At 38.0% G+C, this 135,137-nt stretch overlaps 2 protein-coding genes across 3 annotated transcripts; both read right to left on the minus strand.

The window, feature by feature from the left end:
• Window positions 1-3,995: 3,995 nt before the first annotated feature.
• si:ch211-286o17.1 (uncharacterized) lies at window positions 3,996-25,838 on the minus strand. 2 transcript variants are annotated; one of them, XM_004068838.5, is made up of 8 exons: window positions 25,499-25,838; window positions 10,247-10,336; window positions 9,862-10,073; window positions 9,255-9,344; window positions 7,609-7,729; window positions 7,286-7,338; window positions 5,713-5,862; window positions 3,996-4,907 (listed from the first exon to the last, which is right to left on the minus strand). In XM_004068838.5, the coding sequence occupies exons 1-8, from the start codon at window positions 25,578-25,580 to the stop codon at window positions 4,719-4,721; spliced, it is 987 nt and encodes a 328-aa protein (XP_004068886.1). In that variant the 5' UTR covers window positions 25,581-25,838; the 3' UTR covers window positions 3,996-4,718. The 2 variants fall into 2 exon arrangements, with proteins under 2 accessions (XP_004068886.1, XP_020558926.1); XM_020703267.3 differs by having other exon boundaries at window positions 10,247-10,333; window positions 25,499-25,808.
• A 9,646-nt stretch (window positions 25,839-35,484) lies between these two features.
• Window positions 35,485-110,406, minus strand: LOC101160644 (plexin-A2). The gene is made up of 32 exons (XM_023954980.2): window positions 110,018-110,406; window positions 98,537-99,878; window positions 96,378-96,560; window positions 84,597-84,731; window positions 76,851-76,951; window positions 72,750-72,873; window positions 71,194-71,347; window positions 70,156-70,252; window positions 65,860-65,974; window positions 64,267-64,467; window positions 63,569-63,665; window positions 62,258-62,457; window positions 60,577-60,728; window positions 58,908-59,025; window positions 58,437-58,573; window positions 57,805-57,972; window positions 56,478-56,571; window positions 53,848-54,087; window positions 53,402-53,545; window positions 52,813-53,047; window positions 52,336-52,478; window positions 50,394-50,662; window positions 49,061-49,127; window positions 48,547-48,693; window positions 47,297-47,456; window positions 46,535-46,638; window positions 44,710-44,806; window positions 43,933-44,132; window positions 43,507-43,676; window positions 42,240-42,452; window positions 39,944-40,094; window positions 35,485-37,614 (listed from the first exon to the last, which is right to left on the minus strand). Exons 2-32 carry the CDS (start codon window positions 99,758-99,760, stop codon window positions 37,519-37,521), a joined length of 5,736 nt encoding a protein of 1,911 aa, XP_023810748.1. The 5' UTR covers window positions 99,761-99,878; window positions 110,018-110,406; the 3' UTR covers window positions 35,485-37,518.
• Between the last annotated feature and the right edge of the window lie 24,731 nt (window positions 110,407-135,137).

A 135,137-nucleotide genomic window follows, 5' to 3' on the forward strand; every position in this document is an offset into this window, starting at 1 on the left:
TTTCATGTAATCCATGGACACCAGTGAAGATCACAAATCATTGAAGAAAAAAGGTTCAGAGCACTGTCTAGTGCAGGGGTCGGGAACCTTTTTGGCCAAGAGAGCCATAAATGCCACATATTTTGAAATGTAATTTCGAAAGAGCCATACAATAATGTAGTGTCCCTTTCCCACACTGAAGCACGGAGACTTAACCTCTTTTAAAGTTCTTTATTCTGGTTACTGCAGACCGCAACAAACGCCGTTCAATTAATTCAGCAACTCCTGAATCTCTCCCGCCGAGACGAGAGCGCTTCTCCCAACTTTATATTCACCTGCTCCCGCTCCAGCCCCTCCCATTTCCCTTATTCGGCCCATAGCTGAACCCCATTGGTCCAAACTACCTAACAACAGGCTGAGCGACAGAACTGAGAGCCAATCAGATCTCTGCTTGACGCGTTCAATGAACTCCAGAACTTTCAACGCGGCCCAACAGCCATCCAACTCAGTCCGTGACAATATGTTTAAAACTAAATATACAAATGAATGTGTGCATTTGATTTAATTTCAACATTTTTAAAGTACAATAAGTCTGTGGATTCTTTTTAATAACATTGTTATTCTGTTGCTAATAAATGATGAGTATTTCTCGTGGTAGTTTTGCTGATGGTCTAGTCTGGTTGATACGTGGTGAGTTTCTGCTTCATGCAGGCGTTGAGACTTTAAACGTGATCATAGGTCTGAATGTTCTGTAGATGTGACAAAGACTGATCACATGCAGACCTGGAGCCAAACACACACTCACACGCTGCAGTGAGTGACGGGCAGCGGGTTTTACGTTTTTACAATCCCTGCGCGATTCACCTGCTGCCTGTCCCCACAACACCTCAGCCCCACCCTCTGCTTTCTCCCTCACACATCCCGTCCTCGCATCTGCGCGCTCTTTCTCAGAGACGGGAGCGCGTAGTTTTAGGCACGTCAATTCACAGGTTTCCAGCTGTTACAAACTCTGTGAAATAATAGATAATAGTAACTGATAGCGCTGGCGCAGATTTCTCTCTCTAAGCACCGCTACTACTGCGCGCCTCTGACATCGCATCGCGCCCGAGAAGGACTGGTCTAATGAAAAAAAAAAAATCTATAATTAAAGATTTGTCTGCGAGCCACATGTGATCATTAAAAGAGCCATATATGGCTCGCGAGCCATAGGTTCCCGACCCCTGGTCTAGTGGGTCTAGATCAGTGTTTTTCAACCAGTGTGCCGCGGCACACTAGTGTGCCGTGGGAGATGGTCAAGTGCGCCGTGGAGAAATTGCCCTCATTAACTGATCTAAAAACATTTTCCATCTCCAGGAAATCAGCTCTTTGTTCATCCAAACAGGCCCTGATAAAACACTGAGTAATTAGGAATATAAAAGATCTTAAAATTACTTTTTCTTTGTGTTTATTTAATTCTATTAAAGACATTTTGATAAGAATCACGGTACCGCGATTCAGCTGCAGCTATAACTGTGTAAGGAAAAGTCCCGCCCCTTTAACTGTCTCCGCCAATCATTCTTGAAGACTTAATCACATGTCATCAGTCTGACCAATCAGAAGTGGTTAAAGTCTTCACTTCCTTGTTCTTAATTCTGCTGATAAAGTCGCTCAGTTCTAACAGAAATACCAGCTAGAGCTCGTCTTAAGCTGGTGGTTCATCTCTTAGAAAAAACAGCCGCAACTTCCTGCTTTTTCTGCCACAATTATCACAAAAATCCACGTGAGACTGCGCGGGGGGGGGGGGGGCTGTCGATCAATACAGACCATGAATTTCTGCTTTTTTTTTTTTGGATGCTGGTGTGCCGCGGGATTTTTGTCAGGGTTAAAGTGTGCCGTGGCTCAAAAAAGGTTGAAAAACACTGGTCTAGATGACCCAACTCCCAACGTTAAAGTGTCTAGGATAGCACAAGGGTTAACATGCTCTTGTAGCAATTTGAGAGACATATAAGAAGAAAATTAAGATTAAAACTGCATTTCAGTTTATGTCTTTTTTCTAATCATTGTAAATCAGAAGCAGATGCAAGAAGATCATTGGAATAATCAGATATTCGAGATAAGATATTGGAATAACTTGTCCTGTCTAACAGCTGAGCAGACAGATGAGAGCTGAAAGCCTCTTGTGTTGGACATATTTTACTGTTGCAATAGGGGTTATGAAACATTTGACACACTAGGTGTATATTTAAATAAACCCCTTTTGTAATTTAGCCAAAGCTTTATTCATCTTACTCATATCTGTAACAGTCTTTTTTTGGGCCGGACGGAAAAGAAAAGAAGGGAAGAAGAGAGAAGGATGACTGGGGGGGTAGGAGGGTGAATAAAGAGAAAGGGGGGGAGGGGTAGAACCGTAAAGCAGCATGAGGCCCGTACACACCGGGACGAATATTCGCCAGGCGTTATTCGCCAGCGTTTTTCGCCACGTCTTTTGTGTTCACACCCAGGCGATTTTCGCTGCCGATGAGGCGAGCGAACATGCAATTTCATTCCCTGACATTAGATGGCGCTTAATGTAAACATACTCCTGTACACAAGGTGGCGCTGCGCAACTTTACGATTCTTAAAGTCGCTTTTCACTCAGAAGAAGAGAGCAAGTATTTACGCGCTTGTCAGAATCATACAAAGAAAACATGAATATTTCAAGCATCAGTAGCTCCAACTGGTACTTGGTTCGGGGATATTTAAGAATGTCCGTCATTATTTCTTCGCGGCAGTGTAGACGCTACTTGGCGTCTAACTTCTTCGCTGGTATGTGTGCTCAGCAAGGCAGTTTTGTGTTTGAGCGCCCCCAAGTTGTGTTTTACTGTAACTTCAGAAGCTCCAGACATGTGTGCAAAAGCGCCATTCTCATTGGTCGAATAGATTTCGACGCGACGCGTCGAAAAAAAAAACGAACCCGAGGCGTTGTTTTTTTTCGACGCTTTGGCGCCTGGCGTTTTTTCGCGTCGGTGTGCACACTCTCATTGGTGCCCTTTGTTTAGTCACGAGGCGTTAAACGTCGGCGAAAATCGCCGGCGAAATTCGTCCCGGTGTGAACAGGCCTTGAGGCAACAAGTTGCCGGATGTTTATAATCGTTAGTCAGGTTTAAAAGTAATATAAATCCAAAGGGGGCGGGGCCTGTCCAGTTCAGAGGTGAATTTCAAATGAACTACTGATGCTCTGCAGTAACTTTGTTCTAAAAAGTGTTTTTTTATTACATTTTGGCTAAAAAAGAAATAAATCATAATTAAAAATGGAAGCATTTTTAAAATAGATTTAAAAAAATGGTGGGAGTGAGAATTTAATGATTTTTATCCCATTGGAAATTAAGTTGATACGTATTATTTCACATGAGTACAGTGAATTAAATAAATATAATAAGAAGGTCTTCATAAATGTGTTTTGTTGAGTAGTATTTCCTTAAAGAAGTTTTATTTTATGTCTGTATGGTAGTATATTTTTTAACAATAAAATTGAGTATTTTGTACAGTGTAAATTGAATTTTTTAATTAATTATGCCTCATTATTTTAAGTTACTCCTAACTCAGGGAAATAACAAATCGTTTAATACTATTTCAATGACATATTTTACCTAAGAATGGCATTGGATCCTTGTGTGTATAATTACTGGGATTTGACATAAAAACAGCTACATGACTTGCAGATTGTGAATTTGTTGAACGTGTTGAGCCAAATAGAAAAGAAGAAGAATCTCCACTGATGACATCAACAGTTTATAAATGAGGATTGCAAACATATTTGCTCACAAATGCATAAGGAACAAGTAAGAAAAAAGGAATCACTGGATTTATCTGGTTTAACACATCAACAAGGAAAATGTGTCAGATCTGGGATTGCTGAGCCTGCTATCTGCTACAAAGGAATTTGCTGCAAGTCACATCGTTTTTAACAACTTAAACGTCTTCATATTTTTATTTGTTATTTTGAAGCATCCGAAAGATTGAAGTTCATGATTAAATTGAAGCAGTGGTGAGAAAAGGAAAGTTTGCATGTTTTTATTACAAAAGACAAAAAAAAACAAATACAAACAGTAATCAAAACTAAAAAAGTACTGTAAAGTCTGGCCCAAATAGTTTTTGAGAAACAGTCTAGTTTAAGAAAAAAAACAACAGAGAGATGTATAGTGACCTTTTCATGCTTTAACATATTGACAGCAATAGACCAAAGACAATTCTTTAGCTCATTTTTGAAAATACCAATTCTGCTACGTGAAATTAAATTCCTATAAAATAATACCAGCAGTAAAAGTGAGCACTTTTTTCTTTTTTTCTTTTAGTTCAACAGCTACCCTTGAAAAACATTTACGTTTATTTTCCTAATTATTTCTTTGCGATGCAAACAATGTCACCATGAGCATTTGTCCCTCGGGCAACAGCCCAAAACCCTTACATTTGAATGGCTTCACTAGTTTTATTGCTGCATAGTTGAAAGATAAATTCTGCAACTTGTGCACCATCCAGAATCAACAACACACAATGCTCTTTACTGAGAGATTCCCCAAATATTGTAACATCAAGAGAAAAGTTAGAACTGATCAAATCCTAGACAGTCAAACTAAGCAGCCTCTTCTTGTCACCAAGAAAGGTGAGTGTTCCCAAAATTTTCACATTACAGGCACTTTTTTTCGTTATTGCTCCTCTTCTCATCCTACAGATCAGTGAAAGCCGAAGACAAAAGAAGGACTGGTAAAATGGTGGGGTGTTCACATCTCAGTGTCTGCCACTTGGGTTTGGTTAGCAGAGTGTCCATTTGTGGTGGGGGGAAGGTTGTTTCCATTTTCTGGCGGGGACTCCCCGTTTGCAGTAGGCTTATCGACGGGCTCTTGGGGCAGTGGAGCCACAGACACCAGAGTGTTGGCCTGATTCTCCTCGTCCACCTGGAAAGACTCGGCCTTAGGAAAGAGCAGAGCACCGACTTCAGATAAAAACTTTTTCAGACTGTAAGATGTTAAATTAAAATATGATTTGCAAATTAAAAAACACACAAAGACTTTTTTTTGTTTTTAACAGCAGCATTTACATAATAGATTTACAAGTAATCTTAAATTGTAGGCATTTTATGGAAAACTGGTAGGATAAAGCGAAAAAAATCACCAAGCTTGTTTTTGACATTGGCTTTCTGCCATCTAAAAGATGATGCCACAATAACAATGCACTAAAACCAGATATTACCCCATGGCTATTGGTTTAAGTAGAACCAATAGCAGCTGCTGCTTTGAGTTTGTATGAGCAGTCTTTCCAATATGAAAGACCTGGTGTCATACTGTATAATTTCAGCCGGGCACAAATTGCAATCATTGATTTCTCCTCCATGACCAATTTTCAAACAGTTTGCACTTCCCTGAATGAAAAGGGACGCCATCCATACAGTGCTACCAAACCCGAGTCCCTGATTGGTCAAAGTTTCACCTGGTTTACCATTCAATGCGCGATTTTTATAAGTAACGCTGCAAAACAGACCTAAAATGTGCTTAGCTACAAGTGAATGTGAAGACCTTAAAAGCAAGAACCCAATTTGTGCATTTAGGTATGTTTATATAGACTTTTCATTGAAGTGGCCGCTTGAACACACATTGTCGAAAGTGACATGAACACAGCTTGACACTGAAATGTCCATTTGGATAACAAGTGAGTACTACTTTGCATGTTGAAATATACATTTTTGGTTCATCAATGTCAAACCGCCAAAGTACTCACTAGTCTGACCCCTTTAGAAGTCTTGCGGTGCATCTTGAGGTAATAACCAGCTACCAGCAGTGCAGCCAGCAGCAGTCCAGCCAGCAATAAGGACACTAGAACCAACTTGGAGTTCTTCCCCCAGCGATTAGTCGCTTCTTCAACGTTAGTCTAAACAGAGGTAAAAAAAGATTCAGAAATTAGTTTATTTGTTCACTCTTAGAACACTTGGGTTATTTCTTCAACTCAATTTTGGGGTTTTCATATTGGGATATATTTTTGGGTTACTTTTGGGAGGAAACCAATTTTTTGGAGTTATAGTGGGTATATTTTAACCCAAATTGCGTTCTTTTTCCTATTTTTTTTCTCTTAGAATAACCCAGAAACTCTTTTTAACCATGGAGTTGGATTAAAAACAACCCTACTTGGGTGATTTTTCATTTTAGTGTGTATTTTTTGTCTTTTTTTAAATTGAACAATTTTCAAAATGTGCTTGCGCAACACCCAGACAATTTGTTTAGTCAAAAGACATTTGATGAACAGTTTCTGTAGGAAAAATAATAGTCTAGGTTCTCTGCTTTAGTTAATATCAGGCAAAAAATTACAAGTTGTTTAACAATTAGAGCAAGATGAAGATTGGGAAAATGTATATAGTTAAATTAAAAATGTGTGCAGTAAATCTTTACAATAAATGTGTGCAGTAAATCTTTACAATAAATGAGAAAGATCAGCATGTTGAATAAAAATAACGCTTGCAGGTTATAATTGATCTATTTCTAAATCTATTTTCTATTTTTATAATGTACAAAAACATTGGTCATTGAAATACTTTTAATTTTCTTTTTTTCTTAGCTTATAAATGCAATTAACATCATTTTACTAAAATAATGTTATTCACCTTTTATATTTAGATCCATAGTGGAACTTTAGATACATTAGTTGAAAAACTGTGTTTTTGGACACAACTGGTTCTTAAACTATGGTATATTCCAGTTCCATGCAATGTGTTTAAAAAGAGGATGCTAAGTATGTGGAGTCTGCACTAGCAGGAGAAAATGAACAAAGCCAGTAAACCATAACCTAACAATGTATTGCATCATCTTTATTCTTGTGAGTCTTCCAAAAAAATGTAAGTGAGTGAGCTGTAGATGGAATCATGAAGAGACTTTATCAGAAAATTGGTTAATGGCTGATGAGTTCATTCAGTTTGTGATGGATTTGTGGGAGCTGTTGGACAGATGGTTCAAATCTGTACACCCACAAACAGAACATTGGTCCCTAGGTAGTAGACGTTTTTTTTCTCCCTGTGGGCTGTTTGTTTGTAATGCTGCCATCTTGAAGCCTTTTAGAGGCCACATACTGATGATGGAGTATTTTTCTTCCCTCTAGTGTATTTCAAGTTTGATCATGAGTCCGCCCCATGGTTGCATTGGGAGGTCAGTTTTGCAGGAAATCATTTAACAATTAAGGTTTTTTTTTCCCCCACAATGTTCTGGTAATATTTATAAAAAAAATGTTTTACTAAATTGCAGTTATCCTGCTTAATTCTGATGAACTAAATACATTTAAAATTCCCCACATCCACCATAGTTACCTTATCCTTTATGTTGTCATTGTTGAACTTGTTTGTCATGCCAGTGACATCATCTGCAAGTGAACGATATTTCAGGTGTAAATAAAAGGTAAAATTATAGTTTCAGTAACATTGTTGTGGCATTCTAAAGACATTACCATGGTTCTTGTTAAAAGAATTAGAAAAAAGTAGAAAACTAGAATTTGACATCTAAAAAGTCTATAACATTATTATACGTTTTCTGGTATGTAGCAAATAAATAATAATTGATCTCAGTTTCATTATATTGTAATATGTCTGTAAATGTATTTTTTTTTTCAATTTTTCTTTTGTTTTTTACTGACCTTCAATTTTCTTCCCAGAGACTATGGCTTCATTTGTGCCAGCTTCTTGGTAAATCTCCAGTTTGCAGTCTTCTCCACACAAATCTTCCAAAACACTCACAATTTTATTTTGTGTATCTTCCTGTAAACAGAGAAATAAGACAAAAATGCGAACACATATAAAACACATGGACAGAAATCTTGAAATTATCTCGATAACAATTTTATTTTAATAAGCCACTAATCCTCTCATTGTTGGCACAAAATAAGTTGTTCTATTATACCAAATCCCTAGTTTTTTCTTAGTTTCTTGAGAAAAGCAAGATAGTAAAACCCGATCCTACCTCACATTTTATATTCAATCTAAAAAAGCTTTATGAACATCCTTTTAAAATATTCAGGATTTGGATTTTAATGTTTTGAGCAGCTAAAATCACTTAACAGTTAAAAACAAAGACATACAAACTTAAAAAAGGGGTAGCCACCAAAATTTTAATAAAAAACAACCTTCTACATTCAATCAGAAATTGCATTTTTTTTTTCCTTTGATGTGCTATTTAGGTATGATCACATGTTTCTTATCCTTAGCGTAAAAATGTAAATAATTATATATGTCAATAAAAAACTTAATTATTAACTTGAAGAGTTGCTCTTGTGCATTAAAAATTATAGGCTACACGTTCTGCTTCATAGTAGTCAGTCGGTCTCAGTTTAGACCCTTAATTTTTGGACATGTTTTAGTTGATTTCTGCATTTTCCTTTATGTTTGAGTCTGTAGTTCTAGAGACTAGTTGTCCATATTTTTCTTTACGTAAATCAACCTTAAACATTGTTTTATTCAGCAAATGCATTTTCTTTTGGGTATAATGACTACTTTTGGAAAATTATAGCCTACTCTATTGTTTTTCATCAAACAGGAAACCCCCTTGTGTTGTCTGGCCACAGTTGTTTATGTCCTGTTTAAAGTAAACACACTTGTTCCTTACAGACTACATGGAAGCTGCAGTAATCAAAATCATATGTAGAGTAGTATAGCTTAGACCTCCACAGTAAAAGCTGTTGACCTCAGTGCTGTCATGCTGAGACTGGGAAGAATTTTCTTTCCAAACACAAATGTGAAAACATGCACAGTCTGACACTACAGCCACAGGCTGCTGTTTGTTAGTTACTTTTTCTACAGAAGCCTTGTGCCCACCCATAGTGGTGCTCTCCCACAGACTTCCAATTGCTAACTATTCCTTGCTTCTTGTGCAACAAAAATCTCCTGGAATTTTAAAAAGGTAAGATGCACACAGCTTCAGCGATTCACTTGCTTTTGGATCAATGGTTTTTGGCTCTGAAATGAAAATTTCCCTCGGAGGTCAAGTTTACAGGACACCTAGGCAACTCAAAAAGAAGAACAAAGTTATTTTTAACTCTTCCTTTGAAATTTCTCCTACTGTTTTCATGTAAGAATAAATTAAAGAAGAGCACTGCAGGACTATTTTTGAAACTCTTGCAGCCCTGTACTGGCTCACATGATTCTCTCTACTCACACCACTCTTTCATCAAAACATTTTTTTGTTTGATCTTTGTGGATATGCCTTCCTCTTTTGCCATAAAAAAAACGGCACTGCACACTAGCTGTGCGCATTTCAGTCAAAGAAAGAGGCAATTTGGAGACTTACACAGTTGGAGACAGCCTTGAGTTTGAGGTGGACAGCATTTTTTCCTTCCACAGTTTCTTTGATGACACAGACAACATCGTCCTGTACTGGCTGCAGAGATAAAAACAAAACTTTTTGCATTTGTTTTTATTTTTTATGTCTTTCTACATATAAAGCACACTGATATATTTTAAATAAGCATATATGTAATTACCAGTCATCATTAATTATTTTATTAGTACTGCACACTACACAGCCTACGTGACTGAACAATATATTATTCCACTGCAGCATTATGATGACACCCCTTATTTACTTTATTTTATTTTTACAACCTTAATTCTTTTGCTAATAAGGCTCGAAACTGAGACTTGAGAGTGTCAATCGCGTCAGTAAATGATCAAACAAAAATAATTCTAATAAATTTATGTTCATCTAAGCTACTATGGACTGAACCAGATTAACAATGTTTCATGCTTTCTTTTATTATATCACAAGATTCATTTCACAACAGGGTATGTACATAAGCCAGAATGTGAAGAATAATATTTAATATAAAGACTAAGGTTAGGATGACCACAGTTCAGAAAATTCTTTGATGCATATTTTTGTAATTATTTATTTGTACCTTTGGTTTGTTATCGTGACCATCTCCTCTGTGAGGAATCGGTGGTGGAGTCCCTGGTATGGTTGTTGTCTTCTCTGTGGGTTTGGTTCCCTCACTTGCTGCTTTCTTTGGAGTTGTGGGGTCATTGCCGTTATGATTTCCTTCTTTCTCTGTGGTCAAAGTCTTTGTAGGTTCAGAAGTATTTTGCAAAGTAAGCTGGACCGGGTATTGTCCTGTAACAATAAAACAGTCAAGCTAAAAGTACTAAGATTCAATTTAATGTTGTTCGGCTCAACAATCCTTAGATGGATTCAAACTATCCATTGACTGTAAGGGAATAAAGACCTATGTACTTAGTGGGCTCATAATTAACAAGTGCAGTTATTTTTAGAGCTTTTCATCTTACCATCAGGTCGCGCTTTTGGAATATCATCTCCTCTTATTGTCTCCGATGGCACTTTTGTTGCAACAATCAGTTCTTCTGCCAGTATTCCTGCTGTAAAAATCAAAATATTTCATTAAATGTAGTAAAAAATAGGGCACACATTTGCTGTTTAAAAATATTTTAAATCCCTTTGAAAACCTGTATTCCCAGTAACTGTGTTACCAGAGTTCAGGTAATCAGATAAGTGGTCTGTCTGATTTTTTAAATAAAGTTCTTACTAGATGCATCTTAAGTCGATAGATATCTTTTTATACTTTTGCATGTCTTTTAAAGGATACATGATGTATTCTCAAATAGTGCTTTACTACCTTCCTTTAAGACCCAAAGGGTGCCGCATTCACAGATCTATTCACCCACACATTCACACACTGATGGCGGCTTACACTGCATTGTAAACCTATAACCACCAGGAGCAATGTGGGGCTGAGTGACTTGCTCAAGGAGACACATGGTCAAGCAAGGTGGGAACTGAACCTACAGTATTCTGATCAGAGTTCAACTACTTTACCTCTGCACCACAGCTGCCCTCTACAGTATTTGTCTTATTATCCATCAATAAATCTCTCCTGAGGTCAAACTCTATGGAGTCCTATACTGTTCATAATTAAATAAATAAATATTTAATTAAATAAATAAACATGGCCTCATGCAAATACACAATCAACAAATAATTCTCTCATAAATATATAAAAAGATCGTGAAATTGTGAAAAACCTGCACACAGATTTTAAATTAGCCATTTTATTATTCAATATATTTCATTTTGCTTTAAAAACCTGTTCATTATTTTAAAACAGAATTTTAAAATATTCATTTTATTCATATGGAATATTATTATAATTCTACGTCTTTTTTCAGAACCTTGGATTTCAAAATCAATATTTTCCAAAGTAGCTTTGTTTTTATTTCATGTTGGTGTTTTTCACAATGGCGTATTTATATCATGAATAGCTTTTTCAGGAGAATGTCTCTGTCTGTCAATCAAACTAGACAAGGCGGAGACACTTTTGTGATTGGCTACTCCTTTACTCAGACATGAGCAGCAGCACCCTAACTACATCGATCGAAGATGTTTCAGCGAACGTGACGGCGCAATGCACTCACCTCAACACTAGGGGGAGTATGCACCTCAACACATCCACAGTGTTACACGAAATTGGGCAGTTTTTGTTCTAAATTTGCAGATAAAAGTGGCTTTGGGCGAGTGTGCATAATTCGGGTGATTTTGTGGTCGGTTCGGCAATTTTCATCTTCTCATTAACATCTAGTGGCCTAAGTTAGGCTGGGTGGTTGTTGGAGTTCCACAAAACTTCTATGAACTGGAGTTCCATGTAAGCAACATGCCACGTGTGGGAGGGGCTACCAGCTAATGTTTTTAGCCTGATAGCCACATGGAGCGGTTGCCTGCGCGTATCTCAGTAACAATGCATGGATGCACAATGCACATGGAGTGTTAAAAGATCAGGTTTATTTATTTTGAATAGTTTCACATGATAACAATGTTTCCATGTTTGAGTTCATGAGATCATCCCAGAGAGAGTCTCTGCTTCAGGTCCTGCAGTCAAACTACGTCTTAAATTACGTGTAAATCAGAGCGCCCAGGCAGCGCGAGAGTGTGTGTGTGAGCGCAAGTTAAGGGTCTTTGCCCTGTTCCCCGGAAAAGTAATAATAAAAAAATGTTTGCTCCAAAGTACAGAGCCTGATTCTTGGAGTAAGCCCTGGCTGGAGAATTGCTCAATCAATCCCGGATCTCCGCTGCGGTTTCCGACCACGGTCAGAAACGTCATCGCAGGAAAGGTTCAACATATTCCCGGGAGCGAAAAATAAAATCAGAGGACCTGATTATAATCATTGTCTCAATGAAAATAGAAAAATATAAGGTTCAGGAGGCCCGAGCAGGCTTTTTCCGCTTTGCGCAGCTGCCTCGTCTGACTGTCGGTCCGCCAGCTCACCTCCTGCGAGCCGACATAAGGCACGATGTGAGCTATGAGTGAATGGCGTAAGAATGAGGAGTGTTTCAACGGGGGACTTAGGCTACGTTCACACTGCAGGCTGAAACGACCCAATTCCGAATTTTTTGCCCCTAAGCGGCCCAATTCCGATCTTTTCATGACAGTCTGAATGACACAGATCCGATCTTTTCAAATGCGACCCAGGCCCCGTGGATTTGCCGTCCTGATTCCGAATTGTAGCCGTTCTTTTCAATTGCGACCGCCGTCTGACCGGCCAGGCGACTTGATTCCGAACTGTACGTCATCGACACGCAACAAACGTCATCATTCTGCGTTGAAGTAGGCGGGAACGAGAACGTAAACATCAACCATGGTGGACGATGCTGCTGAGACCAGTCAGTGGAAGAGAAGGGAGGTCACGGATTGGATTAATATTTGGGGTGATCGCTCTTTTCAAGCCAAACTCCAGGGCTCTTATCGCAACTGGGCGGTTTTTGAAAAAATTTCCAGATAAATGGCCGAGCGTGGTGTTGAACCTTTCCCGCGATAACTTTTTTTTCTTTCTCCCCTTTGACCGTGCTCAAGCGCGGGGGACCCGAGGCGATCCTCCTCCTCATCCCTGTTCTGATCCTTAGATTCTCCAGAACGGGTTAATAAAGAGTCCATAGCATTTATTCTGGGGGAAACCTTCTTTTATTACCGCCCTCCGTAACACACACCATGAATGCGCGCCCACACTGCCCCCCCCTATTCTCTATCGCGGCACGCGCTTGCACACACACACACACACGCGGGCGAGCGGCTCCAACACATACACATTTCCATTCCACAACAGTGGGTACAGACGATCCCGACTCCATTGCCTTCTTAAAATGAGAAGATTGTAATTGTGCTGATAAAATAAATAAATTTAATATTACAAAAAGAGCTCCGCTTTTGACAACACTGTTGTTGACATCCATTGTTAACGTTTGCTCCGCAAACAACAAGTGACGTCGTTCACCGTTGAGTATTCTTCTGGCTTCTGCGCATGCGGGTCTCGTTTGGGTCGTGTCACGGTCACACTGGAGATCACAAAAGTTCGGATTTACTTGGAAATGTGAACGGTCTAGCAAACAATTCGTATTTTTTCAAAAAATCCGAATTGGGCATTAAGCCCTGCAGTGTGAACGTAGCCTTATAGACGTGGACGATCGGAGCTCCTTTGTGGTTTGGTCCACACAAACCCTCAAACTACAAAAACAGAGTCGTTCATGTTTGCATCTTCTACAGCAGACAGATAGTTTGTCTCTATTTGATCTATAATGTCAGCAAAGCAGCGCGGATATCACTGAAATATGTCACCTCTCTGACTGGCACACCGCTGAGCGGGTATCCAGGAATAAGAGTTGTTTTCAATGGATGAGCCAATGAGCGTTTAGATCCCGCCCACTTTCACTGATTGACAGATAGACCCATTCTCCTGAAAAAGCTCTTCATGAAATAAATCAGGCATTGTGAAATAAAGCAACATGAAATAAAAACAAAGCTACTTTGGAAAATATTGTTTTTGAAATACGAGCTTCTGAAAAAAGACAGAATTATAATAATATTCCACATGATTAAAAATGAATATTTTAAAATGCTGTTTTAAAATAATGAACATGTTTTTAAAGCAAAATGAAATATATTGAATAATATAATGGCTAATTTAAAATCAGTGTGCAGGTTTTTCACAATTTCACGATCTTTTTATATATTTATGAGAGATTTATTTGTTGATTGTGTATTTGCATGAGGCCATATTTATTTATTTAATTAAATATTTATTTATTTAATTATGAACAGTATAGGACTCCATAAAACTCTTGCTTTTCACATGAAAACATGTAACAAAGTCAAACAGTTGAGACCATGAGATCTTGACCAAATTATTATTCATATTACAATCAAAAGCTAATAGAATTAAACAGTTATGTAGCTTTGGCATTGAGAAGTATTTATTTAGCCTCCCTCATCAGCTTTTATCATTTGGTAACATATTTCACTACTTTAATTTATTACTGACGCTCCTTGACTGCTTGATTGCATTCTTGGACAGTTTATTTTGAAATCTAGTCTTTTGCAAGATATTTTTATGCAAGATGTTTTCTGATTTGTGTGTAGAGAAAAGTTCTTTCAAAATGCGGATGCAATCCTGAATGACTCGAAATTATGCCCCTGAAGCGAGCTTTTGAAAATGAAGCAGTGATGGGTCATCTAACCAGTGATCAAACACTTGGCACATTTTTTTTCTTTTGTGTTCTTTCAGTAATGAAACCACAAAAATGCAATAACCTTGATATCTTTCTAGACTGAGATGATTTTCTTGGCTAACTGATAAAACGTGCTGCCACGCCCTGCAGTCACCAAGTTAATGAGCCCGACGTTTAGACTGCGGTGATCTGAGCTATAAATGAAACCAGATTATCCAGCACCCATTGTTTTCTTTCTTTCTGTGAAACAGCACATTATTACCTCACTTTCAAAATATCCCCATAACCTCTTTCCCCTGAATCTCTCCTTACACAGTCTCACCCACCTGGTTATTTCTTTTCTAAGCAGATGGTTTCAGGGAAAACATGTTTTTCTTTCCAGTTATTTTCAGTAGGTACATGGCTAATCAGCAAGCACACAAATGAACACCAAAGAGAGTTTATTTTGTGGTAAAATTACAAAGGATGCTCTTTTCACCTGATTTCACCTGTTAGTGTCACTGAAACACCAAGTTTGGGACAGTGACAAGTCTATTATAAGCTGTTTGTCCATCTTTCCCATTTCATGACAAACATCAACTCACTACACTACGACACCACAGCACCCTTTTAAGAAATGATTGTTGACTTTATCTCATATCTCCTTTTGTCCGAAGCATCTTGGAAACTCTTTCTTGTAAAGTCCAGAAACTAAAGGTTGTCAAAATAAAAATTTAAATTAAATACAAAACAGATGTGCAAAAACAAAACTAAAGACATTTAGTTGGGGGTAATGGTTTTCTTACACGTTTTCTTGTTATGACAGAATCTCTGACAATGTTATTTTTGCACTCATTGACTGATTTATTTTTTTGTGTGACATGGTGATAAGACAACTATTAGAGTGTGTGTGTGTGTGTGTGTGTGTGTGCACACAATTCAAAAATGTTGCATCAGTCTCAAGAGAGGTCCTCCGGCATGTTAAGTGTTAGCAACTGTACAATCCAGCTGTATGACAAACAGTATCTGTTCCACACTTTATCACCTAACTAACATTGGAAAATAGTCTTTACTGACAGTAGATTCATGTTTTTTTTAATTATGTCAAATATGCCCTTGATTAAAAAAAGAAACTGTGTATGATTGATCCTTATGCAACTAACTACTTTTCTATATCAGTAGAAGAATAGCTTTGTGAATACTTGGAGATCTGATTCAGTCTTAAAATGAGGATGACAGAAGGGATGGTATTATTTAGCATTATTCTTATTCAACTACAATAGACTGCTGAAATCATTTTTTTTTTTGCATAACTGCCATCTGGAACTGATGCTAATCAAGTTTTTATTGAGAAAATACATCCATTAGCACTGAATGCTTACTGTGATTTTGGAGGTCAGATGCCAGAAGAGGGTGTTGGCTTACTTGATGTCTCTCGTTATCTAAAATGACCATAGGGAAATGGACCAGTGACTTTGAGGAGGCCACATTGTTTTATTATGTTCATCTTTTATATGGCTCTGTCAGCCTTGACTGTGCAGCTGTCCCTCCTTTACTACTGGGTGGTCCTTCTGAATCTCAACAGAAACAATGTGGTTGAGATGGTCAAGCACCAAGCATAAATGAGCTTTTCCCACGCAAATGTGGGATCCTGAGTGTTGTTTTAGCTCCGTAGCTTTGTCATTTTTGTCCAGAAGGTTTTTGTGTTTGTGGCTTTGTGAATATATATATATATATATATATATATATATATATATATATATATATATATATATATATATATATATATATATATATATATATATATATATATATATATATATATATAATTTATAAAGATGTAATCTTTATACACACTATGTTATAAGTGCTAGAAATGTTTGTTTTTCAACAACAACACAGGCAGTGTTCTGTAAATTGTTATTTTACATGCAGTATTTTATATGCAGTAAATTGTTATTTTACTGCAGAAAGACTCTATTCTGTAAAAAACAAGAAAAGAAAAAAAACATCCTCTCACATTTAATGATGTCATTCACTCCAGTGCATTCGTCCAGCTGAGCTGCTACATTTTCATAAAGCAAAACACACTTGTGCCACGGGCACTGTAAAAGCACTAGGTTTGCTTTTGCAGCTCGGCCAACACAACCAATAAACTTTTTCCTGCTCTGAACACCTTATTAGAGCAGGAATCATTTCCAGTTACTAATTCCAGAAATTTTCTTTTGGCCTCGTTAGAGTCTAACCCTGGTTGCTATCTGATGGTATTAGTCAAGCATTTATGAAGGCAAATAGGGCTCATGTTAGATGATAGCCAAGAAGGTTGGGTAATAATATCTGGCTTTGTGTCGTAAAGACACAATGGCTTTCCTGGTTGCAAGTCTCTGTACTTTGTCAGAGTGACTTCAAAGATTGTCATCATCTCATCTTACACCAAAATCTTGCAGTGATTCTTTTCTGGCCCTGTTTTGTGCCTTTGCGTTTAAGGCGCAGACTTTCATATGTTTATGATGTTCTAAACTCCTGGGCCTTAAATCACAGAGGATGTTGCAAGAAGCATTTCTGTTGTTCCTTTTTTGGGCCGTGTTTAAACATACCCGTCATCAGTGAAAGTGAAAACTTTAAAAGCTGAGTCGTTTTGAGCCAAGACTCCACATGTTATTTTGCGCGAGCCTTGACTTCATTGCTCTCTGGAATATTTTCCCACCAGAATTCTGACTGACGACTGTGGTCTGGATATGCTCCACCCTGAACAACCCCCCCCCTATCTCTTGGGATTTTGGATGGAGGAATCTGGCAGGCTTTGGAGGAGGACAAGCCTTCAGTTCCACGCCCTTCTCCGTCTTAGTTTCTCCTCTCCATTTACCCTGTCCCAGTCACGCACAGCCAATCTGGAGCACATATTGAGGTGAGATTTAGGCCTCAACCTTCACACCTCTCGAACATTAATGTAACATAAAGCTGCATCTGAAAGCTATACTACCGTAGAACAAAAACTTTTCCTGCACATTTCTAGAAGGCTTTGCTTGTCTTCGATGTCTCAGAATTGCCTCATCATAAATTTGATGGCTCACCGTGTACCACCTCCGCATAAACATCTTTACATATATTTACATAATAACTGTGCGTCTTATGTCTCTCAAAGATGACTGTGTGCTGCTTTTTTGTTTTTTTCTCTCAAGGACTTATTTCACTGTCTACCGTCAAGGGAGCTCTTTATGCAAATGTATGAAAAATAGCAATGTAAAGTCATCTGTGCAGGTGTTTTTTTGCCTCGTCGTCAGTGAGCCTCTGAGCATGAAGCAAGTTATTGAATATATTCTAATCAACAGACGCACACACTGCTTTGGTTTCCTTTTCCTGTACACCACTACGCGCAGATAATGTTTATCCGCCAACATTTCTAATATGAAATCCACGGACAATTTACATAATTCAATACAATATTAAAAAACATTATTTTATTACTGAATTAAATTCTAAAAAAATAAACAGAGAAAATATAAAGTCATTACCTCTTATACGTTTGTCTCATTACAATTTACTCTTTTTCATTTTCTGATTTTACATGTGATTTTTTCTTTCAATCCTCAAGGATTAAATTATTAACGAAATATATATTATGTCTTAAAAATTAATTTGATATGAATTTATTTTTTTCATGCTATATAAGTCTATAGTCTATACTTGTGCTTCCTTACGAAAACAAAAAGAACAACCTTTAAATAAAATCTGCTGGTTCGAAATCTATGTTGGTGCCTATCTGTGTCTATCTGTGTGGATTTTACTTGCTGGGTTTTTCCAGGGTTCCTTCGACAATCCAAAAACATAAAAGTTTGCCTGAATGATGATTCTAAATTGTCAGTGGATGTGAGAATGCATGGTCAGATGATAAACTGTTCGGGGTGTACCTTCCTTGCCTCAGTAAAAACTGGAATAAGTCATTTCACTTTATTTTTAATGGGTTGCATATAAACAATGGTGTGTAGTCCACAAAAAACGAAAATGCTAAATTCATGTCTTCTAGCAATAGATGGGTATTAGACATTTTTGTATGACCTTATTTAAGCAAAGTAAATAGGTAACTCCAGCAGCAAATATACAGGTTTAAAGTAACTCAACATGTCACACTGTTGTGCTGAAAGAAAGAAAAACATGACAGTTTCATTAATATTTTAAAAACCCAAATAAGTAAATGAAGTTAGGACAAAACTAAATGACAAACACTACAAATGCCATTTGTAGTGTAAAACAATTCAGAGCCTTCACTTTTTGATATAAGATTGTCTTGTTTTAACTGCACGCAAACCTTAATTTTAAGTTTTTCTTGAAACTACTAAAAGCTGTCTTTAGGATTAACAAAGAGAGCCTTTCGTACCACATTTATGTTATAGAATATTTATTTTAAAAATTGGGTTGTTTTGGTTCTTCATAAGAGCAATCTTTAGAGCAAACATTAGACATGCATGGTGGTTAGATTCCTGTCATGCCTGCTCTGATATTATACAAACCTAGACAGATAAACATGTGGGTTGCATGCAGTCTTACCCATACAAGGATTTGACATTTCCTTAACTCTCCCACAATCCTTTTCAATTTTATTTTGTATTTTATCTTAAACAACCTTTTCATACTAAGATGGAGAAGTGCTTTTTGTTTTCCAGTCAGCCTTATTTACCTATCCAAACATACAAAATACATGTTCATATAAAACACTTAAATGAAAATGAAAATATTTCTCTAAAGCAAAATTGAATTGTTTGAGTGGACAAAGCATCCATTCACAGATTTGGTGCACGTGTTTAGGAGGTACAAACTATTAAATCATGGCACTGGGTCCCTGTGGGCCTACCTTTCTTTTGCTGTGAGGAAACCTGGTTGTGTAATTGGTCATGCTGAGGTGATAATGGTCTGCACTCGTTACTAGACAACCGTGTCAGAACCCTTCTGGTCACATGCAGCAGGAACTTTTCAAAGTAAAATACTCTTGTAAACAAGTATTTCTTGTGCTCAATGCATCCACTTGCAAAAATAAAATGCAAGTAAATAGATCTAACAAACTGCAGCTAAAGCAAAAGTATACATTGGCTAGATTGTGCAGGACAGCAAATGAAAAACTGTTTCCAGGAACAGCTCTGTATCATATCTGTTAAAAAGTTCTTTCCTCAGGATTTGGAATGTCTTAAGATTGTGGTAAAACATGCAATACTAAAGCATAGCTTCATAAAGTCAAACATGCCCTGCAACCTTACCCTTTTTGAAACAACAAGCTGGTGACCCCACTATCTTGACCCTTCAGTGGTCACCCATCCCCCACACACCCCCACAACCTCCTGTGGCCCCTCCCTTATCACTCCTGTCACAGCGATTAATAGCAGTATCCTGTCCATTTTTCTCTCCTGGCAGAAAAGTAACAGAAGCTTATGGTTTCAATCAGACCAGAAAGGGGGCGTTTACTTCACACAGGGCTGCCCAGCTACAAAACTCACCCATCCGAGCCTTGGGCCACTGCAGCTGCTTATCCAGAACATGATGTCTGCTTCTAAGGTCCCCAATCAGGGAACATGACATCTGCTTTCAATATAGAGCAAAAAAAAAAAAAAAGGAAAAGAAAAGAAACTACCCTTCCACCCCTCCCTTGTCCAAACACTTAACACTCTCCTCCCACACCCATGCACGTTTGGGCAGCTATTCTTATTTGGACATTCCATACACTCCATTGCTTTTGTATACCCAAACCCGATCCCTAACCCTAATTTTAACCATCACCAGTTCATGCCTAACATTAACCTTTAGCTAACCTTCATTCACACTTAAGCTCTAAACTTAACCAAGAATCTGACTACGGCATTCCTCTGCCTCAGGGCTTACCAAGTGTTCTCATGAAACCCATCGAGGCTGTGATGTCAGTGATTACACTAAATGGTCCTAGCAAGGTATCAAACACACATTTACACACATGTACAAACAAAGATTTGTCTTCTGAAGTTACACTGGGCAGTAGTGTAAGAGTTTAAATGAGATTGACTGGTTTAAGTAGACTGAATAGGATTTTTTTAAGTGTGGCAGATAAAAGCAGCTCCAGAGGGAATTGTACAGAGAAACGTGTGTCTACTAGAAAAAAAGAAAAAACTCATCAGTAACAAAACTCGGCAGCTCATTTCCTTCAACAACCTCGAAATGTACTTTTTTGGCACTTCTATTTATTTATTTTTACAGTAAGTGTTGCGATCTTACCCCTAATGGCATTGATATCTAATGTGTGAATCAAAGTGCATTTTAGATTAAATTAAAAAAAATTGACTCATTAATAGTTTGCCGCATAAATGCTTATGATTAAATATACATAGAAAGATGAATCAATGTGTACTAAGAGGCTGTAGAGTTCAGAGTCAATAGTATTTTAGTGCTTTGTTTTCGTCAGATGAGGATTAACAGCAACCTTAAAGCAAATGTGGACGTTTGTGTGTCCCAAAGTCAGAAACAGACACTGGGGAAGGAACAATCCTAAAGATTTAGATTTGATTTTAGAATTTAAATGTTGCTCAAAACAGGAATAAACGGGATTTTTTTGGTGCATCTCTTACTACAGTGAGTACTATAAAACCAATGATTCACGCAATTGCATACTTTGCATACTCTGGCTTGACAGCAGGGTTGTGTATAGTTCATTGCTTTACTCAAGAGCCCCCTTAAACCACTTCTTAGACCAGTCACAGCTTCAACTGCACAGAAAATGTGGTTTTAAGTATAATCTTGAAACATATAATCTTAAATTTAACAAACACAAAGGTCTCCAAAAATATCACTGACAACACATTAGACATTAGCCTCTCTCTTCCTGTCTTTGAGCTTTTCTCATTCTTACGCATTTGTCTTTTCGCCACTTTTACGGAAAACCCTGTCATCAAGATTTTTTGTCTCCTGTGGTTCAAGGATTATGGCATTTAAAGGTTAGGATTTTGGTAAGAGAAAGAAACATTTACATGAGCACCTTTCAAAGCCAACAGCTGTGTTTTCTTTAAAGTGATTTAAATCACTTCTTCCAAACATGTGGGCGAACAAAAATGTGTTCAGTTTTGTTGTCCTGGTTTGGCACAAATATGGTGTGATATTTTGTTACATAGTAACACAAACAGCAATTGCATGAATGTATTTAATGTTTTTTGACTGTTTAGGCTAACAATTATTTACCTTTTTCTAGTGTTGTTCACACAGAAATCTAATGATCCTTCATGAAAAAGTATTTTTACATCAATAAAGATTTTCCTTTTGCTTTCTTTTACACAAAACTGATAATTTTTGGCCATTTCACATTACAACTTAGAATATAATGTATTTGTCAATGTATACATTGCATCAAAGTATGTAAAGTGGGGTCATCTAGACCAAGTAGACAGTGCTCTGAACCTTTTTCCTCAATTATTTGTGATCTTCACTGGTGTCCATGAATTACATGAAATCCTCATCACCTTTTTCCACCTTTGTCATGGTAGGGAGAACACGTCAACAGCCGCGTTTACAAGTGCAAAATATCTTGATCGGATCAATGGTCGGATTAGAATTCAACCGTGTACCTAGGCCCAGAAAAACTTTTTCCAATTAGAACAAACGTTTACATGCGCAGCACTTTTGGAACTTGTCCGAATAAATCAGTTGCACATGCGCAGTTCTGTTTAAAAAAGCGGAAGAGGCAACGAGTCCCGCTGTAAAAAAAAAAGGTGCCACATGCATATATGTAGCAGCTCTGTTATATACGAGATGATCTTCTAAACGTGCTTTTGTTAATGTTACAGTTATTATAAAAGCGCCTGTTCGCACACGCACAACATTTAGCCTGGATGAACACAAAATCCATGCGGAAATGCATCTTGGCTGCATGTAAATATCTGGGAATAACATCAGCCTTTATTTTGTCGGGAAACGACTGGAAATACAAATCCACGTGATTGTTTGAACGGTTTCTAAGGTAAGGACTTAGCGGGATTTCTGCTTTGAAAAGCTCACACACCGCCCCAAAGCCGGTGCGTGAGCTGGTAGGCCCGAGCTCTGCTCGAAGACTGGAGAAATGGTTTTCCTGAATTTTACTGCTCGTTCACCTAGAGCTGCGGGACTGATGGCAGTCCAAAGTCTCCCACACGTAACAAAGCATCTTCCCCTCAAACACAAAACTATGAGTCCGGCTGCTCTGCTCAGAGACACGGTTCACTCCGTCCACTGGCAGCCGCGCCCGTACCGCGCAGGGTCCGGACGTCAGGGGGCACGAAGTGCTCCTTCCCGGCGCCCCCCTCGCGAAGGGGTGTCGGAGAAAATAGGAAGGGAGAGCCAGGGAGCCCGCAGGGCGAGGGCGGAGCGCAGAGGCGTCCTCGCTTCGCACCGGGCATCAGCGGAGCAGCCAGTCGGTCCTGTTTGAGCTCCAAAGCTTTCTCTGGACCGAAACATCCATCTATGCATGACGTTAAACCAGAGCAGTAGTGACACACGATCGGAATGAACCATTTACATGCAATACAATCGGATCAACAATCGGCATAACCCACCTATCTCAATCGGAAAGAAATTTTGATCTGAACGAGTCAGATCGGGGCAGAGTATTCCGAACGACGTGTTTACATGACACATTTTTCTTCTGATCAGGCGTTCTTTCCGATTACTTTTGTCCATGTAAATGCAGCTAATGTAAGGATCGGGTCATCTGGACCCCATAGGACGGCACAAGGCTTAACAAAAAACTGGCGGCAAGGGCTGAATAGTGGTGCAGTGGTTAGCTCCTTGTTCAAGTTCTGGCTGGGGGACCTGAAACAGAATCACCACCTTTCTGTGTGGAGTTTGCATGTTCTCTCCATGGATGCATGCGTTTTCTCTGGGGCCTCCAGCTTCGTCCATGGTTCATAGATTAATTGGTTACTCTAAATTGTCCCTAAGTGTGAATGCGAGTGTGTGATTGTGACCCTGCGTCAGACTGTAGACCTTTGCAGGGTGTACCCTGCCTTCGCCAATCAGTGATCAGGATAGGCTCAGGATAGGGGGACATGTTTGGAAGATGAATGAAAAAAAAAAAAGCTGACGGTCAGTCGTGGAAATATTTTGTTGACCAATCAAAACTAGCTCAGGTCACCAATTAGCCAATTCATTAAACCTAGCTTTGGATACTCCATTTGTATTATTATACAGTAATTTTCAAATTTCAATTTTGCTGTGTGTTTTTTGTCAATTGTAAAAGAAAAATAATAAAGTACTAAGATAACAGAGTAAAAGATGCAGAAGATAGATTTAGATTGAGGAAGCTGATTAGCTGAGGCAACCCCTGAAGGGAAAAGCCGAAAGGAAAAGAAGAAGAGAAAAATACATTTTAAAATTTGGCTAGGATGGTTTTGCAGGAGCAAATCACAGGGAGAGAAAAAATCTTACCCTTTGAAGCTTTGGGTTTCAGACAGATCTTTTTAATAGATTTGCAGCTGTATCTGATCATCACCTGAACCTCTATTCAACAGTGGGATGCATGAAAGGCCACTCAAATCACTAACTTCTTTGTGCCTGTTCAAATTTCATTCAAGCAAAACTGGATTTTTAACTACTTTTTCACGTACACATTTTAAACTGGCAATGCAGTTAGCAAAAGAGAAATTGCATTTTTAAATTTGATCTTTTATCCTATAAAGTTTTGAATCAAACATCTGGTTGTGATGGTGTGTCACATGTTTTGAGTTGCTTTTACTTCAAATGACTTATTAAGTTTTTTTTTTCTCTTCTTTCTCAAGAGCAAATGAGACTTTTCACGTCTTACAACGATTCAGGGTCCATAGATTGAAATTGTATAGTTGAAGTCACAGTTTGCTAAATCAAATGCAGCTGTCCATCTTGGCTGAGGGTCTCATTCACAAAAGCTTCATCTCTTGAACAACACACGAGGATTGAATTAAGGAACCCAGTATGGGGTTTGTTTCCAGCCACAACAGAGGGCTACAGGCAAGTCTCTCTCTCTGTAGCTGCACTTCATCCTCTGTGGCTCTTTTAACTATAAACCTTCATTGAAGCTGATGTCTGATGTATTTTTTTCTACATCTTATGGTTTTATTCCTGTCTCTTGACATCCTTTAAGTAAGGTTTGAGCCTTACCATAATTTATGGAGGAGGGGGGGTTCCTTAGCTTCTTTTTGCTCTTTGTTTTAATCTAAACGGACTAACTTAGCATTTAATGATAAAATATAGTTTTTTTGTGAAATAAAAACAACTTCTAATGATTTAAATATATGTTGAAGTTGATGGCTTTAATATAAACTTGGAGCGCATTCCATTTAAGCTATTTTTGCATTGATTCATTGATACATGATCTGCAAGAAGTCATGTATGTGTGCCACATGATGGGGGGAGATGCATGCTTCACATGGTAGCTCAGATGCCTAGCGTAAAGCTCTCACTGTATCAGCACAACCATATTTAAGATGCATGTTAACAACCAAACTCCACGCCTTTCTCTCACGCACCTTTCAACTGGCATCACATTGCGTAAAGCTAAATATAAACGTTAGCATTTCTCAAAGACTGTGTTGATCATGTGAATCTGAGAACAAAAAAAGCTACACAAAACAAAACGTGCAAAAAGAGAGACAAAAAAAGTTACATTAGCAAAAACGACAAACATCTAACATTATTATTTCATCAGAATGTGACAAATCCAAAAGAGATTTTTATAATTAAATTTACCAAGTGTGGTTTTGCTGTTCTCCTGAGTTAAGTCTTAACTGACCCCCTTTGTTTGCTAGTTTCTACCCATGAGCAGTATGTTTTTTTTCTTCAGATATCCTGAGGATATATTTATCCTATAAACAGAAAATCACTTTTTCCCACCTAAAGATTCTTGAGTTCCAGGCGCTAAAAAAGTTGTAGGGTTAAAACTGAATGAATTAAACTAAAAGGCAGATTCAAACAAACACTGCTCCACCCCAATCCCACCCATCCTGCCCCCCCCCCCCCCCCCAATTGCAGTAGATGGTTATTTGATCCCTGACAATTGACCCCCACAGCCTTGAGTTTTTGTTACTTACCGTTCAAAAGTGGCACGATGAGAAGCAAAGCAAAAGCTAGTATTTTGTGGGGCTTCTCTGCTGGTTGCGTTGATGCTGCCATTGTGGTCCTCAGCGTGCACACGTCCACTGTGGGTTTGAGAAAAGGAGGGAAACAGAAAGAAGAGGGCAAAGCTGGTCAGCCACAGCAGTTCAGAGTTTCCTCTTACTCAGAGTGGGACAGGGTGGATAAAGCACCACTTGTGTTCTGTCAGTTTTTATATAGCCACCCCCCCTTCCTTTTTTAAGCGAGCCCAGCCCTACACCCCGTCTTCCACTGGTTGCTTTAACCCTTCCTCTGTCCCCCCACCCCTCTAGAGGTAGAAGCAAGGCGGATGGAGGGTAACATAATAAAGAGGTCTTGCACTGGATGTTCTGGATTGAAAAGGAAAAAAAAAAGAGTAAATTCTGTTCAAATGTTCAAATCTCTTTGTACACTACATTACTTTATATCTCAAATGCGGGGGTGACTTGGTATAAAAAACAAAAAATACTTTTTGGTGATCAGACCTCCTTTGTTCATCTGTGGTCATTTTCAAAGTCAGCTTGAGCTGTGAACCTTGCATGTGGACACAGCAGCAGTATTTGACTTCATGAAGTGTTTGCAGACAACAGGCTGTTGTTTGCAGGATTAGTTACACCACTGTAGAGGGCATCATAATTGAAAGAAAAATGGAGCCCACTGTTATGCTAAGTACTATGTCATCTATTTCTTTGGCCTAAGGCCTCCCACCACTCAACAAGGCCATCAATCAACACCAGCATTGGTTAAGACACCACAGGATCCCCTTAAACCTTTTACACTTCCACAGACTCCCCAAAACAGCTTCTCAAACTGCAGGATATCGGTTTTCCCTTTTGTTCTCCCAGAACTTACACTTCTCACACTCTTTATTATTTACACATCTGGAACCACTAGTGAAGGTACTAAACAAGCTTTTTAAAAGACCCGCCCTTTTAGATTGAGAAATGAACAACAACAACAACAGCCAGAGCAGAGAAGATAGATGCACCAAAGCTTAGTCCTGCATTCTTACAGTCACGTAATGTGATGCCAGTCCTGATCCCCATAGTTCCCTTGTCCCTTCTCCCCATTTCCTCCTTTTCATCCCCCTCCCCCTTCTTTCACACCAGATCCTTATCAAACTTGCAGCTCAACAGCAGGGCATTAAAGCAGACAACTGGCTCCTCACTACTGTGACTTGGGATGAGTTGAAGCTCAGAAGAAAAAAACAGCTGAGCGGCAGTTGTAAACACAGATGTACACCCGGAGTCATGGCACACCTGCAAATCACAGATTAGACAGTTGGCTAAGTCTTTCTAGTTTTTGAGTGAGTGATTGCTTGCTTGAATTTTACTTACAGTTTAATTCAGATTAGACACAAGCTAAGAGGAACATGATGCCAAAACACATGATGGCCTTTCTTTTGTGGTGCTAAAGTGTGACTCAAACAGGTAATGTAATGGCATTTAACTGAGTTTTAATTTGATCTTCTCGTAATCTTGCATCATTACACAATCAATATCTGTTTGTTCAAAATTAATAGACTTTCTTTTTTTTCGCTGTTCTCTCAAAGGCATGTCCTAGGGAAGATCTCTTCTGAACTTCCAAACCTGCCTGATCCCTCTTGGGGTCACTGGTCTGCTGGAGCCTATCCCTAATGTTGGGTGAAGGCAGGGTAGACCCTGGACATGCAGGTCGCCAGTCTGTCACAGGGCCACACAATCATATTCATACCTAGTGACAATTTCGAGTAACCAATCAACTTATGGAGCATGTTTTTGGACTGTGGTGGAAGCTGTAGTGCCTAGAGAATACCCATGCATGCACAGGGAGAATATGCTATCTAAGGCCCTTCTTGCTGTGAGGCAAGAGTGCTAACAGCTGCATGCAGTTCTTGTGAGATTTTCAGTATTAATTTATGTGTTTTGGCAATTTTATATTAGCTATACAGTATGTTTGATTTTTCCCCTGGGTTTATCCTGTCTTTGCATGACATTAAATTCATTTTCAGTGACAGACGCAGAGGCAAACTAACGGAAATAAAGGTGTTAAAATGATCTACTTAAAATGGAAAGAAGCATTCAACAGTGTGCAAACAAAGGAGCCTAACCCTGGAAAACTTTGAAAACACAAATAAGATAGACCAAGTTTTATGCAATATAGCCTGGTTTATTTAATTCAATTTTAATACTAGTTTTAGCATATTTTCTGCAATATGACCTCAATTAAGCTCCTACTGTGAGTAGGATGTTTTTGTCCTGGTGGTTTGGTTTGGTTTGGTTTGGTTTGCTTCAGTCTTATTTTTGATTCTGACTGTGCAATGTGAAGGTAACCACTGCTCGTAATTTGTATTTTCTATTGACCGTTCTTATATAGTGGACCACATATGACCACATGTGACCCACTGTGATTTAAGAATGTAATGTGCAGGGATAATGAGATTCAGACAATTTGGACAGCTAAGGCGTCCTGAAATGAGACAGTCTGTGTGTGAGCTCAGATAGAGTAAACAAGATATCCCACGGTTTCTCTAGTGAATTGTCAACGGATGTCAATTGAGCAGATATAACAAAGTTTATCAGCCAATTGAAGACTCAGTCAGCTAAGTCCCTATTGGAAAACACTTATTGAGCTACGTTCACACAACCCTTGGCAACTCACATTTAAGTGATCACTTCTAATTAAAGATCTATGTGAAGGCGCATAAATGTATGTTTCAGGCTTCACCATTTAAAACTCTTTTTTAGGGGGAGCCATAATGTCTTAGGGCTGGGTATCACTTCGTCAGTATTATTTGTTTGTGATGCAGAGCAGAAACCCACTTCCATACGTGGTGTGCTCTGAAGCACAAAAAGTTTCATTTTAAATGTAAATAATGACTTTTTGTTTTTTTCCTGACTTTTCAAAGTTATAGAACCAATGTTGTTATGTATTCTCAGAGCACTAGCAGCTGTGTGCTAAGGTAGATGACTGGGGACTATTCATGACGTCATTGAGTGGTAGTAACATTAGGATTTGGAGATAATATTTTTTCATATCTTTCTGCTTGGAGGGCTTAATGTAGGGGTAGGGAGATGTCGTGGGGGTGGGGAATGAACATGGATTCAGCCAAAGATTCGTGAGATTTGCACCACTTCGACATTTTGCACCAAGCCTCCTCAACTTTAGCTAAATATGCTTTTAGCTTGTTGTTGAACGCACATCACATGCCCTGTGTGAATGTAGCATCACACAAAAGCAACTTTCTAGTGAGGCATGTTTGAGTTTTTAAAACCTTGTTTCACAACCAGCTTCAGAGATTTAGCTGAAGTATGAATTGAACTTAGAACATAGTAGTTAATAATCTTTTAATTCTGAGACTGAAGTTGTTAAAGATTTGATGCTGTTTGGTTTCGATTGCCTATTGCGGAAAAACACAATTCTAATTTCAAATTAAATCCAATAGTCTATAGTACAAGAATGGGCAAAGTCATTTTTTTACTGACAGCAAATGTCAGACTTAACCTCAAATTCTAACAACAGCCACTAATGATGAAACATCCAACTGCCTTCTAAACTTACTTACCGGTAATCCCTTTTGGGGTCACAGGGCTGCTGGAGCCTTCTCCAACTACTGTTCGGCAAAAGTGGGAAACACTCTAGACAGCTCGCTAGTCTGTCTAGATGAACATAGAAAAGAACATATTTAATTTCCATGCAGGAAAAAATAATCACCTTGTCCAGCTGTGTGAAGCTGATCTCAAACGAGTTTAAAGAGATTTCATGCTCTTTCTGCCAGGAAGCAATGGATGAAGAACGCAGTATGCAGGATTTCAGGTTTGGTTGCAGAAACCTAAACATTTGAAATATAAACTTAAAAAAGACAAAAATCCATGAACAAAGGGAGTAACAAAAGGGTTATAAAGCAGATGACCTGACAGCAAAGAAAAAAAACAGACACTTAAATTCACCAAGGGTAATTATCTGAAATGAAATGATGATAGGTGTGGATGATTATAAACCCGAAACCTGGTGAGTGTGACAGAGAGACAACTCAAAATAGAAACTAAAAAATATAACTGACAAAGGGTACCATTTTCACATTTAAGTTGTAAACTACTCTTTTTAAATCTTTAAATTTTATAATATTTATAATATTTTATAATCTTTGGGGCGGCCGTGGTGCAGCGGTAGGGCGGTCGCCCCATGATCGTAAGATTGCAGGTTCAATTCCCGCCTTGCACCCCCATGAGTCAAAGTGTCCTTGGGCAAGACACTGAACCCCACCATGCCTCTGGTGGTTGGCGGGCACCTGTGTTTGGCAGCGGAGCGGCCACCAGTGTGTGAATGTGTGTGTGACTGGGTGAATGGGTGTGACTGTAAAGCACTTTGTCCTTGTAGGAAGAAAGGCGCTATATAAGTATACGCCATTTATGTTTCAGCTTTTGTTAATGATTTACTACATGTAATCCTGTTCGTCCATTGGTGCTGGTGTTTATTTTCAGGAAAAATAAACTGCATCCTCTGCTGCCTGGTTTAGAAATCTACTGAGATCAACAGACAGTTTTCACAGCCAAAAATACACTTCTAAATCATCTTAATTTAGCTAAGATGAAATTACTTCCTTGATGCAGTAACAAATAAACGATTCATCGTGTGAATGACTTAATCAATTTTGACGTTAGCTGTGTCACTTCCCTTTCCTGGCCTGCTTGACCTATCACAGTCGGAAATTTAAAATCTCTTTTGGAGAAAATGTGCCACATCAAACTAAGATGACCTTGTTGCAACTGGCAGTTCACATTCGGGAGGCCGCGCTGTTTGGTGAGGCGGGTCTAGGGACCAGGCAGACACAGAACTGGCGGGTCAGGCATAAAGTCTAGGACTGGCGTGGCAAAGTCAGGGTGCGTTGGCGGTTTAGGCGCCGGCGGGGAGTCCAAAGCCGGTGTTTGGTCAAGCATAGAGTTTGGGTCCGGCGTGGCAGAGTCAGCGGGTAGGGCCAGTCGTCGGGCGCCAGCGGGTTGGGCCAGTCATCAGAGTCTGCTAAGTCGTTGATCAAGAGGGCAGGTGGGTCAGGCAAGTAGCCTGGGGCAGACGGGTCAGGCCAGCAGTCGGTCGGCGTGAAGGAACCGGGATCGTTTGGGACCTCCTCAGGAGCAGAAGCGAGCCTAGTCATGTGCGGAACCACCACCGGAATGTCGACTCCTCGTCGAAGCAGGAGCGGGGGACTGGTGTAGGTCCACAGTCCTATATGTCCGGGTCCTTTCTGCCTCGAGCCTGTCCCGCTCTACTGGGTCCAGAAAAAGGTTAGGCTGGTCCATTCTGTTATGTCATGGGGTTGTTGCAGGACCCAAATGCAGAAACGGGAGGCAGGGTGTTCCAAAACGCAAGGGATTTTCAATATACCAAAAGGCACTGCCAAGCAGGGAAACCTGAAAACCAGCTGAAGGGGTACACAGAGAAACAGGGTAGCAGACATTATGGACCAGCACAAGAGGAAGGTACTGACAAGACCTATATACTCACAGGACTGACAACACTGTGCAAACGATCAGGGAAGAATGGGACAAAGGAAGGCCATTATTTTTTTGAGGGGTGGGGGATGGGGGCAAGATAGCAAACTGTTAAGTCATATTTAGATCACACAATTAAAAAAAATCCAGAAAATCGTATTGTGTAACAACTAAGATTTTGTACAAGAAAATAACATGAAAAATCGATCCCAATCCCTTGTCGGTGAAGGTTCTCATTCATCCAGATGATGTGATGAAGTCAAGCCATTGCATCTGAACTTACCGGTAGTTAAAAAAAAGGCCATAAGACTGACTGTACATGTGCCTGTGACTAAGGCTTAAGCAGGGGGACACGTATGGCACAGCAAGATTTTAACCCAAGACAACACAGTTTGTTACAAATAGTGATATTTGTTATTGTGGTCCTGTCTTCGAGTCCCCCATGTGGTGGCAGTTTCCTCACATTTTTCAAGACTATTTGTACACCACTAAGTATGATTTTGCATGGAGCCTCAGATGGAGGGAGATTGTCAGTTATCTTGCATTTATTCCATTTTATAATATTTACTCTAACCGCTGATCTCTCCTTGTTACTTGTTTTTTTGTGGATGAGTTCACCCTAGTCTTGTTCATGTCTCCAATCTTGTCCCCAGTGTCCTTAGACAGCTCTTTGGCCTTTGGTCATGGTGGAGAGATTGCAGTCTGTGTAACCCTTGTGCTATCCTAGGCATTTTACACTGGGAGTTGGGTCATCTAAACCCACTACACAGTGCTCTGAACCTTTTTTCTTCAATGATTTGTGAACCTCACTGGTGTCCATGGATTACATGAAATCTTTCCACCTTTATCCACCTTTGTCATGGTAGGGAGAACACGTCAATGTAAGGGTGGGGTCATCTAAGATAGCACAAGGGTTAAGGGAGTGAACAGGTCTCTTTTAAATTTTAAAGTGCCTAGGATAGCACAAGGGTTACACAGATTTCTAGTTCAAACAGGTGCCATTAATTTAGGTAACAATTGAAACCTCTCAAAGAAGAATTGACAGGTCTATGAGGAAAAAGTTTCTTGCTTTTTTGTAGCTTCTAAATTATTATTGTCTGCACCGTCATACATATAAATTATTTAAAATACATGCACTGATTTCCTGGACTCGTGTTTTTTTAAAATTATGTGTCTTACAGTTTAGTTGTACCTTTGATGAACATTACAGTCACCCTATTTTTATCTGGAACAATTTGTTAAATCTGTGGCCTCACTCTAGAAGATGTAGCTTTGATTTTGAAGGTTCTGGAACAGTGAAATTAAACAGTTTTAAGGTGTGTTTGGTAAATCTCACAAAGTTCAATTTTGTATAGTTTTCATGTTACTACGACTAAAATCCTTCACTATGCAATTATTTTCATTGGGACTAAAGTAATGAAAATATACAGAGAGGAGAAATTTTGTTTTTTAATAAAGTAAATACATTTTTCTCTTTTTTGTTATTCTCAACCTATGTTCCAATTGGAAAAGGCAAAAACTACACCCGAGCCAGAATGACTTTCTTTTTATTCCATAGTAAGCAAACAGTCACAAACACAAAGCCGTTGTAATATAGGATTTATTGAGCTTTGAAAATGGGAGCCATAAATCTCACAAAGCTCACTGATTGGTTGCGTAGGAGGGAGTCTGTCTTGAAGTGATTTCTTGTGAGAGGGAAGTTGAGGAGGTAAAATTGAGGGAATGGTGGGGAGGAGGGACAGTGGGTGGAGATTTAAATTTAAACAGCAGAAAATGTAGACCGTTACTTTTCTGAGTAAGCAGCATGGCCTCACCCCTCCAAGAAAGAAGGAAAAGAGGGGGGGTGGGGATCGAACCGATGAGGTCACTCCTTCCCAGAACAAAACGTGCTACTGGAATGTCTTTGTGGGTCTTCCTGACATAGAGATGCGTCTGAGTTTCTCAAATGTCTGCAACAAGACCTACATAACTCTATATCCTGTGTTCTATGTGTTCTAAGTACAGTCATACACACGTACACATAGACACAAGTATCATATATCACAGCAAACATATTTAAAGACAAAGGCCTAACCCATGCTACTTAAATTTAGTTTTTTTTTCTATTACATCTTTGTTTCCAACTTTACTTGGTTCATATAGATAATACGTTTCCATAGACGAGCAAAAATATAAACCCTAATTTACAAATGATAAAGGTTCAACCAGGAGATGGCACCAGTGGACTAGTTAGCAATCAAAACTAAACTGTCAGGAGTATGTCATTAATATTCTGAATTTTATGCAAGTTGATTACACTCAAGATGTAAAATATTTTATACATACATACATACATACATACACATATATATATATATATATATATATATATATATATATATATATATATATATATATATATATATATATATATATATATATATATATATATATATATTCAGGTAATGCAACAGGAGGATGAAGCCTTGACACCTCAACAATTTGCAGTAATGCTTCAGAAATTATTAGTGTACTAAATACATTAAAAACAACATTGGATTTTTGATAAATGAGCTTAATGGATTGCTGTCTCTTATTTAGGCATCCCTTAACTTACTTGTATTATTTATGCATTTAGTTTTAGTGCCAGTGTGCAGAAATTTTCAGTTGAAAAAACTTTTTAAACTGTCATTTGAAAAGGGGGACGTTTTTGTTGACTATTTTTTTCAAAAGATGAGTGAAACATATCTTTATAATGTAGCATTATGAATCTTCACTACTGTAGAACCAAATACTCATATCAGAGGGAGATGCTGACAATCTGCTGTACTTGGCAGCAAAGCACCAGCGAGAAATGAAGTGTTGCACTGTTACCCAGCCCTGCATATAAATTTCAATTAGATCAATTTTGTTCAAGGCAGGATGAAATATTATGACAACCATCAGAGTTTGATGTGAGAATAATTTGTGACGGCAGCAGCAGCTTCATAAACCTGTCTGGTCACATCCTACCAGAGTCTACAAAGAAAATATCCTGCAGTTCTCTTAGCTGTCAGCAGAAGAAATGTGAGTTGTGATGATCCTCATTTCTGCCGTTGTGTATGAACGAGACATAAGTGAGAAGAAACAGTTGGCTGCTGTAAATTGATGAGTTAGGAAAGCAGAAAGGCACCATGAGGGGGTTAAAGCCTGGCAGGAGTACAAAAGACCCTTGGACACAGTGAAGACACCCCATCCTGGATCTGACAGGTAGGACTGGGGAACCGTGGCTGGTGATAGAATCCTCCATCTCTTTCCTCCTTGTTCAGCTTGCCACAGAACCCTAAGGGTTCCACATGAATAATGAATTAATGCTCCTTATGGCAAGTGCTAGAGAGCCCCTATATGTCACACCAAATATTGTCAGGGAATGATGGCGACATCCTTCTTCCTCATTCTGAGTAGTTGTTCATTGAATGGTGGCTCTTTATGCAGTTCAAACACATTTCTGCCAGGATATTTATTATTTCATAAGCTTGCTGCTTTATTTTGTTTTAAGCATGGAATCCTCTACATTATACATACATACATACCTCATACATACCTTTGTATGCAATACCAAAACTGCCCGTTTGTAGGATTCAAATAAAGCACTTTTAGCACTAAATAAAAACCCAATCCCATAAAGGAGAGAAACTACTTTTTAATGATTTGTTCACTGTGTATATTTGTCTTTGAGTGTACAAACCAGATAAACACGTTCCAATTGATTGTTCCATATAGGCTTTGCTAGTGTATGGGCTGGAAACACAGTGCCCTCTTCTTATGGAAGGCTTTACTGAAATCCAGCCAAGCATCTGACTAAATCTCTGCCAAATGTGAACGACGCTTCTTTATCTTTTATAAAATTTGGATTGCTGGTTGCATAGTCATTTTGAGAAACTTTTCTTAGGATATACAAAATAAAAACGGAAAAAAAAGTATTTTGCTGATACATTTAGTAATGTTAGTCCTTTGGTATAAAACATTTTGTTTAACAGGCACAGCTAGGATGTTTGTTTTCTCATCTATATTTTCAACAGTTGGAGCATTTGCTTTGATGTGATTTGGCTGTCGGGCATGCAATTGCATTAAAATAAAACTATAGAGATTGAATGATGGATCTACTGCTGGGATTTCACAAAAAAGCAAAACCCTCAAAATATTGAATTAGTATGCTGAAAGCCCACTTACATTGTAAGAAAAAAACGTTATTGAGTTATGGCGGCAGGGTTCACACAGGCCTTTAAAAAAACACATCTTACAATAGCGACTGGTGCATTTCGTTCCAAAATGCGAAACAAAATCCCTGTCAAAAAGATGGATGAGACATAAGGTGATTACATGCACTAATGTTTTTTTGCTTTTTTCTATGCAACTTGGCAGGGAAAAGTTCTTATAGAACCTTTCTTTGGATGTTCATATTTATTTCTTTTATGATGTACCGAAAACTCAACAAAAATGGAAAAGATCTGTTTCATCAGTTGCGCATTTAATGTATAACAACAGTAAAAAGTGAATCTTTTTGCTTGCAAAATAGGAGTGTTTTTTATGTACAGTATTTATACAGTAATACATAGCTTAAAAAACCTTACAGTTTAAATGTCAGACAGATTATTGCACAACACATTTATAAATTATTATCATCAAACCACACATGAAACAGATGAATTCTGTAATATTTTAACATTTAACATGAAATGCATTTGTTGTTCATCTCATTTTATCTTGTTCTTTTGTTTCAACATGAGTTAAGGTCCTTTGGGGAGTGTAACAACTCCACAAATACTGCAACGGTAAAATCACCAGCACCACAAAAGATATCACAATCTTATCATAATCGCTGTGAATTTATATGAGCGATTACAGGGCCTAAAGCACAGAAAGGCATTTATCTTTCATCACTGCAATTGCTGAAATGAGACTTTCTTTTTTGTAATTATCATAAATACTTGAATGTTCAAACATGGCACTAAAACTACAGCAGCAAGGATACAACAAGCTGTTAGGTAAAAATGTACACCAGAATGCAAAATGAAACCCTTTGAAATGAAACACAAAAACAGTTTAGATGTAAAGCAAAGACAGACTTTACAAGGGTCAGCAATAATCATATAGCATAAAATAAATATCTACAAACGTTTACAAAATATAAGAAACTCTCAAACACTTAGCTGCAGCTCTTGATCTCCACGTCTGCGGGAAAGCAAAAATCTTTTTTACCCACATTCCATTTTCAGGTCACGCTCATATTAGATATATTAGGAAAATCAATAAGGCATAAAAGGCCTTTATCAAACTTAATCTATTCAGATTACCTCACTGGAGCTGCAAGTTATCTTAGTATCTTGTAAACCAAGTGCATTTCAAGTATTAAGCTCAATGTAAACGATAACTGAGAAGAAAGTGACAGTGAGTGAGCAGTGCTGAGGGCCAGGTTTGGCTTATCTGATCCACGATCACGCCTATGATATAATTAATCATGCTGTCTACTGCAGTTCAATTTGGTCTCCACTTATCTTTGAATGTTGGAATTAGTGGCCTATAGATTATCACTAAAAATTCCCTATCCTGAGAGAGATCTCTTCCGTACAATGGCATGTTTTATTAATAGCCTCTACAGGAACATTTAACATGAATGAAACTGAAGGTAAATTATATTTGGCACTAAAAGCCAAGGAGTGGGCCAAAAATATCTCTCCATATATTTAAAACGGGATAGTTAAGACGTATGTGTGTTGGATTATTAAACAGTTAGACCCTAACCTTGTCAGAGGGAGATTTAAATGTGTTTAAAAGCTGGTCGGTTAGACAGCTGTTGCTGAGGAGAGAATAGTGTTACAAGGCTCTAAGAGCCCTTCAGAAAGAGTCAGCGGCACAAAACCAGCATCCTTTTTTTAGAATAGGTACTCCAACGTTACTCCAAGCTGTTAATGTCGAGTTCCTTCATCTTTGCACTCATAAAAAGTACTTTGAGTTTTGTCTCATCAAATCTTATAAAACAATACAGATCTCCCCAGAACTCCAGCCAAACCACACAGTCTTAGTCCTAGAGCCAACAGAAAAGACAAACCATTTCAGCAGATGAGGTTGGTGGTGAGTTAAGCAGCCATGATAACTTAAATCTTCTCATTATTATATTTGGAGAAGAAGTTGATGTTTGTCTCTTAGTTCCTTTAAGGAATAAAAAAAAATGACTCTACATTTTTTAAGTTTTACTTTGGGATGCTCCGCTGTTTAATGTGTGCTGTGTTTTGTGTATGTACATCTGAGTGTTTGTGTGTCCAGGTGTTCACACTATAGGTCTTTTAAATCTGCAATCCTTCTGCAGCCTTAAACGATTCCTGTATGTCCATACATGCACATATGCATGCACGGGGATGTCAAGCTGTGACCCCAGTGTGTTGCAGTTAGATTTGTAGTGTGCACAGTGTACAGTGTGTGCATATGGATCGTGTGTGTGTGTGTGTCTGTGTGTCCATGGGCTGCTGTCTTGGTGTGTATTTGTTTCAGCTCTCTGTGGACATGACTAAGGTGATCTGCTCCACTTTATATGCCAGCTTCTGCTTCTGGGCTTGTTCGTCTTGCTCGAGGGCTTCAATGATCTAAAATGCATGAACAAAGAAAAACATACATTGAAAAGATTGAGAAACATATGTTTATCATTACTCAAATGAATAAGATGCATAGATTTCTATCCAAAATCTTTGTAACAATATGTGCATCAATTATAATAAGTTGGAAAAATCACATGTACATTTCATATTATTAAGTCTTTTATTTTCTACAAATTCAAGTTACTTAGCAGTTATAAAAGCATCTTTGACAACACACAGTTATGCTCCAACAGACTTCAGTATTTCGATTCATTCTGACTGACTTGTTCACCAATTAATCTAAGAATTGTGACAGCTGGTTCAGGAGAGAAAGTTTGGGAGCTGTCGTCTCCGCAAGATAGCATTCCGCGCCCTCCTGTGGCAATTAGCATACAAGTATTTCTGACAGAAAAAAAACACTCAGATGTGGAAAATCTCAACAGCGAGATGCACTGATGTTAAAATCCTTAACTGAAAACCATAAAAATATATATTTAAAAAAGTAAAGACACAAGTGCAGATGTAACGTGTATTATGCCACCTTTAGACCTGAAGAAAAGTGCTTGTTTCAAATTATCCTTTCTTTTAAAATGCAGATGAACTTGACGGTAAAAAGTTAGGTTAGACTATTAAATCTAATGATCTTCACAAACTTTTAAAATAATATATGATGTAAACCTTTGCCTAAATACTAGTCTTTGCAAAAACGTTACATTTTTGAACAACACTTTTTATTTTAATCTTTGTTTTAAAGTAAGCACTGAATCTGAATCATTGAAGGTTCATTAATTTTAAGAAACCCAATAATTTAAATGCCTAATAGTTGTGTTTCAGTTTTCACCATACTTCCATCGTTACCAAACCCCTGAGAGAAATATCTAGCTTTGGAACTGCAAAATGATTTAAAGCGCAGCTTCTATACCAATTCTTGTAGCTATAAGTGACACAATGAAAACTATAAGAATAAACCAGAGTGAGGGATTCATGACTTGTTATTAAAGCAGAAAATATGTTCAAGTCCCTTTAGATGTGAGCAATTAAAGTGAGGCGATAACAGTCAACTGCAAGAAACAAAATAGAGTGATCTGTTGTTATTACAAATATGTGACCAATGTTAATGTTAACCTTATAACCATTGGTATCTCATTTGATATACACCTTCTGAGACCTCTAATGCTAATGCTTGATCCACACTTTCTTTTAAAACCAATTGTATTTAAATTGGTCCTTGTTTTTTGCCCTGTAGTTCATCATCATTCCACTAGGGGCAGTAAAAGGGCTTTTCCAGGACATTTCCAAATGACTGCTTTCATGAAATCTCAAAAACAAGAAAAAAATGCTAATTTTCAAAATTTTGAGGTGAGGATAGCTCATCTATTGTTATTCTTTTTTTAAAATAACTACTTGCTTTATTAAAAGAATGCAAAATGTGTTGATTATTAACTCTTAGTTAATGCTTGTTAAAATGTGTGGATCAAATTTGTGACAGTGGGTAAATTAGGTGTTTTTTTTTTTTTTAGGGATGGGCGATATATCTGTACCAGTATCGGTATCGGCCGATATTTACATAATTTGAGTTATCTGTATCTGTCCGATATTAAAAATCCTCTTGGAATTCTTCTGACTGTTTGTATGCACTGTATACTTGTTCCTAAAAGATTGGGAAGCTTATGTTTATGGTCATAGTCAGTTATTGACTGTTTTGAGGTAAATGTTATTTTTTATAGGGATACATGTTGTTCCTAATAGATCCCTGGCAATAAGGAGCTTATGGTTTACAGTTATACCCAATATTCAATAAATGGTCTGAATGCTAACAGATATATTTATATGAAAGTTTTAAAGTAATGCTTGTTCCTATAAGATCCTTTGCTGTACGTTAAAAAGGTCAAGTACAATGTGAAGGTCAAGTAAAAGAAAAGTTGTGCATTTCTAATAAAGAAACAAAAAGGAAATCTAAACTTTGTGTTACTGTAGATACTTAAGTCTCAGTATTGGCAAATATCTATTGAAACTTGCAGCAGAAATATCGGTTATTGGTATCGGCCAGAAAAAATTACATCAGCCCATCCCTTTTTTCTGAACACACGTGCTAATATTTTTGTATTTTAAACTAAAATTGTTGTGGGGAAAAAATTACCAAATCAGCCACAGTACCATAATTGAAATTTTTTTATTGTAAAACCTTTATACGAATTTTATCAAAGGGTTTAAAAAATAATTGAATTTCAAAAATTGAATTTTCCATCAGTTCTTTGATAAAGTAGGCTTAGGGTTAAGAACTATTAAGTGTTAACTTCTATCTGGAAAGTGAGTCTGTGCGCCGGCTGAGCCTCACCTCTTGGCTGTACTTGCTGACGTAAGTGTAGATCTCATGGAGAGCACTGAGCACATTGAACTCACTGGAGTGAAGGCGAGCTTGTTCAGCCAGATAGGCATTCATATCCTGATCACTGATGGCAGGTAGGCGGTTGATGTCTGCGTAGTACCTGAAAGGAGACACACAGTCAGCATTAAGGACACAGTCTTGCATGCTAAAGCTTTTCTGCTCAATCAAATGTAGTCCATCGTGTTGAAAAGTTGAGGGAATATCCCCCTTGATGGAAATGTCTGTACCAGTGGTTTTTAGTAGGACAAATGTGTAAAAGTATCAGTCACAAATGAAATAGCTTGCAGCGTGAACGTTATAAATTGAAAGCAAACTTCACCATTTTTTTAAATATATGGTTGATGGGAGATGGCAGCATGTGAGCTGAACTGAAAGAGAGTTCTTCTTTTTGTGTGTGAAATACTTAACATAACAGGTAGAGAGAACTCTTCATTTTTTCTTTTTCTTTTTTTTAGAATCAGAGAGACATTTTAACAGAAGACCAAACCAAAACTTTATTGACTCCTGCAATGACCAGATTTTTTTGTACCTAAGCAGAACTCAAACTTTAACGGATTTGATTCATCTGCGCTGTTCCAGACACTCAAGCAATGTGTGTCCAGTCTTCATTCACTCCTCATTCATACTTGATGATGGATAGCTACTAATGCAGCCACAGCTGTCCTTGGGCAGACTGACAGACTGATAGGAGGAGCGGGAATCGAACCACCGACCCTTCGAGGATTGGACGACTTGTTTAACCGCCTGAGTCACTGCCGCCGGTTAATGTTGACATGTTGTCAACATAACATCATATACACAAATAAAATATGCAGTTCTGTATTGTTTTTAAACTACATCTAACTCCTTATTGCTGCATGTGCAGGGACTAAATGTGATTATACCATGGTCCAAGTGAATACTCGATTCTGATTGGCTGCTGGGTGTGCATTAAAACGTGGTAACGCAGTGATAGCCACACGCCCCTAAAAAGAAGTTCCGGTCACCTATCTTAAATCTTCTGTTTCACTGCACTGGGTTCTTTAAAACAACCTTTAGCTTCATCATCTGGACAAAAACAAGTGGTAAGAGGTGAACTTTCTCTCTGAACTGATGCTTTATTCAACCCATCACCATATATATATCATTTTATATCTCCGAATCTTGACTGCAGCGGTGGTGCGGCGCCTTGTCAAATTACTGTGACTAGATGCACCACGTAACAAATAGTCGGCTTTTTGTGAAAAAAACTGAAGACTGGTTACCATTTATTTCTTTTGTAAGTGACCATGGTATAAGTGGGTTAATGTAGTGGCCTTTGAAGAATGCATTATCACTTTTTAACGCACTTTACAGAAGCAACCGTTCAGGCTTCCACGGCGTGCGTTAAAAAGTGATAATGCACACTTCGTCGGCCATTAACCCTTACTTATCTGGTGCTGATACGCATACAGGTATAATATTAGAACATCCATAAGACATGAAGTTGTATTTATGTTTATTTTTTTGACAGTTTTTAAAGTTCAACATGAATCATCTTTGGAACTTTCTCTGAAATTCCACTTAACCTGATTTTAAAACTAGTTTGTTTAAACGCCTGTCTAATCTGTAGCACTGTCGGCAGGATTTCACACCAAGGTGATGCAAGTAACAACACAAACAATTTCTTGGTGAATCTTTTTATGTATAGATCAAAAGTGTTGATGTAAAAGTTTTTTTTGTTTTTTTTAGAAATAAGGTAAAGATAACATTATTTTACTGAAGCTGTTTGTGTGTTTTACTGTGATAATTAATTACCGAAACTTTAATTGTATGATTACTTGCAGTTCATTTTGAGAAACTGAAAAACTCCTATGAATTCTATGAATAGCAGAATCTTTGAAGAGAGATTTTACTATGACCCAAATTTAAAAACATTCTTGTCCTAAAACTAAACCAACAAACGTAGAAATTAACATTACAAAGTAAAATTCTTTATTAAACATGAAAGCCGTCAACGTGTGAAAAATATGAACAAATCTGCTAACCTGGACAAAAACTTACATTTTAGCAACCACTTACTAGGTGCAGTAGCTGTCTAGGCTTCTCGAAATCACAGTAACTGCAATTTTCATCAAGGGATACATGGACAATTCTCCCAAATTGGGCTTCTAAAATGTCTTCTATCTGTGACCTTATTCAACAATTTTAGGAAAGTAATCACATTTAATCTTTTTTCTTCAAACCATTTTTTATTTTGTGCACATGCACTCAACCTTGTACTAACCTTTCAACCCAGCTTTTATAATGTGGTATGTCCTTGGCATAGAGTAGCTTGGTGGAGGGCGAGTCTTTTCCCAAGCGGTGCTCAGAAGTTGAACAAGAGTCCATAAATGTTTGTGCCACCACAGACAAACAGGCATCTGTGATGCTGCTTTTATGGATGTCAAACACAAACTGGGGATTTTTGATGACATTCACCCAGAACCGGAGAGGAAGACTGCAAAAAATTGTACAAAAAATTATATAAGTGATGAAAAATGTGTGTAGTTACAAGGTGCCCTGAAGAGCACCATACACAACTCTAGAACACTTGAAAAAAAGAAACTACTACAAAATGGGTTAGGGGCAAGCATTTTCTAATGCGTTCGTTTTTTTTATATTATTTGGTTATCAGTAATTATTAGTTAAATTATGCATATACATTTATTTCAGTCACTTTTAAGAGCTAATATACTCCGGATACATATTTTCCCACACTTTTTCCCCTTCTACCGGTACTTGATTAGATTAGAAAATGAAGAGCCAGTACTCCCACTCAAATTGGTTTTTAAGTATTTATTTCTAAATACTTTTTTTGTACCATTTACTCTGCAGATCAGTAACAGCCTTAGTGTTGCCTCAATGACGGGAGACAAGGGAGTTGTCAATATCATCTCAGGTTCTTCTGATTTTTATTGCAGTTTTTAAAAAAAAACCCACCAGAAATGGCCCATAAATATAGTTTTATTTTTGCCTGATGAGACTATAAACTAGAAGTTACAATTTAAACTTTTATTTGGTACTTGAGGTGTTTTGTCACTTACACATAACAACTTTTACTTTTATTTGAGTTTACTTGAGTACAAATTTGATGAGAAAAATCTAACATTGGAATGAAGCTTTTGTTGAGCTTTGTTGGAAATTAAAGTAAGAGTAAAACCAAGCTGTATACTAAAGTCCAAGGCAACATTTTGAACTCTATTTAAGTCCACCGAGGGTTGTGTTCTCACGAAATGAGCAGAAATATTTTTAAAGACGTAAAATGCTCTATCAGAAGACCTTTGGAAATGTTTGCAAGACTGAGAAAATGTCAAGGAATTTTAATAGCTGCAAGGTTATACTTTGCACGCATGAATTTACATGTTCAGAGAGGTTAACAAATGACATTCTATTTCATTCTTTTGTTTAAAAATACAACAATATATTGTTTTAAAGTAAAAATGGAATATAAGTATAAATTAACATCACGAAACAAGCCCTAGAGCTAAGATCAAGACCCAAATCTCCCTCACCAGTTGCTCTTCCATGTGTGCCGAACATCCACATCATGAATGCCGTGGCGGTCTGCCTGCTCATCAAGGAAGTCAAACATGTATTTGATTGCAAGGGGGAGGGCGGTCCCCCGACAGACGGTACTGAACAATGTCTCGAACAGGTCATCCACAAACTTCTGCAATGTCCCCTGCAGAGCAAAGGAAAGACCAAAGAATTTAAGCTTATAGTATCTATACCTTTAGGGGCAAAATGTAAGGTTTATGGTTTTATTAACATTTAAAAACCTAAAGAAATTCAAATTTGTTTAATGATAATAAGCTCAAAATAAGAAAAGTTGCCTCTAAATCTGTGAAATTGTATGCAGAGAACTGAGTGCCTGTGTTTACTCTCAGTATGATTCACTGCATCTGTCACTTTGATGCAGTGTACACATTGCGCGGCACCTTTGTTGCTAGCAGTCTTGTCAGGTAGATCTCAGACACCATCTTGCTTCCTCGTTCGCCCTCCTTCTGGTCCCCGTGGTCGTGGTTCTTGACTAAGTGCCAAACTTTGACCCCGCTCTCCAGATCAGGGGTCAGCATGGGCACACGGGAGTGGGGGCTGTCAGGACTGGTGGGGGTGGAGCGAAAGGGAACATCCACACCTAGGTTGCCAAATGGGATAAAAATGAGCATGAAAGCCACTTTTTGTGGGGATTTGTGATTGTTTTGTCAAATGAGTCAAAAAAGAGAAAGTTCCAACTGTTTCTCAGATTTCAATTTAAGGCTGTTTGTCTTTATTGTAGTCTGCAGCTGAGCAGCTGGGATATGAGTGAATAATCAGCTGCAGTCATTATGTCAGTGGTTTCCATGGTAATGTCACATGGTGATGAATTCAGTAAAGCTGCATTATGTAGCTGAGCTTTGGTCCTTACTTCCTGCAACTCATTTTAATTATCTTAACTCCTTTCTACTGCCTTGTTGTGTTATATAAAAAAAAATAAAAGTAAACATTAGCATGACCTTCACTTTCTGAAATATGACTAGACTTATTTTACTTTACAACACAAGTGCTGGATCGAACTTTAATAAAACAGTATCTTTTTTCCCCTAAACATTTTCTTATATTTGTATTTTATTGTTTTTGTGAAATTGTGCTTATCAAAAGACCACTGTTTGACAGGACATGATGTTTCAACACTTATTTCAACACACGTATTTATTTATTTCAACAGCACTGACCGTATCTGCTGACACTGCGGGGAAAACTGGCAGAAGAAGGAATGATAAAGGAGGACATCTGTTTGGGCACCAAGGCCACCACACAGCGCTCAGAAACCTGGGACACAAAGGTGAAGTCTTGGTGAGTTTTCGCTTTGACCAAAAGAAACAATGACAGGAATTTAAAATACTATTTGAGACAGAAAACCAAGGACTGAAAATCGGCACAAATATGAATGTCACAAAATACTGCGTTCTCCCCCAGCCTTTTCGTCTTTCATGTCCTTTAAAGGCCAAGCCTGTCGTTTAAAGCACTATTCTCAGTTAAAAAATAAAAGAGAAGAACAAAAAAATGATTTTTAAAAAGCCAGAAAGTAATTTTCTGGTAAACCAGAATCAGATTTTGTTTTGTTTTTTTAACTGTATATATTACAGTAGAGTACAGTTGAAAAACATCAATGTAGTAAAAATTCTGTTACTGTGCTCCCCCCCACTTCTTCACATTAAACTAAGCCAAAGGAAGGAAATTCCACATGTGAAATGTTATTTCAAAATAAAGTTCTTTGTGGCTGCCCAAAGCCACAGTGGAGCAAAGCCTGACATATTTAGATATTGTATTGGCATGAATATGGATCGCTGGAAAAATAATGACAGTGAATACAATTTAGCAATGACATCTTTGCTGTGTTTATGTCTGACACCCACAATGTCTTAGGTTTCTGACATTTTCCAAACACTACTTTCTAGAAACACTAAAAAAACATTTCTTATGTTTGTTTCAAATTAAAGTACTTTAACCAAAAACTAATGCTTCAAAACAGATACTTTTGTACTATTTAAAAAGTGATAATGTGCCTGTGAATTATGACTGTGGCTGCAAAAAAAGCAGATCAAGACATATTTTTACAGTTAAAATCAAATTTGTATCACCACTAAAGTCAGTTCATTTACTCCGTCTAAGGCTGTCTAAACTGGAGTAGCATAGTATCAGAATTATCTTTTTGTTATATATTCTACATAAGAATCTTTTTATAAATAAATGGAAACATTGCAGTTTATTATAAATATATGAAATCATGCGGCTCTAGTATCAGATCTTAAAACCAAACTCGTGTAAAGAACGATCAATAGATTGATGGTTATTGTAGTCTAATTTATAATCTAATGGTTTATTCACGTAATAAACTGCTCAATACTTGGCAAAGGCAATTTATATTGTTCGTCTGCATGACTCAAAGTTATAAAAAAACTGCTAAGAATTAAAACTTCACTCCTAAAAAAACTAAAACTTCACGGATCCAAATGTCAAAAGTAGATTGTTAATGGGTTTCTTTTGCAATACAGGAGGGCAACATCTTCCCTTAAAACCAAGTTTCTGGATAGGAAAAAGTTGATTTATCGTTTTTTTTTTTTATGTTTAGAAGAGACCCGGAACTGATGGTCAGAAGAAACAATCAATGGTCAAAAGCACAGTGACTCATCCAAAGCCTTGACGTGTTTTCAGACTGAAGGGCTGAATAAAGTGTTGCAAAGGATCAAGTTCAGCTGAGTGTGTCTGCACAAGGTCTATTTATCCTTTTTCTCAGCTTTCATATCAAAACACTGTTTGCTTAAGGCAACTGAAGGTTGGCCTAAGACGTAGCAAAAAAGGTTTGAAGTTTCAGTTTCTAAGGATGCAGTACATTTTGAAAATTTCCTTTATGTAGGTGGACCAAATGAATTTTCACAAGGTTTTCGTGTCATTTTAATCCTTTTTCATTGCTGACCTTATTAGATTTTCATAGCATAAGTTTTGCATGTCATGAAAAAATTAACTGAATCTTTCCTATTAATTTCATCTCTATACCTGGTAGTGCATAAGTGTGTTGAGCCTCTTCCAGTCGCCTTCTATCTTCGTTGTGATATCTTCGTCCTGAAGAACCACTCGAGCTGTTCTCCCTTGGCGCCACTCTGTAGAATAATACAATGTTGAATAAAGACACTTTGTGTAGATGTGAACTCCACATACCTGATAGATTTTTTTAAAAAAGTTCAATCATTTTGTCTGAAAACCCAGACAAATTGCATTAACCCTCTGCATAATGTAGATTCTAGAAATAATTTGGAGCCTGTTGAGCACAAGAGTGCAAATGTCACAGACTGCAGCCTGTTTTGACAATTCTATTGTTATAGGAAAAAAAGACAAAAAAAAAAATTAAATTGTTTTCATTTCAGGTGCTAGGAGGAAACATTCTCTATGAAACCTCATCCTGCAGCACCCCCCGAAGGTGCAAAACTACAAGCCCAAAGCAGCGACGAATCCTACAAACAAGGTGTCTTATTTACTCCCTTTGAAAGTGCATGTCACCTGGATTTGTTCCACATCATTCAGTACTGGATGTCAAGAGGTGGGTGCAAGGCTGAGTGTAGGTGTGCTGTCAGAAAGGTTTAATGTCACTGCTGGAGTTTGGCTCTGATGGGAGACTGAAATGAATGTGGAGCCTTTGTTTATATAGAGATCCTTGATCCTCAGGTAATTTCTTCTCACCTGCCCCTATTCCAACAGCTAATGTGTCAGGACATATTTGTTTCGGAGAATATAAAATCAAAAAGTCTTTCAGGGACACACCTAGATCCATGTCTGCAGCTCGAGGTCGCAGGGAGTACGGCATGTTCTTGTACACGGCATCCAGGATCTTCTCCTTCACCTGGGTAATGGTGTCACAGTTGAGCACCTTGACAGGGATTTCTGGGCTGTTCTCATTGTCGGGGTTCACACAGCTCAGCGTCTGGGGAACCAGGACAGAACACAAGGTAGGGAAAGCCAGATAAAAAGGCAGAGTGAGGTGTTGTTTGGGCACTCCGTTCATTACCTGCTCCCCACCAAACTGTCCTGGTGCAGAGCATCTTGGCTTGAAATGTAATTTCACACCTTCAGGATGAAGCTGTGCAGCTCCAGTAGGAGCATTAAACAAGTAATGAGACACAGCCTCTCACACCCTCCAGCATGGCGATCAGAGAGGTGTCATCCTGTCGCTGGCTGGCTTTGCTCTGCAGCTAAAGCTGAAAGGGCTGCCAGAGGAACCCAGCCAGCTCCATTTTAATAGAAATGTAAAATACATCATCATCGTGTAACTATCAATTGCATAAGCCAAATGGAATTCTGCAGATGCAATATCGTTATTTTAATTACCACAAAAATATGTAATTGTCTACCTTTTCATTTTTGTTACTTAGTCAGACTTGATCACATGACAAATGTGAGGCTTCAATGAATGTTTTTAGTTGCAGAAATCAACACAGTTTTATATTTCTAATGGAAAAGGAGAGAGATGATTTCTCAAAGCCTCTTTTTGGAAGCCCTTGGGAAAGTTGTTGTGGATATCAGGGATTGGTACCTTTCTCTGTTGCAACATCATAAATGAAACTGAATTGGTTTAGCAGGCAAAATCTTCTCTTTTGGTGGCTAACTTGGCTTCCAGCCTCCTGTATTCTTCAAATCGAGAGCATTTCTTTTTCTGAGTATACACCTTCTTCACACACTTCAAAAAATGCCCTAAGTATTCCTTTATGGTAAGAAATACTTTGTTTTTAAACAAGAAGTGAAAACGTAATGACAGATTTTAAAAATAAGGGTCAAAGCTAGACTTTCTCCTTAGTATTCGGTTTGATAATGAATTGGGATCTGATGAAATTTGGCAAAGTGAGATTATTTGTCCACATATCTTTTATCTAAACAGAACATTCTTATCACTGCATTCCCAGTCTGGATATGTGGAACAGTTCTGTGATTCTGTGAGGGCTCCTAACCAATATTTAAAAAATTAAAAGAGACAAAATGTGGGACTTTTTTTCATCACGAATGCCTTTGTGACTCACAAGCGTCTTGTATTCAATCTGCTGGCGGATGAGTTTGTCTTCACTGAGGGAATATCGCGCCTCTCCCGTGACTGCATCTATGGGCCCCTTTTCCATTTGCTGTTTGATGGCACAGAACAGCATGAAGAGAGGCTCGCCAGCACACTCCTTTGTTTTAGAAAGGAAACAAGGGATTAGGTGGAAAGAAGAGAAAAAAATTGAAGACAGGAAATAAGTCAAGTGAAAGGAAAGAGATTTGTTATTGTTTTACTCTGCAACTAGAGCATGACACATCAAATGTTATGAAGCTATGGTGTCCCAAAAAGTGAAGATAAGTTTACAGCCTCACTGGCAACATTATCTCTCTGCAGCGAGTATAAAGCCTGTCAATATTAGGCCGGTAAATTCTTTGCTACTTTGAAGGGATGCATATTAGTCTATTAAAAAAATCAATGCATGCCATTGTAAGAGGCAGTGGTGCGATGCTTCTCTCTGTCACCTGTAGCAATAAGGTAAGATAAAGGTTTCCCTTTACCTTGAGAAATTTGTGAAGCAGGAAGGCAAACCAATTTGTCAGCATCTTCTCTGCCACCGACTCCGTTCTGCAAGAAAACAAAAAAACCCTCAGTTGTTGTGAAGAGACGTCCCACAGAGAGCCCAGCAGGTGCTTTGGCTGTTCCTTTTAATTTTAGACCGTAAAAGCCTGACAGTGTTGCAACCAGAAGATAGGACATGGAGAGTTGACAAGATGCTGCGTTCCTCCCCAGCCTTTTCATCTCTGAGGACAAAAACTTCAGTGCGCTGTAAAGCTCAGTGGTGCTGGTGTGAAATATATTTGGATTGTGGCATAATTTTGAAAACAAAACACATTTGCTTTAAACGTCTTTGACTCGGCTTCATTCTTGCAGTGTCTTTGCCTAGCTGCTTTCACATGAGACTGGAAGGATTTTGGAAAGTGCATTATTTAAAAGTGCAGCACTAAATCAGATTAGAAGCTCTTCGAAATTTAAATCTGACTGAAAAGCTTGCAGCTGCAAAGCTAAACTCTCTTCTTTTCAAATCTGCTGGAGCATACCTGCACTAACATCTTCACCGTATTGGTTGTTATTGATGAGATACCCAAAAAATGACTACAGTGCAAAGTGTTATTTCCATGAGAACTCATTCTTTAGAGTTGAGGGTACCATTCTGACTGAGACCTCCTGCGTTCAAACAAAAAACAAACCTGCTCAATACGGCCATTGAGCAGTCGGTTGATAACTAGAGATGGAGGGAAAAAACGGGAAAGAGGTAGGAAAAAAAGAGGACAGGAGAGGGTGACGGGGAAGAAATGTAAGCTACAGCTGAATGTTTCATGAGGGGCACACAGAAGATAAGTCAGACTGACAACAGCTCAGTCACTGCTGCACACTCTCTTCCCCATTAGGTTCTCTCCCTCTGCCAGTCCATCCCACTCTCTACCTCTTCCAACAGTCCTGTCTTTCACCTGTCTGTTCATTCTACCAGTCTCAGACTCTAACCAAAGGCTTCACACGGCTGCGCAAAACTTGGGTTTTTCCATCACTGGCCTAGTTGCTCATCCATTGGAGGTGTGGTAACTGGGCTGGAAAGAACAATGCACACATGAATTATCTATGCCCAAAGATAAGCAGCACTGATCAGAACTGGTGGCACTTGAAGCAGAAAAATTCTTGTTTAAAAACACAACCAGAGCAGTTTAAAAAAAAAAAACAAGGCTTTGCTTTGAAATATGCACATGACTAACCTACTAAACCTAACCTTTAGCTACTGGGATTTACTGAACTCACCTCCCTTAGCCATTAAAACAGTACATTAGTGAAGTGACATTCATGAAGAGGAACTTATACCTGCGGAGGAGGAGTTTGGGGTGATTCTTGCTCTCCAGGTTGCGTTCTATAAGGTCTGAGAGCAGATGCTTGAGGATGTCCGTGGCGTACTCCAGCCGGCTTTGCAGGGCGGTCATGATGAGGGAAGCCACATAACCACGGTCACGCATGGAGAAGGAGCGCTGCAGCTCCAGTGTACGGATGAATGTCAGCAGGAAAACCTTGTTATTCACCAGCTGAGCAAACTGCTTCAAGGCTTTCTCCACATTCGCCTGGCCGCTTCCTGGCACCTACATGTATTGGTTTTGCACACACACATATGAACATGCTCATTAAACAATACTGACTTCAAGATGAGTCACAATAGATGGGAAACGAAGGAAATGTACAAAACAATTCTCACACAAAGTACAGATTATGTTTAATTCAAACAAAACACAGTTGATAATTAGTTTCCTGTTTAACTTATGACCTGCCATTATGCAAAAAATAAGATTTAATAATGTAAAAACATGTCCATTTAAACCAAAGTAATTGCTGATTACACCTACTTCAATTTAAAACATTCTAAATATAAATGCAAGTCTGCCCACAAATAATGAAGTGGCGTCTGGCTTGCAATCACTTTCATTTTTCAATGGGGCCGTCAAGTACTTCAAAATTGAATCCCTAAAAGTGACATGAAAACAGTTGGCCATCAACGCACTGACAGGGAATAACGTTTTCAACAGAAGCGTAGTCCAGGATCTAGGAGCTGTTGATAGATTCCAGCATAATTTCATCACAGTAAATAGATTCCGAAACATAGGATTAAAAAAAACCTTTTAAATAATTCATTTTACAATGACTCCCCTTTCTTTTTGTATTAGAATGCAAGAACTGCAGCTCATAAAATTGAATTGTTCTGTTTTTCTTGGTCAAGAGCATTTCTAGCATTGATATTGATTACCTAAACATAAAAGTAGACGGCTACAAATTCCAAACTGTTTTCTAGATAGCTTATTTACAGCGGAGTATAATTGCCACCATAAAAATTCATACAATTATGAAATAAGTCACAATTGTACAAGGAAAAAGCCATGCCTTTTTGAAAATGAAGTTGTCTGATTAAGGCTCCACATTACGTGCCGGCTAAATCCATCAATGCAGCCATTTATGGTGATGCCATAAGGTTTAAGTTTATCAGAGGAATCTATGTGCCATAATGCATTCGGACCTCTGCAACTACACTGCCACAGCGTAAACGGTTGCCCGCCAAAAATCCAATCCTAGTGTGTCAAGAATTATTAGCAAATTTTTTTCAATGTCTCTTATTCTTCCAAAAAGTCAATACTGGCTCGCTAAAAGACTTAGCATTTCCTTGTTTGTAAAACCAGTGCTGAAGTAACCAATTTCTCATTGTTGTTTATATTTTTCAAAACAAACTTTTGCCTAATAAATGTCTGACTTTAATCAACTCATACCTTAAGAAACTATAACTTTACTATCATAAAATAATGCATTTTTCCTCAAAATTCTATAAGTTTATTCTCATCATATTTTGACGTTTTTCTCAGAATTTTACGTTTTTTTTTTGTTTTTATTTCGTATAATCACAACTTTATTTTGGTAAATGTCTTTATTTTTATGGTGGCCCAAATGCTAATTTGAGTGTTATACCATGATCTAACTGGAAGCTTTATTATAAATTTAACATTCCATTTAACATTGGTGCAAATAGACCAAGAAAAAAAACAAACATGAAAGTATGTTGACCATGACTGAGCTCTTTGACCCCCATAACCCTTGAAAACTGTTTCCTATGAATGCATTTTAATCTGCTCACACCTCACTGTCAGACAGCATTTTAAAAGCTCCTGAAAAAATCCTTCTCTGTTTGTTATTCTGAGCCATTTAGCAGACCTGTGGTCAAAACATTAAAGCTGCAGTAGAGTGCTCTGGCCCTGCTTCAAAGGCTTCTCACCTCCAATTCTCTGAGCACGGGGTGATCATCGATGCCAGGAAAGAGAACCCTCATGGCGAAAGTGCGATAGTCCAAGAAAGGGATGCCAGCTCTGTCCAGATCGCTGGTTAATTCATTGATATCTGTTTGAAGTTCTGCAAAGGCTGCAGATGACAGAACTGTGTTAAATATGCTGCTAAACAGCAGTATTTTTAGCAGAGGAAGGCCAGAGATAATCCAAGAGTAGTAAAATAGAAGTCAATTTAATTGAGTGCTAAAGACGTGGAGTGTAAATTAAAGAGCTCCACTTTAAAGAATCAGTGTGACAAATGCAGAGAGCCAAGTGAAAGCTTGACAAGCTTTTAAATTACCCAAATAAACGATGTACTTTCCATTACAATTTATAAACAAAGACACTGAACCTTCTCTTAAAACAAATGACACATTTTTGCAATTTTCAAAACATCAGACGTGAAGATGAGGGGTAAATATGCTCACCCTCTTTACACTCAAGAGCCACTCTGGACTCCAAATTGTCCATTTGCATCTGCAGACGCTTCAAAGTGAGGTCGTTCTCATGTGACTTCCTCCTGTATGCTAGTAGAACAATGATGACTACGATGAGGAGGAGGCCTCCTCCAGCTGTGATGCTAGAGATAGCGGGGAGGGTGAGGAGGCTGTCCGACCGGATGTGGACCTCTCCTGGAGAGATGTGGAGACCTCCTACTTGTACCTGAATAAAGACATTTTTTACAACTAATCAAAATTGGACATGTTCAGGATAAAAAAGCCAAATTAAATATGTTTCAAACGATAGTAGGCACAAAGCTTCTTTTCCCCTGTTGTTTTTCAGATTATTTACAACAGAGCGCCTGTCAATAATTATAGAGGACAATGAGCTTTAATGGGGAACCTAACAGACCATGAGTGACAGACAATGACAGAAAGCCAGCGAGTAACGGAGAGCCTGGCAGTGACCCATAAACACAGTGACGTAAAAACAAAACGCTGACCTACAGAGCTCGACCCACATTCACGCAGACAGAACGGAGAAAAAAGGACAGCTTAGCTGCATGTTAATACTGACCAGGATTTTATGCTGTCCTGTGAGATTTGGTGGCTCACAGAGTAACTGAGTGTCAGACACCGTAAGAGAACAGGGAGCATCTCCAATCAGCACTGAGTAGTTGAGCCTGGCCCCACCAGATGCAGACGGCACCAGGTTTCTGCCCTAAAACACAGAAGGAGCTTTTTTAAAAATAAAACATCATCAACACATTTTAAATTATTTTATTTATTATTTGACTGCATAAAATGTAGTTACTATGAGTAACAACAGACACAATTAATATCATGTGTTAGTGTGTGGCAGATGGGTTCTGGGTGATCACAACCTTAACAAACAGCTTTGAAGAAAATAATTACAATATTTTTATTCAGCGTTTTAAAAAAATATTTTAAAATGTATTCTTTGCTTCATCTGGTTAAAGTCTCTCTCTCTCCAGTTGCCTGGTTGGATTAACTTTTGCTTACTTTAAGAATAATTGGAGCTCCAGGTTTTTGCTCCAGGACACCTGTTAGGCTGAGGGGCTCCAGGTAAGGGTTTGGGTAGTAGATGAAGCCTGTGTTGTTAAAAGTAAGCAAAGCTTGGACGTTGTTGAAGACGAAGCCAAACTCATCTACGTGTTTTATCGACTCCTGATCATTGGTGTAGTCAGCCTTTAAGGATGGAGCAAAACAGCTGATGGTGGTTGTGTTTAAGACTTTGCACACCTGGAGAGGAAAGAAAACAGGAGCACCGATTCAAGCATCAAGCAACAGATAATGAAAAATGCTTTGGATATTACTAACTGATCAACAAATAAACGTAGTCAAATAACATTTGAGTATCTCCTTCTATTGACAAATCAATGCACAATAAAACATTTAAAATGCTCAACCATATTTTTAGAAAATACTGCATTTGTTAGCGGTAGTTGAAACTACACCTTTTCAATGTATGTCGATAAACAATGCACGTTTTTGAAGCAAATAAATGGTGTTGACAAAGGAAAGACTTTGCTGTTTTAGATTTTCTGCCACAGTAGGTAGTTGTGAGCTCATGTACTGAAAAATAAAATGAAATCAATGTAAAATGCTCCTTACAAGTTTCCTCCTGCAGTTTACTTCCCCACAATGAAAGACTGTTTTGGTATTTAAATTGCATCAAAAGGTTGAGTTGATTTTGTCATTGTTATTATTTTTTTCAGTCGCAACAGTAACTTTATTTCTTTCTTTATTTTTTCCTATGACATGTATCTAGAAGTCTCTCAAAATCACGCTTTACCTTTACGTTTCCTCACCTCCCGACAGTTTTGGACAAATTGATTTTGTAACAAAATGATTAAATCCATCTGTACACATTTTGTATGTTTGGTGTTTTCCCTACTGTTTAGCACCGAACCTTTGGCATATCTGTGCTGTAAGTGAATTTGGAGAGGAAAATAAATTGACAGAGAAGGTGGCAGAGATTGCACATATTTTTCATTCAATTTCACCTGTTTTTTTAATCTTCAGTGCTAATTAACATTTCTTTTCGTAAATTATAACTAAGAAAAACCTTACATGGGTGAACAGGAGTGTGAGTAATCTTGTGTCTAAAAAACAACCTATACAACTGTAATCATATAATACAAAGACCAATTGCAGGTTCAGTGACATTCCATTTAAAATTTTAAATTGACAATTAAATTAGTTGGTTCTTGTATTAAAGGATTTGTTAATGCGAGCTAATACATTTTACTCCATTATAAAAACACTTTTATAATTCAGTAATGCAAGGTATTTTAAAGATGTCCTCTTCTTCTTAGTCTGTGATAAAGAAAACTATGTTACATATTTACCCAGTAATTACCTTTTTCGCCAGTTTTCCACATAAATAATACAGGTTTTAAATAAAAAAAGCTCTTTGGGTTTTAAAAGATTAGACTTATATGAGTAAACCTTTGGTGTGCTCGCTCTGCCCTTTATAACTGATGGTTCCCACTGCTTCCTTTTGTCACAGATACAGCCATACAGTATGGCTGTTGTATGCAATCCCCACACCTCAATACATCATGACATCAGTGTCAGCAAAAAACATGTCAGTTCTTCAAAAAACAGCACACATGCACCTACCAAAGTGAGCGTTCAATCATGTTATTTCTGGCACTTCGTCAGTCATCAGGTTAGTACTGACTTTTTGAAGTTTAAGATATAATTTCTGTCAGCAAACAAATCCCTGACTGGTCAAGAAATGAATGTGTTGGGCACTGTACTTTTTCTGGCATCAAACCAACACTTCAGCACAATCATCAACTGCTAAGGTGCCTTGCTTGACCAGTTCTTGCAAGAATAAAAAAAAAAAAAAAAAATCCTACTGCTAAAATTCATTTCTTAAATAACTGTTAAGCTACATACACACCAGGCATGTGTTTAATGTTCAAAAACGCACTAAACACGGGTTATTGAATGCACAATTAGCCCATGGTGAACATACTGGACAAGCAGGGAAGCGCTTGTTCTCTTTTTTCTTCTATCGTTTACTAACGGATGTCCGTCATGTCAAAGTGGTGCAAATCTCGCAAATCTTGCTCCAGGCTTTGTTCCTTCACAGCTCTATTCCTATATGTGAAAGACTTTGTGTCAGAATTCTAGCCGTGCATAATCCACAGTTATTAATTTCTCCTCAATCATCAATTTTCAAACAGTTGGAACTTCTGTAAATTAAAGGCAACGCCATCCATACGTCCTTATCAAATCCAAGTCCCTGATTGGTCAAAGTTAAACCTGGTTTAACTTTCAGCATTCGTTCAATGGCTACAAGTTTTGCACGTAGAGCTTGAAAACTATCATAGAAACTTGTGCAGTCCACATGAATGTGAGAGTTTTTAATGTGAAAGTCTGAAACATAGACTTTCCATTGGAAGTGGCCACTTAAATATGAGTTGCAGAGGGCGGTAAAGTAGCTTTACTCCCATGTTATGTAAAAAACACTTTTATGTCCACAAATGTTTGATTTCTCAGGAAATATTAAAAAAAACAGGTTGGAAAACCTAACAATTAATTTAAAGTTTAACATATTAGTTTTATCAGCTTCTCAACTTGACAGAGATCTACAATAGACTAAGATCTGTCTCACTCACATTGACCGATTCCTGGCCAGCATATTTGACTCTGACCCGAGGCTCTTGAACTACATCCAGGTTGGTTCCAGTCACTGTCAGTATGGTGTGTCCACTAATTAGACAGAAAAAAAAAAACATAATTAATATATGTATTTCACCACCTAACAACTGGAAATGTCCAAACTTTCTTGATAGCGATTGCCAAACATCTTTCCACCATGGTTTCATTACAGCAAAGATCACAGAAAAATTGATTTTTTTCATCAACATCTTCCGGAGATCTGCCCTGATGTGTTGTTTGCTGGGATTTAGCTTAAAGCTTACTATTTGTTATTGGGTAGAAGAGGCTGATCAAATGAAGAACCAGCTGGTTGCTACTTCATATTCATCCGCAGCTGTGAGATCGGCTTATCATGAACACAGGTGCCGGTTGTTTATATATCTGTACTAGATGTGATCGTAATAAACAAGACCTTGAAATCTTTGCTTTGCTGTGGTGCAAACTTAAACAAAAAAAAAAGTCTGGCACTGAAAAACGGAAAAGGAGAAAAATAAAATATAATATTATTAAAAACACATCAGTGTTGTCAAACTGACAGAGTACCAGTTCTTATTTTCTTACCCTTCAAACGCTGCCTAAGCTTGTAGGGCCTCATATTGGAAGACACATTCATGTGAAGGCACTTTATTTATTGCAACACTACAAAGCTCTGGTCACCAAGCTGAAGGCCAGGCCACTTCTTTGAAGTCTAATCTTCAGGGACGCAGAGCTGGGTAATCCCATTTAAACCCAAATTTAAGTGCCATCTTTTCTTTAATGGAGTGCAGGTAATGTTCCCCTCTTGGATTGGGACACAACTGTGTCCAAAATTAATTTTATATACTGTCATTTGTATTATTTTAATCTGTTTCAGCTGAGAAGAAAATCGTTTAACAAAGGCTTTAACAGAGTGCTACAAAATCTTAATTATGTACTGCAATCTTAACAAACTGCAGAAGATAATTTTCTTTACAATTGTTAAGTAACTTTACTATTACTTTACAATTAGGTGAATGTAAGAAACAGTAAGACCTGTTTAACTAAATGCTGAATTATTTTGAATCCATTGTTCTCAGATGGAGTCAGTACAGTCGAAACATGTGGTAACACAACAGAGCAAAAGGAAGAGCAGTTTATGATCAAAATCACATCCACTGCATATGTAATCCGTTAAGGACGGGGAATGCTAACTCTGCAGCATACAAGCTCCAGTTTGAAAATGCTTTCTATGTTATTGAGTGTTGTACACAGTGAGGTCCTGATCACTAAAAAAGAACAGCAGTCTTTTGGTTTGATCTGTATTACCTGGTGATGCTCCAGAGAGGCTCAATGCGCTGGACTGTCGGGTCCTCTATGTACTCGAAGGACAAACTTCCAGGAACTCTGGCTCGGTCAACAGTCAAACTGACCTGCACTGGCCCCGCTCCTGTCACTGATGGACCAGAGAAGCATACGATTTCCAAATTGGTCCTCCTAGCGGGAGCACCAAGAAAGGGATTTTATTCATGTCTCAGATTGCGACGGCCCACTCACTTCTGCTGCAGCAAATCCCCGACTTCATGCAGTTCTATGCCATGCATGAGGGGAGAGGTCATTAAAGTCTGGCCAATCTCCTCTTTTTCACAGACACATTATGGATGAAAACTTTAATTAAAGAGTTCTCTGGCTAATGGCTTCCTTTCCTCACTTTGTGAACTTTTATCATAGAGAAGTTTCATATTTTAATAGGTGTCTATAAATATACAAGGAACAAAATGTAATGCTTTTGACTTAATAACCTAAAAACAATCTTTGAACTCTTTATTTAAGATGAAGACACAAACATATTTCATGATTTCTTTATCCAGTGTTTGATTGTAAATTAAAAATTGCCTTATATCAGCATTATAAATGTTTAAATGCTCAATAATGGGACTAACAACAGTAATCAGACTTACTTAAACAGCTCACATGTCTGATTCCCGAAGAGTATGTTAATGTTGCTCCCCGCATCCAGACTTTCTCCAACAATGGTGACCTTGGTTCCCCCTGATTCAGGTCCTCTGCCTGGGATCAGTGCCACCATGGTTGGACTCTATAAAGGACTGGGGTTTACTAAAACATATTTCAACACAAATCACAGTGCAACATACACACTATTTATTTAGCTCAAATTTTACATAATTAAACCCCAATTTACACGGAAAGAAGGCTTACCAAGGAGCGACTTAAATATAGTAAAATAAATAGTCATTTTAACTTGGTATAAAGTACACAAAAAGAAGACAATTTAAATCAAAATTACTTACAAACTCTATTAATACAAGTAAACAGATAAAAGTGCGGGCTTCACCTGTAAGTTTGTTAAATGTTCTCTTTGACTTTTTTTATGTTCATTTTAAAGTCAACTTCAATGTACCACAAATTACCACAAAAGAGTAAAGCTGGGTGGACAGCGCCTGTAGTTCTGGTTTGCATTCATCAATGCACAGCTTGACTGGACCTGGTACACTTCCATCAGGGGCTACGGTCATTTCACAAACAATCCTGTCAAAACCGAAGCACAAATTCAACCGTGTGTAAAACAAGACTTACGCTAAACGTATAGGACATCATAGAGGCCACTAGCAGAGCTTAAAATACGCTAAATAAATCAGTATATGTGAATAGCAAAGACCATTTTGCCATTAGAGAAAATAAAGTAAATTGTGAGGGATAAAGTTGCTTAGAGCAACATCTTGGAAAACAGTGACAACAAAGCAATAATTCTTCTTATCTCCTGAAAAATGAAGAAAAGCAATATTTGCTTTTCAAAATGATTGCTGAAGTTTTCTCATCTACAACTGTAATAGCAAGTGGTGACTGAGTGTTCCAAACCAGCTAACGGAAAATAAATTCTTCAGAGATTTGCGCAGTGCTGCTGATGGATTAATCTTCACTTGAAAAGCAGCACCTGGACACCAACCATTTAATGTTTGGCAAAGTTTTTGCTCGTTTTATGCAGTGAAATCATTATTTGCTTCTCTTTTGAGGTTTACCTTATTCTGGGCATAACGCAAAAACATTTTTTTTTCTTCAGAAGGCACTGAAGTCCAGATGAAGTACAGAGCACAGATGTCATGCATTTTACTGTAAGAACTATGCAGGTAAATGCAAACAAAAAAAACATCTAATCAGAATCACATTTGTCGAGCTTCCGTGCTAGAAGATGACCTCCTCTGGTCACTGTGAGTGAAGCAGACGTTCATAGAAGTTGTGGGTCAATACAAAAGGCCATTTTTCTTCCTAATGGAAACCCTATAAAGGCAATATAACTCAAATGATAAACTATACCCCAAACCATCTCTAGCTCAACTGCCACCCACCATTACCTCCAGTTACTATGACAACATAGAGGTTTCTTTAATCAATCAGTATTGCCTGTCAGGTCAATAAGATGAAGTACACCATGAATAAGTCATTATAGCAACTGACCCCATGCTGAAATTAATGGTTGCAACAGCTGTAATGCCATGTTTAAAGCACTGTGGGAGCCAAATGAATGGCCCCTTCTGAAGTCACTGCTCTGCTCCGGAAACTCACTTCTCAGAGCAATAAGACAACGCAATGAATCCTTCCTGCACAACTTTATATTCATAGAGTATGTGAGCTTCCAATTTTTCTGCTGGCATGTTACTTTTGTTTTGTTTTTATTTTTATTTTTTCACAAGGTTATAAATAAGTCCCTGCAGCCTGAGCTAAATCACATTACATGGCTGTGAGAGAAACACATGGCTAACAGATTGTCCCTCCAGTCAGCGACATGCAGCGCATTTCAATTACAGCTGTGCCGACAGCCTCAAAACAGCAACGGCAGAGGCTGCCTCTTTCTTCCTTCCACTCTGACTACAGTTGAGCGTTGTAAAGCCTGTCACAATCCTAAAACCCTGGCTTACACACAGGCCAGGCCACCGTCTTATAGCGTCTTTGAGAAAGAGAAAGTCACCGTGGGAGAAGATTGCCTTTTTTGTAAGTTGTTTGGGTGATTTTGGGTGCTGACATTATGGACAGAAGACTTATGTAAGTCGTAGAATAGGAGCAGAGAGAGGGATGTCTTACTGTTCAGCAGTGATGTATCCCTCCTCCTTGGGGGTGCACTGCACTCCTGCCACTTCAACATTACCCTCCAGCTCAGAGAAAGAAAGGCCAAGGTTCAGGCCCTTGATCGTCACAAGTGTGCCTCCTTCCACTGGGCCTGCCACTGGGCTGACCTTTAAAAAAAATAAAATAAAAGAATAACAGCAAGATAAATCTTGTGCGTAAAAGATCTGGTTCTTTTTTAAAATGTATTTTTTGTTTTAAATCCTAATTTTATCATTATAATTTTGCTTTCAATTCAATCTATTGATTTCACATCATTCAATTTACCTTTTTATATTGTAGGATAAAGAAAATAATCACAAAAATAATTTAGATATAAGTATTTAGCCTTGACATTGGCTATAATTCAAAATAAAATGTAATGAAATAATCCAGTGAACAAACAGCCTTGAGAATCTATTCACAGTCCTCTCCAGTGGAAGGTTAGTCACCCAAGCTGTATACATTCGGACCTACAGAGCAGATCAGAAACAATGCCAGAGCAAGCTGCCTTTCCCTCCCGAGCAGCATTGGATGGTTGATTCATTCTACTGCACTTCCTTCAGAAACACTAATAATGTGACAGGGACATCAAAGGCTCCCAGTTCTTTGAAGTGGAAGAGCCTTGCATCTATGTGCCTGACCCACTGTGCCTTATTCTAGAGAATGAACAAGAGTTTGGGGACATAAAGGATCCATCACCCCTTTCTAAACAGACTGAATTCTTTTAGCCGTCAAGAACTTAAAGCACTCAGCAGGCATGGAACAAAATGTAAGTCAGCTTCAGGTAAACAGAAACTTGGCCGGAAAACTGGATGCTGGCCACACACAAATGTTATTGATATTTACAGCTTGGTCTGCTGTTTATAGCTGACAAGTTAAGCTGGCATGCTTTTTGGAACAGTACCAAAAGAGTACAGACAGAGGAAAAGTGGCTAACGTGAGGGAAGACCTGAAAAACATCTACAAACCTTAACGGGCTCTACCTAGAAGACACGCGCATTGAAAGTTAAACCAGTTGTAAGGATTCTGTGGTTTTGTTCTTGGTCATGTTTTTGGTTTTCTTTTTGTCAGTCACACCAGTTTCAGGTTCATGATCCACAGCTGTCTTCAGTTCAGTTAATTGCCCTCAACCTACTTTAAGTGTCTTGGTTTCTGTTCATCCTTGTCAGGTCATCTGCTCTGATTGTCCCCTTTTTATTTCTAACCATAGTTTTGTCATGTTTCAGTTTGTTTATTAAATGTTTTATTTCCTGTCACCAAGCCTGGTCTCCTGCATTGTGGGTCCTCCACCACCAGTTCCTGACACCAGTCGAACTTTAACTAACCAGGGACTTGGATTTGGTTGTGATGTATAGGTAGTGTCCTTTTTAAAACACGATAGTGCCAACCATTTCAAATTTGATCTTGGAGGAGAAATTAATATTTGCAATTTTTGCCTTGCTGGAATTATAAAATACCAAGGCGTTTGTATATCGGAACAGAGATATGAAAGACAAAGCTTGTACTGCTTCGATATTTTGCACCAAAAAAGCCAGTTAAATCCTCTATTTAAAACCCACTGACATGATGAATAAAACTTTTGAAAAAAGTTTTAAAAAGTCCAATGACTAAAATGTACAGCTGAATGTTTGAGAAATGATCCGGATGAATAACAGACCTCTGTAATGCGTGGGTTGGTACATTTGACATTCCTGGAGGAGAGGTCGAGCCAGCGGCTGGCATAGGGGGAAATTGGAGGGCAGTGCTGCTTCATGGTGCATCGACCCTCGCCGCTGCACCAGCCGCACTGGAACTTCTTTTCCGCCCGCAGACACATTCCACAGCTGTCCCGCTGGGCACTGCACTTGTAGAGGTGCACTGCAGAGGAAAGCAGGAAGAAGGTTTGGCCTTAAGAAAAAAAACTGAGACAAGAAATGTCAGTTTGAGAGTCCAAGTCAGGCATGAAAAAAGTTTAAATGGTAACAAGCTAGACTGCTGCCCCTACAACCAGAAAATGGATGGATGGAAACTATGAGTCAGACAGTGATATAAAACATGAAAACTACCTATTCTTGACACTTTTATATTCAGATAAACTGTGCACCACAAATCAACTGACTGATGGTTTTTGAGAAGAAAAAAAAAACATGCATTTGTGTTATGGCTGGTTAAAGAGCTGTAATGGGACACAGTGGTTAGCACTTTTGCCACTGTGAGAAGGTCCTAGTTCAAACCCTGGCAGGGACCTGCATGTAGAGTTTGGATGTTGTCCCTGTGCTTGAGTGGGTTTTCTCTGGCCACTTCCTCACACAGCCCAACATGCTTCATAGGTTAATTGGTATCTCTGATTTACCCCTAGGTGTGCATGTTTGGGTTAGTGTGTGGCCCTGCAGCAGACCAACACGGTGTATCAGTAACTGTGTTGGCTAAGGCAACCTTGTGATCCCAAAAGGGATTCAGTTTTTTTCTGAAGATGGATAGATGGAGTTTGGATTATTTAAAACCAATAAAAGTTTTTAATAAAAACCCATCCACCAAGAGGAAGATGGAACAAACCTGACTGTTACAATGCAAACTCATGTTATAAAAACGCCCTAATGTGCATCAATTATCTACAATCCCATGTCCAAGGTAGCACATGAAATAGTTGACTAAATCCTTACAATTTATGACAGTCATTGTTTAGATCCCTGAAGATGTTAATGTTATTATGCAAATCCCATCATAAAAAAATACTTATTCTGCTTCTGGAATATTGAATGAAAGGAAGCAAAAAAGTGACAGAGTAAAGCTGGACAACTATGAAGATGAACCTCGTGCTCAAAGAGCACCGAAGTGATTGGGTGCTTTTTGATAACACTCCTTCCTATTGAGAACTTTCTCCCAAGGTCCTTTGGGAGCCTTGAAGTGCTCTCTATAAAGTATCTTTCTCCTGTGGATTGAGTACTTTTCAGGCTTCTGGCTCAGCAGTGATGGATAGCAAAGGCACCTTTAATCTTCTCAGGATTGTCGATGATGAAGTTGCCGTTCCATATGATGGAGAGGTCCACTGCCAAATCACTGATCTTCACACTCTCGTACATGTACTGAAAAGCAGAACCAGAGATTGAGAAAATGTCCAGAAAGTGGAAGCAGGGAGGGGGAGAGAGGGTTAAATACAGACAGAGGGGAGAGCATGTATGAAAGGCACAGAAAGAGACAGAGTGGGGGAAATGAGAGGATGAAAGGGGAGCAGAGAGACAAGGCTTTTAACCATCTGTCATTTTCTGCTTTGGCTGTCTGCTCCTGTCCTCTTTGACATGTAGAGACACAAAGCCTGGCTTGGTCGCCCCTTCCTCCCCGCCTTAAAAAAATTCTGATTTCATATTTTGCCAAATGGGGGCATTTGTGCTGAAATGTGACGTGCAACTCAGATTTCTGATCTTATAGTATATTTTACTGAATTTGTTTAGTTGTGGTGAAGCCATGTTGTTTTACTGCGGTCATGCAACACCTTTCATTTTGTTTTCCTTTCTCACTGTTGCACTTTTTCTGAGCGCTTTCCCTTTTCTTTCTCCCGAGAAGGTTGCACACCTTAGGCAGTATTCACAAATGCTGATGCACCCTCCGCACATTTCCTACACAGCATCCAGACTGTCTGCCTCTCTTAACAGCTATGGAGCTCCCACTAAGTGTTTGAGGTCCTACCGAGCTGTTCTGGCACTGCACACTGGTGCTGTTAAAGCGCAGAGCAGTGACACGATGGCTGGCACCCTGTACGTTAACCACGCACTCGTAGCCCCTCTGGCCTGACTGTGGCTGTGGGAGGTTTCGGGCCCTCAGGGTGATGGGTCGGACCTCGCCGGCAGGAATGAGAATTTCCCCAGAGTTAAGTAGCTGAGGGCAGTCCTGAAAAGTAAATAAATAAGTAACATATAATGTCTTACACCCCCCTCAAAATTACGTGTTGCTGTCATGGGAATTTCACTGTTTTTTTTCTTTTCTTTTTAAATGAATATCAATGACGCATCGACACTTGGATTTAAATCCAGTTATGAAAATTATCTAATGTCTTTGCTTTCATGTAGATGCTTAAATAAGCTACATTTGTAGCAGAAGTGGTTTGATGCATCAATAGGTGTCAAGGGGTTAAACCCTAAAATAATGCATATACTTTATATTTTAAATTTACATAACCCATACAATACATTTGATGTTGTCTGTGCCATCCATGTCCCCTACTATGTTACATAAATATGCAAGATTAAAGTTGCACAGGGATTAAAAGGGCAAATGGAGTTAATAAACCATCCAAATGCCATTTCCATGCATTGCACTTCACTCTCTAGAAAAGCATATATGTAATATAACTTCAGCTAAATTACTAAGTGTGTTCTATCAATGTGAATTGGGTTACTGGCATGTTACTATATATAGCTAATATAAAATCATAACTTATTTGGGAAAAACAGAGAATATGCAATCCTAATAACAGTTCAGTCAATGCTTTCTAGCAGTATCTCTGTTGTGCTCCATTTTGGACACAACTGAATTACATCCACGATTATTCAATAGACTGGTGCCACAAAAATGTGGCCTTCTAACAATGGGGAAATTTGATGTTATTAGTTTGTGGAAATGTTTTTTCCACCAGAAAAAGTATCTAAAAATAGAATTAAGAACATTTCTTTACACATTTATCCTTGAGATCATTGTTTTTTTTTTGTGTTGTAGCTACCACCCTTTAGCCCCATGGGATTTATGTTGGTTTAAATAAACTATCAAACCAAAATTTGAATTGCTTTACTGTATTGCTATCTAGAATACAAAAGGCACAGAAAAAGGTTTTATTATTTTAATTTTACTCTGATTACTTCAACTCATGTTTTTGATTTTTGATGAAAATACAGGGCAAATAATCTATTGGCAAGGCAACTCATGCTATTTACCAGCTTGTGTTATCTGTTGGATTTATTAGTGAGGTGCAGTTGTTACTTTTATTAAACATTAAAACATTAAAGGTTTTGCTTATTTTATTTTTTAATTTTCATTTATTTGTACTTTTCTGGAAAAATAATATAATAAAGCATGGGAGGATTATTAAATGATACTACTGACATTATTTACCCTCTGGGTCCAACAGAACTGTCAGTGTCCAAAATGTTGTGCTTCTTCAGTGTTAGTCTTGCCTACTTGTTCGGGTCTAGGTTTTGCTGTATTCTACCTAATTGGCAATGGTGTGACATTTCATTGTGTTAAAAATCTTTGCTTCAGTTAGGTATAGTTTTTATGCAGCTGTACCTCTGAACCATTGACTCTACCCTCCTGGAAAGAACAGCTGCTGGGGTCGTGGGTGCACAAGTTGCGATATTTACACCAGTGGCAGCGAAAAGTGCTGTTCACACAGGACAGACACCTGCAGGAGAAAAGAAACACCTTACTAAATACTGCATGCAGAATGTCAATATTTTAATACACATATGTGCATTTTTAAAATGTTAGGTTTTAAACAGTGTGCATGTTGCAATAACACTTAGACACATTTTACTCTAAAAGACCATTTAATTGGGGATATATTTCTGCAGGCAAAAAAACTGCAACATCTTTTTTGCTGAGAATAATTGGGAATAAAGCAAAATTATAGCAGTTACGTTTTAGGCTAAATTAAGACTTAAATCCTACGTGCAATGTTTTAACTATAAACCATGCACATGATGTGATCCTTATTTAAGGACCTAATATATTTCATATGCGTCTGCATTACATTAAACACTAAACAATTTGATAAACCTAAGGTCATGGCAACAGCTGAGTACATAAAGAGAACTGTACAACGTCCTTGGTTCTGATTCAGTTGTCTACAGCCAGCGGTCAATTTTGGATTAAATATATTTCAAACAGCTTCACTGGACTCCCTTTAATCACATTTTGGATATGAAGCATGGACGCAGTGCTGAAACAACAGAGATGAGCTTTGCACAGCAGATGTACCGACAGAGACACTGAGGGGTTTAACATTGTAAATGTTCTCTTGCTTTTCTCTAAAAAGATGTGAAGGAGTAGAAACTGTCTTTCACCTTATTTGTTGGGTATTCTTCAGTTAAGAAAATGCAAGCTCAAGGAATTCAATAAAACCAATGAGTGATAGCAAGCAACAAATGCCAATAAATGTAGTTCAGCAGTATTACATTTTGATAATAATTTGCTGCCTGAGGCAAGTGTGGACATGAAAATGTGTGCTGCTGTGTGAGGAAAAAGACTTTGGAGGGCTGGGTACTGATAAAACTGGACTGGTAGGGTGCTGAAAACACTTTATAATTAATTATAGAGGATGATGCAATGCTGAAGGGATGGTGGGGGTTGTGAGTAGAAAGGTGCTGGATTTGGAGCATGTTTGGCATGAAATATTAATCACAGGAGTACACAGGGTCGCCCAGCAGCTAATAGAGGCCATACTGGTGTGAAGCAGTTGTGATGAGCTTCCTGCTGTTTTTGTGAAATGGCCTAATATGGTGGTGACATAGTGGCATTTAGGTTTAAAGTCTAATATGAATAGATGTCATGTGGATGCACAGTGAGCTAATGCACCAGATTTATTTATGAATGCATTATTAATCGCATGTTTTGTCCACCTGTTGACTTCATGTTTTTTTCATAAATTTGCTATTTTCCTTCAGGATTTTGGTCTGCAGTGCCATTAAATGCTGTTCAAAAATGTTTGGCAACCAAATTGAATTTATACATATAAAATTCCCCCCGGATCAAAGTCAGCAAAAATTGATGGATTATTGATAAATTCTGAATAAATTTAATCTTGTAGTTTTAGAAAGGCTAATTCATTTTTTGGGGTAAAATTTCCATTTTAATTGGTAATTTATTTACCCTTTTTCTCTGTTCCAACCTTGTATTTTCAAATAAACTGACCTTGTAAAACAGACTGGATACTAAAATCAAAAGCACCAGTCTAAGCTGTTCAAAGGCCAAATACAAAGATTCAGATATTCAAAATACAGGTGTGAAGTAGTAGCATTTGCAGTAGTAGTAGTTTCTCTAAGCTTTAAATATTTCAATAAACTAGAAGAACATAGTGTTACTTTCAAAAAAAGTTTGTCCCCTTTTACTAAATATATATATAAATATATATTAAATATATACTAAATATATATATATATATATATATATATATATATATATATATATATATATATATATATATATATATATATATATATATGTGTGTGTGTGTGTGTGTGTGTGTGTATATATATATATACACACACACACACACATATATATATATATATATATATATATATATATATATATATATATATATATATATATATATATATATATATATATATATATATATATATATATATATATATATATATATATATATATATATATATATATATATATATACATAAAATATTATTGTGCCTATTTTTTTAATCATGCATCATATTTTTATTGTATGGACTAACATTGAAAACATTGTATGTGAATTAAAAATCTGGAATTTAAATGTTATATGTTAATTTTAATGTTAAATGTCTAAAGTTGCTGAAAAAACATTGCAAGTTGCTGTCTCTTGTAGATGTGCTTCAAAGGTGGCAAATGTCGCTAATTGACATTCATCATAATAAGATCCACCACTGTCACTGTTCCTAATTGTTGTTGAGAAAGAAAGACTTGTGTCACAGTTTACAATTATGATTAATACATCTGACATTTGCAAAAATGCCTTCAAGTCATAACAGCTTCCTCACTCAGTTAGGGGGCTTATATTGGTTGGCATTTAAATAAAGGGCTCTTTAATTTACAGGATTTTACCTGCCCTGGAGGCAGGAGAAAAAGGACAAAAATATAGAGCATATTATGTCTCTAAAATACAATTTTCTGGCAACCTGCCGTCAGACAAAAAGGCGGTGCTGTTGAGACTAATGCTTATCTGTGAAACAGTTCCTGGAGAATGGCGGCCCACAGGAAGCCACTTTCAAGGACGAAATTTAAGATAAATATGTAAGATCGAAAATGATTATGAATCCCCTGTTTTGTTTTGTTTTTTTGTGCACTGCTTGTTGCAGTTTAATTTGAAAAAAAATCTGCTCAATGTAACATATTTGATTTACTATCCAATTTTATAAACAAAGTAATAAAGAAATTGAACCAAGATGACAGGGCAGCCATCACTGACACCAACTATGTTCTTTGCTATATATTCAAGGACAAAAAACAAGCCATAGCATACAACCATGCCATAATCAAAGACATTCATTTATTCTGCTTTGAACCAGCAACCAAGATTTGCTACTTTTTTGGACTCTACAGCAAATCTTCCATTTCTATATAATCCTATCCTCAGTTTTCTCCTCACATCAACCACTCATGTCCTCTTTGACTGCACCCAATAACCTCCTATTTGGTCACCCTCAAGACCTCTTTACCAGAAGTTCCAACTTCAGCATCATTTTACCAACATGACCATTGTTCCTCTTTTCATTAAGTCCAGACACTCAAGTATACTGAGTGTGATAATTTACTATGAAACTGACCCACTTGGTCTTGTTCCGACAGGTTAGTTTAATGGTTTGAGCAGAAAAAACTAAACCAGGCTAGATATTGTATTTTGCTGCTACACCTTGAGAAGCCTAATACCTTTTGAAGATGTAAAAATATTCCTAAATACATCTGCTTATGGTAGCTTCTTACTATGTTAATGACAGTTTACCAAAACCATTCTTATCTTTAAAATAAACCACTGACCCCGTGCAAGCATTTGCAATCAAACTCGAACTGTTGAAAATCTAGTGTTGGCCAACATATTTACATCACATGACTGAGACCCTGATACGTTTTAAGACAATTCTGAATTTGCTTTGATGACCTTCTGATATACTGCATTTGTTCTCAAAGCTTCCAGCTTAACTAGGTTGTCTCAAGCAGTGAAAAAACCCCGTCAAATCAAGTTTAAATTAATGTATTGATCATTTTAAAATTCTAAACTTTGAGATAACGTTTAGAATGCCTATGAATCCTATTTAAATACACAGTATAAGAACTTGACTTCAAATTTAAAATAATTTTTCTTTGTTACACTCATAATTTTGTAAAGTTTGTTACACTTGCTTTGCTTTAAAGAGAAAATTACATAGCAGTAGAAATAAAAAACTCTGAAAAAGGTGAAACAATATTTGAAGCGCATCCCAAAGTAGGAGCTTCCAATTGGTACCAAACCCCTGCAGTTGGAGAATATACATTTCAAGACAAAATCAAAGATAGGTAATACAGTGCTGCACACATTTATCTCAGTATGCTTTCATGGACATTTGTAAGAATAAAAGTGTAAGCTTCACAAACCAAAAAGCACTAAGCCTACACACAGCCACTCTAAAAGGCAAAGTCGAAGCAAATGCCTCTTGCTGATTTAAATGAAAACTGTCAGATAAATTGAACTCAGAGGTTATCTAACAGAGCAATCTTAAGTGGGGTTGTGAGCATCAGTACATCAGTGCCCTAAATTAAGTTGTGCTCTTCCATTTATCGAACAAATCAAAGGCTTGGCGAGAGAGGGGGATGGGCAGCCATACTTACATTTGATGGGTGCTGCAGTTGTAGAACTTCACCTCCGTGCTGGCCACCATTTGACCCGTCTCCTTTGAATTCAGCCGCAGCTCTACACCAGCCCAGTCTGAAACACAATGAAGAGCAGCAGAGCTCATGAAAAACAAAGGTCCACGAAAAGAAAATAAAGATTTATATTGGAATTGTAAGATTGGGGGAAAATAATGGTTAATGGTGGAGAACTTTTTTTTAAAGACCCACTCTGATCAAAATTGTGTTTTGGGCGTTTTTAACATGTTGTTATGGCATTTTTCTCATGATGGAGGACATTTATAAAGAAAATTAGGGTTAAAATTGTGTTTCTGAGTATTTCTTTTTTAAACAATTGTGAATCAGGAGCAGTTGAAATAATGTCATTGGAAAAATCTTGAAGTTGTGTGAAGCTACTATGACAAGCCCCAAGCTACCTTCTTTGCTCCATTCTGACGCATCTGCTTGAACCCAACTAGATCTATGCACATCTTTGTTTTCCTCGTCTGAGCTGGCATCTTGCTCAAAACTGTATGGCTAAATGACTTCAATAATTTTCTTTTCAATAATTTCTGTAAGCCAGCGGGAGAGTGTGTAAATAGATGGATGAAAGGAAATGGAGAAGGGCTCACTCTGCATTAACAGCCCCGCTCACAACTCAGAGGCAAAGTTCTACTGAACTACTGCTGCTCTGCAGAAACTGTGTCCTAAAAAAGCAACACAGTTTTTTTTTTTTTTTTAAATTTAGGCTAAAATGGCATCATCATAATTAAAAGACCACTGGTAGCACTTTTACAAAAATGATTGTAGTGGGACTTTAAAGTTTTTTGGTGTCTGCTTTCCTAGTGGAGCTGACTACTTTTGTTGCCAAAATAAATACGGTAAATAAAATCAGTCAGATTATCAAAAGATTGAGTTTAAACATATATTCAGATGAAATTCTACATTACCTTTTACCTCACACAAACACATTCAAAATAGCTCATTTTATAGCTGAATCATTTGGGTTAAGTTCTCCTTTAACACTGATGCATTCACCTTGTCCTTCTGGAATCCGTGGGACCTCCTTTCCAGCTGGAGAGAGACACATAACTCTGTTTCCTTTTACGTGCCCATCCGCTTGGGTCTGCTGTCCAAACGAGCATGTAATTCCAGCAGAAAGGTCTGGGACATTGTTTACCTCAAGCAGGAGCTATAAGAAATTTAGAGACAATGTTAATAAAGAATTTGGCTCTTTTTATGTTTATTCATTTTCAAAAAGACAGTCTGGAGTTTATTAATTTAATCCTGGAATAATCACAGGGAGGATTGATGGGCTGAGAGCTGGATCAATTAGAGCCACAAAATCTCACTGCACCGTTTATAAAAGAAAACACATTTTTTGGGCCTATTAGGTCATTTAGTTATGACATCTAACTTTTAAATTATAACAATATTTAAACTGTAACAGTGTTATATTTTTAAATTGGCTATATAACAATTATGATTTATTTTACTCTGATAGCAGCACATTTAAGTTCCTTTCAAAATAAAATTCTATGTCAAAAATTATCCTCCTAAATCAGTAAATTTACTTGCACTTTTAATAATGTAATTCTTTTATTTAAGAACTTTGCTTCTGAACATAAACTATAGGTACTGCTGTGCAGCAGAAGATAAGAACATGTGCCTTTAAACTTAATCTAATAATAAACATTTCTGACAATAGATTTAAACATAATTTTATTCAATTATTTGACATGTGTGCATTTTGGAGGTTTGATAAAACACATAAATTAAGTGACAAAACACTTAATGTAGTGAGTGTTATGTCAGGATGTCAGGAGTGGTTAAAAAAGTTTATTTAACTATTGTAAGATCACCTCATTAAAAAATAAACTTAAATACGGTAACAAAATGTAATTAAGAAACTCATTATTTCTACACAATGAGAAACAAATCAGGCTTCTTTGAAGCTCCATGCAAAAACAGAACAACTTAAACTCATGACTACTCCAGAACGAAACAGGAGGGCGCTCCCTGCGCGTGGCTGTGGCCTGCACGTGCTGCGAGACCCCACCACCACTACCACACCCACCACTGCCCTGCTCGCTGCATGCACTCTCCTCTTTTCTTTTTTGCTGGAAGTACTCGCCTGAATCGGGATTCACAACTCCTGTGATATTTGCATCTGAAATTAGTAGGAGGAGCTTGTTTGAGCATTTATGTTAACGTGTAAAAAGGGAGGAAAAAATAAACGAAATAAAGAACGGTTCTCAGTCAGCTGTGAGTCGATTCCCATCGTTCACCTTAATGAACCTAGAAAACAGTCCAAACCCCAGATTTCATAGAGATGGCTACTGATTAATTAAGCTGAGCTACACTTTCAATTTCTGAAATGAAAGTAAAGACTGCATTTTTCACATTTCTTTTGTTTAGTTTAGTTTATCCTAACAAGTAAATTTGAGACCAAAAATGTTTGATTATGTTTGGATTTAACCAAACTCTTACTTTACAAGTGCCTGTTCAAAGCTAATCATGCTGATTGCTGAAGCACACTGACATTTTGAGTGGAGTGACTGCACCATGATTGTTGGAAGGATGAGCAGACTTACAGGGACACTATGTGCTGATACAGCGATGCTGTCTGGGTGAGAAATGACCTTCACACAGCGGTCAATGTCAGTGGCAAAACGGAAGCTTTCATCCATCCGTGGACAGCGATCCCTCCTGGAGCACCTAGAATTAGTGATATCAAAATTGTTAAATGTGAGATATATTGATAAGCTCATTATTTGGTGCTTGTAACATCCATTTCCAAAGCAAAATCTCCAGTTTATCAGGGATAGTTAAACTTTTCACCTAACCTCTAAAAGAAGGCGTCATTTTGCAAAGAAAGCTCATTTTGGCCGCTTGTGATTGAACTTTAATGGTTCAGAAACCACAGCTTACAGCTGTAAGTGAAGGTAATAACACACAGTGACTGAGAGTTTGTCTCCTGACTCAACTTTCTCTTCTATAAATCAGTACAAAGTCTACTTTACTGTGGGTGCTACAGGAATCTGTCAGTTTTTTCGTACTTCCTTCATGAACAGAATGTTCTAATACCTAAATACAGTACAGACCAAAAGTTTGGACACACCTTCTCATTCAAAGAATTTTTTTTATTTTCATGACTATGAAAATTGTAGATTCACACTGAAGGCATCAAAACTATAAATTAACACATGTGGAATTGTATACATAACAAAAAAGTGTGAAACAACTGATAATATGTCATATTCTAGGTTCTTCAAAGTAGCCACCTTTTGGTTTAATTACTGCTTTGCACACTCTTGGCATTCTCTTGATGAGCTTCAAGAAGTAGTCACCTGAAATGTTTTTCACTTCACGGGTGTGCCCTGTCAGGTTTAATAAGTGTGATTTCTTGCCTTATAAATGGGGTTGGGACCATCAGTTGTGTTGTGCAGAAGTCAGGTGGATACACAGCTTATAGTCCAACTGAATAGACTGTTAGATGTATTATGGCAAGAAAAAAGCAGCTAAGTACAGAAAAACGAGTGACCATCATTACTTTAAGAAATGAAGGTTAGTCAGTGCGAAAAATTGGGAAAAATTTGAAAGTGTCCCCAAGTGCAGTCACAACAACCATCAAGCGCTACAAAGAAAGTGGCTCACATGCGGACCGCCCCAGGAAAGGAAGACCAAGAGTCACCTCTGCTGTGGAGGATAAGTTCATCCGAGTCACCAGCCTCAGAAATCACACGTCACCAGCAGTTCAGATGAGAGAGCAGGTCAATGGCACACTGAGTTCTAGCAGCAGAAACATCTCTACAACAACTATTAGAAGAAGACTGTGTGAATCAGGCCTTCATGGTAGAATATCTGCTAGGAAACCACTGCTAAAGAAAGGCAACAAGCAGAAGAGACTTGTTTGGGCTAAAGAACACAAGGCAACCACTGTGTCTTTGTGCGACGCAGTAAAGGTGAACGGATGGACTCTACATGCCTAGTTCCCACCGTAAAGAATGGAGGAGGAGGTGTGATGGTGCTTTGCTGGTGACACTGTTGGGGATTTATTCAAAATTGAAGGCATACCGAACCAGCATGGCTACCACAGCATCTTACAGCGGCATGCTATTCCATCCAGTTTGCGTTTAGTTGGACGACCATTTATTTTTCAACAGAACAATGACCCCCAAACATACCTCCAGGCTGTGTGAGGGGTATTTGACCAAGAAGGAGTGATGGGGTGCTGCGCCAGATGACCTGGCCTCCACAGTCACCGGACCTGAATCCAATCGAGATGGTTTGGGGTGAGCTGGACTGCAGAGTGAAGGCGAAAGGGCCAACAAGTGCTAAGCATCTTTGGGAACTCCTTCAAGAATGTTGGAAGACCATTTCAGGTGACTACCTCTTGAAGCTCATCAAGAGAATGCCAAGAGTGTGCAAAGCAGTGATCAAAGCAAAAGGTGGCTACTTTGAAGAACCTAGAATATGACATATTTTGAGATGTTTCACACTTTTTTTTATGTATAAAATTCAACATGTGTTAATTCACAGTTTTGATGCCTTCAGTGTGAAACTACAATTTTCATAGTCATGAAAATAAAATAAAAATTCTTTGAATGAGAAGGTGTGTCCAAACTTTTGGTATGTACTGTACATATATATAAGGTCTGCATTTTGTGCATGAACTGTCTATATTGTTGAGACTGGGATAAATAGACACAAATGTATGGCCGTAATAATTACAAATGGCTGCCATTTTGGATGTCACACTTAGGACCAAACAAATCCACAGAGACCTGAAGGTCATGACTTCAAGAAGCCAAACGGACTACGTCATCTAAGAACAGTTGAGATTGAGAGTCTCCAACACCAAACTCTTTGTGATGATCTTTGACAAGGAACTTTGTAATAGCAACAGACCGAATCTGGGACAAAGGGAAATCTGGCTCACTAACAGCAATATAAACCAAGCTCCTGTTCTGTTTGCACGAAAATCCCCAACAATTAGTTTTTTTTATTTCATACTCCCAGAACATTCCTCAGTAGATAGCAATGACAAGATGCAGTTCAATTTCTTCTCTTTGTGTCTACAAAACCAGATTGGGAACATGGGCATCAGATGAACACACTCTCAATATCTTTGGAATTCCTTTTAAGATTAAAGAGCTGATCCAGTGTATGACTGCCAATATAATATATAGTTTCTGTTAGAAAACAAAATAAGTTTAACATCTTAAGCAATTTGTTTTGTGTTGGACATGAAAAGAAGTTGCCAGGATACTTTTTGTTGTAATTTGTCCAATATTAATCTGAAGACAAGTAAATATCAATGTTTAATATAAGACATAAGAAAGTCATCAATGTATCTTCAAAAGAAGAAAAAGAGTGTCTTTTTTGAATGTGGAATCCAAGTGATAAAGTCAAGCAATGTTTTCATATACGCCCTGATGTTAGTGAGGGGGAAGTGCATCCTGAGAAATCTTAAAGAGCATTGAAGCTTCTGCTGTAATAACAGCTCCATGTAAACCGTTGGTGTAGAAACATGGCAGCAGCTGCTGCTGCTTCTACAAGGCAGACCACAGTCGCCAGAGTACAGACGCTCACCCTCTGACCACTCATCAACCAAAGTGCTTTCAGGCATGAGATGCCTTTCATTTCTGATTGTCTGTCATTGCCTTTTATTTTGTCCTTTTATTAAGATTGTTTTCTCATTAACCACCCCCATCCCCCTTAAGCTTTTGTACATGTTCTTAAAACCCCAAAGCCACCCTGCAGGAGTTTAGATTTCATTTTGTTTCACAACGGGCAAGAAAGTGACAACTTAAAAGCAGTCAACACGCTGTGGAGGTTAATCAGAAATTGTTCTTCTTTACAAAAAAGCCCCTAAACTGCATTAGAAAGGACATACAAGTGGAACTTAATTTGAAAGTGCAATGGGACAATATTCTTTAGGTGATTCCTATCCTAACAGTGGTCAATAAATTAAAAAAAATGATAAAAAATAACAAAGCAAGCCCAAAGAAAAAACAAACAAGCTGGTGATTCTGGTTGAAATGCATTAGAAAATGATTTATTTCTTTTTACACGTCACTGCTTTTTGCATAAAATGAAAAGCTGCAATTTAAATAATGCAGATCACCATCAAAATACTGCTGGCTCAAATGCAGACGTGAAATGATGAGACGGGGTTAAATCCCAGGCTGAGGGCAGCTTCAAACACTGCGGCGGGTTCAGAAACAGGCTTTTAATCTTCTGAATCCCCTTTGCTCCATATCGAAGTGTTATGCAAGCTAACCTGGGGTCAGATAATTAAGATGGGGGAGATAAGCTTCGTCCATCAGGTCCAAAACTCTCCATGGGTATACACAAATGCAGCTGTGCACCCGCTGTGACTACCAGACTAATCCCTCCCTTCTCCATTAACACCAGTTGTCTTTTCACTCAGTAGATAATAACACATAGAATCCATGCAGCTTCTGTTGTTTTAAATGGTTTTGTTTAAAAGGGACATCACTATTTAGCAACCACTTTTGAATTTGCCCCAATGACAATCAGAAGATCAGGAGACCAGTGTTTTTTTTTTAAACTAAACAAATTATCTACACTCTGATCCTGATCCTCACTTATAGCAGAGCAGTTTTTTAAATGACCACATTTTAATCCTTAATGCATGTGAGGGGAGAAGGTAATGGGAGCAAACTCACATGTTGTGCAGAACACACCAGCCACAGTGGGGATCACCAGAGCTGAGGCACTCAGCACACGTACCATACTGCTCACAGGACTCCACTGGGACCTGGACCACCTGAATCAGAAGAGTGATAAAAGGAAATAAGCTACATTTGAAACCTAAAAAGCACAAATATAGAAACTTCAGCAAGGTTTTTACTAAAAGGAAAGCACATTTTTAAAATCATTTTAACAACTCAGTGTGTTTTGGTGTAACCCTTGTGCTATCTTAGATGACCCCACCCTTACATTGACGTGTTCTCCCTACCATGACAAAGGTGGATAAAGGTGGAAAGATTTCATGTAATCCATGGACACCAGTGAAGATCACAAATCATTGAAGAAAAAAGGTTCAGTGCACTGTCTAGTGGGTCTAGATGACCCAACTCCCAACGTTAAAGTGCCTAGGATAGCACAAAGGTTAAGGGATTCTACAAGCAAATATGTATTATTCTACCTACAAATCCCCTAAAACATTTTTCCACCGCCTATAAAAGATAAACCCAAATTAAACAAATGATAATTGTGAAAGGGCTGCATGGTGGCACAGCATGGGGTTTGCAGGCATGGGTTTTATCCAGGATCTCTGGCTTCTCCCCACAGTCCAAAAACATCCTTCTTTGGTGTCTCTAAATTGCCCCTAGATGTGAATGTGAATGTGACAGACTGAAAACGTTGACCTTTTCCCAACAGACCCTGTAGGACAAGCTCCAGCAAGCCTGTGACCCCAAAAAGGATACTGCAGGTTCAGAGGATGGATGGATGGATGGATGGATTTGGGAGAACATGCACAACACCACAATGAGCACTGACATTTAAACCTGAGAAATGCACTTGTTGCAAACTGTTCACTAATCACACGAAAAAAGTAGGCTTCCTTTCTTGCCTGAATGGAATTAAAATTTCACGAGTTGCTCATGAAAAGACAAAGGTATGATCCAGCATTGCAAATTAACCTATATGACCTCAGTTGACCAATTCATAAATGGCATATGCTTATATAGCATGTCACTTTACTGGGACAATCCTATTCACTCATCATGCATTCACACACAGATGATGGCTCCGCTGGCTAACACTGGCGCTAACCTGTAACCCCCAGCACCAATGAGGGTCTTGGTCAGGGACACTTCGACACATTTGTGTGCAAGGTGGGAACTGAACCTGCACTCTTCTGATCAGAGGTCGACAGCTCTACCTCTGTGCCACAGCTACCCCATTTAGAATCCCCATAGCAAGCTGAAACATTAATTAGTGTAAAAAGGCTCACAGATGTGCTGCTGCCATGTAATAGGTTACAAGTCAGTAACCTACTATAGTGGTGCATTTCCATTAGTGCATACTCAGCACAGCTGGATCTGGCTCCACTTGAATTTAAGACGCTTCGACCAAGGGCCATGCCGCCCAGCGACCTCGACATTTATTACTTCCTTAACGAAGCCAAGTCGGGGTGGAGACAATTTATAGACACCAACAGGAGGACAGCTGATCAAGGCTCTGTCTCTTGTTAAAAAAAAAAAAAGGTGAAAACAGCAGTGGCTATTTGTGATTTGTCAGCTTAGTACAATGAACCTGCCAATATAGATGAAGATGATAGATGAATATAGATGAAACCAAGCCAAACGGAGGTAAATCCAGGTGAGTCGCTTCAAAAAAAGCAAATGAAAATTCCTCTTTCTAATGTTATTGTGAAAAAATGGGACCTAGTTCTTGCAGTAAGTGTTCCACTTTTAAAGGTTTCCAAGATACCAGAACCATGTGAGGCTTTAACAAGCAAATATTGGACAAATAATCATCCAACACTTAAATGAAACATGTATTTTTACTGTAAATTTAATCTTGGTTTTATTAGGTGAGAGTCATGAATGTGACAAAGGTTCTGATATACTGGTAATAGAGGTAGTCCATTGTATTGTCTGTCTGTTGAGCTCTAACCAAAGGATAGTGTTTTTAAATCAATTGGGTCATATGATTGAAGACTAAGATGTGGTCTTCGGTTTCATACATATACATATTGGGTTGTAAAGCTCAGCTGTACTATTTCATCACATTTTACACTTAAACTGACATGTTAAAACAGTGACAAATGCATTACATTATGCTTTTTTATGCTACAGAGGAAGAAAAACATATGTATTTCATCAGATCACAAGACCAAAACTCAATATTTATGTAAGTGTAAAAAAGTTACATTATGATTGAAATATTATTCAGTATAATAGTTCGTTCGGATTGGATATTGTAAAGTTGTTTCACAGCATTCTAAGCTGTGTTATGTGCAACGGACTCCACTAACATCCAAGTGTCCTCTCTCTGCTTAACCTTTTAGTTTTTGGCACAAATTTGAGTCATCAATATTAAGGTTTCCACCTAAGACGCGCCCCTTTTGAAGTGCACTCCTGCATAAGCATTTCTATTTACATTTCTTTTTCTTATTAAAGTAATATGATTTACGGGACACTATATATTTGCGCTGATTTCAGCAGACAGAAGACATGACTACCATAGCACCACAAACTACACCCCTGCCATTATGTCAGTGCATGTATTTCTGGCAAAAGGCTTCCGCCTTCCATTAGTGAGAGCGACTGCTGTTGCACCCTCCCTGAACAAAAAAACATTTAGAGCAGCAGCCTTTGCCCGACCATCTTTTTCCTAGGTTATTATTCTAGGTCTGGACATATGATGCAAGCTATTTCCTGATGTAAGCAAATCACAAATGAAGAGTGGATTATGGATTAAAGTGTCTCCGGTACTTGTGATAGCATAAGTGGGTGCTCTCTCAGGTTTGTGTTGGCAAAATGGATTATCTCCTGCTGCCTACAAATAACCTGCTCCCCCCAGCCCCCAGCAGTTCAGAACCCATTCAGAGCATTCCATTAGCAAAATTATTTTTCAGCATGGGAGGGGCTGAGGGCTCTAATCCTTGAACTGTTGTGGTCAGGAGCTCATCCAAACTAAGTTAATTGTTCTGTGACCATTACTCAGAGTGACCTTTGCAAGGGGAGAGCTGCAGAGCTGCTTCCTGGTGCCTTGTTAAGAATCAAATGTGAAGCTTGCTCTGCAGATAACATTCAGTTTGTTTAGTGGAACTGACCTGATTAGAAGCTCACTTGACTAAATCAAGAAAAGATCAAAAGACTGGTCCTTACGTTTGGTCACAGGGGGCCAGAAAGATAGCTGCTGGGTACATGAGTGAACATCGCTTACATACTTTATCATATTCCTTTCTCTTCGTTTATTTTTCTTCCATCTTTCAGAGCAGTTTTTGATTTATTAAACTGATCTGATAAGCAGAGTTTATGTAATAGGCTCAGTTTATGACACAAATGATAAGATGGTTTCTAATTCAATCTGTTAGTCAAAATAAAGTCAAAATTAATCAAATCTAGGTAGTGTGATGAATTGGCTGTGTCAGCAGAAAACAAAGTGGACGAAATAGTTTGGTAGTTGGAAAATCAGTGAAAAGAAAACACAATCACATTTTAAAATACCAGAAAAACAAAAAAAAAAACTTCATGTCAATCTGTTTTTTATTTTTGCGTGCTAGTGGCCACTGCAGGTGCAAGCGCCTATACTCACCAACCACTTTAGTAGCTTACTAGATTAGGGCTGCACGATATGAGGAAAACTCGGGATATGCGATATTAGTGATCAATATTGCGATGACGATATAACTTGAGATAAATGAACAAATAGCAAAAACAACGAAAACATTTTCATTTCACTGCAAAATATAATTTAAATAAGGGTCAAAATACCTTAAACTATTCTCCAAATGATCTTCGTCTAATTAGGAGGGCAACATCTAACATAAAAGCTCCATCCGATTGGTCAACAATGTTAAGGGCTCCATCTGATTGGTCAAATGTGTAAAGGGATTTATTCAATTCATTAAATAGTTCAAGTTGCCATAAGAGTGTTTTAGCACATTCAAGGTTTACCATTTAATTCGATTTTCGCGGACCTTTGCGATATGGATATTGCACAGCTTGAAATCGCGATAACGATACATTTGCGAGTAATTGTGCAGGCCTAAACTAGATGCTTTCATTAAAATGTTTATGAGTTTCAACTTTCACAAAAATCAGAACTTTTATGTTTTGATCTTAGATAACAGGAGCTGCAATAAGTGTTTTAGAGTGCACGTTATAATAAGACAGGTCAAATGTTTTGGAACCAACTGCATTCATAAATAAAAGATAAACAGTTTAAAAACCTCTCCAATCAAAAGGCTTAAAAACACATTTTTTGCAGATTTCTGTTTTTCTACTTCTTCTGTAATCTTTGTGTCTATTTTTAAATAATTAATCTAAAGAATTATTATGAGTATACATTTTATGCTAATTTACAAACTTGTAGACCACTTTATCAATGACATATGACCAATGTCAGAGATATAATTGCAAAAGTTTGATTTGATTAAAAAAACAATAAAAAATTGGTGATTAAAGTCTTAAAGTTTATAGATGAACACTTTTCTTCTTCTGCCAATATCTACTCACTTTTGTGGAAATAGTCTGTCTCAATTGCTAGGTGAATATATTTTTTGGGAGCTACGGCCTTTTGGGTTGTTTGGGCGTCATAGAGTGGAGTGGCTGCATCTGAAGAGGAGGGCAGACGCAGTTGCCTTGAGGTTCATGCGGCCACCTCATAAAAATAAACGTGCATGCACTAGCTCTTTAGTGACTGTGTGCCATGGTGCCTGTAAGATGCCCTCACAAACTATGCTGATTGTCTAATTACCTCATTTCCAATAACCAGGCTGTGCAGTAAGGACACAGTAATGGGCTTCCTGCATTGTGCGCAGGGCAGTGGAGGGGAAGAAAAATCTGTGTGACATGCAATTCGCGTTTCACCTACTTCCCCCTTACTTCCCCTTACATGCTGTAGAAGTGTTCACTATGACCCGATGCTTGTAGCATGCCTGTAAAAATGTGCATGAACATTTTCACCTCATAGGCTCACCAGGTTGTCTACACGTTTAAAATTTTCTTATGGGCCACAAACAGATTTGCCCATTTTCCTTAGTTGTGGCTAAGACTTGATACAAGAAAGAGGTGACATTGACGGATACACATGAAGTAAGAACTGAAGGAGGTCGGACTCTTACATCAGAACCACAGGTGCTTTCACCTGGCCGACTCGGTTTGAAGTGCTGTGCTATGTTATTTTCTCACTGACAAAACTAAAACCCTTTGAAAAGCCATGAAGTCAAAACTGAAATGTTTACAAAACATTGGTTATTAAACCATTCATTAGCAATCTTATCAGTGAAGATGTATATAACAGTATTGACTTTTGAGTAGTTAACACCTGTGAAAATCCTCCTGAACAACAGTCATTCAGTTAAGCACATTTTGACTTTGCAAATAAAGAGTTGGGTAATGTCACATAAAAAGAAAAGGTTGCATACAGCCAAAGGGGAAAAAGACTTAAAACAGGAGTGAAATGAAGATGTAAATGGCTGGGACTTTAAGCAGTTTGCAGACACGGTCCATAAAAATCCTTTCAGCAGTTTTCTTTTTCCTTCAGGGTTCTAAGCCCTCAGTTGCTGAATTACATTCAGTAAAAACTGTGTTTCTTTGAATTTTTGTTCCTGGTTAATAATCAAATTAAAAGCACAAAACATAATTTTTTGTTCATGTCAATATTCGCTTCCAAAACACACACTGAAATATACACTTCATTCTCTCTTTTTTCATCTGCCCTCTTTATATCATCATGCTAACCCTGAGTGTTTCACCCGGCGGGAGACAGAGGGGCTCATTGTTATTCCACCAGGGTCTGCCGATATCAGCTAAATGTGCCCGTGCCTCACTCCTCATTCCTCATCATTCCTGTATTGTGCAGCTCTGGAGAATCTTAAAAATCTATCATCTTTGCGATCCACGGGCAATGTGGGAAATTTGTGAGTGAAGCCCTTTTGCTCATGGGAATTCTGTCCAAAAGCTGCAGGAAAGTCTGAAGGGAAAGCTAAGCAAAGATGGGGAAGGAGACAAAAAGGGGGAAAGCTTTTTTTCTGCTCAATCATGTGGGAGCTGCAAAGCCAAAGCTCTTTTAATATGAAGAGAATCTGCTTGGTCAAGCTGGGTTTGGGTTTAACTTAAATATTATCTGAAAGCGAGCGGTGAAGAGAATGTCTGGCTAGCAGGAAGCATGTCTCTCGTTGAACAACCAGAGCTCATCAATAAGTGATGCCGTGTCTATTTAGTCGATCACAAGAAGAAGTAGCCTTGGTCATTAAAATAAACATCTAAAGAATATATTGTTTCTTATTTGGCTTTCTTGATGTTATCACTCAAAGTTTAACCTCAAAGGTAGATATATTTAAAAAGTGTCCTAAGTATTTTTGTCCCACTGCCCTTTGCCTCATTGTCCTGTGACTCTGGATCAATACATTTCAGCAGACAGAAGACAGCTGAGAGCAGTGATAGGGGCTTTTTTTGGCCACACAGAAACCTAATCCCATTTCACAGTGGCCTGCCGCTGTGCCAAAATAATCACTTGATGGGAGTTGAAAGTGATTACCGCTGTTCAGCCTTATCTGCAATGAGTGCAGAGAATATCGCCCAGCAGTAACAACAACCGCTCACCTCTGTGATGCTGGGCTGAGGGAGGAGCAGACGAGGGGGAGTTACAGTCAAACAAAAAAAAAAAAAGAAAAGCCTCCAGTGGTTTTCAGCAGAATGTGTGTCTGCAGCACATACAAAAGATGCATGAACTGTAAGTCATTTCGCATGGGTAAGTAATTAGAGCAACGGTCTGTCCTCCTATGCAGCCTTTATATTCAGCAAGCTTTTCTGCAGACATGGACTCTGAGTGTGGGGGAAAGTCAGCATGGGGTTTTGGTGATCAATCAGAATCTGGTTCAATGAAGAATAGCCTTTATTTTTCATATTTATAAGGCTTTAATGTTATTTATTTAAATTTGCTTCATTTCCCAATGATGCACAAACAGTAATCCCAATTGTAATTCTATTTTTATTACTAAAAAAGCTGAGGGCATTAATGGATAATTGGATTCATCCAATCCAAGGAAATATCTCTAAAATATATTATTTATTTACTTTGTTATTCAGTACAACAGCATTTATGTTATAAATGTGCTGATGTTTGCTGATGTTGGGAGAGTTGGAGATTCTTTTACTGAACATTCCAAAGATTTTCAGTGAGTTAAAGGTCTAAATTTTTCTGCAGTTGATTCATGTGTGAAAATGTCTCATGCTCTCTGTTTTCACATTCTTTCACATTCTGAGTCCAATGAATGCTGGTATTGTCTTCTTAAAATAATAATTCATTATATTCAGCAAGTCAGTTGATCTTTTTTAGTCACATCCCAACAAGAAGATTTTTGTAAAAACTTGATCTGAATATCTATATCAAGTTCAGATCATTACACCGAACCTTAAGGGGAATCAGAAAGAACCTGTCATGATGGAGCATCACCAAATCTCCTGGTTTAGTTGCCTATAATTTTAGAGTTGAGGAAATCTGAGCACAGCTCATTTTTACTCATATTGCTGGTTAAGGTAATTCTATAAATGCTTAATGTAACAATCTTACGCTACACATTCAGTTTCTGACTCATGGACACCTGGGTCTGTAGATCTCCCAAAGAGGCAAAAACCTGCAAACTTCCAAAAGCCGTCAGCATACACCTCATCACCTCATAGCGCAGGTTTCCTGACAGGAAGAACAAAATGGGTTTGTTTTCTTACCTGATTTTTTGACATGACATAGAGAGAGCTCCTGTCCAGAGAGAAGGCCATGTCCCGGAGGATGGAGCCGGTGTCCTTCATCACAATCACTGTCTCATATAGAACCCCTCCTTCCAGAGCATTGTCCAGTCTAATCTGCAGAGGCACAGGCAAATAGAGACAAACAGAATCTAATTGTAAAGAGACAAAAAAAAAAAAAGAGGTTGTGCTTGAATAATAATTGTGCATTTGCAGATACCGTGTGTGCTTTACATTACTTTATAACACTAATATTAACAGCATTTTAGTTTTTAGTGGTAAAGTCATGTAGTTTGACTATCTCCTCCTACCTCCTCCTCCTCCTCCAGGTTCAAAACATAAAGCTTCTTTGCTAAAATGATTAAAGTAAAAGAAAATATATCTTGAAAAAATTACATCATGGGAAGAAGACTATGGCATCCATCAATTCTTTGTCTGAAACCGTTGAATCCCTTTCAGGATCAGGATTCTGGAGACTGTCCCAGCCAGTCAGACCAAGGGCGGGGTTACACCCTGGATAGGTTTCCAGTGCATCATAGGGCCACAGAGAGACACACAATATACTCACAGTCACACCTTGGACAATTTCCGAATCACTATTTGGCCTATGAAGCATGTTTTTGGACCGTGGGAGGAAGCCGAAGACCCCAGAAAAAAATCCATGCACAAGGAAAACATGCAAACGCCACAAAGAAAGAACCCACCCCAGGCTTTAACCGAGCCCTTCTCACTGTGACACAAGTGCTAAGATTCCTGTGCACATACATATTCTTTTCTTTTTGTGTGTAGGGGGGTTAAAAAATAAAATAGTCAAATGGAAAAAAAAACAGGAAGGTTTTGGCTTTCTAAGACACTAAATTTCACCCAAAAGAAATAAATCTTTAATATATATAATGTCCAGTTTCAACAATTGTCCCTTTAAAAAAACAAAAGCTTGAACAATTCCTTTCAGTCATTTTTTCTTTGTACTCATATGTGGTGTATACGAAAATAAAATTCTTCTAGAAAAAATTAGTATAAAAGTATTAAAGTGTATCTAAAAGTAAACATCTTTGTGAACAAAACGTTTGGGGAAAAGCTGCATGAGATGTATGTTTTAATCTTCATGTTTTTCTTGAGAACCACAGGCTTTTTAGCGTCAAGACGCCGCTCGTCTACCGCTGCTCTGAGGAGAAGGGATTGGTCTAAGGGCAGGGATGCCACTCTTTCTGCTGTTCTCCTTGTTTTTCCCATCCGCCATTTTTGTTTTGAATGTGTATTCTTCTTCGTCCGCTCGCGACAGCCAATCTCGCAACGAGTCTTACCAAAGGATGATAAATATAAAGTTTTACAGGGTCTTCAAACGTAAATAAAAAGTCGATACTTGATGAAGACGCACTGAGAATCAATCACGGGACTAAATATCGCGATATATCACCATATCGATATTTTGGCACACCCCTAATGCCCAATACTTCTAGTTAGTCTTGCATGTCAAGATACAAATTGACATATTTATAGCCTATTTTGCCTTCAAAATTATTCTTAAAGGTTTTCATCTTGGTTCCATACCATTAAATATAAGTAGAGCACACATTCAAAGTGGTAGCTTAACCATTAATGCAACATCAAAAACAGACCCAAATATGGTTGTAAGCTGCTGCATGGCTCATGATTTTTTTCTGTCTACTTGCAGTAAAACCACATACTGTGTCAATACAGCTTTAGTTGCTTGAAAGCTTCTTCCATCTATCAATATTCCGTTTTTGCCAGTATTAATACTCCAATCGTTTTGGCTAAAACATCAAAGCTGGATTTTGCAAAGTCGGAATTGAAGTTTATCTTCTTATTGTCATCTCATGCAGGAATAAAGCAAATTTCCCAAACGTGTGCTTCCCAGATTACAGCAGCTAAAGCTGCCCCCCTCTCAATTGTTCCTCCACATGTGAATGAATGCAGCACACCAACAATTTGAAATATACATTTAAATGTGGACACAGATTATGTTTCATCGCATGTTTAGAGGTGGCACAATCATGTTCAGTACTTCCCCAAGTGTGTACTTCGAGCTGGTATCATTAGGGAAAATGATGAGATGGAGGGAAAAGAAAGGACAAATCGATCTGCAGCTACTTGTTAAGTAATTTTACTGGCCATTGTGACTTTGGCAATCATTCCGCTCTGACATCAGGTTTTAAAGGATGATCACGGCTACCCTAAAATCTTTTGGGCTCATTAATTGAAATGCATCAGAGGCTCTGAAAGATTTTAATACTCCTTACCTTTTTTTTTTTACAAATTATAAGTGCCAATGAGATAAACATAAATTTGCATTAGATTATGTATCTCAATGATGTGGAAGACAAAGCTGACATATTTTTAATACTTGCATATTAGACCATGAAGAGGTTTTGAGTTTTTATAAATTTTCCAACAATAATTATTATTTTTAATAGACAAAAAAAATAATTTATTGATCTTCTAAACCCATTTTATCACTTTCGGGATCACGGGCTGCCGGAGCCTATCCCAGCTACTTGTAGGTGGTGAAGGCAGGGGACAACCTGGACAGGTCGCCAGTCTGTCACAGGGACATAAATCGCACACTCACATTCACACCTATTAACCTATGAAGCATGTTTTTGGACAGTGGGAGGAAGCCGGAGTCAGCAGAAAAAAAGCCACGCATGCACAGGGACAACATGCAAACTCCACACAGAAAGGTATGGAGTTTGCATTGGTGTTCTGTTTCAGGTCTCCCAGCCAGGACTTGAACTGGGGGCCTTCTTGCAGTGAGGCTAGAGCACTAACCACTGTGCCACCGTGCAGCCAAACTATCATTATATCAATATCATTAGCACCTTTAAAACAAATAAAACTCAGAAGAGTCAACTCAACACACTGCAAGCTATACAACAGAAGAAACAAACTACCAGGAAGCTTAAATTGAGGCCTACTTTAAATTCCAGGGAAATGGATTATGTATCATGTGAAATAGTGAAGCTGAACTAACATCTTAATTGTAAGATGTAAAAAACTTAATGAACATGAGGAACTGTAGTAGAAAATGCTGGAAGTGAGGGTGTCTTCTGCATGATCATGCCGCATTGTCCCTGCATGAATCCTAACACGTGTCCTTAACACCCAAATCATGTTTGATTGCAGAAGACTTTGAATGTTTGCCAGGTCCACCCCACACATGGTGGCAGAGCCTCAGTATTTCTCTCTGTGGGAATGGTCAATCAATACAGACTGATTACATGATTGAATCCCTGAAGCACCAAAACCTCATCGATCAATCATAGCTCCAGCTTTTAGGCAGCTGCGCCTCTCCAATGATCAGCTTTGGCAGCCAGGAGTAAAGAATGGAGAGGATACATTTGCTAAAAGGAATCGTCTATTTTATCTGAGAAGGGTGATGCTTGTGTTTTGAATCAGAAATATGGCTCTATTTAAAAAGATAACACCTTAAAAACACTAGTCACACCATTAAAAATCATGTTTCACAGTTGTTTTTTTAACTGTCAGCTATTCCCAGCATTGACGACTAGTATATTGTATCCCCTTGTATCCCTTAAATAGGTATTTTATATATGCATTTATCCCACAACTAAACTTTTTTTTATTTTCAATTTTTTTTTTTTTAGGAGTGCTGGACAGACAGATTAGGTTAAACTGGAATCTCTGTGGACAATAACATTTGCAGATGACATGGTGATATTGAGAGAAGGTGGAGGAACATCTATAGAGGTGGAAGTTTGCTCTCAAAAGGAGATACGTAAATCAGCGGTGCCCAAATCCAGGCCTTGAGGGCCAGTGTCCTCCATGTTTCCAACCATCATGCCATTGAAACTTTGGCTAAACACACCTATCCAGGTAATCAACAGCAGATAAAACAGGATTTCTAGAAAAACAGCAGGAATACTGCCCTTGAGGCCTGGATTTGGGCACTCCTGAGATAAATGAAGGTCAGCCACAGCAAGACAGGATTTATTTTTGTTAATGAGAGGAAGATGAGTGGAACAGTGAAGTAACTGGAAATAGGGGGGAAGAAGGTGGAGTACTTAAGGTACAGGGTTGAGTGTTCAGAGCAAAGGAGAGTATGGGGAAGAGATGAAGAGGTGTGCAGGCAAGTTGAAAGGAGTGGAAGAAGGTTTCAGGTGTGATGTGTGACAAAAAAGGGCGTAGAAGACGAGTGAGAGCAGCCATGTTGTTGGTTTAGAGACAGTGGCTCTGAGAAAGAGACAGAAGAAAGAGCTGGAGGTAAAAGATATAAAGACGTGGTTTTCTTTGGAAGTCACAAAGATGGATGGAATCAGAATTGGAGATAAATGCAGAGAAGCCAGATTGAGATGGACTGGACATGTTCAGAGGGGGGACAGTGATTATGTTGGTAAAAGGGTTAGTTTGGCGGTAGATGATTCGCTGTGGTGACTCCTAAAGAGAACAGCTGAAAAACAAAGAAGAGCTAAGCTTCCTTCATCCCTCTTTCTCCCCTTTTGCACGGCATTCCCACACAACATTGGGGAAAGTTTACACAGTTTTTTTATTTTTTATTTTTTCCCACACCCATCTGCTCCCAAATAGAAACCAGAGGGTTAAAGCATTTGTGTGGTTTAACTATTTTTATAATAAACCCAAACATCTAGAGAATAGATATTGAGTTTTCTGAGCTGAGTAAGATGAGAGTAGAGCTATAGATGCAGAGACAAACTCTGACCCATCATGACCGTTTTTATTTTTGTTTGGATTTTTAAGAGTTTTCGATCACACGAAGCAGGTCAGACCAGGCAGAGGCCTTATGGGAGTACTGCCAGTCCTCAATCTCTCCTTAAGTCCTGAAATTCATAATTAAAGTAACGGAGGTTAAATTGGTTTTATAATGAGCCTGCTTGTTTAAAGTAACACACAGAGCTGCACACATAGTGACATACACAAACACTGGCTTGCAAACAAATATAATTAAACTCTGGGCAGTTTCTCTCTTGTTGGCTGTGCTCATAAAATATGTAGTCGCAAACTGAGAGCACCAACCTGAATTGCACTGAACAACACATGTAGTTATAATAGAAATCCTACTTACAGTTTAAAGATACTTTGATTTAACTGGTTACATCTCAACTTGCTCACAGGTAAACATGAATTATACCAAAGTTTCCCAGAAAAAAATGTTATTAACCATAATCGGTCATTATATGGTTTGATTGACTAAAGATCAGATACATGGAACAAAAGCTCGAAGCAAATTCTGCCTGTCAATTTAATAGAACTGTCACTTCTCCTGTCATTTTAATGAGAGAGGAAGAACAACTCATTTCAGGCTCTTGAAGTTGCTCTGCACTGTCTGGCTCAAATGTGACAATCAAATTTCAAGTTGATTTCAAGTGTTTTTCTTTTTGGGTTGTGCTCCGCTTCTTTTGATCTGCAGTTATAGGACTGATGCATGGCATGAAAAAGTATTAGAGGCTGTTCAGAAGCCTTCTTTTTTCTGTCTCTCTTTGTGAGGTCCATGTTCTACATGAAAGAAAAACTTTACCAATTTGTCATCGTATTTGGTATCCACTGGTCATCTGACTTTTCTGTCTCTTATTTTATATTCACTACTTTACAGATGACAAGGGTATATCTTTAACACATAAATATGTAAACGCAAAACAGTAATGTGCACCGTACTGCTTAAAGTTCCACTCCAATCATCTTCTGAGTCCTTCACACCCCAACCTAACAATATGGGTGCAACAAAAATACTGAGCAATATTGGAGCTATCCAGGTGTACAATTTTGAGCTAGATGCCAGCTTGGACAAGGAAAACAAAGACGTAAACGCATCTATGGGTCTGCAAGTGAATGTATCACAATGTAGCCCGCTGACTGGAGCACCTACGTTACAGCCACAACCTTTTTCAAAAAGCAATTTCTCACCTGCTCCTGATTCACATCTGATTCAATTTCAATATAGAAATACTCAGAAATTTCCTTGTAATTTTTTTTTTTTTACATGTCCTCCATCATGAGAAAAATGCCACAAGAACATGTTAAACACACCAAAAAGGGGAAGGGGGGGGGGGGTCAGAGTGGGACTTTAAATCCCTAAGCAGAACATGTGGGGGCAACAGATTTGAAACCTAAGCCGTGTGCCAAACCAAGGCTCTACATTCTGGCCATTAGAGAGAAACCTTATTCTGTAAAAGTCAAAGAAAATGAAAGACGCTGTACAAGACATCACTTGGCTTCACACAATTGGGCTATATTATAAGTCTGCAGTGGTTTTGGAATAAACAATCCAGAAGAAATGCAAAACCAGGAAGTAAGTTTTTAATTTAGTAAATCCCCATAATTGGGAAGAGGTCTTGCTCAGAGAAGGGTGGAATTGATCTTTTCTTTGATAAAGGCTGACAGACAAGCAAACATAATCTGTAAAATAGTAATAATCCACAGAACAGACAGGTCTGAAAGCTTAAGTGTGGTCGGGGTAAAAACCTGGTTGGTAACAGAGAAGTGAATTCAGAAGAGAGCTGGAATGTCAAGACTACAACAAACTGGCACTGAGACATTCTTATACTAAGGTGAACAGGCAAGAAGCATGAGCTTGATCACAGAGAATGTGAGCATGAAGACACAAATGGACAAAAAAGGTGAGAGACCAGAATTGCAACAGAATCATGATAAAAGGTCATTATTTTAGGAAACTACCTCCCAATTGTCTCTATAGTGAGTGTAAACACATGTTCTTCACATGGAAATATTTTAAAGCAAGCAAGTTAAATGTCAAATTTTCTTTCTTTTTTTTTTCTTTTGCAGATTGAGGACCTTGCAGTTTATTATGTACATGTAAAAAATAAAGTCAAACCTTAAGAGATGGGTAGCATCCATATACAGACAACCAATCTGTGCCCAGTTAACCTAAACATATGGAAGATGACCCAGGAGGCAAAGAGCAATCTGTTCAACCAATCATTCCCAATCTGCTGTGCTGACAGGGCTTCGTCTGTCCCCAAAGACCAGTTTGTCTTCAATACTTTGAAGGAGATAAACCAAGGTCAGTAGATTTAGTTTAAGGAACATTTTAGGGACCACTTTTATGAATATGAATCATTAGCTGTCTCCAAAAATCTTACAGAAATGTAGTTTCCTGTGTAAAACTCGGTTAAAACTTGATATGGTTACTTTGGGAAAAGGGTGCAGGATAAAAAAACTTGCAAAACCCCATCAAAAATGTCAGATTGGATTTCAAAACAGGTTTATGCACAGATTTCAGAGGATCCTCCAGGGCTTTTATCTCGATTACAGCACAGGGCATGCAGTGACATAAAGGCCTGACAACTGTTCACCTTTAAGGTTCAGTGGCTGTGCATATGGTCTGACTGTGGATGACAGCCAAGAGGAGTGCACATTGATTAGCTCATAAATTTATCACGGTCCTGTGAATGCTAAAGAGGCGAATGCAGGGATGGAGTTGAAGAGCAGCGGCTTATTACACAAACAGGATCCTCGGTGTGGAGATGTGTATCACAGGACACAACAAAGAGAGGCATATTGATCACAGCCGTGAGACACGATCTAAGTGTTGGCAAAACAATGATTAGTGGCTGGGTCACAGATGAGGTCAAGACACAATGGTGTGTGTAAATGTGTGTTTTTAGGGTTTTTTCTTAAAAGCCTTCAAGTTAAAACTGCCAAATTTTCAATGAAGCCTTCAGCTGTATGGCTATCTTCCCAGTCTTGATCCTATAGTTTGACCGCAGCCTCCTCTTCATCTGTGTTCATGTTTTTTCCTTCTCTTAGAAGACATGTTTGCTCGCTCTCTGTTTCCTGTCCTCCTCCATGCAACCTCTTTTCATTCAATCACAACCATTGTTTGTCAGATTCCCATGGCCTACCAAAAAGAAGAAAAAAAAGGAAACCGAAGGAGGGGGACTGTGGAACAATTCATAGCAACCGTATGGTTTTCATTTTCCTGACCACAGTCCTCGAGTGTTTCCATTTGTGTGACCAAACAGCACAAAAGACTGAAAGAAAAAAAAGAATTTGAAGAGAAAAATGGATCTGCTACATAAAATCTGTTTAGCAAAAGCTGAGAGAGGGATCTGATCACATATTGCTGCCATAAATAATTGTTAGCATATCATTGGGCTTGAGCCATCAAATGTTGAGCTACTCTGCGGGATTTGGCTTTTGCAGTTAAAAAAAATCCTCTCAGCGTCGCATAGAACATTGGTTTCCTTTCCTGCCCTAAAACCCCATTCTTTTCTTTTCAATCAACACAGTAAATCTCCCCTTCCAAGTCCACCTTTCAAACCATGACTTTGAAAAGTTCAAGTCATTTAGCCATGTATTTGGATATTCCCCCACCCACTCGACTCTCTCAATAAGCCTTAATGAATCCACAATTTGCACAAGAGTATTTGACTACGGCTTTGTTTGCCATATGCTTAACATTTTCAGAGCTTTCAGGGGAAATAGGTTTGCTGAGTAGCTGCAGCCACAGAAGTTATGAAATTCTCCACTTTAATTTTCTTGAAAACCTCTCATCCTTTTGTCTGTGAATCCTGCAAATCATATTTACCAGCACTGCTGGCAGGTATTATAAAAAATTAGACTTAACTATCAGTCTTCGAGCAACTGTCTGCATCTAGCTTGTGGTGGTGTCCGGCTTAAAAATTAGGCATTAGGTGTACAGTAAGGCTAACAAGGAGGCATACACATATCAGGGATGTTCTCATGAACTAAAACACAATTTATGAATATCAAGTATTACTAGAAGCTACCAACAGTTTAGTATAAATACATTTTGATTTTTAAAAGCATCTGATGCCACTCTACTTTAGATTTCACCTTTGCTCTGTGAAAACATTAAAAATTCAGTTCCACTTAACACCAGATACTTGTTTCTAGAGACAACCAATCTTTTCCAGTTTTTGCATTCATGCTACACAAAAGCTGAAGTCCCGCTTCAAACAAGAATCAACAATGTGGGAACACTTGTCCTAAAACGGGCCTTAAAGGCACATCATTTGTCATACGAGGTGCTAAACAAACAGCAATGCTCGTGTTCATGCAGAACACTTGTGTGTAATGTGTGTGTCGGCAAGAGGGGGGGGGGGGGTGCACATTTCATTTAAAACTTCTGATTGCTGAGCGAAAATTACATTTTCTTTTAAGGCCTTCAATTTTAGTAATCACAGTCACAGTTGAAGAGCAAAACATTATTCAAATAATAGATCCAATGCTAAAGAACCGCAAACAAGACGCATGGACACATGAAAGGGCTTGACCGAAAATTTGCCCAAAAAGAAAACCCTGTACATGTATTCAGATATTTAATCAACTTTCTATATATACACATGTACATTTCTACCTTTTTTCCTTCTTTAATTTTACTACCGGTAGTCATCCTCCCATTTACAGCCATTGGCGTGTTTGATTCTGCTTTCGATGCATTTAAAACTGTTACGAACAAGAAGTGTAAACAGGAGGAACCAGGAAAATTGTATGTTGTGTTGCACCGTCACTGCTTAGAATTGCTGCCAAGCATCACATGAGTCTCACAACAACATCAGATGTGTATCAATGTTGCAATAAATTGTTTAAACTTTGATGAAGCGGAACTGACTGAAATGCTAATTTTCCTCTACAGTGACTTCTTCTTGCATTTTTTGCTACAGTATTGAGTGGAAAGTGTGCCACTGAATCCATCTACATGCCCTCTTGAGAGCAGAATACATTTAAATACGGATCAGTGAGAGATAATGACTTTTACCTGAACCACCTCATTAGTTTTTCTCTTGCAAAGTGTAAAGGCTCCTTTTGTTTTCAGCCTGCAGTTATCGAACAGAGTCATGCCATTCAGCTTAAATTATCCACCTGAGGGAACAAAGCTGTGTTGCATGATGACAGGAGTGACCTGTTATGTCGGTAACAGACTCATCAGGAGTCACTGATGACTACATCTGAATGCCGCTCTGAGCCAAGATAGTGAGATTGTTGGTTATCCCTGTGACCTTTCACCTTGGTGACACCCTTCTGTGACAGGCTTGACCTTTGTGGGTGGAGTGATCTGCTGATGGCATTTGTTGTCATGCCACATTTCCACTGAACATTTCCATTTGGGTGTGATTGAATAGAATTGGAGAGCTGACCCTGTGCTCCTTAAAGGCTCCCGGGAGTCTGAGATCATGGCTGCTCATTCAGTCAGTGTAATGACTGAACTGTCTTTAGACTCTGCACTTAACTGAGTCTAAAGACTGATTATCTAAACAACAGCTACTTTCTGAGCACATGCTAAAACCAACTTCACCTCAAAGTTTCTTTTTCCTCAGAAGTTTCATTTTGGTTCCATCTCTCTTGTTTTAATGATATGTACCTTTTCTCCCTGTTGTTTTTTTTTTCTTTTTCTCATGGAATTGCATCACACTTCCTATTTGTTTCCTTCCTTTTCACTGTCAGGGTGTCTCGTCTTCTTGTCTTCATCTAATGAAAGAGCTGCAGAGATGTTATCTGTGGCCTCGGTCTGGACCGGTGTGTGCGTGTGCGAGTGCCTTGTGTGTCAGACACATTACTCCTCATAAGACTGAGAGCCCCAGGCTAGTGTCACAACAGTCCTCTCACACATTTCCTCAGTCAGCTGCATGCTGTACTGCTGTGCAGTAAACAAAGCCTGCGGTCCTCCAGAGTCATTTAAACTAGATCATGAACTTAGATGAACTTGATTAAAGTATATTTTTACAAAATAAACTTGAAAGAAAACATGAATCATGAAATAGAGTTAGGGGGCAATCTTTTGTCTGAGGCTTAGATATGGTAAATTTCAAAAGTCTCCTATGTTTCCTGTACAAAAAACATCTAAAAACTGGCAAATGTGTCCTTCAGCCCTGAATACATTTTGAGGAGTCTAGTTTAACAGAAAGTATTTTGTGGATAATAGTTTTGTGTAAGAACAAGTGAACAAGTGATTTGCATCACCATATCATTTTGATTTGTTTAATAAAGACTTATCTTGACAATCAGCTTTAAAAAAAAACAGGCAATAAAAATGCAACAAAATCAGAACATATTTTTATGTCTCGCATTCTCTGTGCTGTAAACAACAATTTTGTTGATGTAGAAGAAATTGTATTGAAGAAACATATTTTTTTTTATCATTTAATATTTTGATAATCAACATCTTGTTATGAAATTATGGCCATTTTTTACCAAATCTTTGTAAATTATTACAATCATGATTAATGTATTATGTTGATTAGGTTTTCATTGTTTATAAGCATAAACCAAGTCCACACACTTTACATGGAAGTTTGCATATTTAATGTGTCATTTTAACCCCTGTCAAGATTACTGTCTGAATATAGATTCAGATGATTATCCATTTACCCACTTAAAGTAGCGAGAACTCCTACAAATAAACCTGTTGAAACAATGACTTTATGTTGTTTGAGCTGTGGTGTCACCCTTCTTTAGAGGGTACACACAAATATATGAACTGTCTGATGTTAAGTCTGAGCAAAATTTCTCTTTGATTGTATGTTTTAAACCCAATACAAGTGTAGTTTGTAGCATATTCTGAAACATAAATCCTAAAAAAGGCAAAGTGCACACTTCAGTCTCTCCCTTTTTAAATAGTGAAGTCTCTATGCTGCTCATGATCTTGTGGGGAAAACATTGCCTTAGGAAATTAGAAACCAAATGTTTTTGGTGTTCTTATACATGTAATGCGACCCCTGCACAAACCTAACAAATATTACACTTGTGTTGGGTGAAGTTGATCATCTTGCTTGTAACTGATACCTTTTTTATACGTCCACTTCTGGATCCCAGGAAGACCACGCTGTGCCCGTTGTAGATGTAGGAAGTGACAGAGGTCAGCCTGTCCCTGCTCTCAGTGAACACTGTCCGACCCGACACCAGCTGGGACCCCCCCAGGGGTTGGTTTATATCCAAGCCACAGAAGTGATCATCGATGGGAACAGGCTGTGGGCAGAGAGGCAGGATGTGAGTGTAAATATAGAGAAAACATTAAGAAAAATGAATGTTCTAAGTAAGGATCAGAAAAAGAAAAAGAGGGATTCACAACTAAAGAAATTTAAAAAACTGAAACAGAGGAACTTTAGGAAGGAGTTCGACATAATACGGGTGTGGAGAGTGTAGCGGTGTTGACACATGTAACTATAACGTGAATCCAGACTGACTTTTGGCAAACCTAACAAGCATGAAGTACACAGTTTTCAGGTTTAAAAATGTTACATCAAAAGGGCTCGAGCTGCTGGGCTTTTCAGCAAACCACAGAGCTGGCAAATTTATGTAGCAGACCTAATTGCTGATGGCAAACTCCAGAAACGCTGTGTATTTGGAGCTGGTTTCTGTGATTTTTAGATCGCTTGATCTGACATCACATAAACACAGCACAAGAAATGTCAGGTTTTCATTAAGCATCAAAGAAAGATGAATGCTTTGCAGTCTTACTAGATCTGCAAACATGCACCTCAAACCTTTGCTAATTGCCTGTCACTTAGTATCTAAGGTCTCCTTTTTTGGGAATGATCATTTCTTATTCCACATCTCTGGCTTCTTATGCACTTGAAAATCTCTACGAGTTTTTCTGTCTTGTCATGTGATGTTGCTGAGCTTTACTGAATCTGATTAGTGGAGTGAAGTCAGCGTAATCGAATTTAATGTGTGACCCCACCCGACTCTTTCTCTTATGAACTCCATGATTATGGATGAAGAGACAAACACATTTTAGAAAGCCCTCAGCTTTCCCTTTAGACTTGTTTACCTCTTTTCATAACATCAAACATATCAATACCTGATATGGTGAGTTTTGTCTGCCACATTGTCGCGAACTAACTAAGTCTTAATCCCAACCTTACCACATAAATGCATTTTAAACTCATTTTGCTGTGGATTGTTTTTTTTCTTTTTACTGTCGCACATTTTTTTCTCCTTGGTCAATTGCACACAAGAAGTAATTGCTGTATTAATATGTATTACTGTTTTCATTTTGTTTCTTTTTTGAATAACTGTACATCCTATTTATATTATAGTACAACGGAATCACCAAAGCAATTTGTGTGATGGATATTGTTTTCATTTCTGCCTTTCAACTTTTTTCCACCAAACCAGCTCATTACGCAGAATTATAGCTTTCAAAAAGGCTCAAGCTCGGACATTTACAAGAAAGACCTTTTCTCAAGATCAAAACAGGCATCTGAGTCCAAGTGCCACTGAAGGCAGCAAAAGTGGGAGGAAGAAAATGGGGGGAAACAGAGAGGTGGGGAGGTGGGAGTCTGTGTCTGAATGATATCAAAAGTTCATGCAAAACTTCTCTGATCACCATAATTAATATTCTGACAAAAATGCAATTACACAGTTTATACATCTTAATTGTATCTGAGCTTTCCACAATAAAACATCATAGATGTAGACTTCATGGATTGCAACCTAACAAGTAAACAAGATTAATTATCTGATCATAAAATGAAAGATAACAGTCACAGAGGGACAAAAAACAGCAATTTTTCAATTAATAATGCAATCTTTTTAAAAAATAAAAAATAGCTGAGTATGCCTTTCATTATTAAAAATTACTAAATAGGTTTTAGTAAATGGATATAGGAGAAACTGCCATGAAAAGTGGCAGAAATTTGTCACGGTTGCAACGTTCTTAAAAAGAAATCTTATTTATGGTAATAACAGCACGATGGAATCAAAAACAAATCCAAATAAATTGAAAGATTGGCTGAACAACATCCTGTGAAAAGATGAGGAAAATGATGCCTAAAATCGCCACGTTCAGCTCAAGGTAAACACATTACCTCAGTGGTGGAGTCATTATGTATTTAATCAGAAGATTCCACCAGAACAATGATAGAAGTGTAATTATGTGTCTGATCACTGAAGCTTCTGATCTATGCAAAATGACAACTTTGCATAGATCCTGAACTTACCGCTTTGGTGCACTGCACATCCTTTCCCAGCAGCCAGTGCAGCTCCAGGTTTCCCTCTCCTTGATAGCAGGACTGGAGCCGCTCTTTAATGCGAGCATTAATGTCTTGGATGGTGAAGATGCAGAGAGCAGAGTGATCTGAAGGGTCGTGATACTGCTTTTGTCCCTTGGAGAACACCGCGAAGAGCACGTCCTCCTGTGCACTGATGTTAAGAGATTTTGCCAGCACCCTTCCAACCTTGGACAGGTAAGCAGCTTGCAACAGGCGGTACTCCTCACCTCTGTGTATGCAGCCCACAGGAAGTGAGACATATGAGTGGAACTTCTTATCATCTTTGCACAGGCGAATGATTCGAGATGTGTAAAACAAGTCACCAGGGGAACCACCTCCAGACATGCCATTCTCTGGAGTCTCTGGCTGCACTGTCATGAAGTAGACAAAGCTTCCACTAGAGAAGCCATAAATGTAGTAGATGTCGAAGTGTGGGACCAGAGCAAGCGTGTCTGAGGGGATTTTGATTAGAGATGAAACAAAGTCAGTGTGAAGCTCATAGTCCAACATGGCTGAGGATTCTGGGTCACGAGGCAGTTTACGGCTAGAAATGGTTGGAAAGTAATCCTGTTTGCCACCAACTGCAGTGCCAATGTACAGAGTAGCATCCTGACCCAGAGAGGGCACAACGACTCCATACATGGTTCCCGTTTGGTTGTCACTGGACAGGTAGTGCTCCTTCTTATGTGTTGGCTCCACAAGGATGAACAAGTCATCTAGCCTCATCAGCTTGCAAATGCCCTGGTAGAGACTGCCACAGGCCAGCAGGCGGTTATTAGAGTAGTCTATGAGCAGCAGTTTGTTGACATTATCAGTAGAGGCTAAAGGCTCTGAACAGGGCTGAACAATCAGTGGGGGGTAACATGCTTTGTTGTCATACTCCGGCCCAGTATCATGGGATACCAACAGGGTGAGATTAGCAGACAACTTAAAGATTCGGTTTACGGCTCCAACATACAGATCTCCAGTTGACTGATGCACCGTCACGTGGTTCAGCGGCCATTCCCTTCTCTCTGATTGAAAAGAGTTCATTGTCTGTCCAAGAGCTGTTTTTTGATTTGCAGAGATTAGAGTCAATAGCCAGAGGGAGAGGCACCATGACATGGCCTTTAGAGGGCAGTGACCTTTATTGAGACTGCAATAAGTCCATCCTTTATTCAAGTGTGTCCCCATACCAACAAGGCTCTGTGAAATGGCGAGCTTGGACAAACAAGATTGTGTGCTTGCTGGAATTGCAGTTGCAGTTGCACTGAATTGTGTCCTATTCTTCTTAGGAGCGCTTCACATCATCCTGCAAAAGACAAAAGGAACATTTATTTTATTTTTATTTTTTTTAATATCACAAACTTCTTTTCAGAAACTACTTGACAGAAAAATGATTTAAATACTTGTTTAATCACAGTTTAGGCAGACAGATGAAAATCAAAGAACCAAGTACTCATTTGTTTCTGTCTCTCGAATATTTAGCAACCTGAGAGCAGCTCATTCCATCCATGCCCCTCTCTAAGGAACTTAACATGTTCACCTGCTTGTGATAGAAAAGATCTGCCTAATGAAACAAAACAAAGGCACAATGTAGCCTTACTTTCCCTTTGTCCGTGTGGCTAATTATATGATCTCAGTGTGTTAATTATGCATCCATACTTTCATACTTTTTCCCCTCTTCCTCCTTTGTCTTTTTCTTCTAAATGGTTAAATCCCGGAGGGATTAATCACTCTCCACTGCAGCCAATTCCTAAATTAATCAGACGTTTTCCGGGGATGGCAAAGGGTCATTTGAGATTCACAGCCAGGCAGCATCAATGCTCACACTTTCCCTTGTAATTTCATTAACATAATGTATGTTTATTTTTCCTCGGAAGAAACATTATCTGTCAAACACATGTTTGAATCTAAAGTGACTAATCACGTTTGTCTCTGATGCCATGTAAGTAAAAGAAACCAACCCGACACGAACAAAAACATTTGATTTTATCTCAAAGTGAGTGCAGATGATGGCTGAATGTGATGGAAAAGTCAGAGGTTCAAGTTTGCCATCTCTCTTTTTTTAATTCACATCCATTAATGGAGTGATAAACCTGCCAGCACATAAAAAGCGTCATAAATTAGACCCCCTTTTCAACCAAAATCTTCCCTTTATGCCACCAAAGGCTTTTTCAAACTTTACCCGAAGCTTTCGATTCCACTGTCTTCTCTGTTGCCTCACTTGAAGCACTTTGATGCACTTTTTAAAATCAATCCTTTCCATTTTAGTAACCCCAAGTTTCCTGCCAAATTGTTTTATTTATTTATCTATTTTTTGGCTGGTGCTCTCATTAACAGAATGTTTTCCTCAGTGAGACTTCCTGGTCTAAGTGAAGGTTAAATGAAGACAGCCATGTCAGATCCTCTTGCAGGGGTTATGATCCGGAGGGTGCTCTCCATTGGCAGACATGCAGGACGTCCGGCTGAGTTGAGCGACAGCCAGGCCTCATTCTTAGGAGGCTGGGCTGACTCCATGTCCACTACAACACCTCCTTTCCATCTGTCTCCACCATCGGGGGATAAGTCACTCAAGTGTCTCGACCTACTCTGCTCAATTTGGAAGACTCAGTGTGGGCACCTCTAACAGAAATCATTCAAAAAAGAAACATCTTTCCCATTGTAATAATGATAATGATTAATAATAAAAGTTTACATTTAAAGATGACCTCTACACCAATAAACACAGACTGCCTTGTTCTATTTTGTTTTATATAAAAGCATGAGAATTTTGTTAGTTTTAAAATTTATGATGTGGCTTAAGGAGAAAACAAAAAAATTATCTCCAAAAATTCTTCAAATAGCCAGCTTTGACAGCTACAGAGTCCTTGAACCATGCTTGGTGTTTGTTTTTATTTAAAAGATTAGCAAAATTTAATTCATTTTTTAAAGGTCTGTGACACTTGCACATCTCAAAAAGAAGTATTTCTGTACTTATCTGCTTCTTATGATAAAGCAGACGTTTGTCTGAACACTTTTGTTTTAGCTGCTAAACCTTTATCCAAGTCTCTCTTTTGTGTTTTTTTTACAATGTCATGCTGTGTATTGAAGAGTGTTTGAATCACTTACATCTGATATTCTGTAATGCTTGGTCACAGAGAGAAGGATAGAAGGAATTTTGTGTTTGCTGCTCGGACTCTCATTTCTCTTTAGTGTTCAGCAGATCTGTGGTGTAGAGTGAATTGTAACTTTAGCTTTTTTTACAAGTGACAAAAAATAGAACAGAACCTTATGAGTTTCATGAACAGATAAAGGACTGAAAAATATTTCCTGCTCCAAATCTGAGACTAGAATGACCTCTCATAGCAGACACCTACAATGCCACCCGGAGGTTAATTTACTGTTGAGAATCTGCCTCTCAAATCCTCTAAGGTTTAACAAAGCAAGAAAACAAGAGTCAGACTGAGCAGGCATGCAGCATCCTCATCATTTCATCAATTTCTCCTCTGCCAGCTTTGGTCACGTCTGAGGTATGTAGTCATGCTGCTCAGTGTTTACCCTAAATTATAGAGACAGCTCTTCACCCTGCGTTGTCTTCCCAGCTGAATTCCTCGCCTCACCACTCTAAGACACGCTCCGGGCCCAGACGTGACTCATTCATACTCACACGCGGGAACATGGTTCGCCAAAGCCTCTGGGGACGCTGCTTTCAGGCAGCATGTAAAGGAGAGAGAACCTCTTAATTCAGAAACATAACCCTTTGACCTGGTTTAGGATCTCTAGAACCAAATCTGTCTCTTAAGTTCATTTTTCATAATAGATGTAAAATCACATCAGTCATAAAAGCCACAAGAGGTTCTCCAAATGTTCACTAAACCATTTTCTTTTGTGTGTCCTGCAGCACATACAATGCATGAACAGGTTTGCACAAAATTAGTGCGTGTTATATTGGAAACGCTGTTAACAGACTGTGCTGCAATTTTTCTAAAGGTCAGGAGCAAGATCTCTTCCCTCACACTTAGTCAACAAAGAGACTCATTGTCACTGCAATCCAAGATAGAGAAAACATGTTTTTGTCTCTTTTTTGTTGCTGTCAAAGTTGCTTATGACTTAGATTCATTGTACCGCACAAAGACAACAGCACTATAAGTCCATATGAGTGGAACATTGCATAAACAACAACAGTCACAACTGCGTCTGCACTGGGTGTGATAAACACTTCAGATTTTTGATGATGTTTGTGGCAGCTGAACCATGCTTAGAAAGTTTCTGCATTGTAGCTTTAAAAAAAAAGCGGAACATCAGAATGTCTCTGTATTGTCTGCGCTAAGATGAAAACTCTACAATTTCGTCAAAGGATTCCAACGGGTCAGCAGGCGGAGGGGTCCGTGTTGTACACATTACACATGAATGGGCTGGGAGGGATCCAGTCACAACAGAACTTGACTTCCAAATGAATAAATGAAGGCAATTAGTAGATCTGTTTACACTGTCGTGGAGACAGAAGTAGGTCAGACGTGGTAGATTGTATGGAGGAGAGATCCAGCGAGCCAGGGGCTGTCTCCGGTACCTACACTGATGAGTCGGGGAATTAGGACACGAATATGTCGTCTTTATCAACAATGACTTTTAAATTAATGTCATATTCAATCACAAGGGACCAGCGGGGTTTATTAGAAAAAGCAACGTTTTGTGATCAGCCTATTTTTCATCTATGGCTGCGTTGTGAAAGAGACGGCCCAGAGCGATGAGTTCCACCTTCAAAGTCACTGACATGCTGACTTGGGCCTCAGAGGGCATAATGTGTAGAATAAATGCCTACACTGCACACACCCAGGGGATATGTTCAGTTTGATGCCACACAGTGGAATTTTATGACTGTTGGCCTATAGGTTATTTTCATCATTATGTTCAACAATGTCAGATAAAACTGCAGTGCTTCCCCAGACATACACTGTATCTTCCAGTAAGACAAAAAAATCTTAAAACCAGTATTTAAATTAAGGATTTCTTATGAATCCAGTGAAAGTTGTGTTGAATTAATTTACTTTTCTTGTACTCTTCTTGTATTGTTTTATATGTGCAAATATGGCCCATAACTGTCTTTTCTCCATGCCTGTTGTTTAGTTTACTGGTCAACTCAGTTATTGCCGGCTTTAGGACTCTCCAGTCAACCATTAATCTTGATGGTAGAGTACCGGAGGATGTCTGCAGGGAGCAGTTAAAACGGCACTATGTCACTGCAACACGCTCGCCTTGTATTAACTGCATGATGCTGCAGGGAACCTGGACAGAGGCAAATGTGACATAGGGGACCAATTCCAACACATCACCACAACACTGTCAGCAGCCCGCTCCGCAAGCCATGCCATTATCTCAGGCCCTATGCATTATACATGGAGATACACTACTATGTTTGAAATTAATGTTAAGAGCAGCCACTGCTGCCACTGTTTAACCATGCATGCTCCCCTCTCCCTCTTCTATGGCTGAGCCGACTCTTCCATAAATCTCATTGTCGCTCTTCCCTGGCTAATGGTGACCTCAAAGCGGCTTGTCTTAACTGCCAAAGCCTTTGAGTTGCATATATGATGAGCAAAAAGGCAAAAGTCAAAGTGACCTCCAGCGCTGTGATGAAAACCCAAGCAGTTCAAGTGCAATCGGGGGTCTTCTATAATTCAGTGACTGCAGAAGAAGATGGGGTGCGCCGAGTTTGCTTTGGAGCCAGATAGTATGTATGTATCGTGCTGTGTTGCATCAACTGCATCAGCCTTAGTGCTTCATCGATACAAATAAGAGAACACATAATAAAAAAGAAGCTAACAATGGGTTCATGATCACAAACAAATGCTGATGGGAAAGGAGCTCAGGAGGTCAAACCTAAGTACACTCTAAGTACACTAATGCAAACATAAGGCAACTTTCTATGACTGTAATGTTATACCTGTAAATGCCAGCATAGCATTTATTCTCAAAAATGACTGATTTTTTGTGTCTGCTACTTCTTTTTTGAGTCTGGTTTTTCTTGTTCATGTGTAATCCATGCAAAAACAAGCTATACATTCTCACGGACCGAATCACTCATGGATATGCAGGGCTATATTGCTTTTGCATGCATAAATCATAGGCACCTGAAAGTGAAAATGTATTACATTTGGCAGACACTGTGCCCCAGATAAAGTTTGAATGGAAAAAAAAAATCAGAAATGAAAAATGCAGTGCTTTTGTGTGTAGTTGCAAAGCACATATGTCCATAATTCTCACACCACTGCTCACAAAAATGAAAGAAGTTATCCTAGAAGAAGTCTGCATGTTTCCTTCGCTTGCTTCCTCTTGGCCCATATGGCTTTGTGGGGTAGAAGATGCCAAGGTTGGGAGTAGCTGGCACGAATAATTACGATCAAAGAAATTACAATGCAAAAGGAACAGCTGCTACCTCAACTGCTGACAAATCACTATGTGCAGAAGGATACGCTGATAGACTGTACAGAAGTCAGGGAAGGAGAGGAGAAAGGAGGTGAGGCGGTGGATGCTCTCCTATTACACAACTTTAACTTTAACCTCAAAGTATCTGGCACAGTAAAACCCTTTTAACATTTAATCCACAGTGTAAATGAAGACTTTTGTGCCATTAACCCAGGGAATCTACCGATGCAAGCATCTGCCCAGATTATCTCTGCCTGACGCGGTGGTCAGTGTTTGCCGGTCTGTGTTTAATTTAAAGATAGTCACAATCACTTTACTGGTCTCTTATTCATATTATCTTTTTTAATTCAAAAGAAAATGTACAGAAATGTAAATGTTTTTAAGGTCCCCGATGGGACGCTCTACCAGAAGCACCAATGAAGTTCTCAGTTTTTGTTGCTTTGTGGAAATTAAAAGAAAAAAAGAAAAGAAAATGTTAAATTTAGTTAAAATGAGTTGTTTTTTTGTTTATTGCAATATGCATATCACAAAAGTTGGTGAAAATTGCAATTAATGGTATTCTTAAATGTGCTATAACAATCTTATGGCAGCTTAAGGTATTTAATGAATCAAATAAATCCCTTTACATCATAGACCAATTGGATGGAGCCTTTTTATGTTAGATGTTCACCTTCTAGACAAAGGTCTTTTGGAGTGTAATTTAAGTTATGTTGACTCTTATTTGAATTACACAGTGAATTGGAAATTACGTATTTAGTTGTTTTGCTATTTGTTCATTCATTACCATTTATATCGTCATCACAATATTGATCTTTAATATCGCAAATCGCAAGTTTTCCTCATTTCGTGCAACCCTATTATTGAAGAAAATATTTTTTACATTTTAGCAGAGATTGCACTGCTACTGTAACAAGTGCCAAAATATGTTCTAGAGCAGTAACATAACTGTGTTGTTCAAAATAAAAGCATGGTTACACATACTAATGTCTGCACATCCCACAATATAAAGGGATATTTTTGGTGTCTCAATCCCTTAAATGTTTTTTTTAGTATGAATTGAAAATGAAACTTAGTTTTATTTATTGCAATAAATGCAAACTTTGAAATATGACTGATTTTTTTTAAAGCCTTTCTTAACTTTGTCAGCTTTTTTTGCAACCATATGTTCTCTGCTCACACCAGTGCCAAAGAAAACCATCCAAAAACTCACATCAGCAAAGTTATTGCACTGTTTGTATCAACAACAGCGTGACAATCTGGAGGCAATGCACCATATTGCAAGACCGCCATCTCTACATGCTGAGTGATGCCAAAGCTGCCATCTGGCAGGTGAGCTGCACACTTTTACCTTTCCTCTCTTTGAGCTTTTTTCTTTACTTTTTGTCAGCTCCTGTCTTTATGTTTTCTCTGGTCCAGTTATTATTAGTCTTTATCTCTCAACCTTGAGTCCGCGTCTAACTTGTGCTGTTCTCCTCTGAACAAACATGAGCCTCCTCTCCTTCACCTGTGCGTCAGCCTCCCTCTAGGCCTGGATTACACACTGAAGTGTGTGGAAGGGTGAACACTGAATAAGGGGGCTGAGGAAGAGTGAGAAGCAATAAATACGCTGTGAGGATGCACCAGGTTTGTTTTACACTTTTCTGCTTCTGACTGTCCTCAGAAATGGTTACATATTTCAGTTTCCTCTCCAACACCACCGTCCTCACTGACCTGTCTTGCAGATGTAAACGCAGTGACACTTTGTGTGCACATATCGCACCAGCGCACACGTATGAGGTCACACTAACACACCGGAGACTCGACTTCTTCCTCAGGCTGCAGCATCTGAACAGTCCTGTTTAATCAGTGTCTCCATGGACAACGGGAATACCAGTGGGTGATGGGGTGAAGCTTGAAGGTGGGAGGGTCTCCAGCAAGGGTGATAACAGCGAGCGGCTTTGCCCTCACACACCGTGTAATGGTGTTACATACACTAATTTGCCTGATGAATTGTTGCCTGTGCATTGCCTTCACCCTTGACCCACATTGAGTTCTCTAATATTCAAACAACCCCTGAATCAATGTCACAGACTGAACGGGTCCTTTGAATCAGGTGGAGTTTCCTTTTGCTTTAAAGCAGTGCTCTGTTCTGAAAGCCTTTTTTTTCTATCCTCTCAAACTTACAGTAGCTCATTAATCTCTGTAGAGGTCTAAGATAACACTTAACTCCTTGCTCGTGGGGGAAAACGACAGAGACAGATGTTCTAAATTACTTCACCTACACTGGGCCAGCATGGCCTCCAGGGTCCCAATACTCCACAATACAGCAGCATCACCTGCATTTGTTCTACATACTAAACTGCTGAAGTAAGCACTGTTGGAATAAGCCATCGTCAATTTAGCCAACGCATTGTACATTCTCTTTTCTTTTTGTTTATATAAATCATTATAAATCATTAAAAACATTGGAAGGTATGCGTGTCATCACAAGCCCTTTACTCGATTGACTTTAATTTATTTCTGTTTTTTTTCTTCTGAAAGTTCTTAAGTTCTTATTTATCGACCCATTTCTTTGAACTAGTAGCTGACACTCAATGCGTCACAACATCTGAGTCATTTGTTCTACAACACCATTTTTTATTTCTGAATTTTGAATCAAAGAAATTGTTTCAAAGTATTACATTTAAGGACAGTTGTGTGTTTTCCAAAATTCAATTTTTTATCACAAAAAAAGCAAAATCTACAATTCTAATTGTTTTCCCGACAGTGATTTCCTCCATTGCACAACTGTTGGTAGTTCATATTGAAGCTACATCCACACTAGTCTTGGATACGCACGTTCAAGCAACCACTTCTAAACAACAGTCTTTTTAAACGCGAGTTTTGGGCTTCCGCGTTAAAAACTCTCGCATTCATGTGTAGCTACACAAGTTTTTGGTCCGTTTTCAGGCTCTACAAACATGTGGAAGTTAAAGTACATTGAAAGTCGATCCTGGTAAAACTGTGATATGTCCGGGACTTGGATTTGGTAGTGATGTAAGGATGGCGTCCTTTTTAATTCATACACCAACCTTTCGAAAATTGATCATGGAGGAGAAATTATATAGTTGGAATTATATGACACCAAGTCTTTCATATGTCGAAACAGAGCTGTGAAAGAAAAAGCTTGGAGCAAGATTTGCACCGCTTTGACATTTTGCACCAAGCCTCTTCAGACTGTAACATGCAGTAGTATCACGGATACCGAGAGTCCAGTGTAAACACCATAAACATGCATTCAAAAACGCACCTTTAGCACATTTTTGAACGCACGACACACACCTGGAGTGAACGTATCTTCCAGCAGAAAACAAAGAACTTTGGCTGATGATTTTGTCTTATTCGTTCATATTTGATGTCAATGAAACTTCAGCCGACTGATGAGTTTTTTGGACAAGCAAAGCATCCTGTATAGAGTAAACATGACTCAAACTAAAACTAATACTGCTCCCCTTGATAGCGTATAAACACAAAATCTGAAAATGTTTTGGATACAGGCAGTTGGATTTTTTTCCAGACACATGGTCCCTTTCAAAATAGTAAAAGAAAAAAAAAACATAACTTTACATCACAAACAAATACTGACTAAGCCAGCTTTAATATTTTTCTATCTCTGCTATTCACTGTCTTTATATACAAAAGTGCAAAAAAAGGGTTTTGATTATCTGGTTGTTCATTTTCAAGACCAATCCTGAGCTTGTTTATAGAATATTCATCCAAGAACTCAAATTACAGAATAAGAGGAAACTCTTCATTATAAATGCTCAGTTTAAGCATTTTTTCCCTTATGTGTGCAAAAATATTTTTTTAACAAAAAGACAGTTAATTTTTCTACATCAATAAATTTATTATATTCTTGCAATGTGTGGACTGTATCATATATATATATATATATATATAAATGTGTATGTATATAGACAGACAGATACATAGATAGATTATCCAAAAGATCATCATATAAATGTACTACACATTTACAAAAACAGATTAGACTTGTGCGGCTTGTGAGTTATCCTGATGAGCTTGTTTGATATTCATTTATTTATTTAAAAAGTGCAAAAAGAGACCCTTTGCTACCAATTACCTTCACTTTAGAGGAGCAGAAATGATCTCTGACCATACCTCTCTTCCATTTGCTGTTATCAATGCCGCAGAGAGCATGAAGCTGAATGAATCATTTAAATCCTAAAATTAGTAGGCAACTGATAAAATGCCCAAGCACATGACAGGCATGAGCATGCCAGGAGAAGAGCCAATCTCTTCTCTTCTTCTGTCTGCCGGTCCCTCCATGAGAGGCTTTACTCAGTCTAAAGGGGCCACGAGGAATTAAAGCTAGTCCAACTGGCCGGCCAGATAACAGCACACGGAGGGTGGAGGGGGTTCATATTGGTTTGCAAGAGGGGGCAAGAGTCAGAGAGTTGTGAATGCAACAATCAGCACTCGTCTCTCCCTCTGCCAGCCTCACAAACGTGGGTTCCAACAAAGATCCACTTGGTCAACAGCATTGTTGAGGCAGCTTGCAGCTCTGCACACTTACATCCCAGCCTTATCAGCATCCCAGTGGTGCTTTGCCCTGCTGCCAAGGCTGCAGGAGGAAGCAGGGAAGAAGCCCAGAGCTGGATGTATCTACAGGCTAAATACTTCAATCTCTTTTCTTTCTTTTAATCCTGATCACCAGAACTTAGATGTACAAAAATAATGTGCACGCTCTGAAAATAAACACATGTTGATGTGTTAAATGTTTCAAACGTGATGCAGTGCGGGTCTGCCTCCTGTCTCAGAACCGGACTGGAGCTGGGACACTGATCAGAACATCAGCTCGCATCTGTCTTAATTAAAGGCGATCAGAGGAGGTTTGACCACCAGCACGTGATGCATGTAGGAACAAGCAGGTGTGCAGTGCAAGCCGACAGGAAGCAAGGTGCGTGAAGTCACCGCAACTTTCCCGGCGTGCACACTGGCACGGTGCTGCATGAGAAGCTGATTGATTGATAGGCTGTAGAAGGTAAAGGATATACTACTCACCTTGAAACTGCAACAAAGTCCTTCATTCACGGGAACGGCAGATTCTCTTCTTTTTCAATGGCTTTAGGGGAAAAGTCCCGCCGGCACCGGCTCCACAGAATGTGCGCAGACCTGCTAATTCAGCCCCTGGATTTTACAAGAGGTTGACGCGACGCGCAGCTTGTAAAGTAGTCTGTGGAGCAGAGAGCATCTCCTGGTGAAGTGACCCTCCCGCCTTGATCCTGGAGTGATCGTGGAACCTGCGCGTCTCTGTCTGTCTGTCTGTCTGTCTGTCTGACTGTCTCTGAATGAGAGAGAGAGAGAGGTTGGCGCTACATGAAGTCACCCATCAGTTCAGTTGCACATCACGTACGGTGTGCGCTTTCAGACCCAGCCTCTAACGCGTCATCATGTTGCAAGATTTGAGCGCGTTCTTTATGCCTTTTGGAACCAAAGGTTTTTAAATTCATTTAGGACATCCAGTTGAAACACGTTTACATGATCAGTCAAGCAATAATTTGTTCCATTAGGTGTGATCCTCATCAGAATGGGATATTAGATGTTTTAAAATAAACATGTTTGTTAAATATATCCCTAATCATATGCATTTATGCATTCGTTATGCACATGTTGTAAATGTGGAGACCTGCGTTCCTCATTTTATTTTCTCAGGTCAGATTATTCCGACATTCTACTTTAATATTCTACAAAGTAACCAGTCAAAATCTTAAAAAAAATTTACTGGCTTTTATTTTCACACAAAAATATTTTCACAATTACCATTTTCCTGCAAAACACCGCCATCTGTAGGAAGCATCTCGTCACTCCACCTTTTGATTTAATCTCATTCAATTTAGTCAATTTGATCCACATTTAAAAATTGTGTCCATATATTTTATGTTCGTTTTAACATTGCGAATTTTCATAAAATATGATGCATTCAGCTCCATTTAGATAAAAGCTCAGAATTTAAGAAGTCTCCTAATCCTGGCTTGGGAAAGGAGCATGGACAGTCTGTGCCCAGCTGTCTGCCCCCCTCATTATTTGCAGTTTGGGGAGTTGGAGATGTCAAGTGGGCTACCTGTTAAGGCTGCATGGCTCAGCATGGCCATCAGACATCCTCGGGGGTGACCAGATGGCAGCCGCTTCTCACTGGCCCCCATCATCCTCATGTGCTGGAGTTCATTAAACCACACACAGAAACACATGTACATACTGTACTGCTAAACCAAACAAGCCCGAAGAAACACAAACAAACCTAACAGTGAAAATGTACACTGGAGACAGGGCATGCACATGAACAGTGCTAGGAGCAGTTATGCAGATGTTCACCGGACTGCGGGGAAGCTTGGAACCAATATTTTCTCATGTTCTATACAGAATATTTTAGAACAGATTATTTGTAAATATAACTGTAACTCCCTGCAAGATGTGAAATGTCATGAGCCCCCTGATAAACATGATACTAGCTCCTGTGGATGCTTGATTGTACTTGTGCTGTTTTTTCTGCTGCTTTGTTGTACATGGTGAAACACATTTTTTTTTAGTTCTTATCTGCACGCCACAGGTTTTATTCAAGGGTAATTGCAGTTGTGAATTAGTCTCCTAGCTGCTGTGCAGACCTGTGTAATCATTCCTTTAAGCACAGCACTTGTACGCTTGTTACTGCGGAGTGAATTCACAGCAAGTAAAGCCCTAGCTGAGCCGTGCATGTGAGAAACACTCCAACCAGGCCGCCGCACATGCACAGTCTCTTTGAAAAACCTAATTATCTTATTGTAATTGGAGAGCGGAATCTTAACTTTCAACGGACATTTTATCAAACAGGATGTATAATTGTCTTTGTTCTTATTCATGTTATGATTACTAGAGAGATCCATTCCCCAAATAAAAAAGAGCAGATTTTTGTTATTTCAAAACAAAAAAGGAACATGAAAATGAATGTCAAAATGTCTTAGTTAAAAAGTTTCAAGGTTATGAAACAACTTTGGAAGGGGGAAAAAAAGCATAATGGGACAATACAAACTGTTTCATAACATCTTGCCCATCACTAAAGACGATTCAACAGTTTTTACTTCCTGTACACATTTTTTGAGATGCATTCAAGCAAGTTTTCAGTCTTTGATGATCTTTGATAGTAGATTACATTTTTTCTACTATAAAAATGTTTTGTTATGTGTTGCATGTAGACAATTACATATGCTTAAAAATCAATCATTAGCTTTAAAGTCCAACTCAAGACAACTTTTCTTTGTTCCCAGTGGCCAAAATCAAAATATCTGTGTTGTTTTCTAGGACATAGTTTCTACAGAGCGGCGGTATTTAGCAGAATTACGCCTAAGTTGCTGGATTGTTCAGCCTGCATTAATTTCCCATGATCTCTTTGTTTACACCCTCTCCCGTTTGCCACCAACCTCACATTAATGCCATAACAAAAATCACAAGCAGTATTGAAGCTATCCAGCCACAGTTTTGAGCCAGATGCCGGCTCGGACAAGGAAAACAAAGACATGCATGGATGTAGTCATCTAGAAGTGGATTCATCAGAATGGAGTGGAACGGGGAGCCTGTGGCCCACCGATTGTAGCTTGAATGTCACAACTACAAGCTTTTTCTCATGGCCACTTTTCGTCTGTTCCTTATTCACAACAATTTGAAAAAAGAGATACTCTGAAATGCAATTTTTATTTAATTCTCTTTATGTTCTCCTTCATGAGAAAAAGGCTCCAAAAACATGGTAAAAACACCAAAAAACATTTTTCAGTGATAAATAAAAAATGTTCATGGTTCTATGTGAACGATCATGTCTTTCCTAGTTAACATTTTGAAGAAGGAAGGACACCATAAACAGCTACATTCAAATAAAAAAAAATCAAATTTGACCGATCAATATCAATTTATGAACCGCATAAAAATCTAAGTGTTGTGGTAAAAAATAATTGTCTAATCAAAGGTTTCAAATAAAGAAGTATCTGTAATTTTGATATTTGAATTGGCTTTGATCAATTCTAGCCAATTGAATTAATCAATAACACTTTATAATAAGTTATCCTTTATTAACGTTAGTTATTTTTTTATTATTACTTTGTCCTAAATTAAACAAGGTTAGATAATAAACATTAGTTAACTGTTAACTAATGCATTAAAAATAGACTTAGTAATATGAAGTGATGAGTGACAGTGTTTGTTAACATGTTATTGATTTGTTAAATAATTTATAAGTATATATTAACCAGCATTACGAAAGGGTACCTAAACTGTACCAATTGAGGCTTTTATTTTTATCAGATAAACCACTAAAAGAATGTTCTCTACCTAATGGTAGTTATTCTTTGCTTATAATCCCTTTTCTTTTATAAACTATTAAAAAATGTTATAACTTCCTGATCTTTTTATTGCAATGCACAAGGATCAAGACGTTTTCTACATGTGCACCAAAAAACAATGCGGGAATTTCAGATTTTTTAAATGTAACAATGAAAATATGTATTCAGTGCAGTAAGAGTCATTTATGCTACAATTGCAACTAAAGATTATCTAAAACTAGACAAATATCTTGAAGGAAACCCCAAAATTAAGCATTTAGACATAATAAAATTAATAGAGTGAATTAAGAGCCTGCATAAACTTGTATAGTATGTAGTACATACTATGATTTGTAGGTAATTTGATTTTTCACCTGACATCTGGGTGTTGGAGAGAATTTGTTTCATAAAATCCACAGCTCTGAAATCCTCCCTGATAATAACCTAACAAAAGCATTCACTTTACGATCAGTTGAGATGGAGAGACTTTGTACGCCATTAAAAAAATGAGTACAACCTAAAAGTCTAATCAAAACCTGATGGCAAACAAATGCACTCGTGCATTTATGTTACTTAGTTACTTTAGAAATCACAGTGGTCATTCTAATAGCACTGGTGTTTCTGCTGTATGTGATATTTAGCTCTGGTGCTGTTCTGATGTCTTCATTAAAATCATTATGCTGTTGCTCAGGGCTTCCCTCACAGACGGGACCCAAGCGCAGCAGCCAGCTTGATGCAATCTACTTCATGAAAATTACCATAACAACACGAAGCCGTGGAAGGAGGCAAAGCGAGGTGCATGAAAACAGAGAGGCAATGAAAGACGACCACGGGCCCAATCAAGCTGTCATAGCAGAGAATAATAACAACCGAAAGCCATTAAAACCTTCCACTCCGAGGCTTTATATCTCTCTGTGTGAAGAATAGGATTGAGAGGCCCTCATATGGCTCATTTTGCCTAAACAGTCACATTTACAGGCAAGACTTCAAGCTCATATTCATCATCGCCGCGTTTTAATGAGACATTCATCAAAAGCAGGCTTACGCTGGAAAACAATTATCGATTCCCTTATCACTTCGACTTCCAGAGGTGTCTTGCTGAAATAAACTTTTCCACTACAATGTCTGTATATACAGAAATTCAATGAAATAGTGAAAATTAACAAATGTGATATCGAGGCCCCTATACCATGAAACCCATTTGAATAAGGACAACTGTAGGAACTTTACAGTGCTCATAATGAAAGGATGACTGCAATCTGCTTTACTGAAATAAATCAATCCACCAAGGCTGTGGTAATAACCAGAAAACCGTTTTTTAATAGTGTTAGCTTTAGCAGTTTTTGTATATGCTTTGTGAACATCCAGTCATCTCAAAGTACCTTATATTCCTGTGTGAAAGTGGTGCTCAGTTTATTTCTTTCAGTGTTGGGGGACACCAATGCTGGGAACCAAGTAATTATTTCGACTCAATCATGGGTTGACAAACCAAGCCAAATAGGGATATTGGTTCTCCTAATGTAGGAAACAAGGCTGGGGAGATTTCTTCTTTGGAGGTGCTTAGTGCCCTCAACTGCACAAACATACGGGGTGGATATGGACTGCTAAATGAAGGTGCTTATATTCGAAAGAATCTCTTTATTTTCCTCTTCTTCCCTCACTCACTGCACCAAGTGTCACAGAAAAACAAACTGTAGGATTTAAGTCACTGCCAATACCTCCATCCAAAAGGGATCAAGGCCAGATATAGGCATTGGCACGGGGGGCAGTGTCCTCATAAATACTGGGACTGCCCCCCCAAATGTGATGGTCTGAAAAAAATATACAGCAAAAAAAAAAAAAAAAATACAGCGAACTGTCTCCTGGTGATGGGATTTGCAATGAATGTTTCATTCAGGATAGTTTGTTAATATTTATCCTTAATAGCTATGATGATGCTATGTCATCCAACGGTGGTCCCTATGTTGTTGTTTTTTTTATTTGTCTGAATTAAATTATTATATTTCTTTTACAGAAAGATTTTGTATGTTTAGTCTGTTTTAATGTTATAAAGTTCTTTTTACAATCTTTATGCTTTGTGGTTGTTTGTGGTAAAAGCATTCCACACTTGTTGATTAGATGCTGCAAAACATTTAATAAACTGTTAAAAAGTTAATTAATACATTTGTTAAGCTTATAAGCAGTTTAGTGATATGGACTTTGAAGACAATGGTCTGACTTTGATGTTAATGAATCTTATTAACACTTTCAGGTATTTGCAAGACATCTATAATGCTAATAAATATCTTACTAGCATCTGAAACATTAATAAAGCCTATTAATTTGTTAAGTTAGTTGAGCCAGTTTAGCTCGTGCTGGTTTGCGGAGCCTTCCATCCGTAAAACCTGGGTTCGACTCCGGGCTGCTCCCTGTTCCCTTCTCTACCTCTGCCGGTTCCAAGCCCGGCTTGAGAAGGTTGCATCAGGAAGGGCATCCGGCGTAAAACATTGCCAAATTTACCATGCGACTTGTTCCCTGTGGCGACCCCTGATGGGAGAAGCCGAAAGTGGAAGAAGAAGAATTTGTTAAGTTAGTTAGTTAAACTTATTAAGCTTATTAACACTTAGGCTTGCGTGAGACATCTATAACGCTAATTAATGTCTTACTACAACCCCAAACAATAATAATAATACTTCTTAATTTGTTGACAAAGGTTGTTAATAAATCTTATTAGGCTTATTAACACTGACAAATTTGTTAGGCATCTATTATGCCAATAAAGGTATCATTAGCATCTTAAAAACATCCTAATAATAAAGCTTGTAAATGTGTTAACTAAGTAATTTAATAAACCTTATTGGACTTATTGTAATAATATATGTCTTACCAGAACCCTAAAATTATATTATAACGCTTGTTAATGTGTTAACAAAGCTTGTTAAGGAATCTTAATATAAAGTGTAAGCGATGTGACTAATCTAATAATGCTTAAACTTTGACTTTGAGAATGATGAATGCCCACACTGTTGTGCATTACAAACTTTTTTCCATGGTCAGCGTTTGAATCATGATGCCAGTAGTTTTAATGTTTTTTAAAGAATATTAATTTGGTGCTTACCTTTTGTTTTTGTGAGCAGACCAAATGCAATATTAATCTATATGATTTAAACAAATGAGAGGAGAGTTGGCTAAATTGAAAACATCTATGAGTTGATATTAGCTAGCTGAACTTTAACTTTAACTCCATTAAATAGCTCCATCAAGTCAACATTTTGTATAGTTATTGAGGATTATTGTGTTTCAAGGTTTATTTCTGTTGAGCTCTTCACTTTCTTTAGACATTGAACTGTTTTGTGATTTCTAATCCTGACATTTTTTTGAAGGCAGTATACAAACATACATATTTTGTTTATGCATAAATTTCTTTCTTTCTTTTTTTTTTCAAGGTTTCCTGCTTTGTTAAATTCTTTTACCGTCTAATTGCTGTCATACCTTATGGCCTTCTGTATCATGTAAATGATGGTTTTGTTTTCCTCTTTTAGAAAAGCAAACAAATCGTGCTTCCCTTTTTTCACAGTCCTTTTAAAACATTTTTTATTTTTTAATATTTTGGAAGGTAGTCTTTCATGTATCATTTCCCTCAGTTGACTTCTGCTTGTTATCATTCCAAAGCAGCTTTGTTTCCCATGTTTAGCTTGTTATGAGTCCTGGGATTCTCTGAATATACTCATTTGCACTGTAGATTCAAATGCATAATTGTTCATCAGTGTTATGCAATGACGTGCTCTTGTAAAGACAGTCTACAAACGGCAACGGCATGCTGAAAGATAAAATGCCCAGTGAAGTTGAAAAACGGTGAGCAAAAAAGAAAAAATAAGGATCTGAAGCCATCATGTATTATTTAGCTTAGGGAACTGGTTTCACCTGCAAACCTGCAGAACATTTGATGACAGAACACATTTTTCTTATGAGAAAAACGAGTCAAGCTTGAGTTGTAACACATGTTCGGTATTATACAGTTGGAACTTTGTGGTTTGTTGCTTTTCAGCGCACCGAATTCCCAAATCCAATTAAATGTTCATATTACAAACTAATGACAGAGACCTCCATCCTAGAGTTCTCTCAGACTTGAAACAAAGCAAAATATATTTGCTTGTATTAGTTTCACCCCCTTACTCTGTTAAATTAGGAGTAAATTGACCCTTTCCTCAATAACAACATTGCATGAATGAAGTTCTCTGATTTGTTTAAAGGAGAGCTGTTTATCATCAGTTTATTGCGATAATTGGCTCTGAGGGATTTTTGCTGCTTTCCTTAATAGGAAGATGCCGACAACTGCAGCCAATTGTGTGTGAATGTGATATGAAAATGTTACGCTCAACCCATCAGTCATGCATTTTCATCAGATGGCATTTGGTGACATTTCAGGCTCTACATTTATTTTAGCACTTGTAATGTAAAAATGAATGCAGTAAGTTATCCGCAAATGAAATAGAAGTGGTGGAACAGCATATTTATGTAATAAAGTCGGGACGCTACTGAGCTTCTTGAAACTTTTGGGTCATTAAGTAACTCCTCCCACATTTTCTCCGCATCCTGTTTGCTACTGAGCAACTTTCCTTTTCCAGTGTGCTGCACAAACAGCAATGTATTGTTTTTTTATTGATTAATTAACAAACTAATCAAGAAGAAAAATACACAATTCTATATTTGGTTCAAATATGTAACTTAACTTCTCTGCAAGCCATAATATTTAGACTCTATAGTTACTGAACACAGCATGCAGGATTAGTAAATAGATTAAACTAGTAAATTATGGTTTTGAAGCTTACAGCAAGGTATACCCTGCGACAGGCTGGCGACCTGTCCAGGGTGTACACTGCCTTTGCCCAACAGTAGCCAGAACAGGCTCTGGCAACCCTCTGACCCCAAAAGAGGTACAGTGGGGTAAGAAAATGGATGAATGGAAGCTTATTGACATGTTTGCAGTATTTGGGTGTGGAGATAAGAGTGTCTGTGGACCCCTTTTGAATAAATCTACTTTTGAAACGAATAAGAAACTTGGAGCAATTTTTTGCCTTTTTGTTTGTAAATCCCATGCGTTTCTTTAAGCCCCTTTCACTTTCTTGTATGCGGTGCCCCTAACTCTCCTACCCCAATCTGTCTCTCTCTCTCTTATATGTGCTCCAAAAGTAGTGCACACAAATATGAGAAAAAGAAAGTATAGCCTCAAATACAAAAGGGGTTTATACAAAGGTACACCTTGTGTGTCCAAAACTTTCAATAACCCCAACAACCCCCAGCACAAGAGGCTTTCTGCTCCTTTTTGTTTACTTGGATGCAGGACAAGATAAATAAAAACAAGTAAATGTGACACTAGAATGGGAGAGTTCAAAGAAAAAAGTTGGTTAAAAAATGTGCACATTTTCATGGACTGGATGTATAAAAAAAATGCATTTAAGCAGCCAACAAATGTAACCACCAGGCTTAAAGGCATCCAGATGACAGTATTTGCAATAACACATAGACAGTCATTCACTCTAACAAGAAAAGCTTTTTCTGCTGTTAAATCTTTTGTTTTTAATTTTTTTTTCAAAGGAATCTTATTTTTAAACGGTACCTCAGACAAAATGAAGAATATTATGATTAGTTTAATCTGTCAGGAGTGTTTGCCGTTCTACTTTTCCTTCAAATAACTAAATCTGTGTAAACAGTCCTGCCAATATTTGAGATTTTTGTAATGCTTACTCTGTTTTGATTTTTGCATTTACAATTCAGATTTTGACTAGGTTTGATATGATCTACCTTTTTCATCTTTTTTTATGGTATGTTTTTTTTGCCTCATGACTTTTTTTTGTCACAAAAAAATAATGAAACTTTTCTTCAATTTTTTTTGACAGAAGAATCTCTAATCTGGTGCAACCATTGTAAAAAAAAACATTCTAATACCTGCCAAAAATTACTTTGAAAAGTTTTATTCATACAATCTAGAACTTTCTTGTTTAGAAACAGTAGCAAATTTTCATGGAGCAATTTTGAAGAAAAGAAAAAACATTTTTATGCATTATTTAAAGACCCACTCTGGTCAGCTTTTGATCTTTTATAAAAGTGTTCCCTGTGGTCTTTCAATAATGACTGTACCATTTTTAGCCAAACTCTAAAAACATGATGTTTTCTAGGACTTTTTTTCTGCAGAGTGGTAGTAGTTTATTAGACCTTCACCTCTGTGGGCAGGACTGTTATTCCAGGGTAAACAATTGGCAAGCAAAATTGGAGCTATCCAGCCCCACAGTTTTGAGCCAGATGCCAGCTCAGAAGAGGAGAGCAAAGACGTACATGGAGCTAGTCGTCTACAGGTGGATGCATCAGAATGGAGCGGAGCAGGGAGCTCGTGGTTTGCTGTTGCAGGTTCAATGTGACATCTACAAGCTGTTTTCAATTACAGATTTCGTCTGCTCCTGATTCACAATGATTTGAATAGCTACTCAGAAATGCAATTTTAAACTGTTTTTTTTACATATCCTCCACAATGAGAAAAATACAACAACAGTATGTAAAAAAAAAAACATCACAATCACAGTTTTCATCAAAGTGGGTTTTGAAGTTACTGGTAGTTTGTATTGGGATTTTGAGCAAGCTTTCCAGTCAGAATTTGCTTTCACTAAAATTGTGTTTGTAGGTTTTACATTTTTTTTTATCAATTCTCAACTAAATGTTTCTAATTTCCATGCTTTCAGGTCAAGATGTATTCTTCAACAATCAGCATTCATTCTATATTGTAGGACCTACTAAGCCATTAAACACATTGTAACATGGTGACTTAACTTTTTTGTTTTTTGCTGGTTAAGAATTAAATTCAACCCATCTCATGCCTATTACCTTATCTTAACAGAACAGAGACAATCTCATCCATTTTGTTTTATATGTTACCCTTCTTCACCGTTCTGCTTTTCCTTACTGTTTCCTTGCGTTTATTCTTTTTTTGGCTTCTTCACTGCTGCACATTTCCCACACGGTTGGCTTGATGCTGAACTGCTGTCATGCCTGCTGGGATTTCTACCTGTTCCTGGAGGTCATTCCCTCTGTGAGCAGGTGGCCCTAATGCGATTAGCACACTCAGCAGTTTTGCCTTTCCTGTGGACCCTGATGGAGATTTAAGCAAAATGACTCTGCTTACCTGCTAGAAAAAATCTTAGAAGTGTCAATTTTTCTACAGTTAACAGTTGGATTCAAAGGGCATTTGAGTCAGGAAAAGTGTCATGTAGATGAGATAATTCTTTAAGATTATAGTTTCAGGTGTGTAAAATTAATAAAGACGGAACATTATGGCTCTGCAGAGCAGAGATATTCAACTTGATGTCTATTCCTTGTTGGGGCAGTTCAGGCGTTACGGGTCCCTTGCACATAAAACTTAGCTCAAAAAGCAAGATTTGTGTTTGCTATACTTATTCTTTATTATGATAGTGCTCCTTTGCTATAATTTCCATACTGTTTAAAGGTTTATTTGATAAATAGTGCTACACTTGTGAGGAACATTGACATGTACCATTTGCAGAAGAGCTGAGTTAAGATTGGTGTCCATAATTTATTTTCTAACTCCTGTTTGCAGATGCTAAACAAATGTATTTTTTTACTCTCATTTTAAGCTTCTGGTTTCCTTAGATGTCAATCAGGTGTCTTAGGTGTCAGAGGATGTCAGAAATGGGACGTAAAGTGGTCGTCTTAAGAAGACAGTTTTCTCCTTTGTGCAAAAGTAAAAAACACAAAACGTTGCCTGACTTGAAATAAAGAGAGAAATGCCATCTCACAACAAGCTAATGACTTGCTTTAAAAAAAATGTGATAAGGCTGCTGTTGCTGTGTTTGATTCTTTCCAACGTTACATATGTTCCCACTTAATAATTTTAATAAAATAGATAAATTGCCGATATTACTTATTTATTCAAAAGTTAATCATCCAGTCAATCCGACAAGAGGTCAACAGCAAAACAAGATGTTTGGAATTGGCAGCGAAGACTTGGAACATTTTCCACGGGCATCATGATTTAATGGATTTATTTTAAAACAAGTGTTGTTTATGATGATGATCAACCAAAAACAAACGTCCTGACTTTTGTTCCATTTGTATTTCCACCTGGTGCTGCAAATGCTGGATAAACTGCTTTTCAGCTTCAAGATTCATTGATAGTTTTATTAATTCAGATTTGTGTGCCGTGATTTAGGGATGTGCCAACAGTCTCATTGTACTATTGTTATAAGTGCATCTAAGTAACACAGATCATGCAAAGTAATACAATGCAGATACCTTTTAGACCAGAGGATGAGGGGCTGCAAACCTAGGGACAGAACTCTCAGGTAAATGATCACTTCAATAGATGTAGTGCAGGCTGGAGGATTAATGCCAACAACCAACTCATTCTTCACCAGTTTAACAAACTTTCAGCACAGGAGGCTTTGAAATACCAATGCAATGTAGTTCATCTTAAACAGATAAACTCCATAAGACACCAAGAGCTTGACTGCATTGAAAAAAGGTCCTAACATGATCAGTTTTAGCTTTACCCACAGCCAAAACTAATTCAGAACAGAGGACCTTGTTCATTTTTTGATGATTTTGAAATCCTATTTTACATACTTTTAATTATTTACACATGATTGCTGGGTTAGTAATGCATTTTTCTGTTAGTATGTATTTTTTTCTTAAGGACAGTGAAGGACAGTAGAACATGTTACAAGCCCTAACAGAGAACACTTGCATGTTTTCTTCAGAGCTTGTCCAAATTTAGCCGAAGACCAAGAAATACTAAGGAGGGCTTGCAAAGCCTTGATTATGTCTGACCTTCTTCACAGAAATTCATTTGCATCTGACTTATTGGAAAAAGTAATTGTATGTTTCATGCAAATCAGGGTTTTTAACAAGAATGAAATGCAGCGAAATATTCAGCAGGAATTGCTTCTTTTTTTTCTTGTCCTGGGGGCTGCAAGTTAATGTTTTCAAATATAAATCTGGGTTCTCAATGAAAATGTGGATTGAGTCAAAAAAAGAAAACAAGTGAGGCTGTCATTTAACCACCAGCTCAGTAAGACCTTCCTATAGATGTCTAATTAAAACTCGACACAAAGGACTGAGGCGATTTGTTTTTACTTTAAGCAATAAGAAAAAGGCAAATTACTCTTAAATTGGTTATAAAAACCGACTTCTGATGAGTTTACCAGGTGCACACATTAATCTATGGCAGTAAATGAGCCTCAAAGATGAGATCCTGCAGTTTTGACTGTCAGTTTCAGAACCACTGTTGGACTCTTTAATAATGCAGTGGAGTGAAACCTGTACTCATCATAGTGTCATGTGTGGTGCCTCCACCTTTGCTCAGGTAATTATTGTGCATTAATTCATTTATTGGTGCATACATTTGGAGAATGAATATCTTCTTTTTCATCTTCTTCATAAATAATATTTCAGTTTGGACCTTTAAAGAAGCCCACACCTTTTCAAACAGACATTAATATTTTAAAATATTTACACATCCATATGCCTTACTGGAGGATTGTGTGTGGTTCTACCACAGGTGTCTGCAACCTGTGGCTCTTGAGCAGCTTCATTGTGGCTCAATGGTTAAAGAAAAATCAAGCTTTTTTATTATTTTAAAAAGTAACAGTAAATTAAAAAGTGAGCAAATAAGAAAGGGTAAAAAATTTAAGTACCACAACTCAATCTTTGTTTCACTAATTCACAGGTAGTCGAAGGACAATGCATCGGAAGACAAATTTAAACATTTTGATTCTTGAGAACTTTAAGTGTTTTGGGGTTCAGCTAGAACAAGGGTGTAGCTGAACAACAGAGAAAAAAAATAATGATGTGATATGCATTGCTTCTCATTGTTTTCCAAACAATTTAGATGTCATAAACACTTATCAGTGTACCTTCTTTGACATCTTCCTACCAGATTACTATAAATAAGTAGATGGGAACAAAGAAGGGGCAAAGAGGTCTTGGCTCTGGCAGGAAGTGAAGGTAAAAACCGTTTCAGACATAATTCACGTGTATTTTCCACTTTAAACATTATAGTTTCATTTTTTTTTCTTCAAAATAATAAAGACCATGCTTTCCATAGTAAAATGTAGCACAATAATGATAACTTACAACAATATAGAAAAAAATGCAATTATGCAAAAGTTCATTTTAGGACAAATTAATTTGTGGTAACATGAGGTAGAGACCCTTATTTTGAAAACAAAGTATCACAAATTGCACGAATAAATGTGTCTAATAAATATGAGTTTATAGTCAGAGTAGATAAGGGCAGAAGGCACAGTAGCCTTTATGTGTCAATTTTCAGGACCATGGACAGCTGTGCTCTGTCTTCCTCCTCTGTGCCAGATTTCCAGTTCAAAGCAATGACCAACAGTTTGATGAGTATATCTATCTTCCTCCACAGAGTCCCAATATGACACATTTACACTCGGAAAATCCACTGATACAAGAAAAACCACGCCTGAGGCCAGATCCATATATTCTTTTGGTGGGAAATAATTACCCCTTTGACAGATGTGGCCAACCTTCATATCAGACTCATTCCTGCACTGCCTTATCTGATTTGACGTTTGAATTAGAAGGTGCAGTGAGTGCATTTTCAACAGTGAAACCAGCTTGTGTTTGCTGTCACGTACAGTCACCTCTGAGGAAAAGATGACCGATGTACCATTGCCCCATTGAAGGCTCTAATAAGCGGATCCAGGTGCCTTCCCTGAGGATGATCCACAGCATAAACCATGTGATCAACAGGTCAGCTGGAGCTGGTATCATGGGCTTTGTTCTGATGAATGAGTCATTTCTTTTCATCTGTTTCTCAAAATACATTGTGTTCAAAGGCTAGATTGTAGAGCACATCAAAAACAGATAGAGATATGAAAAGCGGAGAAAACACAGACACCATCATGAATAAATATGAATTCTCCTTGGGGAGAAGGTTGTTGAGGGAAATAAAGCTGGATTTATGTTTGATTTCTTCAAAGACATCTTTTCCAGGAATTTGGGCTGACTTGTAGGCATTATTTATTTTTTTAAATAAAATAATAACTTACCATTGAATCTTTATTTCTCATTCATTTTTCTTGTTTCCAGTGCTTTCAACTCTTTAGTGCATCATGGGTATACCAAAGAATAAATGCTTATTTGTCTCAACAAAGCAAGTTATTTTTATGTCAATGCTTTCTTATGTGCTTGGCTCTGTAAGATAAAGATCTTGAAATAATTGTAAACAAAAAAAGTACATCTCACAGCATTATGTTTATTCATTGTTTTTGTCTTTAGACCTGTTACAAAATGTTACCTAGCTCTCCATTTTGTTAAATACTGTATATGCAAATAAATACATATCGAGACATGACATACATAGCAGAGAGGATGGAAAATACTCTAATGTTGGACTTGTGCAGTAGGAGTCAGCGGAAGGATCACAGAGCCTTTCTGCTAGTTGGAATTCTACCAAATCCCAGCTGCACTGCTTTTTTAAAAATTAAACTTAAACGATCACAAGGCAACAATTAGGAAATAAGTAGTAAAAAACATTCAAAACCATAAACTAAATTGAGGTGCTGATATTAAAAATTACTTTATTGTTACCACTGTCAGCTTATACAATAAGTCATTTGCAAAAATGTATCTTTAGATTTGCTCCAGATCTCTATAAGGCATTCAGTTTCTCAGTATATTTGAGGTTAGCTGAACAGGCTCCACTCCACTGGGTTTATCCCAACGTAAATTCAAGCATTTTTTTTGAATGACTTTCAAGGTTTATTTTTGAAGCTTATCTTTCCAGTCCCCTACTACAGCTATGCTGAATTACATATAGATGTGAATTTGTACTCTCAAAATAAATGTGTCCATTTTTTTACCACATTAAAATAGACATAATTATGTTGCAACTGCAAATGTGCTAATTTTCTGGCAGCAGCATTGAAATCAAATATAAACACATTTATTGTTTCTAAAATACAGTTTTAAATTTAGGCTCCCTTCATTATTATGGATTTTAACAAATATTTTTAGACATTAAAACATGCTTTAAATCTTTAAATATGTTCAAAATAAGAAAAAGGTTACGAGTTACTAGTTCAAAACCTAACATCCTTGTTTTGCATCATTTACTTATATCCAGTTAAGTTTATTTGCTCTTTCAAATATGTTGCTTTTAATCAGTGTTTGTAGAGCATCTGATCAGAAGAAATTATTTAGTTTTGCCATTAATTTCTTAAAAAAGAAAGCTTTTACCTTATTGTTGACAGCTTTGTTTGTGACAAAAAAACTCTTGAACTCAGCATTAATGATGTAAATTAACAGAGCAAAAAAAAAAAAAATTATTTAATGGATGCATTAAGGACTATCACACATCCAGATGAAGAAAAGGCAAGAAAATAGACCATGTGCTGCAGTTTTATTTACTTTGTCATAAAGAGAAAACAAATTGTTTTGATGGAGAAGTCCTGTTTTTGTTTTTTCATTATCTCACAAAGATTTTTCTCCGAACAAAAAATATTTTAGTTATTATTTTAATGGGTTTTCATTAGCGCACAGCCTCTGGAAAATATACAAATTAAACAAAGTGTTGTTTTTTTTAGTCAGAGATGTCTTCAGGTGTACATAAATTCATGTTTTATCCATACTTTCCATATGTGCCATTGTTTTGTGTAAATGGATTTAAAATATCAGGTTTACTGCATCATTATCATATTGTTTTTCTTTTATCTTATCTTATTTTTTGTTTATCTAAGACTAAATAAATGACAAACAACTACCTTTGTTTTTTTTCATGTAAATTCAATATGCCATGTTTGAAATAGAGGGTATGTTACAAAGAGTCATCAGCCGTCAAACACATGCTGAAATTCCAAAATTAACATGGGATTACGTGCCTTAATCACAGGATTTCAAGCTTCAGCTGCCTGTGTGCTGAAGCTTACAGGGAGAATCCACATTCATATTTTCTTTCTGAAATGATCATCAACCTCTGATGCAGCCTTTCAGCAGCTTCCACACTTCTGCTAATCCGTTTTTTTTCTCTTCTCTCCCCTAAGTCGAGCAGATGCATTACCAAAGGTTAAGCTATGTCTCAGAGAAGGAATCGGAATTTCAGTTGAAGTTACACTGGGGAGCTAATGAACCCTATGAGATTATCAAACTAATTGGCAATGACCAGGTTAATTGGGAGGTTTCTGAGTTAAACCATGACTGCTGGTGGAAGAGGGTGAGAGGAAGAGGGGGAAGTGGCACCAGGAGCCTGAGAGTGTCTCAGTGACAGACAGATATGCTCCAGGTCATGCACAGTAGTAATTCCTTGAAAGGTCAGATGAAATGACTCCAAACAGCATTAAGCCTATACTCCCTCTGCTCTGCTGTTAGGGCGATATAATCTGTGATTCCTTTTGCCTGCACCACTTTTGTCATCACTCACTCTCAGACCAACTAATGCCACCTCCGACAAAGAGAGGGCAAAAAGGGCACACTTTCCACATTCCTCAGATGCATTTTATTTCCTCAGCTTCATCAAGTTAAACCTAGAATGTTGCTGTGTGTAACCTGAGCCAAATCAATAAAAAAACGGATTTCATAGTGAATGCACGCAACTTTCTACCATTTTCTTTTTATCACCTGAGGAGGAACAGTATGTCCAGGATTTATTGAGGCGTTAATATTACAATACTGAAGCAATTTGGTCAACTGCAGCTGTAAATTGGCTTGTCACGTAAGATAGCATTACAGAGCCAAAAGGAAAATGCCAGGGAGCACATTAAATTAAGAATGATGGGAATTATATTAACATTTAAATGAGACAGTCATGGTCCGGTAGGATTACAAGTTTTGAGTGTTTATGGTGTGGAATGATGTATTGCCAGAAAATCAGAAATCAATTTTAATGTGTTATTACACGCTGGGGGTTGTTCTTCACTCGACGGCAGCCTTCTTCCAAGTAGCATCTAATGAAACAGAAGTGATCACTAATCATTTTAAAAGACCCTTTAATAAATGTTGTGAACTGTTTAAATAAATATGACAAAAAGAGGAAAAGCTGCACAGCTGTTCACCTCATATTTTTGTGTCTTTAAGAAGAAATGTGAGAATATTCTCGTGAGCTACGGCCTCTGATTCCTGCCGCTGCAGCAGCCTACGAGCAACCGTAGCAAAAATGTGTCCAGAGGGGACGAAGAAGGAAAAGGAAAGCAGCAAGGGCAGGCAATGACCTTTGCAGACTTCTAGCATGATAAATGCCAAAGGTTTGCTGTTTTTAATTTGTCAGTGTTTCCAGAGAAGCCTGACCTATGACTGCTTGCAACCATGTCGTTCCTATCACAGCAGTCGCTGAAGCGGCACCTCAAAAACCTATTACTGCTCGCTTTTGCTGAGGCTGTTGCTGTCAGAGCCTCAAATTAGCCCATTTGCAACCTCACATAATGCACTGCAGCAAGGAACAGCGTGTTTTTATCACACAGGGTCGATGCCAAACAACGTAATGCCTTAAAAATGTGACACATTTGTATGACAGAACAAACACTGAGTTATGACGGTTGTCACTTTTTTGCAGTTTTTCAATCATTTATGCTTTATTATTTTGCCTTTTTTTGGATCTCTCTAGGCAAGATGTTGAAAGAAAAAACGGGTAAAATATATTTGTCTGATTAATTCAAGAATTTTGTCAATATTTTTCTACATCTAAAATGCATCAGAATCAAAACAAGTGTAACAGTTTAGATTTTAGTAAATGTTGATTTACATTGTTTTCCCTCTTAGTATTATTAATTATATTTTATGAGTTTTGTTTAAATTCTGCATTTATTTTTTAAAATTGAAGTAAACATCAACTTTAAATTAATTAAAGTGCTTTAATCTTTTCAGTTTTGATGTGGACCAAATCTGGTTTACGTGTTTGACAGACTCTGTTATAATATTTCTCAGTCCCTTTTCAATTTTTTTTAATACATAAAAAATGTGCAGAATCACATTTGCAAGTTTTTGAGAATTTAAAATGCACAAGTAGCAATTCTAAATAATGAATTTGACAGATTTTTACTTACTTAGGCAGGGAGAAAAATCAGCAAGCTCTTCACTTATCTTTCCAGCTGACATTTTTCTCATTTTTTTTCTCTTAAAAGCACTTCAAATATTTATCCTTTTTAACACCTTTCTAGTCGTGGAGTATTCTAGAAATGTGCTGAGCCATTTTGGGTTAAGTAGACCAGTTTGACTCACGATGAACCAGTTCTCTTTTGCCCATCCATCACTGCAAAACTTGTGCTGTTAATTTGTCTTTTCAGGCAACTCTGGGGTGTGCAATATGTCCATGTGGGAGTGCCTAAAACAATTTTTCATTCATTAATATCTCTTTTTTGTTTTGTTACAAGCTTACAAACTCAGTGGAGGATAATCATATGTTTTTGACAACATGAAACAGATTATTAAAAAGATGTAATTTCATGTGACAGCATGCATTTAGTGGAGAGCCTCTGTCCTGAGATTTACCTTATCAAGAAGTACCTTCTTTAAACACTCAAATCAATAAAGACAACATCCATCCATTTTCTGAATCTGCTTTATCCCTTTATTAGCCTAACCTGGCTAATAAAGACAACACCACTGGGAAAATGAGCTCTTCAAGCAATTTCTGTGCCCAGAAATACCAACATTTATCTGATAAATAATTCATAAATTCAAAGCCCCCTGTACCGTGTGTTTTGATAGTAAAAACTATTACCAGATCCTTTTTTGTTCCTCCAGGTTTGTTCAGCATGAACACTGTCTTTCCTCCCTGCAGCTGCAGATTATGTACATTAGTTTACTTGATTAACATATATTTATTAGCTCTGTCAGTGTAAAAAATACACAGGATTGGCAACTGAATAAGAAGCGAAATCCTAATTCGAATAAAATGGTAACAATCACCCTTTTGAATGGGTTCCAACATTGTTCTTTCCCTGCAGGTGCTGCTCAGGGGAGCTTGTTATTTTGTTGTGTAAAATTTGTTGTGTCTTATTTTGCTCCAAAAAACTTTTTAAACCAGTAAAAGAAGTTTTCTAACAAGTACAAGGACAGCGTCATGTACAACTCACTTAGTTTGAGTTTTTCCAAGCCTTACATCGCCAATGTTGCTTCATATGTAAAATTTACATCAATGTGATCTTATACTAAAATTAATATCTCTGAATTTTCTTTTTTTGTGTTACAATGTAAACCCGATAAACTCAAAATGTTACTGATATTTTTTGTTTTCAACAGACAGTTGTAGAGTTTTCCCCAGAGGTCATATTTTATTTCTATTTAGCTCTAAAACATTTATTATAAAGAAAATCTCTAGTAAGACAGATGGCATAAGAAAACAATCAAAACAGGAATTGACAAGAAAACTATATACCACCATGAAAAATGAACTTCATATAAAACTCTGAGATTGCAGTCCGGCATTTTTATTAAAAAAACAACAACCCAAAAAGAAATAAATTATGGGGTTCTTTAAGAACTTTTAATTAACCAAAAGTGGATTAAAACTGTCCCTGCATGTTTTCTTTTGAAGCTACACTCAAACAAAATTTTGACTTCTTAACCTGGGATTAATTTATAACATTCAAACATACACTTAAAAAAATAAACACAAACAAAGATAGCTGTGGATGAAACCATACCAGACTGTGACACGGGGGGGAAACAAAACCATAAGAACTAAGGAAATATGAGGGGAAAACAAATCAAAACAAAGGATCTAAGCTTCACACAGTTTTAAATTTTAACAAAAACCATCTTATATGATGGAAAAATGTTAGAACTATGATAAATATATTTTAAGCTGGAAAATATTTTTTTTTCTTATGTGCTGCATTACCCTGCAAATGCAAGGTAACATTGGGCATTTGTTCATGTACTTATAACGGACAACTTGAAATTCTGACCCTGTTTCAGCACTTAAGGAGATCATTATGGTTAATCCTCATGGAGAATTTTGGTTTCAAGCTAGTCTAATAATTGTTAGGCCATTGCTGGCATGTGAAGGGCAGATAAGCTTTTAAATAGATAAATCCAGTAATTCAGATAATTCTATCAACTATAGCTGCATTAAATAACAAAACCTCCCCAAAATATTTTCCCCTCAGTTAAAAATGTATTAATGTTGTTTTTTTTGTTTTTTTATGGTTTCCTGGATGATAAGTGAGACACAAATCCCCCAACCACTGGAGCTTTTTTTTGTTCTTTAAAATACGAATGCTTCGTTGTGCCAAAAAAAAGAATAAGATAAACTAGTTCTTACTTCAAACTTGCTCTTCTTTTGCTGCCAAACAGCATTTGAAAGGTGACGCCATCTGTAATCATTTTAGCATGATGAGATAAACACAAGAACCCAGTGTCACATGACAGGGTGTCTCATTAGCTTGAAATCCCGTTGTATGTGAGCAGCAACAAAAGCTGAGCATGATTGAACAATTAAATTCTAGCAGCAGCAATTTGAAGCCATGACATAGTCAAAGGTTAGGGGATGTAGAAAAAAACCATAAACTCTCATGTCTGAAGTAGCAGAGCTCTTCAGCATGAAACAAGGATGCAGCGTGTTGACCTTCATCGTGTTACCTAAACATTCATCCCCTCCTGAAGCCAGATATGCTGCCAGCTTGGATGTTTTCCAAAAGTGAGGTTGAGGTTCTAGGTCCTGTGGGGAAGCATTCAGGTCATATGTCCAATGACCTCTGCTGTTAATGAGACTATCTAGAAGAAGCACAGGGGAGGAAAGAGAGAAGGTGATAAGTTCATGTGGAAGGGTCACGTCATATGTCAACTACCTAAACCAGCCAGATGTCTGCATTTTGTGTGGGTTGGAGGTTGATGACAAACTGATGCAGAGTATTTTACACAAAAACAGGAAGTTTTTTTTAACTTATGTGCATTTGAAATACTGAAAAGGTTCTTACCAGGTTTGAGAATCTAGGTCAGTACTACCACAATTGAACAATAAGACACAAGCATTTACCTCTACATCAATTTTTCTTTGACAAGCAACCCATCACCCTAGAGGTCATCATTCTTTGACAAGAAAAAACTGCTCACAGATGGAAATATTCAGGTCAGTAGTCACTGTTGTGTGTGTTTTTTTTTAATCTTCTTCTTTCTGCACAGACACAAGTAACGCATGGTACTTTTCATTATTTTATAATATCATAAGGATTTTTCATCATTATTATGGCCTATTATGGTATGTTATGTTTCCAGTTTGATCTCATATTAGGCTGTTGTCTCAAAATCTACACTACGTGGCCATTAGTTATGTGACCATAATCTTGCAGGTCACACACAATTATCAACTCTAGACAAGAAAGAAAAAAAGAAAGAAAGAAAGGATCATTCCGGTAGAGGAATGAAGACCACAACATTTTCTGCTGTGAAATATATTACTTTGCTTATTGTGGCGTTCCAAATAAGCCCGTACATAATTTTGGCGTACAGAGTTGGCTGAAACAAGCTGCGACTCTGGAGTGATATCAGCTGCCTGCACACCTGAAATTGTTATTGTGATAACGAATGAAGCCAAACGTTTGCAGGCAGCCGTGTCATTGCCTTTTGTTTTGTTGCTTAGCTGTTAGTGTTGTGTGACAGTGACAAGGCAGTCAGCGCATGACTGAAGGAACAACAAGGGTCACAGGCTGTAAGTTAAGTTATACTGAGCCGCAAAAGCAATCTTAAAGCTTGAAGCCTTTTTTATATCTTGTCAGAACATTGAAAGTTTGTAGAATGGAGTCATTTTAAGATCATAGTTATCTAAGATTCTGTTGCTTTGAGGTGGTGGTCTTGCTACATGAGCTTATGACATTGGTTTAACCTTGTAATTGTTTTTTCAAGGCTTAGTGGTCAATTTGCGAACAAGAAAAAAATGTCTGAATCACATTTAAAGACATTTTAATCTATACTGTTTGTTTATGCAAAATTTAAGCCACTGCATCTAAATTTTAATGTTTCTTATATATTTTGAATATGTCCCATTTGCATTTATGATTATTATTTTAAATGTAAGTAATAATTAGCAGGGTTGTTGTTTTTTTCTCATTAAAATATATTAATTTATTGACTTTTTGACTGTGATTTCCAAATTAATTAAGAAATATCTTGTTAATGGTACACTGTCCAAATGCTGTCAACACCCTTTGGATAATACCTTTAAAAGGCTATAGATGGCACTCTGTCCTCCTTCTTTTCTACCTGTCAGAAGGTGCACACCCTCATTGTGTAACAGCAATAATGCAGCACCCTAAACTCAGATCAAGGTGAATGTTTTCACCATCACAATAAATGTGAAAACTAACTTTTTTGTGCTTGGAGCTCATTAAAAACACTACATGGAGGACAAGGAAGTATTTTTACTGTGCAGGCAGAATTGGGAAAAGTCACCTCAGAGTGCAAGTTTTAGCATTACTGGTTCAAAGCCTGGTACAGCTGTGTGAGTGTTCCACTCGTGTCTTTTGTAATTACTCTAACAGCAGCTGTTTGATACACTGAGGATCCATCAGATGTATTATTCAGCTTTAAGTGGGAGGAGTGACAGCAGTTGTTCTAAAAAGCACAAGTAGACTCAATATTTCATAGTGAGCTGAAGCAATGCTCCCTACGACAACTTCCCTCTGTGAGCAATTTGTCATCTCATATACATCCCACTGCCTCTGTGGGATCCTGTGATTAATTTATGTGCTCTGTCAGTGGGTACAGTATAAAACGTAAACAGTTGAATGTATTTTGATTTCCAAACTTTTTTTTCGTTACCATTGCAGCACTCTTGGTTCTGATGAGGCGCTCTATTCTCCTCTGCTTTTTGGTGCACTTCAGTTGCCTAGGAGTAGGATGTCAGCTGCATGATACGTGCAGCCGTTATGTCCTGAGTTGTATAACTTTACAAGCTCTGCGTCTGCTACTCCGAAGCACAGATTGCAGAGCAGAAGTAAAAAAAAAATATTTGGCTGTCACTGATTCTAAAAGTTGTCCCGCAAAAAACTACGAGAGAGTTCTGTCATGTTGATCATAGCGAAACTTTAACTGTGAGACAAAGAATGTAAAAGAAGAAATAACGTGGTCTTCTTTTTAAAGAATTTATTTGTATAATGAGGCAGAAAATGGGTGTTTAATCAACAGCAAAAGCTAGAGTGTGTGCAAATCTGGTAAAGATTTGCACACACTCTTATTTTGATCCATTGTTGAATGCAGATTTTCTCCATAGCTGTGATGCTTTGGGGCTGTCGCTGGGCAACGTGGACTTTCAACTATCTCTACAGATTCTCTGTTGGATTAAGGTTCAAAGACTTGCTAGACCACTCCAGAACCTTGAGATGATTTTTATGTAGCCACTGTTTCATTGCTTAAGTGATGTTAAATGGTATACTTGTAAAACACTTTTCTACCTTCCTCGAAGGCCCAAAGCGCTTTACAGTTACAAACCCATTCACCCATTCACTCACACATTCACACACTGGTGCCAACCTTCCACCAGAGGCAAGGTGGGGACATTTTGACACATGTGGCCAAGGTGGAACTCAAACGTGCAGTCAAAGGTGGATTGCCCTACCGCTGCATATGTTTGGGATTATTTTTCATCCCTCATGCTCCACAGTAGGTACAACATTCTTGGGATGCATCACACCATTCTTCCCCCTCTGAATACAGCAATCAGCATTTTTGCTAAGTTCCTTTTTGGTTTTATCCTTTATGAGCGGCAGTGGCTCAGGCGGTTGAGCAGGTTACCCAATGATCAAAGGGTTGGCGGTTCGATCCCCGCACCCCCCAGCCAACTGTCATTGTGTTTTGGGCAAGACACTTCGACCTCCTTGCCTCCAATGCAGTTCCACTGGTGTGTGAATGTGTATGAATGATCCCAGTGATGGTCAGAGGGGCTGTAGGCACGAACTGGGAGCCACGCCTCTGTCAGTCTGCCCCAGGGCAGCTGTGGCTGCAGCAGTAGCTACCATCACCAAGTATGAATAAGGAGTGAATGAATAGTGGACACACCATTGGATTGAATCCAATCCATTACTGCATCTGACCTCGTGACAATCTCCCAATCCGTCTCTGAATCCTCCAAGATACCTCAGACAGGCCAGGGCATGCACTGGGTAAGCAGGGGGACCTTTAGAGCACTGCAGGTTTTAAATTCATGACAATCTAGTTTGTGACTAATAGTAACCCTTGTTACTTTGGTCCCAGCTCCCTTCAGGCCATTGACCAGTTCCCCTGTGTAGTTTTGGGCTGTTTCCTCATCGTTCTCAAGATCATTTGTACCCCATCAGTTCAGATCTTGCATGGAGCCCCAGGTGATGTCTGTGATCTTGTACTTCTTCCACTTTCTAATAACAGCTCCAACAATTGAATATTGTAGATTGGTTTATCTCGGTCTATCTCTGTCCAGGTGTAGAAGCTTGTCCCTGGTGTCCTAGACAGCTCTTTGGTCGTGGTCATGTTGGACAGGTTGCAGTCTGACTGTTTAAGGGTGTGGACAGGTGTCTTTTATACAGACAACCAGTTCAAGCAGGTAACAAATAAAGGATAGGAGAGCTTATGAAAGAAGAAATAAGTTTGTGAGGCAGAGAACTATATTGTGCACCATTATACAAATAAATTATTTTTAAAAATCATTTTTCAAAATCAATGTGATTTCATGAATTCTTTTTAAAAACTTTAAAGTGTATTTTGATGAATATTAAAAACTTTTCTCATCTTTTAAGTGGGACAAGTTTCAGTACTAGTGACTGCCAAACTCCGTTTTTCTACCCTGATGTGTCTCAAGCAGCTTTGAATTTAGTCAAATCAGTATTTTTGGAGGTTCCTTGACAAAAAAATAAGTA

This window comes from Oryzias latipes, chromosome 5, assembly GCF_053564925.1.
Source record: "Oryzias latipes strain Hd-rR chromosome 5, Olatipes_Hd-rR_3.1".
Lineage (NCBI taxonomy): Eukaryota > Metazoa > Chordata > Actinopteri > Beloniformes > Adrianichthyidae > Oryzias > Oryzias latipes.

What these genes read in the sequence shown, in the direction of transcription:
- si:ch211-286o17.1 (XM_004068838.5), bottom strand. Translation starts at nt 25,580, where the DNA reads ATGGCAGCATCAACGCAACCAGCAGAGAAGCCCCACAAAATACTAGCT. An exon ending in TCCAAAAGCGCGACCTGATG is followed by an intron (nt 10,074 to 10,246) that starts GTAAGATGAAAA and finishes TTATTGTTACAG; the next exon opens with GACAATACCCGGTCCAGCTT. An exon ending in ATGACAACATAAAGGATAAG is followed by an intron (nt 5,863 to 7,285) that starts GTAACTATGGTG and finishes ACCTCTGTTTAG; the next exon opens with ACTAACGTTGAAGAAGCGAC.
- LOC101160644 (XM_023954980.2), bottom strand. Translation starts at nt 99,760, where the DNA reads ATGGGGACACACTTGAATAAAGGATGGACTTATTGCAGTCTCAATAAA. An exon ending in TATCAGCACATAGTGTCCCT is followed by an intron (nt 71,348 to 72,749) that starts GTAAGTCTGCTC and finishes AATTTCTTATAG; the next exon opens with CTCCTGCTTGAGGTAAACAA. An exon ending in GAGCTCCAATTATTCTTAAA is followed by an intron (nt 53,546 to 53,847) that starts GTAAGCAAAAGT and finishes TCTGTGTTTTAG; the next exon opens with GGCAGAAACCTGGTGCCGTC.